The following is a 144,179-nucleotide window of genomic DNA, read 5'->3' as shown; positions in this document are numbered from 1 at the left end:
CAGTGGTTGAGAGTCCACCTACTGATTCAGGGGACATGGGTTCATGCCCCTGTCCGGGAAGATCCCACATGCCGTGGAGTGGCTGGGCCCATGAGACATGGCCGCTGAGCCTGCTCATCTGGAGCCTGTGCTCCACAATGGGAGAGGTCACAACAGTGAGAGGTCTGCATACTGCAAAAAAAAAAAAAAAAAGGAGGGGGGGCAGAAAACTTAAATAGACATTTCTCCAAAGAAGATATACAGGTTGCCAACAAACACATGAAATGATACTCAACATCACTAATTATTAGAGAAATGCAAATCAAAACTTCAGTGAGGTACTCCTCACACAGTTTAGAATAGGCATCATCAGAAAATCTATAAACAACAAATGCTGGAAAAGGTGTGGAGAAAAGGGAACCCTCTTGCAATATTGGTGAGAATGTAAATTGGTGCAGCCACTACAGAGAACAGTATGTAGGTTCCTTAAAATACTAACAATATAATTACCATATGACCCAGCAATACCTCCGCTGGGCATATACCCAGAGAAAAACGTAATTAAAAAAACACATGCACCCCAATGTTCATTGCAGCACTATTTACAATAAGCAGGTCATGGAGGCAACATAAATGTACATTGACAAGTGAATGGATAAAGATGTGTCACATATACAATGGAATATTACTCGGCCGTAAAATGGGAAAAAAATTGGGTCATTTGTATAGACATGGATGGACCTAGAGTTTGTCATACAGAGTGAAGAAAGTCAGAAAGAGAAAAACAAATCCTGTATGCTAACACACATATATGGAATCTAAAAAACCCCAGTACTGACAACATAGTGGCAGGGTGGTAATAAAGACGCAAACATAGAGAAAGGACTTGAGGACACAGGGGTGGAAGGGGAAGCTGGGACAAGGTGAGAGAATAGCAATGACATATACACACTACCAAATGAAAAATAGATAACTAGTGGGAAGTTGTTGCACAGCACATGGAGATCAGCTCGATGCTTTGTGACTGCCTAGATGGGTGGGATAGGGAGGGTGGGAGGGAGTGGATATGGGGATATATGTATACATATAGCTGAATCACTTTGTTGTACAGCAGAAACAAACACAACATTGTAAAGCAATTATACTCCAATAAAGATATAACATAATAAAACAATAATTATGTAACCCATTTTTGAATAATCATCTCAAATTTTAAAGGTTAATTTCAATGTAATAAAGGTTTATTTTATAAACTTAAAATTAAATCTGAAAGAATATTGGAGTGACAAGCATGCTCAAACATTTCTGATTGTTGTATAACATTTAATGTGTGTACCTACAAAGACAATGAGCAAGCAAACTGTGGAAGTACATAGATGATACTTTCATGTGTTGTGGCTTTTTCTAGCTGATAAATGAGCTTGTTGGTTGAAATGAAGATGAGAAGGTAAGCCATCCTCCAGATCAGCATTTATTGGAGGTCACATATTGATCACAAGCACTGTTGCTGCATATTACTACTAATAAATGCCTGATCCATATTCTTATTCAAGCATATAGTATACATGTGATGAAAGCTTTTGGTGTCTTGGCAATTTTGAATTATTTTTAAAATAATTAGCATTTATCAATTTTGCTCACTTAAAAAATTCTCCCAGGAATTTTCTTTTGCTTCTAATTTTGTCTCTAAAACCACAGCTACTAAATTTTCTTATACACACCGTTAGGGATGTAGTGGCAACCTGTAAATCTGTCATTAAATAATATTTAATTGACAGTCCATAAGACTTAATGATGTTGAGATACACAGCTGTATAATAAGGGCTTTAACAAATTTTATGCCCATGGCTTTTGCTTTTAGAGAGAAAAACAAAATAATGTTTTTTCAGAGATTTTTTCAAAATAGTTTGTAGAGACCAAAATGGTGTTATCTGTCACTGGCAAACACCAGGTTAATAAAAATATAAATTATATACATAACAAAAAGGATATATTTTGGGGAAAAAAATGTTGTCAACCATGATAGTCTTCCTCAAAACAATGTATTATACTACTTTGCTCCTTTAAAAATGTGAAAATAACTTAGTTTCTAATCATCATGGAAATGAATAAACTTTTATCTCAGCTCCTCAGTATAGTGAGTATTCCAAAGCACCTCTCCTATTAATATTTGGCTGTTTATGTACATTTTTTAAAAACACCCACACAAAAGAAAAGACAGGGTCTTGGTTTTGCTAGTTCTGCCGTAGGTAGATTTGATTTGGAAATTGAAATAAACTAAAAATTAACAAATGAAATTGCTCTCTTTAGGATAAATGTTATCAAAGTATTGTGTACAAAAGAAATTCTACATGAAAACAGGAAGTCTCTATCCCAGCACACTAGGTTGATCTACATGAAATTGCCATTTTTGTAGGAGTAAAATTGTTGACCATCAGCAATTTCAGATAGTTCAACCTACAGATTAATAAGTAAAACGTACTTGTACCTCTATCTGGGAGAATTACTATAGTTTAGTGAATGTCACTGGATGCCAGGGTCCCAAGTAAAGCTACCTTAGCATAGTAGCTTTTGATATAAGAGCCACTGCGAGTAGAAAATATATTCTTGTGCCTTTACAGCAGTCTGTAACTTTGAGTGAGAGAGATAAATTACAACGCAGTGAGATGGTCTTAACCTCAAATGGGCTGAGTGGATTCCATGGGGTGATGAACTTGAATCAGTCATTATCTAGGAAAAGACATTAATTTTAGCTTCTATTTTCTGCCATCTTCTTACTGCAAAACGCTTATTTCTCCCCACAAAAGCCATTCTGCTTATCAGAATCATATGTTCTTAGAGTCCCTTTAAGGAACAGGTCTTGTGTGGATTTTCCTCCCACAAATCTCCAAGTCATAGATAGCAGACACCCCGCACCTCCCCACCAACGCCTTCTAATAGCACTAGCCGACAGAGCTGATGTTCCCTCTCTCAAGCTCCAAGTGTAAATGGTTATTACATATCAGAGTCAGGGTCTGATACATGGAAATAACAATCGTATTAAATACGAAAACTAGAGAATGTCCAAAATCACTACAGCATCAATGGAACCAAAACATATTTAATACCCGTGCCCCTCCAGTTTCCCCTTGGCATTAGCAGAAAGCAATGCATCCCACGTCCCTGGGATATAACATACAGAACCTAGGACCTCAGTTAGGACTCATTATAGTAATTAAAACAGTTTCCTCAATCCAGCTACCCAAGGTGACAGATTACGGACTTCCTTCTGTGCAATACCGCTTTTGGGAGAAGGGTTTGGACCAGGAGTGGACTGAAGAGAGGCTGCTCTATTCACTTAACATCAGCCTCCAAGAGAAAAACCACCGTGAAAGCAGACCAGGCCATCCGGATGGTTTCAGAGGCTATTTTACATGAGACGCAAACTGAGCTACCCCTTTTGAAGCCCCCAGTGAAAAGCTTTAAACAGGCTATTGTCAGAGCCCTGGGTACATTTTCTCTCTTGGCTTTGTTCCGTATTTTCCTCTGCTGCAGTTTCCATGGCCGGCTTTGTACCATCCACCAAAAATGCTTTGCCCGCTCCCCCCCAATACACACTTCTCCCTCTCCTCTTCCCTTTCTTTTGGGCCCCACTCCAGGCCTTTTTTACACCCGTGTGATTGAAAGCTTCTGTTCTTCACTACAGAAGATTACAGTCCCTTCCAAGTTGCAAAAGTCTCGTCGGCGTCAATCTTCCTCTGCCTACTGATCCAGAAAGATAGCTACCAAGGAGCCGGCAGCCGTACGTCACGGAGAATACAGTTATAAAACCGCCTGCCCGCCGGTGCCGAGTCCTGCTCCCCGACCGACAGGGCTGCGCCTCTGTCTGGTCTACGCGTGCACTCCGGCTCCCTCCTTCCTCCTCGCCAGCTGCACCTGATGAATGCTAATTAATTCTCCCAGGAAAGGATAGACTTGTGATATCACAGCGTGGGCTGTGGAAAGGAGGGGAGAGAGCCCCCTCCCACCACGTGACTCAGCGATTGGCCGGTGTGTGTTCTAGCAGAAAGCGTGTCTTCGCACAAGCAAACCCTTTCTTGCCCCTGGGACCCCCTAGCGGGGCATCACCGTTTTATTTCTTTACACCCAAACCCCACTCATCTATGACAGAAAATAGTCAAAGAACTTGCCCACAGTACTATCTTATTTGCTTTCTTTCTAGGTCTAGATAGATTTTAAAATAAAAAGGGTGAAAAATACATAAGGTGCAAGAAAATCCAAACAGATTTAACAACAACAGTGTAGCAACTCAGTAATAGAACCCGTTTCCTGGTCTCTAGCTAACATATGTGATAAAAAGATAAACTTTAGCTCAACTCCAATTAATTAAAAAGCTTCTGTCCTTATTTTACAATAAGCATAACACGCTACAAGCATACTAGTTGACATTTTAGAGGCTTTTGAGAATGAAAATCAAAACACAATTTTAAAAAAATTGAGCATGGCTATCTCTTCATGGAGCATTATCCATAAGAACCCCTCATTCAGGGACATCCAATTAAGTCTCTTCGATTCCTGTGCAGGGGGTGTGGGTTGGGGAAGTAGCATCCCAGAAGCCTCGGGTCAAGGCTAAAAAAAAAAAAGAAACACTCACTCACAGTCAAAAGGGCATTTTAAAGAGTATTCGATATGTTCAGCAGAAAAGCTCTTGTATTAACAAACAACAATTGTGATTGCTGGTTTCACAAGCTTTCTTTTATGTCCCAATATTATGGGATTAATGTTCTCAACCCATCCAAGCATATAAGCCTTTATCATGGTTATGACTCATAGCCTCCAAATTTCACTAATTTATGCACAGTTTTTAAAATATTTGGCTGACTGACTTACCTTCATTTTCCCTACCAAAACAAATCAAAAACCCAACCCAAACCAAAACAAACAAAAAATAGCTAATGATAGAAATTCAAGTCAAATGGGATGACCTTTTATAACCACAGGTTAAAGATTCCCTAATATAAATGGAATCTTTTAGTTGGCTGTGTGTAACTCCCATTCTTGGAAGGAATTCACCAAAGATTTGAGGGTTTGTTATTCAACACTTAAAAAGAAAAGCCTGTAAAACAATTCAAAATCATATAACAATGTGATCTGTTAATGTTTTAGAAAATGTTTAAAGGCTTCTTATATTTAATGTCTCTGATCCTGTAAACCACAAAATATTTTTAATATCAGTTTGACCCATTTCAACATTATCTTTACTTTTTTTCACCTTTCTTTTCACTTTAATTATCATCCTAGAAAACTATGTTATGATCAATTGATTCCTTAAACTATGGCCCCAGTCAATATTATTGTGTTATGGCAAGGAGACTGAGAAGGCTGTTGAGTCTAAATCTGCTGTTTTCTGAAAAATATTAGTTTGGGATTAATTACTACCAACAGAGGGAACTGTTATGTATTCTAAAGGAATGAGCTTATAACATTCTTACAAAGACCAGTAAGTCGATTTAGCCAGAAAGGTAATAAATGTTGGTTTCTGAAAGGATGAGTCTCCAGCCCTTGAATGAGAATAAAAAACAAAATTTAATTCAACACAAAAGGAAACAATTTGGGTTAGCTGTTACCTATTTTTTATTTATATCTTTTATAAAAATTGAGATAAATTGATGTAATTTTTGTTGATATATAATCAACATGTAATATTTAATTTTTAAAGATGTGCAACATAATGCTTTGATATATGTATAGATGGGAAAATGATCACCACAATAAGTCTAGTTAACATCCATCACCATACAGATTTTTCTTTTCTTCTGATGATAATTTTTAAGGTCTCTTCTCTCAGCATCTTTCAAATATAAAATAAGGCATTATTAACTATAATCACCATACTGTAAATTACATCCCTAGGACTTATTTTATAACTGTAAGTTTGTACATTTTGACTACCTTTACCCATTTTGCTCATACCCTACTCCCTGCCTCTGGTAACCACCAATCTGTTCTATCTATGAATTCATTTTTGTTTTTATTTTTTCCAGATTTTACAAATGTGAGATTATACATTATTTGTCTTTCTCTGACTTATTTCACTTAGCCTAATGCTCTTAAACGCACCCATGTTGATCCAAAGAGCATAATTTCCATTTTTTTTCAGCTGAATCACAGTCTCTCTTGTATGTAAATACTACATTTTTTTATCCACTCATCTGTTGGTGAGTGGAAACTTAGGGTGTTTTCCTGTCTTGATTACTTTAAATAATGCTGCAGTGATATGGTGGTGCAGATATATTTTCAAGTTAGTGTTTTCATTTTTTTCATATACATCCTGATTTGCAATTGTGGGATCATATGGCAGCTTTATTTTTAATTTTTTGAGGAGACTCCACACTGCTTTCTACAGTACCGGCACCAATTTACAGTCTCACCAACAGTACACAAAGGTTTTCTTCTTTCCACATTTTGCCAACATTTGTTATTTATTGTTTTTGATAATAGTCATCCTAACAGGTGTGAGGTGATATCTCATGGTGTGTGTTTTTGTTTTTGTTGTGCTTTTGATTTGTATTCCCCTGGTGAGCAGTTTTTCCTGTAACTATTAGACATTTGCAGTCTTCTTTGGGAAAATATTTATTCAAATCCTGTGCTATTTTAATTTTATTTTTTAAAGTTTTTATATTGATTATATTTATTTATTTTTATTGTGTTAGTTTCTGCTTTATAAGAGAGTGAATCAGGTATACATATACATATATCCTCATACCTCTTCCCTCTACATCTGTCTCCCACCCTCCCTATCCCAACCCTCTAGGTGAGCACTGAGCACAAAGCACTGAGCTGATCTCCCTGTGCTATGCAGCTGCTTCCCACTAGCTATCAGTTGTACATTTGATGTGTATATATGTACATGTCACTCTCTCACTATGTCCCACCTTACCCTTCCCCTTTCCTGTGTCAAGTCCATTCTCTAGTAGGTCTGCATCTTTATTCCCGTCCTGCCCCTAAGTTCTTCATGACAAATTTTTTTAGATTCCATATATATGTGTTAGCATATGGTATTTGTCTTTCTCTTTCTGACTTACTTCACTCTGTATGACAGACTCTAGGTACATCCACTTCACTACAAATAACTCAGTTTCATTTCTTTTTATGGCTGAGTAATATTCCATTGTATATATGTCACATCTTCTTTATCCATTCATCCGATGATGGACACTTAGGTTGTTTCCATCTCCTGGCTATTGTAAATAGAGCTGCAATGAACACTTTGGTACATGACTATTTTTGAATTATGGTTTTCTCAGGGTATATGCTCAGTAGTGAGATTGCTGGGTCATATGGTAGTTCTATTTGTAGTTTTTTTAAGGAACTTCCATATTGTTCTCCATAGTGGCTGTACCAATTCACATTCCAATCAGCAGTGTACGAGTGTTCCCTTTTCTCCACACCCTCTCCAGCATTTATTGTTTCTAGATTTTTTGATGATGGCCATTCTGACTGCTGTGAGATGATATCTCATTGTAGTTTTGATTTGCATTTCTCTAATGATTAATGATGTTGAGCATTCTTTCATGTGTTTGTTGGCAATCTGTATATCTTCTTTGGAGAAATGTCTATTTATGTTTCTGCCCATTTTTGGTTTGGGTTGCTTGTTATTTTGATGTTGGGCTGCATGAGCTGCTTGTAAATTTTGAAGATTAATCCTTTGTCAGTTGCTTCATTTGCAAATATTTTCTCCTATTTTGAGTAGAGTCATTTTCACAATGTTGATTCTTCCAATCCAAGAACATAGTATAATCTCTCCCTCTGTTTGTATCATCTTTAATGTCTTTCATCAGTGTCATATAGATTTCTGCATACAGGTCTTTTGTCTCCTTAGGTTTATTCCTAGATATTTTATTCTTTTTGTTGCAGTGGTAAATGGGAGTGTTTTCTTGATTTCACTTTCAGATTTTTCATCATTAGTGTATAGTTATGCCAGAGATTTCTGTGCATTAATTTTGTAGCCTACTACTTTACCAAACTCATTGATTAGCTCTAGTAGTTTTCTGGTAACATCTTTAGGATTCTGTATGTATTGTATCATGTAATCTGCAAATAGTGATAGCTTTACTTCTTCTTTTAGGATTTGGGTTCCTCTATTTCTTTATCTTCTCTGATTGCTGTGGCTAACATTTCCAAAACAATGTTGAATAAAAGTGGTGAGAGTGGACAACCTTGTCTTGTTCCTGATCTTAGCGGAAATAGTTTCAATTCTTCACCATTGAGGATGATGTTGGCTGTGGGTTTGTCATATATAGCCTTTATTATGTTGAGGTGGGTTCCCTCTATGCCTAGTTTCTGGAGGGTTTTTATCATAAATGGGTGTTGAATTTTGTCAAAGGTTTTTCTACATCTATTTCGATGATCATATGGTTTTTATTCTTCAATTGGTTAATATGCTGTATCCCATTGATTGATTTGCATATATTGAAGAATCCTTGCCTTCCAGGGATAAACCCCACTTGATCATGGTGTATGATCCTTTTAATGTGCTGATGGATTCTGTTTGCTTGTATTTTGTTGAGGATTTTTGCATCTGTGGTCATCAGTGATATTGGCCTGTAGTTTTCTTTCTTTGTGACATCTTTGTCTGGTTTTGGTACCAGGGTGATGTTGGCCTCATAGAATGTGTTTGGGAGTGTTGCTCCCTTAGCTGTATTTTGGAAGAGTTTGAGAAGGATAGGTGATAACTCTTCCATCAATTTCTGATAGAATTCTCCTGTGAAGCTATCTGGTCCTGGGCTTTTGTTTGTTGCAAGAATTTAAATCACAGTTTCAATTTCAGTGCTTGTGATTGGTCTGTTTATATTTTGTATTTCCTTCTGGTTCACTCTTGGAAGGTTGTGCATTTCTAAGAATTTTTCCACTTCTTACAAGTTGTCCATTTTATTGGCATAGAGTTGCTTGTAGTAATCTCTCATGATCTTTTGTATATTTTTACATCTTTATTGGAGTATAATTGCTTTACAACGGTGTGTTAGTTTCTGCTTTATAACAAAGTGAATCAGTTATACATATACATATGTTCCCATATCTCTTCCCTCTTGCATCTCCCACTCCCACCCTCCCTATCCCACTCTTCTAGGTGGTCACAAAGCACGAAGCTGATCTCCCTGTGCTTTGCAGCTGCTTCCCACTAGCTATCTATTTTATGTTTGGTAGCGTATACATGTCTAGGCCACTCTCTCACTTTGTCAGAGCTTACACTTCCCCCTCCCCATATCCTCAGGTCCATTCTCTAGGAGGTCTGTGTCTTTATTCCCTTCTTAACCATAGGTTCTTCATGACATTTTTCCCCTTATATTCCATACATATGTGTTAGCATATGGTATTTCACTTTCTCTTTCTGACTTACTTCACTCTGTATGACAGGCTCTAGGCCCATCCACCTCACTACAAATAACTCAATTTCTTTTCTTTTTATTGCTGCATAATATTCCATTGATTATTTGTGCCACATCTTCTTTATCCATTCATCTGATGATGGACACTTAGGTTGTTTCCATCTCCTGGTTATTGTAAAGAGAGCTGGAATGAACATTTTAGTCCATGATTCTTTTTGAATTATGGTTTTCTCAGTGTGTATGTCCAGTAGTGGGATTGCTGGGCCTTATGGTAGTTCTATTTGTAGTTTTTTAAGGAACCTCCATACTGTTCTGCAGAGTGGCTGTACCAATTCACATTCCCACCAGCAGTGAAAGAGTGTTCCCTTTTCTCCAAACCCTCTCCAGCATTTATTGTTTCTAGACTCTTTGATGATGGCCATTCTGACAGGTGTGAGATGATATCTCATTGTACTTTTGATTTGCATTTCTATAATGATTAATGATGTTGAGCATTCTTTCATGTGCTTGTTGGCAATCAGTATACCTTCTTTGGAGAAATTTCTATTTAGCTCTTTTGCCCATTTTTGGATTGTGTTTTTTTGTTTGTTTGTTTGTTATTTAGCTCCATGAGCTGCTTGTAAGAGCCGCTTGTAAATTTTGGAGATTAATCCTTTGTCAGTTGCTTCATTTGCAAATATTTTCTCCTATTCTGAGGGTTGTCTTTTGGTCTTGTTTATGGTTTCCTTTGCTGTGCAAAAGCTTTGAAGTTTCATTAGGTTCCATTTGTTTATTTTTATTTCCATTTCTCTAGGAGGTCGGTCAAAAAGGATCTTACTGAGATTTATGTCATAGAGTGTTCTGCCTATGTTTTCCTCTAAGAGTTTGATAGTTTCTGGCCTTACATTTAGGTCTTTAATCCATTTTGAACTTATTTTTGGGTATGGTTTTAGAGAGTGTTCTAATCTCATACTTTTACATGTCCCTGTCCAGTTTTCCCAGCACCATTTATTGAAGAGGCTGTCCTTTCTCCACTGTACATTCCTGCCTTCTTTATCAAAGATAGGGTGGACCATATGTTTGTGGGTTTATCTCTGGTCTTTCTATCCTGTTCCATTGATCTGTATTTCTGTTTTTGTGCCAGTACCATATTGTCTTGATTACTGTCACTTTGTAGTATAGTCTGAAGTCATGGAACCTGATTCCTCTAACTCCATTTTATGTTCCCAAGATGGCTTTGGCTATTCGGTGTCTTTTGTGTTTCCACGCAAATTGTGAAATTTTTTGTTCTAGTTCTGTGAAAAATGTCAGTGGTAGTTTTATAGGGATTGCATTTAATCTGTAGATTACTTTGGGTAGTATAGTCATTTTCACAATGTTGATTCTTCCAATCCAACAACAGGGTATATCTCTCCATCTGTTTGTATCATCTTTAATTACTTTCATCAGGGTCTTATAGTGTCGTGCATACAGGTCTTTTGTCCCCTTAGGTAGGTTTATTCCTAGGTATTTTATTCTTTTTGTTGCAATGGTAAATGGGAGTGTTTTCTTGATTTCACTTTCAGATTTTCATCATTAGTGTATAGGAATGCCAGAGATTTCTGTGCATTAATTTTGTATAGTGCTACTTTACCAAATTCATTGATTAGCTCTAGTAGTTTTCTGGTAGCATCTTTAGGTTTCTCTATGTATAGTATCATGTCATCTGCAAGGACTGACAGCTTTACTTCTTTTATGATTTGGATTCCTTTTATTTCCTTTTCTTCTGTGATTGCTGTGGCTAAAACTTCCAATACTATGTCAAATAAGAGTGGTGAGAGTGGGCAACCTTGTCTTTTTCCTGAGTTTAGTGGAAATGCTTTCCGTTTTTAACCATTGAGGATGATGTTGGCTGTGGGTTTGTCATATGTGGCCTTTATTATGTTGAGGAAAGTTCCCTCTATGCCTACTTTTTGCAGGGTCTTTTTAATCATAAGTGGGTTTTGAATTTTGTCCAAAGTTTTCTCTGCATCTATTGAGATGATCATATGGTTTCTCTCTTTCAATTTTTTAATATAGTGTATCACGTTGATTGGTTTGCATATATTGAAGAAACCTTGCATTCCTGGAATAAAACCCACTTTATCATGGTGTATGATCCTTTTAATGTGCTGTTGGATTCTGTTTGCTAGTATTTTGTTGAGGATTTTTGCATCTATGATCATCAGTGATATTGGCCTGTAGTTTTCTTTCTTTGTGACATCATTGTCTGGTTTTGGTATCAGGGTGATGGTGGCCTCGTAGAATAAGTTTGGAAGTGTTCTTTCATCTGCTATATTGTGGAAGAGCTTGTGAATGTTAGTTATTAGCTCTTCTCTAAATATTTGATAGAATTCACCTGTGAAGCCATCTGGTCCTGGGCTTTTGTTTGTTGGAAGATTTTTAATCACAGTTTCAATTTCATTACTTGTGATTGGTCTGCTTATATTTTCTATTTCTTCCTGATTCAGTCTTGGCAGGTTGTGCATTTCTAAGAATTTGTCCATTTCTTCCAGGTTGTCTATTTTATTGACATAGAGTTGCTTGTAGTAATCTCTCATGATCTTCTGTATTTCTGCAGTGTCAGTTATTACTTCTCATTTTCATTTCTATTTCTATTGATTTGAGTCTTCTTCCTCTTTTTCTTGTTGAGTCTGCCTAATGGTTTATAAATTTTGTTTACCTTATCCAAGAACTAGCTTTTAGTTTTATTGATCTTTGCTGTTATTTCCTACATTTATTTTTCATTTATTTCTGACCTGATCTTTATGATTTCATTCATTCTGCTACCTTTGGTGTTTATTTTTCTTTCTTTCTCTAATTGCTTTAGGTGCAAGTTTAGTTTGTGTATTCGAGGTGTCTCCTGTTTCTTAAGGTAGGATTGTATTGCTGTAAACTTCCCCCTTAGAACTGCTTTTGCTGCATCCCATAGGTTTTGGGTCGTCATGTCTCCATTGTCATTTGTTTCTAGTTAGTTTTTAATTTCCTCTTTGATTTCTTCAGTGATCACTTCGTTATTAAGTAGTGTATTGTTTAGCTTCCATGTGTTTGTATTTTTTACAGATCTTTTTCTGTAATTGATATCTAGTCTCATAGCACTGTGGTCAGAAAAGATACTTGATGCAATTTCAATTTTCTTAAATTTATCAAGGCTTGATTTGTGATACAAGATATGATCTCTCCTGCAGAATGTTCCATAAGCACTTCAAAAGATGTGTATTCTGTTGCTTTTGGATGGTATGTCCTATAACTATCAATTAAATCCATCTTGTTTAATGTATCATGTAAAGCTTGTTTTTCCTTATTTATTTTCATTTTGGATTATCTGTCCATTGGTGAAGGTGGGGTGTTAAAGTCCCATACTATGAATGTGTTACTGTTAATTTCCCCTTTTATGGCTGTTAGTATTTGCCTTATGTATTGAGTTGCTCCTATATTTGGTACATAAACATTTACAGTTTTTATATCTTCTTGTATTGATCCCTTGATCATTATGCAGTGTCCTTCTTTGTCTCTTCTAATAATCTTTATTTTAATGTCTAGTTTGTCTGATATGAGAATTAACTATTCCAGCTTTCTTTTGATTTCCATTTGCATGGAATATCTTTTTATACCCTTAGTTTCAGTCTGTATTTCTCTCTAGGTATGAAGTCGTTCTCTTGTAGACAGAGTATATATGTGTCTTGTTTTGTATCCATTCAGCCAGGCTATGTCTTTTGGTGGAAGCATTTAATCCATTTACATTTAATGTAATTATCGATATGTATGTTCCTATTCCCATTTCCTTAATTGTTTTGGGTTTGTTATTATAGGTCTTTTCCTTCTCTTGTGTTTCTTGCCTAGAGAAGTTCCTTTAGCATTTGTTGTAAAGCTGGTTTGGTGGTGCTGAACTCTCTCAGCTTTTGCTTGTCTGTAACATCTTAAATTTCTCCATCAAATCTGAATGAGATCCTTGCTGGGTAGAGTAATCTTGGTTGTAGGTTTTTCTCCTTCTTCACTTTAAATATGTGTTGCCAGTCCCTTCTGGCTTGCAGAGTTTCTGCTGAAAGTTCAACTCTTAACCTTATGGGGATTCCCTTGTTTGTTATTTGTTGTTTATCCCTTGCTGCTTTTAATATGTTTTCTTTTTATTTGATTTTTGATAGTTTGATTAATATGTGTCTTGGCATGTTTCTCCTTGGATTTATCCTACATGGGACTCTCTGTGATTCCAGGATTTGATTAACTACTTCCTTTCCCATATTATGGATGTTTTGAACTATAATCTCTTCAAATATTTTCTCAATCCCTTTCTTTTTCTCTTCTTCTTCTGGAACCCCTATAATTCGAATGTTGGTGCATTTAATGTTGACTCAGAGGTCTCTGAGACTGTCCTCAGTCCTTTTCATTCTTTTTTCTTTATGCTGCTCTGCAGTAGTTATTTCCACTATTTTATCTTCCAGGTCACTTATCCGTTCTTCTGCCTCAGGTATTCTGCTATTGATCCTATCTAGAGTATTTTTAATTTCATTTATTGGGTTGTTCATTATTGCTTGTTTCATCTTTAGTTCTTCTATGTCCTTTTTAAATGTTTCTTGCATTTTGTCTATTCTATTTCCAAGATTTTGGATCATCTTTACTAGCAATATTCTGAATTGTTTTTCAGGTAGACTGCCTATTTCCTCTTCATTTGTTAGTTCTGGTGGGTTTTTATCTTGCTCCTTCATCTGCTGTTTTTTTTTGTCTTCTAATTTTGCTTATGTTACTGTGTTTGGGGTCTCCTTTTTGCAACCTGGAGGTTCGTAGTTTCCATTGTTTTTGGTGTCTGTCCCCAGTGGCTGAAGTTGGTTCAGTGGGTGGTGTAGGCTTCCTGGTGGAGGGGACTAGTGCCTGTGTTCTGGTGGGTGAGGTTGGATCTTGTCTTTCTGGTGGACACTTCCACATCTGGTTTGTGTTTTGGGGTGTGTGTGGACTTATTATGATTTTAGGCAGCTTCTCTGCTGATGGGTTGTGTTGTGTTCCTGTCTTGCTAGTTGTTTGACATAGGGTGTCCAGCCCTGTAGCTTGCTAGTCATTGAGTGAAGCTGGGTGCTGGTGTTGAGATGGAGATCTCTGGGAGATTTTTGCCATTTGATATTTTGTGGAGCTGGGAGGTCTCTTGTGGACCAGTGTCCTGAATTTGGGTCTCCCACCTCAGAAGCACAGCAGTGACTCCTAGCTGCAGCACCAAGAGTCTTTCATCCACACAGCTCAGAATAAAAGGAAGAAAAATTAGAAGGAAAGAAAGAGGATAAAGAAAATAAAATAGTTATTAAAATAAAAATAATTATCAAGAAAAAAATTTTAACTAAAAAAACCCCAAACACACAAACAACAACAATAACAACAACAACAACAACAACAAAACAGATGGATAGAACCCTAGGACAAATGGTTTAAGCAAAGCTATACAGACAAAATCTCACACAGAAGCATACACATACACACTCACAAAAAGAGGAAAATGGGAAAAAATAATAAATCTTGCTCTCAAAGTCCACCTCCTCAATTTGGGATGATCTGTTGCCTATTCATATATTCCACAGATGCAAAGTACATCAAGTTGATTGTGGAGCTTTAATCCACTGCTTCTGAGACTGCTGGGAGAGATTTCCCTTTCTCTTCTTTTTTCTCACAGCTCCCGGGGCTCAACTTTTATTTTGTCCTGCCTCTGCATGTGAGTCACCTGAGGGTGTCTGTTCATCACTCAGACAGGACGGGGTTAAAGGAGCAGCTGCTTCGGGGACCCTGGCTCACTCAGGATGGGCAGAGGAAGGGGTATGGAGTGTGAGGCGAGGAAGCAGCATTAGAGGTCAGCATGACGTTGCACCAGCCTGAGGTGCGCCATGCATTCTCCCGGAGAAGTTGTCCCTGGATCCGGGGACCCTGGCAGTGGCGGGCTGCACAGGCTCCCTGGAAGGGAGGTGTAGATAGTGACCTGCTCTCTCACACAGGCTTCTTTGTGGTGGCAGCAGCAGCCTTAGCGTCTCATGCCCTTCTCTGGGGTCATGCTGATAGCCGTGGCTTGCCCCCATCTCTGGAGCTCCTTTAAACAGCATTCTTAATCCTCTCTACTCGCTCACCAGGAAACAAAGAGGGAAGAAAAAGTCTCTTGCCTCTTTGGCAGGTCCAGAATTTACCCCGGACTCCCTCATGGCCAGCCGTGGTGCACTAACACCTTCAGGCTGTGTTCACGCCACCAACCCCCGTCCTCTCCCTGCTCTCCAACCAAAGCCCGAGCCTCAGCTCCCTGCCCCGCCTGCCCCGGTGGGTGAGCAGACAAGCCTCCCGGGCTCGTGAGTGATGGTCGGCACTGATCCTCTCTGCAGGAATCTCCCCGCTTTGCCCTCTGCACCCCTATTGCTGTGTTCTTTTCTGCAGCTCTAAAGCTTCCCCCTCCACCACCCACAGTCTCTGGCCATGAAAGGGCTTCTAGTGTGTGGATACGTTTCCTTTTTCAAGGCTCCCTCCCACTGGTGCAGGTCCCGTCCCTATTTTTTTTGTCTCTGTTTCTTCTTTTTTTCTTTTCTTTCTCCCTACCCAGGTACGTGGGGGTTTCTTGCCTTTTGGAAGGTCTGAGGTCTTTTACCGGCATTCAGTAGGTGTTCTGTAGGAGTTGTTTCACGTGTAGATGTATTTCTGGTGTATCTGTGAGGAGGAAGGTGATCTCCGCATCTTACCCTTCTGCCATCTTCCTTGTTTTCCATCCTTTGTGTTTTTGCAGTGTCAGTTGTCACTTCTCCTTTTTCATTTCTAATTTTATTGATTTGAGTCTTCTCCCTTCTTTTCTTGATGAGTCTGGCTAATGGTTTATTAATTTTATCTTCTCAAAGAACCAGCTTTTAGTTTAATTGATCTTTGCTATTGTTTCATTCATTTCTTTTTCATTTATTTCTGATCTGATCTTTATGATTTCTTTCCTTTTGCTAAATTTGAGGGGTTTTTGTTCTTCTTTCTGTAATTGCTTTAGGAGTAAGGTTAGGTTGTTTATTTGAAATGTTTCTTGTTTCTTAAGGGAGGATTGTATTGCTATAAACTTCCCTCTTCAAACTGCTTTTGCTGCATCCCATAGGTTTTGGGTCATCGTGTTTTCACATTCATTTGTTTCTACATATTTTTTAATTTCCTCTTTGATTTCTTCAGTGACCTCCTGATTATTAAGTAGTGTATTGTTTAGCCTCCATGTGTTTGTATTTTTATAATTTTTTCCTGTAATTCATATCTAGTCTCTTCACATTGTGGTCGGAAAAGATACTTGATATGATTTCAATTTTCTTAAATTTACCAAGGCTTGATTTGTGACCCAAGGTATGATCTATCCTGGAGAATGTTCCATGAGCACTTGAGAAAAAAGTTTATTCTATTGTTTTTGTATGGAATGTCCTATAAATATCAATTAAGACCATCGTTTTTAATGTATAATTTAAAGCTTGTGTTTCCTTATTTATTTTCATTTTGGATGATCTGTCCATTGGTGAATGTGGGGTGTTAAAGTCCCCTGATATGATTGTGTTACTGTTGATTTCCCCTTTCGTGGCTGTTAGTATTTGCATTATGTATTGAGGCGCTCCAATATTGGGTGTATAAATATTTACAACTGTTATATCTTCTTCTTGGTTTGATCCCTTGATCATTATGTAGTGCCCTTCTTTGTGTATTGTAATAGTCTCTGTTTGAAAATCTATTTTTTCTGATATGAGAATTGCTACTCCAGCTTTCTTTTGATTTCCATTTCCATTCCATGGAATATCATTTTCCTTCCCCACACTTTTAGTCTGTATGTGTCTCTAGGCCTCTTCCCTTTTTAACTCAGATGGTTGTTTTACTATTAACTTCTGTGAATCCATTATATATTTTGAATATTAACCCATTATCGGATTTATGATTTTCAAATATTTTCCCTTATTCAGTAAGCTGCCTTTCCATTTTGTTGGTGGTTTCCCTTGCTGTCCAGAGGCTTTTGAGTTTGGTTAGTCCAAATTTTTATTTTTGTTTTTTAAAAAAATTAAATTAAATTAAATTAATTTAAATTAAATTTTTTATACAGCAGGTCCTTATTAGTTATCTATTTTACACATATTAGTGTATATATGTCAATCCCAATGTCTCAATTCATCCCACCACCACCCACCCCCCACCACTTTCCCCACATTATGTCCATAGGTTTGTTCTCTACATCTGTGTCTCTAATTCTGCCTTGCAAACCAGTTCATCTGTGCCATTTTTCTAGATTCCCCATATATGTGTTAATATATGATTTTTTTTCTCTTTTTGACTTACTTCACTCCATCCACGTCTCTACAAATGACCGAATTTTGTTCCTTTTTATGGCTGAGTAATATTCCATTGTATATAAGTACCACATCTTCTTCCTCTATTAGTCTGTCGATGGACATTTCTTGATTTTGTTTTTCGTATCAAATCTAAAAAAATCATTGTCAGGACCAGTGTCAATGAGGTCACTACTTGTTTTCATTTAGCCTACTCATGGTTTCTGGTCTACTTTCAAGTCTTTAATCCATTTTGAGTTAATGTTTATATATGGTGTGATAGAGTGGTCCAGTTTTATTGTTTTGCATGTGGGTCTCCAGTTTTCCCAACATAATTTATTGAAGAGAGTGTCTTTTCTCCATTGTATATTGTTGGCTTCTTTGATATAAATTAATTGACTGTATTTTGGATGGGTTTATTTCTGGACTCTCCAATTTGTTCCATTGATCTATGTGTCTGTTTTTATGCCAATACCATTACATAGCTTTGTAATACAGTTTGAGATTAAGAATGATGCTTCTATCTTTGTTCTTTCTCAGCAGTGCTTTGGCTATTCAGTGTCTCTTGTGCTTCCATACAAATTTTAGAATTGTTTGTCCTATTCTTTGAAAAAATACCATGGAACTTTGATAGGGCTTCCATTGACTCTGTAGATTGCTTTGGGTGAAATGTACATTTTAACAATACTAATTCTTCCAATTCATGAACACGAAACATCTTTCCATTTAACTGTGCCTTCTTTAATTTTTTTTATTAGTGTTCTCAGTGTACTGGTCTTTCACTCCAAGGGCCCAAACAAATTTATTTAAAATGAATTAATAGCAAAGAAAAGACCAAGGAGAGAGGCAGAGTACAAAGAAACTGAGATTATAACTTAGAGAACTTTGTGTTTAAAATAAAAAGGGGAAAAAAACAAAACCAAAATACCCAAAAAATCTTGAAGGGAGAGTACAAGAGACCAAGGAAAAAAATAGGAAAATCAGGGAAACAAGAAAAAAGGTGAGATTATGGAATTAGGGAAAGTTCAGTAAAGGGTCAAATGGTGTAGAAGGAAAAAAAGCAAAAAAAAGAAATCAACAGAATTTGATTATTTATGGATTCAACATATCCAAATTATTTATGGAAATGTTGAACACAACAAGACCCAAGTGAGAGAATCCTGTCAGACCACTATAGCTATCATCCTGGTTGGTTGACTTGCTCCTTACTTCACTGACTCCACCCTTCCTCTTTCACTTCTGCTTTCATTATTACTTATTATATCCTGTTGGAAGCTTGGATTATCTCATTAAGAGTGAGCTCTTCCTGCAATGGCTCCCAATTAACTCTTCTATTAAGCACTTACCAGTCAACATTAACATTTCCAGACTCCTTTTCGTTAGCTGTTGAATTGCAGCTATTGGAATCCTGCTTATATCTACAAAGCAGTTAATACTTAGTTCACCAGAAACCTTGGGGGCTAAAACATCATTTTACCCAGAATAAGTCAGAGGTTCAACTTTAAAGCTGGGTGAAACTGAGGCACTCTGTGGAGAATTGTTCTTACATTACCTGCCAAAATCTCAACCCACATGACCTTCCAGTTCCTCTTCCCTTTCTGAAAAGCCCAGCCTAAAGCCTTACTCCTTTAGGAGAAGTTCTTGATTAAGCCCACTCATTTTTCTCCTCTTTGAATTCTCTGTAACTACCTCTCTCAATTATAAATGCAAACACATGAGATATGACAGAACTCAGGAGGTGTGGATAAAGGCCAGTGCTCCAGGACTGAAGGTTTTCTATGCATCAGTGTTGGTGTGAAAAATTTAACCCATGTTCTTTCACTTTCATTTTGAAAATGGCATTTAGACATGGGTATAACCTTCTTCCTCCGCATAAGGACAAAGAAACTAAGACCAAAGGGAGATTAAGGAACTTGGCCAAGGTTACACAGGTGGTTAGAGGCCAAACTAAGCCTTGACTCAGGCCACTAGTTGCCAAAGCTAGAAATCAGGAGTCAGGCAGCTCAATGGCAAGAGCATAGTCTAAACGAAAGCCCAGGTGACTAGGTGATCAGGTGCATCAATTGCTTCCCTCAGAGAGTCTAGGTCACCAACAAAAATGCTCAGAACAGCTTTTCCACAATTTGCTACATTTTCTCTAAACATAGTGATCTGGAGTGCCCCCTTCCTGTCCCTCATAAATCTCTGATAAAGTAGGAGGCTGCACACCTCCTCAGAAGAGTAAGGCTTTCATGTCTGTATTCTTGCCCTTCTAGGCCAACTCCACCATTTACCAACCTTGTGATGCCACCTGACCTTCCTGAGCCTCAACTTCCTCACCTACTAAAAGGGTTCACACAGAACTTCCTTCATCAGGTTTTTGTTAGGGCAGTGAAATACTGCACAATGCTTCCTACATAAGGCTCTGAAGTGCTATTATTTCTAGCTTCTAAGTTCTCCATGCTTCCCAACATAATACAGGCCCAAGAGGGAGGTAGAAGCAGGAAGGACTATCTGATGATTCTACATCCTTCCAGATCTTCCCCTTTCCCTGAAGGGTTCAGTTCTGTGCCTTTGGCTGGACTGATGGGATTTCTAAGGGCACTTCCCACACTCACATCCCCCCAGAACTCCCTGAGGTGCAACTATGATGAATAAAACAGTGGGGTTATAAAGATTGTGTCCCTAAGAAGAATTTAGCAAAGAGGCAAAACTGTCTTCTTGAATCTGGAGGATGTAGAGTGTTTCTAACACCTAGGTAATTAATTGGGTAAAACACATGCACACACACACACACACACACTCACACACACACAATTCTTTCTTCATATTAAAGAACCATGCAAGCAGGACCAACTTTATACAGTGGCACATGGTTCACTCTCAGAGAGCCCTTATAATTAATTAGTGTAATTCTGTGCTGTTGTTACCTTCAATTTCTTCATAATTTTATTTTTCAACTTATGTTTTAAAGTGAATTCTACTGGAAAATTGGAACATGTTGATGAGGAAAAGAGATATGTGTTTATTGATGTCTCATTTTCTTATAGCATTTATGTCACATGAGTAGAGAATACACGTGGACCTAGGTTAAGTGTGAGTTCAGTGAGGCTCAGCATGAGTAGAGCGTAAGCATATTACATTTAGGCTTGAGTAAGAGCTCTGATAACCCCAAAAGACCATGCTTTGTTTTAATCAGAACTTGCTTTGAATACAGAATTAAAGTCATAAGATTCAAATAAACACAAATGGCCAATGAATCCTAGTACATCTTTTCTTACTTGTAATGTTTTGACCACATACTTAAAATGATGACAAAGAAAGAAAAGAAAGGACACATCATAGTTCCTTTTATCTCAATTCTTTATTCATGAATAAACTCAAGATAGAGAGCGTTGATACATTAACTTGAGATACCTGCTTTCTTTTATAAACAATAATCTTTTGATGTGCTGACTACCTGGTTTTTGTTGCAAAAACTCCTATATATCCTCCCTTCCCTCTTTGTAACAGCCCCTCAAAGCTACTTGAGTGGCTGCTTCTCAGAATCAGAAAGCCTTCAACTAAAACATAATTATCAACTTTTGGGTTGTGCGTTTTTTGTTGTGTTTTGTATTGTTTTTTTTCAGTCTACATTATGAACACCAGATTGTTCATCCAATAATATCATCTTATTGTACAGAAATACTGGCTATATATGTCCCATAATAATAAAAGTTTAACACATAAAACTTTAGCTGCTATTAAAGTGACTAGGTTATGTCCTAGATGGAATCACTCTTGCTAAGTCCCACCTCAGCAAACCAAACTTAACTAACCTTCTATGCTCGGCTCTCTCAGGAAAGGAAGAACTCTCTTTGCTCCATATAAGGAAAGTAACCCTGCTTTAAAAGCTCTGCAAATATCCAGGATAATTTCCTTATTCCTACTCACTTAGGGTCTATAAAACTCTCTCCTGAATTGTAAAGCACTTCAGAGCTCCTTTCTATGTACTACATTGGATGTTGCCCCATTTATGAATTGCTGAGTAAAGCCAATAAAACCTCTAAATTTTTATCAGTTGAATTTTGCATTTTAAAACTAGGTATCTAGTTATCTGGGGTAAGAGAGCCAAGTGAATAAACAGAAGACTTGAAATAAATATACCCCAAATTGTACTAAACCCCTGATAAGACTGACTTTGAAGAAACAAGTATCTAGATAAGCCTTCAGTCATGGCCTTGGAACAGTAAAAGTTTTACTGCCATTTCAAAACATCAATTTCTTTTCTTTTCTTTTCTTTTTGCTATGGCTTGTGTAGGAAGTCAAAGGCTAGCCAAGTCCCTTGCATAAGTTTTCAACCATACTTTCTTAATAATTTTAAACACGATGCTTTCCTGAGAAGGTAGGAAGATGTCTTCCCAAGAGGCAGTGATGAGGGAAAGTGTAGAAAAAGCCCAGTGGGACCCACTTAGCTCAGAAGCCTGCCCACACCAGGGGCGTCATGGGTGCCTGGAGTGGCCACAGCTGGCTTCAGCCCATTTCTCTGGGTACAATAAGAGCCCTGCTGCCTCCCCCTCTCTTTATCATCAGTCATATCTCACCTATGACAAGCTCAAAAAAGATTCCGAGGGGAAGTGTGCCTCAAATTAGCATATTTCTTCCCTCCACACAATAGAGTCTTTGAAAGCTGCTGCTTTTAAAAAAACAAGGCAGAGGGACTTCTGGGGAAGATGGCGGAAGAGTAAGATGTGGAAATCACCTTCCTCCCCACAGATACACGAGAAATACAGCTACATGTGGAACAACTCCTACAGAACACCTACTGAACGCTGGCAGAAGACCTCAGACCTCCCAAAAGGCAAGAAACTCCCCACGTACCTGGGTAGGGCAAAGCGGAGAGATTCCCGCACAGAGGATCGGTGCTGTCCAGCACTCACCAGCCTGAGAGGCTTTTCTGCTCGCCTGCCGGGGTGGGCAGCACTGGAAGCTGAGGCTCGGGCTTCAGTCAGAACGCAGGGAGAGGACTGGAGTTGGTGGCGAGAACTCAGCCTGAAGGGGGCTAATGCGCCACAGCTAGCTGGGAAGGAGACCAGGAAAACTCTGAAGCTGCCTAAGAGGCAAGAGACTTTTTCTTCCCTCTTGGTTTCCTGGTGCACGAGGAGAGGGGATTAAGAGCGCTGTTTAAAAGAGCTCCACAGATGGGTGCAAGCCATGGCTGAAAGTGCAGAGCTCAGAGATGGGCGTGGGACACTGGGGCTGCTGCTGCCACCGCCAAGAGGCCTGTGTGCAAGCGCAGGTCACTGTCCACACTGCCCTTCCAGGAGCCTGTGCAGCCCGTCACTGCCAGGGTCCAGGGATCCAGGGCTGGCTTCCCTGGGAGAACGCATGGTGCGCCTTGGGCTGGTGCAACGTCATGCCGGCCTCTGCCGCTGCAGGCTCGCCCCGCACTCCGTGCCCCTCCGTCCCCTCCGGCCTGAGTGAGCCAGAGTCCCTGAAGTGGCAGCTCCTTTAACCCTGTCCTGTCTGAGTGAAGAACAGACACCCTCCGGCGACCTACACACAGAGGTGGGGCGAAATCCAAATGTGAGACCCAGGAGCTGTGAGAAAAAAGAAGAGAAAGGGAAATCTCTCCCAGCAGCCACAGAAGCAGTGGATTAAAGCTCCACAATCAACTTGATGTACCCTGCATCTGTGGAATACATGAGTAGACAACAAATCATTCCAAATTGAGGAGCCAGGAGTCAGTGCTGTGCCTCTGAGGTGGGAGAGCCAACTTCAGGACACTGGTGCACAAGAGACCTCCCAACTCCACATAATATCAAATGGCGAAAATCTTCCAGAGGTCTCCATATCAACACCAGCACCCAGCTTCACTCAACGACCAGCAAGCTACAGTGCTGGACACCCTATGCAAAACAACTAGCAAGACAGGAACACAATGACACCCATTAGCAGAGAGGCTGCCTAAAATAAAATAAAGTCCACAGACACCCCAAAACACACCACCCGATGTGGACCTGCCCACCAGAAAGACAAGATCCAGCCTCATCCACCAGAACACAGGCACTAGTCCCCTCCACCAGGAAGTCTATACAACCAACTAAACAAACCTTAGCCACTGGGGACAGACACCAAAAACAATGGGAACTACGAACCTGCAGCCTGCAAAAAGGAGATCGCAAACACAGTAACATAAGCAAAATGAGAAGACAGAAAAACACAGAGCAGGAGAAGGAGCAAGATAAAAACCCAACAGACCTAACAAATGAAAAGGTAATAGGCAGTCTACCTGAACAAGAATTCAGAATAATGATAGTAAAGATGATCAAAGATTCTATTTCCAAGATCCAAAATCTTGGAATTGGAATAGACAAAATGCAAGAAACAGTTAACAAGGACCTAGAACTAAAGATGAATCAAGTATTGATTAAAAGCATAATAAATGAAATAAAAAATACTCTAGATAGGATCAATAGCAGAATAACTGAGGCAGAAGAACGGATAAGTGAGGTGGAAGATAAAATAGTGGAAATAACTGATGCAGAGCAAAATAAAGAAAAGAGAATGAAAAGAACAGAGGACACTCTAAGAGACCTCTGGGACAATATTAAATGCACCAACATTTGAATTATAGGGGTTCCAGAAGAAGAAGAGTAAAAGAAAGGGACTGAGAAAATATTTGAAGAGATTATAGTTGAAAACTTCCCTAATATGGGAAAGGAAATAGTTAATCAAGTCCAGGAGGCACAGAGAGTCCCATACAGAATAAATCCAAGGAGAAATACACCAAGACACATATTAGTCAAACTGTCAAAAATTAAACACAAAGAAATCATATTAAAAGCAGCAAGGGAAAAACAACAAATAACACACAAGGGAATCTCCATCAGGATAACAGCTGATCTGTCAGCAGAAACTCTACAAGCCAGAAGGGAGTGGCAGGACATAATTAAAGTGAAGAAGGAGAAAAACCTGCAACCAAGATTACTCTACCCAGCAAGGATCTCATTCAGATTTGATGGAGAAATTAAAACCTTTACAGACAAGCAAAAGCTGAGAGAGTTCAGCACCACCAAACCAGCTTTACAACAAATGCTAAAGGAACTTCTCTAGGCAAGAAACACAACAGAAGGAAAATACCTACAATAACGAAACCAAAACAATTAAGAAAATGAGAATAGGAACATACATATCGATAATTACCTTAAATGTAAATGGACTAAATGCTCCCACCAAAAGACACAGAGTGGCTGAATGGATACAAAAACAACACCCATATATATGCTGTCTACAAGAGACCCACTTCAGACCTAGAGACACATACAGACTGAAAGTAAGGGGATGGAAAAAGATATTCCATGCAAATGGAAACTTAAAGAAAGCTGGAGTAGCAATTCTCATATCAGACAAAATAGACTTTAAAATAAAGACTACTAGAAGAGACAAAGAAGGACACTGCATAACGATCAAGGTATTGATCCAAGAAGATATAACAATTGTAAATATTTATGCGCCCAACATAGGAGCACCGCAATACATAAGGCAAATACTAACAGCCATAAAAGGAGAAATCGTCAATAACACAATCATAGTAGGGGACTTTAACACCCCACTTTCACCAATGGACAGATTATCCAAAATGAAAATAAATAAGGAAACACAAGCTTAAATCATACATTAAACAAGATGGACTTAATTGATATTTACAGGACATTCCATCCAAAACCAATAGAATACACATTTTTCTCAAGTGCTCATGGAACATTCTCCAGGATAGATCATATCTTGGGTCACAAATCAAGCCTTGGTAAATTTAAGAAATTTGAAATTGTATCAAGTATCTTTTCTGACCACAATGCTATGAGACTAGATATCAATTACAGGAAAAGATCTGTAAAAAATACAAACACATGGAGGCTAAACAATACACTACTTAATAACGAAGTGATCAGTGAAGAAGTCAAAGAGTAAATTAAAAAATACCTAGAAACAAATGACAATGGAGACACGACGACCCAAAACCTATGGGATATAGCAAAAGCTGTTCTAAGAGGGAAGTTTATAGCAATACAGTCCTACCTTAAGAAACAGGAAACATCTCGAATAAACAACCTAACCTTACACCTAAAGCAATTAGAGAAAGAAGAAAAAAAAAGACCCCAAAGTTTAGCAGAAGGAAAGAAATCATAAAAATCCGATCAGAAATAAATGAAAAAGAAATGAATGAAATGATAGCAAAGATCAATAAAACTAAAAGCTGGTTCTTTGTGAAGATAAACAAAATTGATAAACCATTAGCCAGACTCATCAAGAAAAAAAGGGAGAAGACTCAAATCAATAGAATTAGAAATTAAAAAGGAGAAGTAACAACTGAAACTACAGAAATACAAAAGATCATGAGAGATTACTACAAGCAACTCTATGCCAATAAAATAGACAACCTGGAAGAAATGGACAAATTCTTAGAAATGCACAACCTGCTAAGACTGAATCAGGAAGAAATAGAAAATAAGAACAGACCAATCATAAGCACTGATATTGAAACTGTGAAAAAAATTCTTCAAACAAACAAAAGCCCAGGACCAGATGGCTTCACAGGCGAATTCTATCAAGCATTTAGAGAAGAGCTAACGCCTATCCTTCTCAAACTCTTCCAAAATATAACAGAGGGAGGAACACTCCCAAACTCATTCTATGAGGCCACCATCACTTTGATACCAAAAACAGACAAGGATGTCACAAAGAAAGAAAACTACAGGCCAATATCACAGATTAACATAGATGCAAAAATCCTCAACAAAATACTAGCAAACAGAATCCAACAGCACATCAAAAGGATCATACACCACGATCAAGTGGGGTTTATTTCAGGAATGCAAGGATTCTTCAATATACGCGAATGAATCAATGTGATACACCATATTAACAAACTGAAGGAGAAAAACCATATGATCATCTCAATAGATGCAGAGAAAGCTTTCAACAAAATTCAACACCTATTTATGATAAAAACCCTGCCAAAAGTAGGCATAGAGGGAACTTTCCTCAACATAATAAAGGCCATATATGACAAACCCACAGCTAGCATCATCCTGAATGGTGAAAAACTGAAACCATTTCGACTAAACTCAGGAAAAAGACAAAGTTGCCCACTCTCACCACTCTTATTCAACATAGTTTTGGAAGTTTTAGCCACAGCAATCAGAGAAGAAAAGGAAATAAAAGGAATCCAAATCGGAAAAGAAGAAGTAAAGCTGTCACTGTTTGCAGATGACATGATACTATACATAAAGAATCCTAAAGATGCTACCAGAAAACTACTAGAGCTAATCAATGAATTTGGTAAAGTAGCAGGATACAAAATTAATGTACAGAAATCTCTGACATTCCTATATACTAATGATTAAAAATCTGAAAGTGAATTCAAGGAAACACTCCCATTTACCATTGCAACTAAAAGAATAAAATATCTAGGAATAAACCTACCTAAGGAGACAAAAGACCTGTATGCAGAAAATTATATGACACTGATGAAAGAAATTAAAATGATACAAATAAATGGAGAGATGTACCATGTTCTTGGATTGGAAGAATCAACATTGTGAAAATGACTCTACTACCCAAACAATCTACAGATTCAATGCAATTCCTATCAAACTACCACTGGCATTTTTCACAGAACTAGAACAAAAAATTTCACCATTTGTATGGAAACACAAAAGACCCCGAACAGCCAAAGCAACCTGGAGAACGAAAAACGGAGCTGGGGGAATTAGGCTCCCTGACTTCAGACTATAATACATAGTGACAGTAATCAAGACAGTATGGTACTGGCACAAAAACAGAAATGCAGATCAATGGAACAGGATAGAGAGCCCAGAGATAAACCCACGCACATATGGTCAACTTATCTTTGATAAAGGAGGCAGGAATGTACAGTGGAGAAAGGACAGCCTCTTCAATAAGTGGTGCCGGGAAAACTGGACAGGGACATGTAAAAGTATGAGATTAGATCATTCCCTAACACCATACCCAAAAATAAGTTCAAAATGGATTAAAGACCTAAATGTAAGGCCAGAAACTATCAAACTCTTAGAAGAAAACATAGGCAGAACACTCTATGACATAAATCACAGCAAGATCCTTTTGGACCCACCTCCTAGAGAAAAGGAAATAAAAACAAAGATAAACAAATGGGACCTAATGAAACTTCAAAGCTTCTGCACAGCAAAGGAAACCATAAACAAGACCAAAAGACAACCCTCAGAATGGGAGAAAATATTTGCAAATGAAGCAACTGACAAAGGATTAATCTCCAAAATTTATAAACAGCTCACGCAGCTCAATAGCAAAAAAACAAGAAACCCAATCCAAAATTGGGCAGAAGACTTAAATAGGCATTTCTCCAAAGAAGATATACAGACGGCCAACAAACTCATGAAAGAATGCTCAACATCATTAATCATTAGATTAATTCAAATCAAAACTACAATGAGATATCCTCTCACACCAGTCAGAATGGCCATCATCAAGAAATCTAGAAACAATAAATGCTGGAGAGGGTGTGGAGGAAAGGGAACACTCTTGCACTGCTGGTGGGAATGTGAATTGGTACAGCCGCTATGGAGAACAGTATGGAGGTTCCTTAAAAAACTAAAAATAGAACTACCATATGACCCAGCAATCCCACTACTAGGCCTATCCCCTGAGAAAACCATAATTCAAAAAGAGACATGTACCAAAATGTTCATTGCAGCTCTATTCACAATAGCCCGGAGCTGGAAACAACCTAAGTGTCCATCATCGGATGAATGGATAAAGAAGATGTGGCACATATATACAATGGAATATTACTCAGCCATAAAAAGAAACGAAACTGAGCTATTTGTAATGAGGTGGATAGACCTAGAGTCTGTCATACACAGTGAAGTAAGTCAGAAAGAGAAAGACAAATACCATATGCTAACACATATATATGGAATTAAAGAAAAAATGTCATGAAGAACCTAGGGGTAAATCGGTAATAAAGACACAGACCTACTTGAGAATGGACTTGAGGATATGGGGAGGGGGAGGGTAAGCTGTGACAAAGCGAAAGAGAGGCATGGACATGTATACACTACCAAACGTAAGGTAGATAGATAGTGGGAAGCAGTCGCAGAACACAGGGAGATCATATCGGTGCTTTGTGACCGCCTGGAGGGGTGGGATGGGTAGGGTGTGAGGGAGGGAGATGCATGAGGGAAGGGATGTGGGAACAGATGTATATGTATGACTGATTCACTTTGTTATAAAGCAGAAACTAAAAATTTTTTTTCCAAAAAAATAGAAAAGATCAAAGAAATTAAAAGTTTGTTCTTTGAAAAGATAAACCAAGTTGATAAGCCATTAGCCAGACTCATCAAGAATGAAAGGCAGAGGGCCCAAATCAATAAGATTAGAAGTGAAAAAGGAGAAATTACAACCGTTGTTATAGAAATACAAAGGAGCATAAGAGACTCCTACAAGTACTATATGCCAATAAAGTGGACAACCTTGAAGAAATGGACAAATTCTTAGAAAGACAAAACTTTCCAATACTGAACGAGGAAGAATTAGAAAATATAAATGAATCACAAGAAATGAAACTGAAACTGTAATTAAAAATTCAACAAGAAAAAATCCAGTCAAGGAAGACTAGAGAAAAAAAAAAAAAGAAGAGAAAGAAAAAAAAAAGAGAAAAAAAAAAAAAAAAAGAAAAAATCCAGGACCAGATGGCTTCACAGGCAAATTCTACGAAACATTTAGAGAAGAGTTAACACCTATCTTTCTCAAAATCTTCCAGAAAATTGCAGAGAGAGGATCACTCCCAAACTCATTCTACGAGGCCATCATCAACCTGATACCGAAACCTGACAAAGATATCACACAAAAAAGAAAATTAGTGACCAATATCACTGATGAACTTAGACACAAAAATCCTCAACAAAATACTATCAAACTGACTCCAACAACACATTTAAAGGATCATACATGATGATTAAGTGTGATTTATCTCAGGGATGCAAGGATTCTTCAATATCCACAAATCAATCAGTGTAATACACCACATCAAAAATTGAAGGAAAAAAAGACATATTATCATCTCAATTGATTCATAAAAAGCTTTTGATAAGATTCAACACCCATTTATGATAAAGACTCTCCAGAAGGTGGGAATAGAGGCATCTTACCTCAACACAATAAAGGTCATATATGACAAACTCACAGGTAACACCATACTCAATGGTGAAAAGTTAAAAGCATTTCTTCTAAGATTAGGAACAAAACAAGAATGTCCATTCTCACCACTTTTACTCAACATAGTTTTGGAAGGCCTAACAACAGTAATTAGAAAAAGAAAAGTAATAAAATAAATCAAACTGGAAAAGAAGAACTAAAAGTGCCACTATGCAAGTAACATTATGCTATACATAGAAAATCCTAAAGACACTACCAGAAAACTACTACAGTTCATCAATTAATTTGGTAAAGTTGCAGGATACAAAATTAACATACAGAAATTTGTTGCATTGCTATACACTAACAATGAAATATCAGAAAGAGAAATTAAGGAAACAATACATTTGTCATTGTATCAAAGAGAATAAAATACCCCCTATACTCAGAAAACTATAAGATGTTGCTGAAAGAAACTGAGGCCAAAACAAACAGATGGAAAGATATGCTATGATCTTGAATTTGGAGAAACAGTATTGTCAAAATACTATACTACCCAAGGTGATCTACAAATTCAATGCAATCTGTATCAAATTACCAGCGCCATTTTTCACAGAACTAGAACAAAAAAAATTAATTTGTATGGAAACACAGCAGACCCTGAATAACCAAAACAATCTTGAGAAAGAAAAACAAAGCTGCAGGACAAAAGCTACAATAATCAAGACAGTTGGTATTGGAACAAAAACAGAAGCATAGATCAATGAAATAGGATAGGAAGCCCAGAAATAAACCCACACATATAAGGTTATTAATGTATGACAAAGAAGACAAGAATATACAATGGGGAAAAACAATCTCTTCAAAAATTCATGCTGAGAAAACTGGACAGCTACATATTCAGAAAACTGGACAGCTACATGAAATTAGAACATTCTATAATACAATACAAAAAATAAACTCAAAACTGATTAAATATCTAAATGTACTGCTGGTACTATTAAACTCCTAGAGGAAAACATAGGCCAAACACTCTTTGACATAAATTGCAGCAGTATCTTTTTGGCTCCGTCTCCTAGAGTAATGGAAATAAAAACAAAATTAAGCAAATTGATCTTAATTAAACTTACAAGTTTTTGCATAGCAAAGGAAACCATACACAAAACAAAATGACAGCCTACAGAATGGGAGGAAATATTTGCAAATGATGACACTGACAAAATATTAATCATCAAATTATACAAATAGCTCATATAGCTCAATATCAAATAAACAAACAACCCAATCAAAAAATGGGAAGAAGTTCTAAATGACATTTCTCCAAAACAAAACAAAACATACAGATAGCCAAATGTACTGCTAACGATTCTCTACATCACTAAACATTAGAGAAATGCAATTCAAGTTATTGCTCAGAATGGCCAACATCAAAATGTCTACAAACAATAAATGCTAGAGAGGGTGTGGAAGAAGGGAGCCCTCCTACACTGTTGCTAGGAGTGTAAGTCTATACACCCACTATGGAGAACAGTATGGATGTTTCTTAAACTAGAACTGCCATATGATCCATCAATCCCTCTACTGGGCATATACCAAAAGGACATGTTGTAGCATATATTAGTAATTTATTTCTTTTCATTGAAATATCATTTTAGAGTCCCAGGAGCAATGTTCAAGTGTTCTGATTTCTCTACATTTTAGACTAACTTGTTATTTTCCGTATTTTTAACTATAGCCATCCTAGTAGGTGCGTAGTGGCATTTATTGTAATTTAATGTGAATTTCCTTAAGACTAATATTATTGAAAATCTTTTAAAATACTTACTAGTGATTTGTATACCTTCTCTGGGGAAATATTTACAAAACTTCTACCCATTTTTTCAATTGAGTTATTTACCTTTTTGTTAAGTTTCAGTAATCCTTTATGAATACTTAGAATATTAAATCCATATTAGATATATGACTTCCAAATATGTTCTTCCATTCTGTAGATTATCTTCTTCCTTTTCTGATAAGAACTTTTGAAGCACAAGAGTTTTAAATTTTCAATAAGACCCATTTGTCTATTTTTCCGTTTGTTTCTCATGCTTCTATTACCATAGCTATGATCCATTCCCAAATCCAACATCCTGAAAATTTACCTCATGTTTTCTTCTAAAAGTTTTATGGTACAGTTTCTTATATTTAGGTTGTCAATCCACTTAGCATTAATTTTGCATTAGGTAAGCCTCCAAATATATTCATTTTCTTGTGTATATCCAGTTGTCCAAACATCATTGTTGTTTCCCTGTTGGATGGAATTCACATGCTTGCCAATGTCTATTGTCATTATGTATGAGTTTATTACTGGATTCCTAATTTTATTCCATTAATATATTTATTACTGTTATACTTTGGGAGGGTTTTGGTTTGGTTTTTAATTTATTTTTTTGTCTTCTATGGGAATATAGTTGATTTAATGATAACTGTTAATTTGTATTAAGATTTGAAATCAGGAAGAATGAGTCCTCCAAATTTATTCTTCTCTTTCAGTACTTTTTTTTTTCTTTATGGGGCCCCATAGAAATACACATGAAATTAAAGTTTAGTTTCTTAAATTTTCCAAAGAGTGTGTTGATATTTTGATAAAGATGGCATTGACTTTGTAGAAAACTTGGATCCCCACATTAATCTTAAGTCTTCCAATGCATGAACATGGGATGTCCTTCCACTTACTTAGATCTTATTTAATTTCTTGCAACACTGTTTTATAGTTTTCATCACAGGAGTCTTTGTCTTCCTTAAATTTAGCCTGATGTATTTTCTTTACTTCAATTCTAATGTAAGTAGAATTGCTTTCTTATTTTCCTTGCCAATTGTCCATACCAGTACAACTGATTTTGTGTATTGATCTCTTTTCCTGAAAAAATGCTGAATTCTTTATCAACTCATAGTTTTGTGGGGAATTCTTTGGAATTTTCAGTATAAACGAACAGGTCATCTGCAAATAGGGATAGCTTATTTCTTCCTTTCTTACGTGTATGATTTTTTTCCTGCCTAATTTCCCTGGATACAACTCCCAATGCAAAGGTTAATAGAAGTGCCTAGAGTGGGCAAATGTGTTAAGTCTGTCAACACTGTATATGATGCTAGCTATAGGTTTTTCATAAAATCTTGCAACAGGCTGAGGAAATGCACATTTCTTTCTGGTTAGTTAAGATTTTTTTATCATGAAAAGGTGAGGTGGACTTTTTCAAAGGTTTTTATGTAACAAATGAGATGATCATATAGTGCTTTGCACTTCACTTATTAATTATTACATTGACTGATTTCATATGTTAAACACTCTTTCATTACTCGGATAAATCCACTTGGTCAAGATAAATAATCCTTTTTATATGCTACTGGATTTGGTTTGCTAGTATTCTGTTAAGGGATTTTCCATTGTACTCATAAGGGATATTAGTGTGTATTTTTTTTTCTTGTGGTATGTGCATTCCAGACACAGTAAGCTGTGTATGTGTGTGTGTGAACTTGTATAGGCTGTGCACTGGGTCGTAGTTAGCTGTGTGTAAGTTTGTGTGTGTGTTTCTGTGTGTGCAAAGATGGGCTGTGCATTGAGTCACATTCAGTCATGTGTGTGTGTGTGTGTTATAGGCTGTGCATTGTGTCACAGTGAGACGTGTATACTTTAATAGGCTGTGCACTGAGTCACAGTTAGCCATGTGTGTGTGTATATCTGTGTGTGCGTGCTGCTAAAGGCTGTGCATTGAGTCACAGTGAGCCATGCATCTGTTTGTGTGTGTGCTTGTATGGGTTGTGCATTAAGTCACATTGAGCCGTGTGTGTTTTTATGTGTGTGTGTGCTTTATAGGCTGTGCAGTGTCACAGTGAGCCATGTGTGTGAGTGTGTGTCCTGGTGTAGGATGTGCCTTGAGTAACAATGAGCTGTGCATCTGTTTGTGTGTGTGTTGGTATGGTTTGTGGATTGACTCACTGAGAGCCGTCTGTCAGGGTGTATGTGTGTGTCTGTGTCCTGGTATAGGCTTATGAGTCAAACTGAACTCTGTGTGTGTGTGTGTGTTGGTATAGGCTGTGCATTTAATCACAGTGAACTGTGTGTGTGTGTGTGTGTGTGTGTGCTGGTACAGATTGTGCATTCACAGTGAGCAGTGTATGTGTGTCTGTGTGCTGTTATAAGTTTTGCATTGATTTACATGTAGCCGTATATGTGTGTGTGTGTGTGTGTGTGCTGGTGTTGGCTGTGCATTGAGTCACAGTGAGTGATGTATGTTTATGTATACTGGTATAGATTGTGCTTTGAGTTACAGGGAACCATGTTTATAGGTGTGTGTCTATTTTTGTGTTCGTTCTGTTATGGGCTGTGCATTGAGTCACACTGACCTGTGTGTGTCTGTGTGTGCTGTCATAAGCAGTACATTGAGTCACATTAAACCTCATCTGTGTGTGTTTGTGCAGCTATATGCTGTGCATTCAATCACAGTGAGCCATTTATGTGTGTGTGTGTGTGTGTCTGTGTGTATGCTGGTATAGGCTGTGAACTGAGTCAAAGTGAGCTGGATGTGAGTGTGTCCTGGTATAGGTTATGCACTGAGTCACAGAGAGATATGTGTCTCTGTGTGTGTGTGTACTGCTATAGGTTGTGCATTGAGTCACAGAGAGGTGTGTGTGTATGTGTGTGTGTGTGTGCTGGTATAGGTAATGCATTGACTCAAAGTAAGCCATGCCTGTGTGTGTGTGTGCTGTTACAGGCTGTGCATTGAGTCAAAGTAAGCCATGCCTGTGTGTGTGTGTGTGTGTGTGCTGGTATAGGTTGTGCATTGAGGCATAGTGAGGCGTGTGTTTGTGTGTGTGTTTGTCTTATGGTATATGCTGTGCTTTGAGTCACTGTGAACCGTGCTGTGTGTGTCTGTGTGCTGCTATAGGCTGTTCATTGTCTCACTGATACGTGTGTGTGTGCATGTGTGTGTTTGTGCTGGTATAGGCTGTGCATTAATTTAAAGTGATCTTGTTTGTGTGTGTGTGTGCACTTATAGACTGTGCATTGAGCCATAGTTAGCCATCTGTGTGTGGGTGTGCTGTTATTGATTGTGTATTGACTCAAACTGAGCCATGTGTGTCTGTGTGTGCAGGTAAAGGCTGAGCATACAGTCACAGTGAACCATGTGAGTGTGCCTGTGTGTGTGCTGGTATGGGCTGTGCATTGAGTCACCATGAAGTCCGTGTGGGTCTGTGTGTGCTGGTATGCACTGGGCAATTTGTCAAACTGAGAGGTGTGTGTGTGTGTGTCTGTGTGTGTGCTAGTATAGGCTGTGCAATGATTCACAGAGAGCCATGTGTGCATGTGTGCTTGTGTGCGTGTGTGCTGCTGTAGGCTGTGCATTGAGTCTCATTGGGCCGTGTATGTGTGTGTGTATGCTGGTATAGGTTGTGCATTGGGTCAAAGTGAGCCATGTTTATGTTTGTGTGTGTACTGGTATAGGCTGCACATTGAGTCACAGTGAGCTGTGTCTGTATGTGTGTGTGCTGTTTTAGGCAGGGCATTGAATCACAGTGAGCTGTGGGTGTGTCTGTGTGTGCTGGTACATGCTGAGGATTGATTCATAGTGAGGTGTGTGTCTGGGAGTGTGCTGGTATAGATTATGCATTGAGTCACAGTGAGCCGTGTATGTGTGTGCTGGTATAGGTTGTGAATTGAGTCACAGTGAGCTTTGTGTATGTTTGTCTGTGTGCTGGTAAGGGCTGAACATTGAGTCAGAGTGAGCAGTGTGAGTGTGTGCTGGTATAAGCTCTGCACTACATCACATTGAGGGATGTGTGTATGTGTGCTGTATAGCCTGAGCATTTATTCACAGGGAGGTGTGTGTGTGGATGTATGTGTTGGTATAGATTGTGCATTGAGGCACAGGAAGCTGTTCATGTGTGTGTGTGTGTGTTAGTATACGTTGTGCACTGAGTAACAATGAGGTGTGTGTGTGTGTGTGCTGTATATGCTGAGCATTGAGACACTGTGACGTGTGTGTTTGTGCTGATATAGGCTGTGCATTGAGTCAGTGTGAACTGTGTGTGTCTGTGTGTGTATGTTGTTATAGGCTGTGCATTCAATCACAGTGATCCGTATATGTGTTTGTCTGTGTGTGTGTGTGTGTGTGTGGGCTGGTATAGGCTGCGCATAGCATAACAGTGATACATGTGTGTGTGTGTGTGTGCTCTTATAGGCTGTGCATTGAGTCTCAGTGAGCGTTTTTCTGTGTATGTGTGTTTGTGGGTGTGTTCTGGTATAGGATGTGCATTGACACAGTGAGCCGTGTGTGTGCCTGAGTGCTGGTGGAGGATGTGAGATGAGGCACCTTGAGCCGTTTGTGTTTGTGTTGGTATAGACTGCACATTGAGTCTCAGTGAGCTGTCCGTGTGTGTGTGTTGCCTGTAGATGCTGTGCATTGAGTCATAGTGAGCCATGTGTATGCGTGTGTGTGTGTGCTGTTATAGGCTGTGCATTGAGTCACAGTGAGCCATGCAAGTGTGTGTGTGTGCATGGGTGCTCTTATAGGCTGTGCATTGTCACAGTGAGCATTTCTGTGTGTATGTGTGTGTGTCATGTGTTCTGGTATAGGCTGTGCATTGAATCACAGTAAGCCGTGTGTGTGTCTGTATGCTGGTAGCAGGTGTGAGTTGAGGCACAGTGAGCCATGTGTGTGTGTGTTGGTATAGGCTCTGCATTGAAACTCAGTGAGTTGCCCGTGTGTGTGTGTTGCCTGTATAGGCTGTGCATTGAGTCACAGTGAGTGTGTGTATGTGTGTGTGTGTCTGTGTGTACTGGAATAGGCTGTGCATCGAGGACCAGTGAGCCATGCATGTGTGTGTGTGCTGTCATAGTTGGGCATTGAGTCACATTGAGCTGTGTGTGTGCGTGTGTGTGTGTGTGCTGGAATAGGTCGGATATTGAGTCACAGTGAGCCATGTATAAGTCTGTGTGTGTGTTTGTGTGTGCTGCAATAGGCTGTGCATTGATTCACATTATTCCATGTGTTTGTGTGTTTGTATGTGTGTGTTTGTGTGTCCTGGTATAGGCTGTGCCTTGAGTCATAATGAGCCGTGCATCTGTATGTGTGTGTGTATTAGCTGGTATGGATTGTGCATTGAATCAATGTGAGCCATGTGTGTTTGAATGTGTGTGTCTGTGTCCTGGTATATGCTGTGCAATGAGTCAAACTGATCCATGTCTGTGCGTGTGTTTTTGTGTGTTTGCTGTTATGGGCGGTGCATTGAGTCACAGTGAGAAGTGTCCGTATTTGTGTGTGTGCTGGTATGGACTGTGCATTGAGACACATTGAGCCGTGTTTGGTGTTTGTGTGCTGTTATAGGCTGTGCTCTGAGTCACAGTGAGCTGTATCTGTGTGTGTGTATGTGTGTGTGCTGGTATACATTGTGCATTGAGTCACAGTGAAAATGTGTTTGTGTTTGTGTGTGTGTGTGTGTTGGTGTGGTGGTATAGGCTGTTCATTGAGTCACTTTGATCCATCGCTCTGAAGGTTGTTTGCTGTTGTAGGCTGAGCATTGACTCACGGTGAGGTGTTTGTGTGTGAGTGTGTAGTATAGGCTGTGCATTGAGACACAGTGAGTCATGTATATGGTTGTGTATGTACTAGTATGGGCTGTTCATTGAGTCACAGTGAGTTGTGTGTTTATTTGTGTTTATTTGTGAAGCCATGTGTGTGTGCTGGTATATGCTGTGCACTGAGTAAAACGAGATGTGTGTGTGTGTTTGTGTGTGCTGTATATGCTGAGCATTGAGACACTGTGAGGTGTGTGTTTGTGCTGGTATAGGCTGTACATTGACTCACAGTGAGCTGTGTGTGCCTGTTTGTGTGTGTTGTTATCAGCTGTGCATTCAATCACAGTGAGCCATATGTGTGTGTGTGTGTGCTTGTATAGGCTGAGCATTGAATCACAGTGAAAATGCATTTGTGTTTGTGTGTGACCCAGGGAGCCGAATATGTTTTTGTGTGTGTTCATGTGTCTGTATGCTGGTATAGGCTGTGCATTGCATAACGGTGAGCATGCATGTGTGTGTGTGTGTCTGTGTGCTCTTATAGACCATGCCTTGAGTCACAGTGAGGGTTTTTCTATATATGTGTGTGGGTACATGTGTTCTGGTATAGGCTGTGCATTGAAACACTGTGAGGAGTGTGTATGTCTGAGTGCTGGTAGAGGGTGTGAGTTGAGGCACCGTGAGCCATATGTGTGCCGTGGTGTAGGCTGCACTGAGTCTCAGGGAACTGTCGGTGTGCGTGTGTTGCCTGAATATGCTGTGCATTTAGTCACAATGAGCCACGTGTATGCGTGTGTGTGTGTGTCTGTGTGTGTAATAGGATGTGCATTGAGTCACACTGAGCAGTGTATCTGTGTGTGTGCTCGTATAGGCTGTGCATAGAGTCGCAATTAGACATGTGTGTGTGTGGGTGCTGGTATAGGCTGTACACTGAGCCACACTGAGTGGTGTGTGTGTGTACGTGTGTGTTTGTGCTCTATAGCTTGAGCATTGACTCACAGAGAGAGGTGTGTGTGTGTGTGTGTGTGTGTGTGTATGCAGGTATAGGTGGTGCATTGAGTCACAGTAAGGTGTCTTTATATGTACGAGAGTGTGTGTGTTGTTATAGGCTGTGAATTGGGTCACAGTGGGCCGTGTATGTGTGTGTGTGTGCCGGTATAGGCAGTTCATTGAGTCACAGTGAGGCGTGCCTGTGTGTATTTGTGTGTGTGTGTCATGTTATAGGCTGTGCTTTGCGTCACTGTGTGCCATGTGTGTGTGTCTGTGTGTTGCTATAGGCTGTGTATTAAGTCTCATTGATACATGTGTGTATGTGTGTGTGTGTGGTATAGGATCTACATTCACTCAGAGTGTGTCATTTGTGTGTGTGTGTGTTGGTATAGGCTGTACATTCTTTCAAAGTGGAATTTAGTATGTGTTTGTGCACTTATAGACAGTGCATTGAACCATAGTTAGCCATTTGTGTGGGGGGGTGCTGTTTTATATTGTGCATTGACTCACACTGAGCCATGTGTGTGTTTCTCCTGAAATAGGCTGTGAATTGATTCAAAATGAGCTGTGTGTGTGTGTGCTGGTACAGGCTGAGCATACAGTCACAGTGAACCATGTGAGCATGTCTGTGTGTGTAATGGTATGGGTTGTGCATTAAGCTACAATGAAGTCCGTGACTCTGAGGGTGCTGGAATGGGCTGGGCAATTTGTCAAAGTGAGAGGTGTGTGTGTGTGTTTTTCTGCTGTTATAGAATGTTCATTGAGTCACAGTGATGATGCATGTGCGTGTGTCTGTGTGTGTTCTGGAATAGGCTGTGTATTGAATCACAGTAAGCCGTGTGAGTGTGTGTTAGCTGGTAGTGGGTGTGAGTTGAGGGTCAGTGAGCCTTTTGTGTGTGTGTGTGTGTGTGTGTTGGTATAGGCTGTGCATTGAGTCACAGTGATTGTGTGTATGTGTGAGTGTGTGTGCTGGAATTTGCTGTGCATTGAGGACCAGTGAGTTGTGCATGTGTGTGTGTGTGCTAACATGGGTTAGGCTTTGAGCCAAATGGAGCCGTGTGTGTGTGTGTGTGTGTGTTCTTGTATAGGTGGGGCATTGAATCACAGTGAGCTGTGTATAAGTCTCTGTGTGTGTATGTGTGTGCTGGAATCGGCTCTGCATTGAGTCATATTAATCCTTGTGTGTGTGTGTGTTTGTGTGTGTTTGTTTGTGAATGCTGTTATAGGCTCTGCCAGTAGTCATAATGAGACATGCATCTGTTTGTGCATGTGTGTTTGTTGGTATGGTTTTTTGCATTGAAACAATGTGAACCATGTGGTGTCAATGTGTGCATTAAGTCAGAGTGTGCCATTTATGTGTGTGTGTGTGTGTGTTTGCATAGGCTGAGCATACATTCACACTGAACCATGTGTGTGAACATGCGTGTGTGTTTGTGTGTGTTGGTGTGGTAGTGTAGGCTGTTCATTGAGTCACATTGATTTGTCACTGTGAGTGATTTTTGTTGTTGTAGCCTGAGCATTGTTGCATTGTGAGGTGTGGTTTTGAGTGCGGTAGTATAAGCTGTGCACTGAGACACAGTGAACCATGTGTGTGTTTGTGTGTACTATTATGGGATATGCATTGAGTCACAGTGAGCTGTGTATTTGTGTGTGCTGTTATAGGAAGTGCATTGAGTCACAGTGAGCCATGGCTGTGTGTGTGTGTGTGTGTGTTCTGGTTTATGCTGTTCACTGAGTCACACTGAGGTGTGTCTGTGTGTCTGTGTGTGCTGTATACACTGAACATTGAGTCACTGTGAGGTGCGTGTTTGTGCAGCTATAGGCTGTGCATTAAGTCTGCTTGATATGTGTGTGTGTGTGCTGTATACACTGAGCATTGATTCACTGTGAGTTGTGTGTTTGTGCAGCTATAGGCTGTGCATTAAGTCTGCTTGATATGTGTGTGTGTGTGTGTGCTGTGTGGTATAGTCTCTTTATTAGGTCAGAGTGTGCCATTTATGTGTGTGTGTGGGTGTGTTGGCATAGGCTGTGCATTCTTTCAAAGTGACTTTTTTTGTGTGTGTTTGTGCACTTATAGACTGTGGATTGAAACATAGTTTGCCATCTGTGTGTGGGTGTGCTGTTTTAGATTGTACATTGATTGACACTGAGCCATGTGTGTGTTTCTCTGTGTGGTGGAATAGGCTGTGAACGAATTCAAAATGAGCTGTGTGTGTCTGTGTCTGCTGGTACAGGCTGAGTATACAGTCAGTGAACCACATGAGCATGTCTGTGTGTGTAATGGTATGGACTGGGCATTGAGTTACAGTGAAGTTCGTGTGTCTGTGTGTCCTGGAATAGGCTTGGCAATTTGTCAAAGTGAGAGGTGTGTGTGTGTGTGTGTTTCTGCTGTTATAGGATGTGAATTGAGTCACAGTGACCATGCATGTGTGTGTGTCTGTGTGTGCTCTTATAGGCTGTGAAGTGACACAGTGAGCGTTTTTGTGTTCATGTTTCATGTGTTCTGGTATAGGTTGTGCATTGAGTCACAGTAAGCTGTGTGAGTGTGCGTTTGCTGGTAGTGTGTGTGAGTTGAGGCGCAGTGAGCCGTTTGTGTTTGTGTTGGTATAGGTTGTGTATTGAGTCTCAGTTGGTGTGTGTATGAGTGTGTGTCTGTGTGTGTGCTGAAATAGGCTGTGAATTGAGGACCAGGGAGCTGTGCATGTGTGTGTGTGCTAACATGGGTTGGGCTTTGAGTTAAATGGAGCCGTGTGTGTGTGTGTGTGTGTGTGTGTTCTGGTATAGGTTGGGCATTGAAACACAGTGAGCTTTGTATAAGTGTCTGTGTGTGTTTCTGTCTGCTGGTATCTGCTGTGCATTGAGTCACATTAATCCTTGTGGGTGTGTGTGTCTGTTTGTGTGTGTGTGTGTTTGTGTGTGCTGTTATAGGCTCTGGCTGAGTCATAATGAGCCGTGCATCTGTTTGTGTGCATGTGTTTGCTGGTATGGTTTGTGCATTGAATCAGTGTGAAGCATGTGTATTTCAAAGTTTATGTTGGTGACCAGGTATGTGCTGTGCATTGAGTCAAATTGATCCATGTGTGCCCATGTGTTTGTGTGTGTTTGCTGTAATGGGCTGTGCATTGAGCCACAGGGAGAGGTCTCCACGTTTGTGTGTGTGCTGATATGGGCTGTGCATTGAGGCACATTGAGCCGTGTTTGGTGTTTGTGTGCTGTTATAGGCTGTGCTCTAACAGTGAGATGTATCTTTGTGTGTGTGCAAGTGTGTGTATGTGTGTGTGCTGTAATACACTGTGCATTGAGTCACACAGAACATGCATGTGTGTTTGTGTGTGTTGGTACGGTGGTATAGGCTGTTCATTGAGTCACATTGATCTGTGGCTGTGAGGGATTGTTGTTATAGTCTGAGCATTGACTCACTGTAAGGTGTGTTGGTGAGGGTGCTAGTTTAAGCTGTATATTGAGACACAGTGAGCCATGTGTATGTTTGTGTATGCACTATTATGGACGGTGCAGAGTCAGAGTGAGCTGTGTGTTTATTTGTGTGTGCTGTAATAGAGAGTGCATTGTGTCACAGTGAGACGTGTGTGTGTGTTCTGGTTTATGCTGTTCACTGAGTCACAATGAGAGTTGTGTGTGTGTGTGCTGCATATGCTGAACATTGAGTCACTGTGAGGTGTGTGTTTGTGTTGCTATAGGCTGTGCATTAAGTCTCAATGAAACGTGTGTGTGTGTGTGTGTGTGTGTGGTATAGGCTCTGCATTAAGTCAGAGTGTGCCATTTATGTGTCTGTGTGGGTGTGCTGGTACAGGCTGTGCAAGCTTTCAAAGTGGCTGTTTTTTGTGTTTGTGCACTTATAGACTGAATTGAACCATAGTTAGCCATCTGTGTGTGGGTGTGCTGTTTTACATTGTGCATTGATTCACACTGATCCATGTGTGTGTTTCTGTGTGTGCTGGAGTAGGCTGTGAATAAAATCAAAATCAGCTGTGTGTGTGTGTGTGTTGGTACAGGCTGAGCATAGTCACAGTGAACCATGTGAGCATGTCTGTGTGTGTAATGGTATGGGCTGTGCATTAATTTAAAGTGAAGTCCGTGTATCTGTGTGTGCTGGAATGGACTGGGCAATTTGTCAAATTGAGAGGTGTGTGTGTGTGTGTGTGTGTTTCTGCTATTATAGGATGTGCATAGAGTCACACTGACCATGCATGTGTGGGTGTTTGTGTGTGCGCCTATTGGCTGTGAAATGTCACAGTGACCGTTTTTGTGTGTATGTCTCATGTTCTGGTATAGGCTGTGCATTGAATCACAGTAAGCTGTGTGAGTCTGTGTTTGCTGGTAGTGGGTGTGAGTTGAGGCCAAGTGAACCGTTTTTTTGTGTGTGTGTTGGCATAGGCTGTGTATTGAGTCACAGTGAGTGTGTGTATGAGTGTGTGTGTGTATGCTGGAATAGGCTGTGCATTGAGGACCAGTGAGCTGTGCATATGTGTGTGTGTGCTAACATGGGTTAGGCTTTGAGTCAAATGGAGCCGTGTGTGTGTGTGTGTGTGTGTGTATGTGTTCTGGTATAGGTTGGGCATTGAATCACATTGAGCTTTGTATTTGTCTCTGTGTGTGTTTGTGTGTGCTGGAATCCACTATGCATTGAGTCACATTAATTCTTGTGTGTGTGTGTGTGTGTTTGTGTGTGCTGGCATAGGCTCTGCCTGGAGTCATAATGAGACATGTATCTGTTTGTGTGTGTGTGTTTGCTGGTATGGTTTGTGCATTGAATCAATATGAGCCGTGTGTGTGTCAATGTGTGTGTCGGTTTCCAGGTATATGCTGTTCATTGAGTCACATTGATCCATGTGTGTCCATGTGTTTGTGAGTGTTTGCTGTTATGGGTTGTGCGTTGAGTCACAGGGAGAGGTTTCTACTTTTGTGTGTGTGCTGGTATGGGCTCTGCATTGAGGCACATTGAGCCTAGTTTGGTGTTTGTTTGCTGTTATAGGCAGTGTTCTGAGTAACAGTGAGCTGTATCTGTGTGTGTGTGTGTGCTGCTATACGCTGTTCATTGAGCCACAGTGAACATGCGTGTGTGTTTGTGTGTGTTGGTGTTGTTGTGTAGGCTGTTCATTGAGTCACATTTATTCATCACTGTGAGTGTTTATTTTTGTTGTAGGCTGAACATTGTCTCATTGTGAGGTGTGTTTTTGAGTGTGGTAGTACAAGCTGTGCACTGAGACAGAGTGAACCATGTGTGTGTTTTTGTATGTACTATTATGGGCTGTACATTGAGTCACAGTGAACTGTGTATTTCTGTGTGCTGTTATAGGAAATGCATTGAGTCACAGTGAGCCATGGCTGTGTGTGTGTATGTGTGTGTGTGTGTTCCAGTTTATGCCGTTCACTGAGTCACAATGAGGTGTGTCTGTGTGTGCTGTATACACTGAACATTGAATCACTGTGAGGTGTGTGTTTGTGCAGCTGTAGGCTGTGCATTAAGTCTCATTGATATGTTTGTGTGTGTGTGCTGTGTGCTATAGGCTATTTATTAGGTCAGAGTGTGCCATTTATGTGTGTGTGTGGGTGTGTTGGCATAGGCTGTGCATTCTTTCAAAGTGACATTTTTGTGTGTGTTTGTGCACTTATAGACTGTGCATTGATCCATAGTTAGCCATCTGTGTGTGGGTGTGCTGTTTTAGATTGTGCATTGACTCACACTGAGCCATGTGTGTGTTCCTGTGTGTGCTGGAATAGGCTGTAAATGAATTCAAAATGAGCTGTGTGTGTGTGTGTGTGTTTCCTGGTACAGGCTGAGCATAGAGTCACAGTGAACCATGTGAGCATGTCTGTGTGTGTAATGGTATGAGCTGTGCATTAAGTTAGAGTGAAGTCCGTGTGTGTGTATCTGCTGGAAGGGGCTGGGCAATGTGTCAAAGTGAGGTGTGTGTGTATGTGTGTTTGTTTCTGCTGTTATAGGATATGCATTACATCACAGTGATCACGTATGTGTGTGTGTCTATGTGTGCATTTAAAGGCTGCGTACTGTCACAGTGAGCATTTTTGTGTTTTTGTCTCGAGTGTTCTGGTATAGGCTGTGCATTCAATCACAATAAGCCGTGTGTGTGTTTCTTGGTAGTGGGTGTGAGTTGAGGCACAGTGAGCCATTTGTGTTTGTGTGTGTGTTTTTGGTATAGGCTGTGTATTGAGGACCAGTGAGTGTGTGTATGCGTGTGTGTGTGTGCATGTGTGTGTGCTGGAATAGGCTGTGCATTGAGGACCAGTGAGCTGTGCATGTGTGTGTGTGCTAACATGGTTTGGGCTTTGCATGAAGTGGAACTGTGTGTGTGTGTCTGTGTGTGTGTTTGTGTGTTCTGGTATAAGTTGAGCATTGAATCACAGTGAGGTTTGTATAAGTCTCTGTGTGTTTTTGTGTCTGCTGGAATTGGCTGTGCATTGGGTCACATTAATCCTTGTGTGTGTTTGTGTTTTTGTGTGTGTGTTTCTGTTTGCTTGTATAGGCTCTCCCTGGAGTCATAATGAGCAGTGCATCTGTTTGTGTGTGTGTTTGCTGGTATGGTTTGTGCATTGAATCAATGTGAGCCGTGTGTGTGTCAATGTGTGTGTCAGTGTTCAGTTATATGCTGTGCAATAAGTCAAACTGATCCATGTGTGTCCGTGTGTTTGTGTGTGTTTGCTGTTATGAGTTTTGCATTGAATCACAGGGAGAGGTTTCCACTTCTGTGTGCGTGCTGGTATGGGCTGTGTATTGCAGCACATTGAGCCTTGTTTGGTTTTGTGTGCTGTTATAGGCTGTGGTCTGAGTAACAGTGAGATGTATGTGTGTGTGTGTGCTGCTATACACTATGCATTGAGTCACAGTGAACATGCGTATGTATTTGTGTGTGTTGCTGTGGTGGTATAGGCTGTTCGTTGAGTGACATTGATCCATCGCTGTGAGGGATTTTTGTGGTTGTAGGTTGAGCATTGACCCACAGTGAGGTGTGTTTGTGAGTGTGGTAGTATAAGCTGACCACTGAGACACAGTGAGCTATGTGTGTTTGTGTACGTAATATTATGGACTGTGCATTGAGTCACAGTTAGCTGTGTGTTTATTTGTGTGTGCTGTTATAGGAAGTGCATTGAGTCACGGTGAGCCATGCGTGTGTGTGTTTTTTCTGGTTTATTCTGTGCACTGACTCACAATGATGTGTGTGTGTGTGTCTGTGTTTGCTGTATATGCTGAGCATTGAGTCACTGTGAGGTGAGTGTTTATGCTGCTATAGGCTGTGCATTAAGTCTCATTGATACATGTGTGTGTGTGTTTGTTATAGGCTCTGCATTAGGTTAGAGTGTGCCATTTATGTGTGTGTGTGTGTTGCTATATGCTGTGCATTCTTTCAAAGTGGCTTTTTGTGTGTGTTTGTGCACTTATAGACTGTGAATTGAACCATAGTTAGCCATCTGTGTGTGGGTGTGCTGTTTTACATTGTGCATTGACACACACTGAGCCATGTGTGTGTTTCTGTATGTACTGGAATAGGATGTGAATTAATTCCAAATGAGCTGTGTGTGTCTGTTTGCTGGTACAGGCTGAGCATACAGTCACAGTGAACCATGTTAGCATGTCTGTGTGTATAATGGTATGGGCTATGCATTAAATTAGAGTGCAGTCCATGTGTCTGTGTGTGCTGGTATGGGCTGGGCAATTTGTCAAAGTGAGAGGTGTGTGTGTGTGTGGGTGTTTCTGCTGTTATAGGATGTGCATTGAATCACAGTGACCATGCATGTGTTTGTGTCTGTGTGTGCCCTTATAGGCTGTGAATTGTCACAGTGAGCATTTTTGTGTGTATGTCTATTGTGTTCTTGTATAGGCTGTGAATGGAATCACAGTAAGCCGTGTGAGTGTGTGTTTGCTGGTAGTGGGTGTGAGTTTAGGCAGAGTGAGACGTTTTTGTGTGTGTGTTGGTATAGGCTGTGTATTGAGTCACAGTGAGTGTGGGTATGCGTGTGTGTGTGCATGTGTGTGCTGGTATAGGCTGTGCATTGATGACCAGGGAGCTGTGCATGTGAGTGTGTGCTGACATGGGTTGGGCTTTGAGTCAAATGGAGCCATGTGTGTCTGTGTGTATGTGTGTCTTCTGGTATAAGTTGTGCATTGGATCACAGTGAGCTTTGTATAAGTCTCTGTGCGTGTTTTTGTGTGCTGGAATCTGTTGTGCACTGAGACCCATTAATCCTTGTGTGTGTTTGTGTGTGTTTTTGTATGTGCTGTTATAGGTTCTCTCTGGAGTCATAATGAGCCATGAATCTGTTTGTGTGTTTGTTGGTAAGGTTTGTACATTGAATCAATGTGTGCCTTGTGTGTGTCAATGTGTGTCAGTGTCCAAGTATATGCTGTGCATTGAGTCAGATAGATCTATGTGTATCAGTGTGTTTGTGTGTGTTTGCTGTTATGGGTTGTGCATTGAGTCACAGGGAGATGTGTCCATGTTGGTGTGTGCCCTGCTATGTGTTGTGCATTGAGACACATTGAGCCGAGTTTGGAGTTTGTGTGCTGTTATAGGCTGTGCTCTGAGTAAGAGTGAGGTGTATCATTGTGTGTGTGTGTGGTGCTATACACTGTGCATTGAGTCACAGTGAATATGCGTGAGTATTTGTGTATTGGTATAGGCTGTTCATTGAGTCACATTGATTCATCAATATGTGGGACTTTCATTGTTGTAGGATGAGCATTGACTCAGAGTGAGGTGTGATTGTGAGTGTGGTAGTATAAGCTGTGCATTGAGACACAGTGAGCCATGTGTGTGTTTGTGTATGTACTATTATGGGCTGTGCATTGAGTCACAGTGAGCTGTGTGGTTATTTCTGTGTGGTGTTATAGGAAGTACAATGAGTAACATTGAGCTATGGGTGTGTGTGGTTGTGTGTGTTCTGTTTATGCTGTTCACTGAGTCTCCATGTGGTGTGTTTGTGTGCCTCTGTGTGCTGTATACGCTGAACACTGAGTCACTGTGAGGTGTATGTTTGTGCTTCTATAGGCTGTGTATTAAGTCTCATGGATATGTGTGTGTGTGTGTCTGTGTGTCTGTGTGGTATCGTCTCTACATTAGGTCAGAGTGTGCCAGTTATGTGTGTGTGTGTGAGTATGTTGCTATAGGCTGTGCATTCTTTCAAATTGGATTCTTTGTGTGTGTTTTTGCACTTATAGACAGTGCATTGAAACATTGTTAGCCATCTGTGTGTGGGTCGGCTGTTTTAGATTGTGCCTTGACTCACACTGAGTCATGTGTGTGTTTCTGTGTGTGATGGGGTAGGCTGTGAATAAATTCAAAATGAGCTGTGTGTCTGTGTCTGTGTGTGCTGGTACAGGCTGAGCATACAGTCACAGTGAACCATGTGAGCATGTTTTGTGTGTAATGGTATGGATTGTGCATTAAATTACAGTGAAGTCTGTGAATCTGTGTGTGCTGGAATGGGCTGGACATTTTGTCAAAGTGAGAGGTTTGTGTTTGTGTGTTTCTGCTGTTATAGGATGTTCATTGTCCCAGTGACCATGCCTGTGTGGGTGTCTGTGTGTGCTCTTATAGGCTGTGAATTGTCACAGTGAGTGTTTTTGTGTGTATGTCTCGTGTGTTCTGGTGTAGGCTGTGCATTGAATCACAGTAAGCCATGTGTGTGTGTGTTTTCTGGTAGTGGGTGTGAGTTGAGGCACAGTGAGCCATTTGTGTGTGTGTGTGTTATTATAGGCTGTGTATTGAGTCACAGTGAGTGTATATATGCACGTGTGTGTGATAGTGTGCTGGAATAGGCTGTGCCTTGAGGACCTGGCAGCTCTGCACATGTTTGTGTTCTCTCATGTGTTGGGCTTTGAGTCAAATGGAGCCATGTGTGTGTGTTCTGTTTTAGCTTGGGCTTTGAATCACAGTGAGCTTTGTATAAGACTCTGTGTGTGTTTGTGTGTGCTGGAATAGGCTGTTCTTGTGTCAAATTAATCCTTGTGTGTGTGTGTTTATGTGTGCTGGTATAGGCTATGCCTATAGTCATAATGAGCCATGCATCTGTTTGTGTGTGTGTGTTTGCTGGTATGGGTTGTTCATTGAATCAACATGAGCATTGTGTGTATCATTGTGTGTCACGATGTCCAGGTATATGCTGTGCATTGAGTCAAATTGATCAATGTGTGCCCGTGTGTTTGTGTGTGATTGCTGTTATGGGTTGTGCATTGAGTTACACGAAGAGGTGTCCACGTTTGTGTGTGTGCTGGTAGGGGCTGTGCATTGAGGCACATTAAGCCGTGTTTGGTGTCTGTGTGCTCTTACAGGCTGTGATCTGAGTAACAGTGAGCTGTATCTGTGTGTGTGTGTGTGCTGCTATACACTGTGCATTGAGTCCCAGTGAACATGCGTGTGTGTTTGTGTGAGTTGGGGTGGTGGTATAGGCTGTTCATTGAGTCACATTGATCCGTCACTGTGAGGGTTTTTGTTGCTGTAGGCTGAGCATTGACTCACTGTGAGGTGTGTTTGTGAGTGCGGTAGTATAAGCTGTGCATTGAGACACAGGGAGCCATGTGTGTGTTTGTGTATGTAGTATTATGGGCTGTGCATTTAGTCACAGTGAGCTGTGTGCTTATTTGTGTGTGCTGTTATAAGAAGTGTATGGAGTCACAGTGAGCCATGTGTGTGTGTGTGTGTTCTGGTTAATGCTGTGCACTGAATCACAATGAGATGTGTGTGTGTATCTGTGTGTGCTGTATATGTAGAGCATTGAGTCACTGTGAGGTGTGTGTTTGTGCTGCTATAGGCTGTGCATTAAGTCTCATTGTTATGTGTGTGTTTGTGTGTGTGTGTGTCTGTGTGGTATAGGCTCTGCATTAGGTCAGAGTGTGCCATATATGCGTGTGTGTGGGTGTGTTGCTTTAGGCTGTGCATTCTTTCAAAGTGGCATTTTTTGTGTGGTTGTGCACTAATAGACTGTGCATAGAACCATAATTAGCCATCTGCGTGTGGGTGTGCTGTTTTAGATTGTTCATTGACTCACACTGAGCGATGTGTCTGTTTCTGTCTGTGTTGGCATAGGCTGTGAATGAATTCAAAGTGAGCTGTGTGTGTGTGTGTGTGTGTGTGCTGGTACACGCTGAGCATACAGTCACAGTGAACCATGTGAGCAGGTCTGTGTTTGTAATGGTATGGCCTGTGAATTAAATTACAGTGAAGTCCGTGTATCTGTGTGTGCTGGAATGGGCTGGGCAATTTGACAAAATGAGAGGTGTGTGTGTGTGTGTGTGTTTCTGCTGTTATAGGGTGTGCATAGAGTCACAGTGACCATGCATGTGTCTGTGTGTGCCCTTATAGGCTGTGAATTGTCACAGTGAGCAGTTTTGTGTGTATGTCAATGTGTTCTTGTATAGGCTGGCATTGAATCACAGTAAGCCAGGTGAGTGTGTGTTTCCTGGTAGTGGGTGTGAGTAGAGGCAGAGTGAGGCATTTGTGTGTGTGTGTGTGTGTTGGTATAGGCTGTGTATTGAGTCACAGTGAGTGTGTGTATGCATGTGTCTGTTTCTGTCTGTGCTGGCGTAGGCTGTGATTAAATTCAAAATGAGCTGCATGTGTGTGTGTTTGCTGGTACAGGCTGAGCATACAGTCACAGTGAACCATGTGAGCATGTTTTGTGTGTAATGGTATGGATTGTGCATTAAATTACAGTGAAGTCCATACATGTTTGTGTGCTGCAATGGGCTGGGCATTTTGTCAATGTAAGAGTTTTGTGTGTGTGTGTTTCTGCTGTTATAGGATATGCATTGAGTCACAGGGACCATGCATGTGTGTGCTCCTATAGGCTGTGAATTGCAACAATGAGCGGTATTGTGTGTATGTCTCCTGTGTTCTGTTATAGGCTGTGCACTGAATCACAGTAAGCTGTGTGAGTGTTTACTTCCTGGTAGTGGATGTGTGATGAGGAACAGTGAGCCGTTTGTGCGTGTGTTTGTGTTGGTATAGGCTGTGTATTGAGTCACAAAGAGTGTGTGAATGACTGTGTGTGTGTGCTGGAATAGGCTGTGCATTGAGGACCACTGAGTTGTGCATATGTGTGTGTGTGCAAATATGGTTTGGACTTTGGGTTAAATGGAGCCGTGTGTGTGTGTGTGTGTGTATGTGTGTTCTGGTATATGTTGGGCATTTAAACACAGTGAGCTTTGTTTAAGTGTCTGTGTGTGTTTGTGTGTGCTGGAATCGGCTCTGCATTAAGTCACATTAATCCTTTGTGTGTGTGTGTGTGTTTGTGTGTGTGTTCTTTTGTGTGCTTTATAGGTGCTGCGTGGAGTCATAATGAGCCATGTATCTGTTTGTGTGTGTGTGTTTGCTGGTATGGTTTGTGCATTGATTGGATGTGAGCTTATGTGTGTCAATGTGTGTGTTAGTGTTCAGGTATATGCTGTGCATTGAGTCAAATTGATCCATGTGTGTCCATGAGTTTGTGTGTGTTTGCTGTTATAGGATGTGCATTGAGTCACAGGGAGAGATGTCCACGTTTGTGTGTGTGTTGGTATGGGCTGTGCATTGAGGCACATTGAGCAGTGTTTGGTGTTTTTGTGCTGTTATAGGCTGTGCTATGAGTAACAGTGAGCTGAATCTGTGTCTCTGTGTCTGTGTGTGCTGCTATACATTGTGCATTGAGTCACAGTGAACATTCGTGTGTGTTTGTGTGTGTTGGTGTGGTGGTATAGGCTGTTCATTGAGTCACATTGATCAGTCGCTCTGTGGGTCTTTTGTTGTAGGCTGAGCATTGACTCACTGTGAGGTGTGTTTGTGAATGTGGCAGTATAAGTTGTGCATTGAGACCCAGTGAGCCATGTGTGTGTTTGTGTATGTAGTATTATGGGTTGTGCATTGAGACAATGTGAGCTGAGTCATTATTTGTTTGTGCTGTTATTGGAAGTGCATTGAGACACAGTGAGCCATGGGTGTGTGTGTGTGTCTGTCCTGGTTAATGCTGCGCACTGAGTCTCAATGAAGTGTGTGTGTGTGTCTGTTATATATGCTGAGCATTGGGTCACTGTGTGTTGTGTGTTTGTGCTGCTATAGGCTGTGCATTAAGTATCATTGAAACATGTTTTTTTTTTGTGTGTGTGTCTCTGTTAGGTATAGGCTCTGTATTAGGTCAGAGGTGCCATTTATGTGTGTGTGTGTGCTGGTATAGGCTGTGCATTCTTTCAAAGTGGCTTTTTTCTGTGTGTGTTTATGCACTTATAGATTGTGCATTGAACCATAATTAGCCATCTGCGTGTGGGTGTGCTGTTTTAGATTGTGCTTTGACTCACACTGAGCCATGTGTGTGTTTCTGTGTGTGCTGGAATAGGCTGTGAATGAATTCAAAATGAGCTGTGTGTGTGTGTGTGTGTGCGCTGGTACACGCTGAGCATACAGTCACAGTGAACTATGTGAGCATGTCTGTGTGTGTAATGGTATGGGATGTGCATAAGTTACAGTGAAGTCCTTGTGTCTCTGTGTGCTGGAATGGGCTGGGCAATTTGTCAAAGTGAGAGGTGTGTGTGTGTTTTTCTGCTGTTAGAGGATGTGCATTGAGTCACAGTGAGGATGCATGAGTGTTGTCTGTGTGTGCCCTTATAGGCTGTGAATTGTCACAGTGAGCGTTTTTGTGTGTATGTCTCGTGTGTTCTGGTATAGGCTGTGCATTGAATCACAGCAGGCCGTGTTGAGTGTTTTTTTGTTGGTAGTGGGTGTGAGTTGAGACACAGTGAGCCGTTTGTGTGTGTGTGTTGGTATAGGCTGTGTATTGAGTCACTGTTAGTGTGTGTATTCATGTGTGTGTGGGTGTGTGTGCTGGAATAGTCTGTGCATTGAGGACCAGGGAGCTGTGCATGTGTTTGTGTGCTGACATAGGTTGGGCTTTGAGTCAAATGGAGCCGTGTGTATGTGTGTATGTCTGTGTGTGTGTACTGATAAAGGTTGGGCATTGAATCACAGTGAGCTTTGTATAAGTGTCTATGTGTGTATGTGTGTGTTGGAATTGGCCATGCATTGAATCACATTAATTCTTGTGGATGTGTGTTTGTGTTTGTGTGTTTGTGTGTGCTTGTATAGGCTCTGCCTGGAGTCATAATGAGCCGTGAATCTATTTGTGTGTGTGTGTTTGCTGGATGGTTTGTGCATGGAAGCAATGTGAGCCTTGTGTGTGTCAAAGTGTGTGTTGTGTCCAGGTATATGCTGTGCATTGAGTCAAATTGATCAATGTGTGCCGGTGTGTTTGTGTGTGTTTGCTGTTATGGGTTGTGCATTGAGTCACAGGGAGAGGTTTCCACGTTTGTGTGTGTGTTGGTATGGGCTGTTCATTTAGAAACATTGAGCCATGTTTAGTGTTTGTGTGCTGTTATAGGCTGTGCTCTGAGTAACAGTGAGCTGAATCTATGTGTGTGTGTGTGTGTGCTGCTATACACTCTGAATTGAGTCACAGTGAACATGCATGTGTGTTGTTGTGGTGGTATAGGCTGTTCATTGAGTCACATTGATCCATCGCTTTGAAGGTTGTTTGCTGTTGTAGGCTGTGCATTGACTCACAGTGAGGTCTTTGTGTGTGAGTGCGTAGAATAGGATGTACATTAAGACACAGTGAGTCACGTATGTGTTTGTGTATGTACTCGTATGGGCTGTGCATTGAGTCACAGTGAGTTGTGTGTTTATTTGTGTTTATTTGTGAAGCCGTGTATGTCTTTGTGTGTGCTGGTATATGCTGTGCACTGAGTGACAATGAGATGTGTGTGTGTGTGTGTTTTGTGTGCTGTATATGCTGAGCATTGAGACACTGTGAGGTGTGTGTTTGTGCTGGTATAGGCTGTGCATTGACTCTCTGAGCTGTGTGTCTGTTCGTGTGTGTTTATGGGCTGTGCATTCAGTCACAGTGAGCCATATGTGTGTGTGTGTGCTGGTATAGGCTGTGCTTTGATGACAGTTATCAGTGATTGTGTGTTTGTGTGTGTGTCGGTATAGGCTGAGAATTGAGTCACAGTGAAAATGCGTTTGTGTTTAGGTGTGTCCCAGGGAGGCGAATATATTTTTCTGTGTGTGCATGTGTGTCTGTATGCTGGTATAGGCTGTGAATTGCATAACGGTGAGCCATACATGTGTGTGTGTGTGTGTGTGTGTGTGCTCTCATCGACTGTGCCTTGAGTCACAGTGAGGGTGTTTCTATGTATGTGTGTGGGTACGTGTTTTCTGGTATAGGCTGTGCATTGAAACTCTGTGAGCCGTGTGTGTGCCTGAGTGCCGGTACAGGGTGTGAGTAGAGGCACCATGAGCTGTAAGGGTGTCTTGGTGTAGGCTGTATTGAGTCTCAGTGAACTGTCTGTGTGTGTGTGTGTTGCCTGAATATGCTGTTAATTTAGTCACAGTGAGCCATGTGTATTCATGTGTGTGTGTGTCTGTGGGGTAATAGGATGCGCACTGAGTCACAGTGAGTAGTGTATGTGTGTTTGTGCCAGTATAGGCTGTGCATAGTCATAATTAGCCGTGTGTGTGTGTGTGCTGGTATAGGACGCTCACTGAGCCACACTGAGTGGTGTGTGTGTGTATGTGTGTGTTTTTTCTCTATAGCTTGAGCATAGACTATCAGAGAGAGGTGTGTGTGTGCGTCTGTGTATGCAGGTATAGGTGGTGCACTGAGTCACAGTAAGCCATCTTTATGTGTGTGTGTGTACTTGTGTGTGTGTGCTGTTATAGGGGGTGAATTGGGTCACAGTGAGCCATGCATCTGTGTGTGTGTGTGCCAATATAGGCAGTTCACTGAGTCACAGTGAGATATGCCTGTGTTTGTTTGTGTGTGTGTCATGTTATGGAATGAGATATGCATCACTGTGAACCATGTGTGTGTGTGTGTCTGTGTGCTGCTCTAAGCTGTGCATTAAGTCTCATTGATATGTGTGTGTGTGTGTGTGTTTGGTATAGGCTCTGAATTCAGTCAGAGTGTGCCATTTATGTGTGTGCGTGTGTGTGTTGTATAGGCTGTGTATTCTTTCAAAGTGACTTTTTTGTGTGAGTTTGTGCAGTGATAGAATGAGCACTGAACCATAGTGAGCCATCTGTGTGTGGGTGTGCTCCTTTAGATTGTGCATCGAATCACACTGAGGCATGGGTGAGTTTGTGCTGGAATAGGCTGTGAATAAACTCAAAATGATCTGTGTGTGTGTGTGCGTGCTGGTACAGGCTAGACCATACAGTCACAGTGAACCATGTGAGCATGTCTGTGTGTGTAATGGTATGGGCTGTGCATAAAGTTACAGTGAAGTCTGTGGTCTGTGTGTGCTGAAATGGGCTGGGCAATTTGTCAAAATGAGAGGTATGTGTGTGTGTGTGTGTTTCTGCTGTTATAGGATGTGCATTGAGTCAAAGTGACCATGCATGTGTGCGTGTCAGTGTGTGCCCTTATAGGCTGTGAATTGACACAGTGAGCATTGTTGTGTGTATGTATCATGTGTTGTGCTATAGGCTGTGCATTCAATCACAGTAAGCCATGTGAATGTGTGTTTGCTTGTAGTGGGTGTGATTTGAGGCACAGTGCACCATTTGTGTGTGTGTGTGTGTGTGTGTTGGTATAGGCTGTGTATTGAATCACAGTGAGTGTGTGTATGCATGTATGTGTCTGTGTGTGTGCTGGAATAGGCTGTGCACTGAGGACCAGGGAGCTGTGCATGAGTGTGCCTGCTGACATGGGATGGGCTTTGAGTCAAATGGAGCCCTGCGTGTGTGTGTGAGTGTGTGTGTCCAGGAATAGTCTGTGCATTGAGGACCAGGGAGCTGTGCATGTGTGTGTGTGCTGACATGGGTTGGGCTTTGAGTCAAATGGAGCCGTGTGTGTGTGTGTTTTGGTATAGGTTGGGCATTGAATCACAGTGAGCTTTGTATAAGTGTCTTTGTGTGTTTGGGGTGTGCTGGAATCAGCTGTGCATTGAGTCACATTAATCCTTGTGTGTGTGTTGTGTGTGTGTGTGTGTGTGTGTGTGTGTTTGTATTTGCTGGTATAGGCTCGGCGTGGAGTCATAATGAGCTGTGCATTTGTTTGTGTGTGTGTGTTTGCTGGTATGGTTTGTGCATTGAATCAATATGAGACCTATGTGTGTCAATGTGTGTGTCGTTGTCCAGGTATATGTTGTGCATTGAGTCAAACTGATCCATGTGTGTCCATATCTTTGTGTGTGTTTGCTGTTATGGGTTGTGCATTGAGTCACACGGAGAGGTGTCCAAGTTTGTGTGTGTGCTGGAATGGGCTGTGCATTGAGGCACATTGAACCATGTTTGGTGTTTGTGTGCTGTTATAGGTTGTGCTCTGAGATAGAGTGAGCTGAATCTGTGTGTGTGTGTGTGTGTGCTGCTATACATTGTGCATTGAGTCACAGTGACCATGTGTGTGTGTTTGTGTGTGTTGCTGTGGCATAGGCTGTTTTTGAGTCACATTGATTCGTCACTGTGTGTGTTTTTTGTTGTTTTAGGCTGGGCATTGCCTCAATGTGAGGCGTGATTGTGAGTGAGGTAGTATAAGCTGTGAATTGAGACACACTGAGCCATGTGTGCGTTTGTGTATGTACTGTTCTGGGCTGTTCATTGAGTCACCATGAGCTGTGTGTTTATTTGTGTGTGCTGTCATAGGAAGTGCATTGAGTCACAGTGAGATATGTGTGTGTGTGTGTGTGTGTGCTCTGGTTAATGTTCTACACTGAGTCACAATGAGATGTGTGTGTGTGTCTGTGTGTGCTGTATACGCTGAGCATTGAGTCACTGTCAGGTGTGTGTTTAAGCTGCTATAGGCTGTGCATTAAGTCTCATTGATAGGTGTGTGTGTGTGTGTGTGTCTGTGTGGTATAGGGTCTGCATTAAGTCAGAGTGTGCCCTTTATGTGTGTGTTTGGCTGTGTGGGTATAGGCTGTGCATTCTTTTAAAGAGTCATTTTTGTGTGTGTTTGTGCACTTATAGACTGTTCATTGAACTATAGTTAGCCATTTGTGTCTGGGTGTCCTGGAATGAGCTTGGAATTTGTCAAAGTGAGAGGTGTGTGTGTGGGTGGGTGTTTCTGCTGTTATAGGATGTGAATTGAGTCACAGTGACCATGCATGTGTGTTTCTCTCTGTGTGGTCTTATAGGCTGTGAACTGGAACTGTGGCGTTTTTGTGTGTATATCACATGTGTTCTGGTATAGACTGTTCACTGAATCACAGTAAGCCATGTGTGTGTGTGTTTGCTGGTAGTGGGTGTGAGTTGAGGCACAATGAGCCATTTGTGTGTGTGTGTGTGTGTTCTGGTTAATACTGTGGACTGAGTCACAATTAGGTGTATGTGTGCGTCTGTGTGAGTTGTATATGCTGAGCATGGAGTCACTGTGAGGTGTGTGTTTGTGCTGCTATTGGCTGTGCATTAACTCTAATAGATAAGTGTGTATTTGTGTGTGTGTGTGCGTCTGTGTGGAATAGGTTCTGCATTAGGTGATAGTGTGCCATTTTTGCATGTTTGTGGGTGTGTTGGTATAGGTAGGACATTGTTTCAAAGTGGCTTTTTGTGTGTTTTTGCACATAGAGTCTATGCATTGAACCATAGTTTGCCATCTGTGTGTGTGTGTGCTGTTTTATAGTGTGCATTGACTCACACTGAGCCATGTGTGTGTTTCTCTGTGTGGTGCAATAGGCTGTGAGTGAACTCAAAATGAGCTGTGTGTGTCTGTGTCTGCTGGTAAAGGCTGAGCATACAGTCACAGTGAACCAAATGAGCATGACTGTGTGTGTAAAGGTATGGACTGGGCATTGAATTACAGTGAAGTCCATGTGTCTGTGTGTCCTGGAATGGGTTGGGCAATATGTCAAAGTGAGAGGTGTGTGGTTCTATTGTTATAGGATGCGAAATGAGTCATAGTGACCACTTATGTGTGTATGTCTGTGTGTGCTCTTATAGGCTGTGAATTGACACAAAGAGCGTTTTTGTGTGTATTGTCTTGTGTGTTCTGGTATAGGCTGTGCATTGAATCACAGTAAGCCGTGTGAGTGTGTGTTTGCTGGTAGTGACTGTGAGTTGAGGCACAGTGAGCCGTTTGTGTGTGTGTGTGTGTGCTGGTAGAGGCAGTGTATTGAATCGCAGCACGTGTGTATGCATGTGTGTGTGTGGGTGTTTGTGTGCTTGAATAGGCTGTGCATTGAGGACCAGGGAGTTGTGTATGTGTGCATGTGCTGACATGGGTTGGGCTTTGAGTCAAATGGAGCCATGTGTGTGTGTGTGTGCTCTGATATAGTTTGGGCATTGAATGACTGTGAGGTGTGTATAAGTGTCTGTGTGTGTTTGTGTGTGCTGGAATCGGTTGTGCATTGAGTCACATGAATCCTTGTGTTTGTGTGTGTTTGTGTGTGTGTTTGTGTTTGATGATATAGGCTCTGCGTGGAGCCATAATGAGTTGTGCATGTGTTTGTGTGTGTGTGTTTGCTGGTATGGTTTGTGCATTAAATCAATGTGAGCCTTGTGTGTGTCAATGTGTGTGTTGGTGTCCAGGTATAAGTTGTGCATTGATTCGAATTGATACATGTGTGTCCGTGTGTTTGTGTGTGATTGCTGTTATGGGTTGTGCATTGAGTCACATGGAGAGTTGTCCACATTTGTGTGTCCTGGTATGGGCTGTGAATTGAGGCACAATGAGTCAAGTTTGGTGTTTGTGTGCTGTTATAGGCCGTGCTCTGAGTATCAGTGAGCTGTATTGTTGTGTATGTGTGTGTGTGTGTTGCTATACACTCTGAATTGAGTCACAGTGAACATGCGTGTGTGTTGTTGCAGTGGTACAGGCTGTTTATTGAGTCACATTGATCCGTCGCTGTGTGGGATTTTTGTAGTTGTAGGCTGAGCATTGACTCACTGAGAGGTGTGATTGTGAGTGCGGTTGTATAAGCTGTGCATTGAGTCACAGTTAGCCACGTGTGTGTTTGTGTATGTACTATTATGAAATGTGCATTTAGTCACAGTGAGCTGTGTGTTTATATGTGTGTGCTGTTATAAAACTGAAATGAGGCACAGTGAGCTTTGTGTGTGTGTGTGTGTGTTTGTTCTGGTTAATGCTGTGCACTGAGTCCCAATGAGGTGTGTGTGTGTGTCTGTGTGAGCTGTATACACTGAGCATCGAGTCACTGTGAGGTGTGTGTTGGTGCTGCTATTGGCTGTGCATTAACTCTAATTGATACGTGTATATTTGTGTGTGTGTGTGTGTCTGTGTGGTATAGGCTCTGCATTAGGTCATAGCACGCCATTTTTGCGTGTTTCTGTGTGTGTTGTTGTAGGCTGTGCATTGTTTCAAAGTGGCTTTTTTGTGTGTGTTTGAGCACTTAGAGACTGTGCATTGAACCATAGTTAGCCATTTGTGTGTGGGTGTGCTGTTTTAGATTGTGTATTGACTCACACAGAGCCGTGTGTGTGTTTCTCTGTGTGGTGGAATAGGCTGTGAATGAATTCAAAATGAGCTGTGTGTGCCTGTGTCTGCTGGTACAGGCTGAGCATACAGTCAGAGTGAACCACATGAGCATGTCTGTGTGTGTAATGGTATGGACTGGGAATTGAGTTACAGTGAAGTCCGTGTGTCTGTGTTTCCTGGAATGGGCTTGGCAATATGTCAAAATGATAGTTGTGTGTGTGTGTGTTTCCGCTGTTATATGTTGTGAATTGAGTCACAGTGACCATGCATGTGTGTTTGTCTGTGTGTGCACTTATAAGCTGTGAATTGACACAGTGAGAGTCTTTGTGTGTTTGTCTCGTGTGTTCCGGTATAGGCTGTGCCTTGAATCACAGTAAGTCATGTGAGTGTGTGATTGCTGGTAGTGGGTGTGAGTTGAGGCACAGTGAGCCATTTGGGTGTGTGTGTGTGTGTTGGTAGAGGCTGTTTATTGAGTAACAGTTGGTGTGTGTGTGTGTTTCTGCTGTTAGAGGGTGTGCTTTGAGTCACAGTGACCATGCATGTGTGTGTGTCTGTGTGTGGCCTTACAGGCTGTGAATTATTACAGTGAGCATTTTTGTTTGTATGTATCGTGTGTTCTGGTATAGCCTGTGCATTGAATCACATTAAGACATGTGAGTATGTGTTAGCTGGTACTGTATGTGAGTTGAGGCACAGTGAGCCATTTGTGTGTGTGTGTGTGTGTTGGTAGAGACTGTGTATTGAGTCAGTGGGTGTGTATGCGTGTGTGTGTGTGTTTGTGTGCTTGAATAGGCTGTTCATTGAGGACCAGGGAGCTGTGTATGTGTGTGTGTGCTATCATGGGTTGGGCTTTGAGTCAAATGGAGCCATGTGTGTGTGTGTGTTCTGTTATAGGTTGGGAATTGAATCACTGTGAGGTGTGTATAAGTGTCTGTGTGTGTATGTGTTTGCTGGAATCGGGTGTGCATTGAGTCAAATGAATCTTTGTGTGAGTGTGTTTGTGTGTGTGTGTTTGTGTGTGCTGGTATAGGCTCTGCATGGAGTCATAATGAGCCGTGCATGTGTTTGTGTGTGTGTGTTTCCTGGTATGGTTTGTGCATTAAATCAATGTGAGCCTTGTGTGTGTCAATGTGTGTGTTGGTGTCCAGGTATATGCTGTTCATTGATTCGGATTGATACATGTATGTCTGTGTGTTTGTGTGTGATTGCTGTTATGTGTTGTACATTGAGTCACACGGAGAGTTGTCCACGTTTGTGTGTGTCCTGGTATGCGCTGTGCATTGAGGCACAATGAGCCGAGTGTGATGTTTGTGTGCTGTTATAGGTTGTGCTCTGAGTATCAGTGAGCTGTATTGTTGGTGTCTGTGTGTGTGTGTGTTGCTCTACACTGTGCATTGAGTCACAGTGAACATGCGTTTGTGTTTGTTGGTGTAGTGGTATCGGCTCTGTATTTTGTCACACTGATCCATCGATGTGTGGGTTAATTGTAATTGTACGATGAGCATTGACTCACTTTGAGGTGTGTTTGTGAGTGTGGTTGTATAAGGTGTGGAGTGAGACAAATGAGCCATGTGTGTCTGTGTATGTACTATTATGGGCTGTGCATCGAGTCAGAGCGAGCTGTGTGTTTATTTGTGTGTGCTGTTATAGGAAGTGCATTGAGTCACAGTGAGCCCTGGGTGTGTGTTTTCTGGTTTATGCTGTGCACTGAGTCCCAATGAGGTTGTGTGTGTTTCTGTGTGTGCTGTACATGCTGAGCATTTAGTTACTGTGAGGAGTTTGTTTGTGCTGTTATAGGCTGTGCTTGGATATCTAGTATAGGTTGGGCATTGAGTCACAGTGAGCTTTGTATAAGTGTCTGTGTGTGTTTGTGTGAGAAGCAATCTGCTGTGCTTTGAGTCACATTAATCCTTTTATGTGTGTCTGTGTGCTGGTATAGGCTATACCTAGAGTCATAATTAGCCGTGCATCTGCTTGTGTGTGTGTGTTTGCTGGTATGCTTTGTTCATTGAATCAATGTGAGCCTTGTTTGTGTCAAAGTGTGTGTCGGTGTCCAGGTATATGCTGTGCATTGAGTCAAATTGATCCATGTGTCTCCGTGTGTTTGTGTGTGTTTGCTGTTATAGGTTGTGCATTGAGCCACAGGGAGAGGTTTCCACATTTGTGTGTGTGCTGGTATGGGCTGTGCATTGAGGCACATTGAGCTGTTTTTGGTGTCTGTGTGCTGTTATAGGCTCTGCTCTGACTAACAGTGAACTGTATCTGTGTGTGTGTGTGTGTGTGTGTGCTGCTATACATTGTGCATTGAGTCTCAGTGAACATGCGTGTGTGTTTATGTGCGTTGGTATGGTTGTATAGGCTGTTCTTTGAGTCACATTGATCCGTCATTCTGTGTGTTTTCTGTTGTAGGCTGAGCATTGACTCATTGTGAGGTGTTTTTGTGAGTGTGGTAGTATAAGCTGTGCATTGAGACACAGTAAGCCATGTATGTGTTTGTGTATGCACTATTATGGGCTGTGCATTTAGTCACAGTGAGCTGTGTGTTTATCTGTGTGTGCTGTTATAGGAAGTGCATTGAGTCACAGTGTGCCATTGGTGTGTATTTCTGTGTGTGTTCTGGTTAATGCTGTGCTCTGTGTCACAATGAGGTGTGTTTGTGTGTCTGTGTGAGCTGTATATGCTGAGCATTGAGTCACTGTGAGGTGTGTGTTTTTCTTGCTATATGCTGAGCATTAAGTCTCATTTATACATGTGTGTGTGTACGTTTCTGTTTGGTATATGTTCTACATTAGGTCAGAGTGTGCCATTTATGTGTGTGTGTGTTGGTATATGCTGTGCATTCTTTCAAAGTGTCTTTTTTGTGTGTGTTTGTCCACTTATAGACTGTTCATTGAAGCATAGTTAGCCATCTGTGTGTGGGTCTGGTGTTTTAGATTGTGCAGTGACTCACACTGAGCCATGTGTGTTTTTCTATGTGTGCTGGAATAGGATGTGAATTAATTCAAAATGAGCTGTGTGTGTGTCTGTGCTGGTACAGGCTGAGCATAGAGTCACAGTGAACCATGTGAGCATGTCTGTGTGTGAAATTATATGGACTGTGCATTAAATTACAATGAAGTCCGTGTTTCTCTGTGTGCTGGGCAACTTGACAAAATGAGAGGTGTGTGTGTGTGTGTGTGTGTTTCTGCTGTTATAGAATGTACATTGAGTCACAGTGACTTGCATGTGTGTGTGTCTGTGTGTGCTTTTATAGGCTCTGAATTTTCACAGTGAGCATTTTTGTGTGTACATCTCGTATGTTCTTCAATAGGCTGTGCATTGAATCACAGTAAGCTGTGCGAGTGTGTGTTTGATCTTAGTGGGTGTGCATTGAGGCACAGTGAGCCATTTGTGCATGTGCGTCGGTAGAGGCTGTGTATTGAGTCACAGTGACAGTGTGTATTTGTATGTGTGTGTTGGAATAAGCTGTGCAATGAGGACCAGGGAGCTGTGCATGTGTGTGTGTGCTGACATGGGTTGTTCTTTGAATCAAATGAAGCCGTGTGTGTGTGTTTCTGCATTCTATTATAGGTTTGCATTGAATCACTGTGAGCTTTGTATAAGTCTCTGTGTGTGTTTTTGTGTGCTGGTGTCAGCTATGCATTGAGTCCCATCAATTCTTGTGGGTGTGTGTGTGCGTTTGTTCGTGTGTGTATTTGTGTGCTGGTATAGGCTCTGCCTGGAGTCATAATGAGCCACACATCTGTTTGTGTGTGTGTGTTTGCTGTTATGATTTGTGCATTGAATCAATCTGAGCATTGTGAGTGTCCAAGTGTGTGTCATTGTCTAGGTATAGGCTGTGCATTGAGTCAAATTGATCCATGTGTGTCCGTGTGTTTGCTGTCATGGCTTGTGCATTGAGTCACAGGGAGAGGTGTCCACGTGTGTGTGTGTGTTGGTATATGCTGTGCGTTGAGTCACATTGAGCCATTTTTGGAATTTGTGTGCTTTTATAGGCAGTGCTCTGAGTAACAGTCAGCTGAATCTGGTGGTGTGTGTGTGTGTGTGTGTGTGTGCTGCTATACACTCTGAACTGAATCACAGTGAACATGCATGTGTGTTGTTGTGGCGGTGAAGGCTGTTCATTGATTCACATTGATACATCGCTGTGTGGGATTTTTTTTGTTGTAGGCTGAGCATTGACTCACTGAGAGGTTTGATTGTGTGTGTGGTCGTATAAGCTGTGCATTGAGACACAGTGAGCTATGTGTGCGTTTAGTCACAGTGAGCTGTGTGTTTATGTGTGTGTGTTGTTATAAAAGTACAATGAGGCACAGTGAGCCATGTGTGTTGCGTTTGTGTGTGTTCTGGTTAATGCTGTGCACTGAGTCAAAATCAGGTGTGTGTGTGCATCTGTGTGAGCTGTATACACTAGCATCGAGTCACTGTGAGGTGTGTGTTTGTGCTGCTATTGGCTGTGCATTAACTCTAATTGATACATGTGTATTTGTTTGTGTGTGTGTGTCTGTGTGGTATAGGCTCTGCATTAGGTCAGTGGGTGCCATTTTTGCGTGTTTGTGGGTGTGTTGTGGAGGCTGTGCATTGTTTCAAAGTGGCATTTTTGTGTGTGTTTGAGCACATAGAGACTGTGCATTGAACCATAGTTAGCCATCTGTGTGTGGGTGTGCTGTTTTAGATTGTGCATTCACTCACACTGAGCCATGTGTGTGTTTCTGTGTGTGCTGGAATATGCTGTGAATGAATTCAGAATGAGCTCTGTGTGTGTGTGTGTGTGCTGGTACATGCTGAGCATACAGCCAGAGTGAACCATGTGAGCATGTCTGTGTTTGTAATGGTATGGGATGTGCATAAGTTACAGTGAAGTCCTTGTGTCTCTGTGTGCTGGTATGGGCTGGGCAATTTGTCAAAGTGCGAAGTGTTTGTGTGTCTGTTTTTCTGCTGTTATAGGATGTACATTGAGTCACTGTGACGATGCATGAGTGTTGTCTGTGTGTGCCCTTATAGGCTGTGAATTGTCACAGTGAGCGTTTTTGTGTGTTTGTCTTGTGTGTTCTGGTATATGCTGTGCATTGAGCCACAGTAAGCCGTGTTGAGTGTTTGTTTGCTCGTAGTGGGTGTGAGTTGAGGCACAGTGAGCCGTTTGTGTGTGTGTGTGTGTGTTGGTATAGGCTGTGTATTGGGTCACTGTTAGTGTGTGTATTCGTGTGTGTGTGGGTGTGTGTGCTGGAATAGTCTGTGCACTGAGGACCAGGGAACTGTGCATGTGTTTGTGTGCTGACATGGTTTGGGCTTTGAGTCAAATGGAGCCGTGTGTATGTGTGTATGTCTGTGTGTGTGTTCTATTATATGCTGGGCATTGAATCACAGTGAGCTTTGTATAAGTGTCTATGTGTGTTTGTGTGTGCTGGAATCGGCTGTGCATTGAATCACATTAATCGTTGTGGATGTGTGGATGTGTTTGTGTGTTTGTGTGTGCTTGTATAGGCTCTGCCTGGAGTCATAATGAGCCGTGAATCTATTTGTGTGTGTGTGTTTGCTGGATGGTTTCTGCATTGAAGTAATGTGAGAATTTTGTGTTTCAATGTGTGTGTCGGTGTCCAGGTATATGCTGTGCATTGAGTCAAATTGATCAATGTGTGTCTGTGGGTTTGTGTTTGTTTGTTGTTATGGGTTGTGCATTGAGTCACAGGCAGAGGTGTCCACGTTTGTGTGTGTGCTAGTATGGGCTGTGCATTGAGTCACATTGAGCCGTGTTTAGTGTTTGTGTGCTGTTATAGGCTGTGCTCTGAGTAACAGTGAGCTGAATCTGTGTGTGTGTGTCTTTGTGTGCTGCTATACACTCTGAATTGAGTCACAGTGAACATGCATATGTGTTGTTGTGGCGGTATAGGCTGTTCATTGAGTCACATTGATCCATCGCTCTGAAGGTTGTTTACTGTTGTAGGCTGAGCATTGACTCACAGTGAGGTCTTTGTGTGTGAGTGCGTAGAATAGGATGTACATTAAGACACAGTGAGTCACGTATGTGTTTGTGTATGTACTCGTATGGGCTGTGCATTGAGTCACAGTGAGTTGTGTGTTTATTTGTGTTTATTTGTGAAGCCGTGTATGTCTGTGTGTGTGCTGGTATATGCTGTGCACTGAATGACAATGAGATGTGTGTGTGTGTGTTTGTATGCTGTATATGCTGAGGATTGAGACACTGTGAGGTGTGTGTTTGTGCTGGTATAGGCTGTGCATTGACTCTCTGAGCTGTGTGTCTTTTTGTGTGTTTTTATGGGCTGTGAATTCAGTCACAGTGAGCCATATGTGTGTGTGTGTGTGTGTGTGTTGGTATAGGCTGTGCTTTGATGACAGTTATCAGTGTTTGTGTGTTTTTGTGTGTGTTTTGGTATAGGCTGAGAATTGAGTCACAATGAAAATGCATTTGTGTTTAGGTGTGTCCCAGGGAGCCGAATATATTTTTCTGTGTGTGCGTGTGTGTCTGTATGCTGGTATAGGCTGTGAATTGCATAACGGTGAGCCATACATGTGTGTGTGTGTGTGTGTGTGCTCTTATCGACTGTGCCTTGAGTCACAGTGAGGGTGTTTCTATGTATGTGTGTGGGTACGTGTTTTCTGGTATAGACTGTGCATTGAAACTCTGTGAGCCGTGTGTGTGCCTGAGTGCGGGTACAGGGTGTGAGTTGAGGCACCATGAGCCGTAAGTGTGTGTGTTGGTGTAGGCTGCATTGAGTCTCAGTGAACTGTCTGTGTGTGTGTGTTGCCTGAATATGCTGTGCATTTAGTCACAGTGAGCCATGTGTATGCGTGTGTGTGATTGTCTGTGTGGTAAGATGTGCATTGAGTCACAGTGAGTAGTGTATGTGTGTTTGTGCCAGTATAGGCTGTGCATAGTCATAATTAGCCGTGTGTGTGTGTGTGCTGGTATAGGATGCTCACTGAGCCACACTGAGTGGTGTGTGTGTGTATGTGTGTGTTTTTTTTCTATAGCTTGAGCATAGACTATCAAAGAGAGGTGTGTGTGTGTGTGTCTGTGTATGAAGGTATAGGGGGTGCACTGAGTCACAGTAAGCCATCACTATGTGTGTGTGTGTGCTGTTATAGGGGGTGAATTGTGTCACAGTGAGCCGTGCATGTGTGTGTGTGTGTGTGCTGATATAGGCAGTTCACTGAGTCACAGTGAGATGTGCCTGTGTTTGTTTGTGCGTGTGTCATGTTATAGGCTGAGTTATGCATCACTGTGAGCCGTGTGTGTGTGTGTCTGTGTGCCACTATAGGCTGTGCATTAAGTCTCATTGATATGTGTGTATGTGTGTTTGGTATAGGCTCTGAATTCAGTCAGAGTGTGCCATTTATGTGTGTGTGTGTTGTATAGGCTGTGTATTCTTTCAAAGTGACTATTTTGTGTGTGTTTGTGCAGTGATAGAATGAGCATTGAACCATAGTGAGCCATCTGTGTGTGGGTGTGCTCCTTTAGATTGTGCATCGAATCACACTGAGGCATGGGTGAGTTTGTGCTGGAATAGGCTGTGAATAAACTCAAAATGATCTGTGTGTGTGTGTGTGCGTGCTGGTACAGGCTAGACCATACAGTCACAGTGAACCATGTGAGCATGTCTGTGTGTGTAATGGTATGGGCTGTGCATAAAGTTACAGTGAAGTCCGTGGTCTGTGTGTGCTGAAATGGGCTGGGCAATTTGTCAAAATGAGGTGTGTGTGTGTGTGTGTGTGTGTGTGTGCGCTCTTATAGGATGTGCATTGAGTCACAGTGACCATGCATGTGTGCATGTCTGTGTGTGCCCTTATAGGCTGTGAATTGACACAGTAAACATTGTTGTGTGTATGTATCATGTGTTGTGCTATAGGCTGTGCATTCAATCACAGTAAGCCATGTGAATGTGTGTTTGCTTGTAGTGGGTGTGATTTGAGGCAGTGTGCCGTTTGTGTGTGTTGGTATAGGCTGTGTATTTAATCACAGTGAGTGTGTGTATGCATGTGTGTCTCTGTTTGTGTGCTGGAATAGGCTTGCACTGAGGACCAGGGAGCTGTGCATGAGTGTGCCTGCTGACATGGGATGGGTTTTGAGTCAAATGGAGCCCTCCGTGTGTGTGTGTGAGTGTGTGTCTTCTGCAATAGGCTGTGCATTGAGGACCAGGGAGCTGTGCGTGTGTGTGTGTGCTGACATGGGTTGGGCTTTGAGTCAATTGGAGCCGTGTGTGTGTGTGTGTGTGTGTGTGTTCTGGTATAGGTTGGGCACTGAATCACAGTGAGCTTTGTATAAGTGTCTGTGTGTGTTTGGGTGTGCTGGAATCAGCTGTGCATTGAATCACATTAATCCTTGTGTGTGTGTTTGTATGTGCTGGTATAGGCTCTGCGTGGAGTCATAATGAGCCATGCATTTGTTTGTGTGGGTGTGTTTGCTGGTATGGTTTGTGCTTTGAATCAATGTGAGACCTATGTGTGTCAATGTGTGTGTCGTTGTCCAGGTATATGTTGTGCATTGAGTCAAATTGATACATGTGTGTCCCTGTCTTTGTGTGTGTTTGTTGTTATGGGTTGTGCATTGAGTCACAGGGAGAGGTGTCCACGTTTGAGTGTGTGCTGGAATGGGCTGTGCATTGAGGCACATTGAACCATGTTTGGTGTTTGTGTGCTGTTATAGGTTGTGCTCTGAGATAGAGTGAGCTGAAACTGTGTGTGTGTGTGTGTGTGTGTCTGTGCTGCTATACCTTTTATATTGAGTCACAATGACCATGTGTGTGTGTTTGTGTGTGGTGATGTGTTATAGGCTGTTCATTGAGTCACATTGATCCGTCACTGTGTGTGTTTTTTGTTGTTGTAGGCTGAGCATTGACTCATTGTGAGGTGTGATTGCGAGTGCGGTAGTATAAGCTGTGAGTTGAGACACACTGAGTCATGTGTGTGTTTGTGTATGTACTGTTTTGGGCTGTTCATTGAGTCACCGTGAGCTGAGTGTTTATTTGTGTGTGCTGTCATAGGAAGTGCATTGAGTCACAGTGAGATATGTGTGTGTGTCTGTGTGTGCTGCATACGCTGAGCATTGAGTCACTGTCAGGTGTGTGTTTCTGCTGCTATAGGCTGTGCATTAAGTCTCATTGATAGGTGTGTGTTTGTGTGTGTGTCTGTGTGGTATAGGGTCTGCATTAAGTCAGAGTGTGCCATTTATGTGTGTCTGTGGCTGTGTGGGTATAGGCTGTGCATTCTTTTAAAGAGTCATTTTTGTGTGTGTTTGTGCACTTATAGACTGCATTGAACCATAGTTAGCCATTTGTGTGTGGGTGTGCTGTCTTAGATTGTGCATTGACTCACACTGAGCCATATGTGTGTTTCACTGAGTGGTGGAATAGGCTGTGAATGAATTCAAAATGAGCTGTGTGTGCCTGTTTCTGCTGGTAACAGGCTGAGCATACAGTCACAGTGAACCATGTGATCATGTCGGTGTGTGTAATGGTATGGATTGTGCATTGAGTTACACTGAAGAACGTGTGTCTGTGGGTCCTGGAATGAGATTGGGAATTTGTCAAAGTGAGAGGTGTGTGTGTTTGTGTGTGTTCTGCTGTTATAGAATGTGAATTGAGTCACAGTGACCATGCATGTGTGTTTCTCTCTGTGTGGTCTTATAGGCTGGGAACTGACACTGTGAGCGTTTTTGTGTGTATATTGTATGTGTTCTGGTATAGACTGTTCATTGAATCACAGTAAGCCATGAGTGTGTGTGTTGGCTGGTAGAGGGTGTGAGTTGAGGCACAGTGAGCCATTTGTGTGTGTGTGTTCTGGTTAATGCTGTGCACTGAGTCACAATTAGGTGTATATGTGCATCTGTGTGAGTTGTATATGCTGAGCATGGAGTCACTGGGAGGTGTGTGTTTGTGCTGCTATTGGCTGTGCATTAACTCTAAATGATACATGTGTATTTGTGTGTGTGTGTCTGTCTGTGTGGTATAGGCTCTGCACTAGGTCAGAGGGTGCCATTTTTGCATGTTTGTGGGGGTGTTGGTATAGGTAGGGCATTGTTTCAAAGTGGCTTTTTTGTGTGTGTTTGAACTTAGAGTCTGTGCATTGAACCATAGTTTGCCATCTGTGTGTGGGTGTGCTGTTTTATACTGTGCATTGACTCACACTGAGCCGTGTGTGTGTTTCTCTGTGTGGTGGAATAGGCTGTGAATGAATTCAAAATGAGCTGTGTGTGTCTGTGTCTGCTGGTACAGGCTGAGCATACAGTCACAGTGAACCACATGAGCATGTCTGTGTGCGTAATGGTATGGACTGGGCATTGAGTTACAGTGAAGTCCGTGTGTCTGTGTTTCCTAGAATGGGCTTGGCAATATATCAAAGTGAGAGGGGTGTGTGTGTGTGTGTGTGTGTGTGTCTGCTGTTATAGAATGTTAATTGAGTCACAGTGACCATGCAAGTGTGTGTGTCTGTGTGTGCTCTTATAGGCTGTGAATTGACACAGTGAGCGTTTTTGAGTACATGTCTCGTGTGTTCTGGTATAGGCTGTGCATTGAATCACAGTAAGCCGTGTGAGCCTGGGTTTGCTGGTAGAGGGTGTGAGTTGAGGCACAGTGAGAAATTTGTGTTTGTGTGTGCTGGTATCGGCTGTGCAATGAATCACATTAATCCTTGTGTGTGTTTGTTTGTGCTAGTATAGGCTTGTCCTGGAGTAGTAATGAGCCGTGCATCTGTTTGTGTGTGTGTGTTTGTTGTATGGTTTGGGTATTAAATCAATGTGAGCTTTGTGTGTGTCAATGTGGGTTTCGGTGTCCAGGTATATGCTGTGCATTGGGTCAGATTGATACATGTGTGTCTGTGTTTTTGTGTGTGTTTGCTGTTATGGGTTGTGAATTGAGTCACAGGGAGAGGTGTCCACGTTTGTGTGTGTCCTGGTATGGGCTGTGCATTGATGCACAATGAGCCGAGTTTGGTGTTTGTGAGATGTTATAGGCTGTGCTGTGAGTAACAGTGAGCTGTATTGTTGTGTGTGTGTGAGTCTGGGTGCACTGCTATACACTGTGCATTGTGTCACAGTGAACATGCCTTTGTGTTTGTTGGTGTGGTGGTATAGGCTCTTAATTTTGTCACACTGATCCATCGATGTGTGGGTTACTTGTAGTTGTAGGCTGAGTATTGAGTCACAGTGAGGGGTGTTTGTGAGTGTGGTTGTATAAGTTGTGCACTGAGACAAAATGAGCCATGTGTGTGTTTGCGTATGTACTATTGTGGGCTGTGCATCAAGTGAGCGTGAGCTGTGTGTTTATTTGTGTGTGCTTTTAAAGGAAGTGCATTGAATCCCAGTGAGCCATGGTTGTGTGTGTGTGTGTTCCGGTTTATGCTTTTTTCTGAGTCACAATGAGGTGTGTGTGTGTTTCTATGTGTGCTGTATATGCTGAGCATTTAGCCACTGTGAGGTGTATGTTTGTGCTGCTATAGGTTGTGCTTTTAGTCTCATTGATACGTGAGTGTGTGTGTGTCTGTGGTATAGGCTCTTCATTAGGTCAGAGTGTGCCTTTATATGCGTGTGTGGGTGTGTTTGTATAGGGTGCATTCTTTCAAAGTGGAATTATTATGTATGTTGGAGCACTTATAGACTTGCATTGAAACATAGTTAACTATCTGTGTGTTGGTGTGCTGTTTTAGATTGTGCATTGAGACACACTGAATGATGAGTGTTTCTGTGTGGGCTGGAATAGGCTGTGAATGAATTCAAAATGAGCTGTGTGTGCGTGTGTGTGTGTGCTGGTCCAGGCTGAGCATACAGTGACAGTGAACCATGTGAGCATGTCTGTGTGTGTAATGGTATGGGCTGAGCATTAAGTTTCAGTGAAGTCCATGGGTCTGTGTGTGCTGAAATGGGCTGGGCAATTTGTCAAAGTGAGAGCCGTGTGTGTGTGTGTGTTTCTGATGTTATAGGATGTGCATTGAGTCACAGTGACAATGCAGTGTGTGTGTCTCTGTGTGCATTCATAGGATGTGAATTGTCACAGTGAGCGTTTTTGTGGGTATGTACAGTGTGTTCCGGTATAGGCTGTTCATTGAATCACAATAACACATTTGAGAGTGTGTTTGCTGGTGGTGGGAGTGAGTTGAGGCACAGTGAGCCGCTTGTGTGTGTTAGTGTGTGAGTGTGTTTGTTATGGTTAATGCTGTGCACTGAGTCCCAATGAGGTGTGTGTGTGTGTCTGTGTGAGCTGTATACGCTGAGCATCGAGTCACTGTGAGGTGTGTGTTGGTGCTGCTATTGGCTGTGCATTAACTCTAAGAGATACATGTGTATTTGTGTGTGTGTGTGTGTGTCTGTGTGGTATAGGCTCTGCATTAGGTCATAGTGTGCCATTTTTGCGTGTTTGTGTGTGTGTTGTTGTAGGCTGTGCATTGTTTCAAAGTGGCTTTTTTGTGTGTGTTTGAGCACATAGAGACTGTGCATTGAACCATAGTTAGCCATCTGTGTGTGGGTGTGCTGTTTTAGATTGTGCATTCACTCACACTGAGCCATGTGTGTGTTCCTCTGTGTGGTGGAATAGGCTGTGAATGAATTCAAAATGAGCTGGGTGTGTCTGTGTCTGCTGGTACAGGCTGAGCATACAGTCACAGGGAACCACATGAGCATGTCTGTGTGTGTAATGGTATGGATTGGGCATTGAGTTACAATGAAGTCAGTGTGTCTGTGTTTCCTGGAATGGGCTTGGCAATATGTCAAAGTGATAGGTGTGTGTGTGTGTGTGTTTCTGGTGTTATAGGTTGTGAATTGAGTCACAGTGACCATGCATGTGTGTGTGTCTGTGTGTGCTCTTATAGGCTGTGAATTGACACAGTGAGCATCTTTGTGTGTTTGTCTCATGTGTTGTGGTGTAAGCTGTGTATTGAATCACAGTAAGCCAGGTGAGTGTGTGATTGCTGGTAGTGGGTGTGAGTTGAGGCACAGTGAGCCGTTTGTTTGTGTGTGTGTGTGTTGGGAGAGGCTGTGTTTTGAGTCACAGTGGGTGTGTATGCGTGTGTGTGTATTTGTGTGCTTGATAAGGCTGTGCATTGAGGAGCAGGGAGCTGTGTATGTGTGCGTGTGCTGACATGGGTTGGGCTTTGAGTCAAATGGAGCCATGTGTGTGTGTGCGTTGTGTTATAGGTTGGGCATTGAATCACTGTGAGTTGTGTATAAGTGTCTGTATTTGTTTGTGTGTGCTGGAATCGGTTTTGCATTGAGTCCCATGAATTCTTGTGTGTGTGTTTGCTTGTGTGTGTGTGTCTGTGTGCTGGTAGGCCCCGCGTGGAGTCATAATGAGCCGTGCATCTGTTTGTGTGTGTGTGTTTGCTGGTATGGTTTGTGCATTAAATCAATGTGAGCCTTGTGTGTGTCAATGTGTGTGTTGGTGTCCAGGTATATGCTGTGCATTGAGTCGGATTGATACATCTGTGTCTGTGTGTTTGTGTGTGATTGCTGTTATGGGTTGTGCCTTGTGTCACACGGAGAGATGTCCACGTTTGTGTGTGTCCTGGTATGGGCTCTGCATTGAGGCACAATGAGCCCAGTTTGATGTTTGTGTGCTGTTATAGGCTGTGCTCTGAGTATCAGTGAGCTGTATTGTTGTGTGTGTGTGTGTGTGTGTGTGTGTGTTGCTCTACACTGTGCGTTGAGTCACAGTGAACATGCGTTTGTGTTTGTTGGTTTCGTGGTATTGTCTCTTTGTTTGTCAAACTGATCCGTCAATGTGTGGGTTAATTGAAGTTATAGGATGAGTATTGACTCACTGTGAGGTGTGTTTGTGAGTGTGGTTTCATAAGGTGTTCATGGAGACAAAGTGAGCCCTGTGTGTGTTTGCATATGTACTATTATGGGCTGTGCATCGAGTCAGAATGAGCTGCGTGTTGATTTGTGTGTGCTGTTATAGGAAGTGCATTGAATCCCAGTGAGCCATGGTTGTGTGTGTGTGTGTTCAGGTTTATACTTTTTTCTGAGTCACAATGAGATGTGTGTGTGTTTCTATGTGTGCTGTATATGCTGAGCATTTAGTCACTGTGAGGTGTATGTTTGTGCTGCTATAGGCTGTGCTTTTAGTCTCATTGATATGTGTGTGTGTGTGTGTGTGTGTCTGTGGTATAGGCTCTTCATTAGGTCAGAGTGTGTCATTTGTATGTGTGTGTGGGTGTGTTTTTATAGGGTGCATTCCTTCAAAGTGGATTTTTATGTGTGTTTGTGCACTTCTAGACTGTGCTTTGAAACATAGCCATCTGTGTGTGGGTGTGCTGTGTTAGATTGTGCATTGAGTCACACTGAATGATAAGTGCGTTTCTGTGTGTGCTGGAATAGGCTGTGAATGAATTCAAAATGAGCTGTGTGTGTGTTTGTGTGTGTGTGCTGGTACAGGCTGAGCATACAGTCCCAGTGAACCATGTGAGCATGTCTGTGTGTGTAATGTTATGGGCTGTGCATTAAGTTTCAGTGAAGTCCATGTGTCTGTGTGTGCTGCAATGGGCTGGGCAATTTGTCAAAGTGAGAGTCGGGTGTAAGTGTGTGTTTCTGCTGTTATATGATGTGCATTGGGTCACAGTGACCATGCAGTGTGTGTGTCTCTGTGTGCATTCATAGGTAGTGAATTGTCACAGTGATCGTTTTTGTGTGTATGTATCATGTACTCGGATAGAGGCTGTTCATTGAATCACAATAAGACATTTGAGAGTGTGTTTGCTGGTGGTGGGTGTGAGTTGAGGCACAGTGAGCCGTTTGTGTGTGTTTGTGTGTTGGTATGGGCTGTGTATTGAGTTACAGTGGGAGTGTGTATGTGTGTGTTTGTGGGTGTGTGTTGGACTAGGCTGTGCATTGAGGGTCATGGAGCTGTGCATGTGTGTGTGTGCTGACATGGGTTGGACTGTGAGTCAAATGGAGCCATGTGTGTGTGTGGGAGGGAGATGGTATTCTAGTATACATTGTGCATTGAATCAGAGTGAACTTTGTATAAGTGTCTGTGTGTGTTTGAGTGGGCTGCAATCGGCTGTGCATTGAGTCACAATAATCCTTGTGTGTGTGTGTGTGTTTTTGTGTGTGTGTGTTTGTGCTGGGATAGGCACTACCTAGAGGCATAATGAGGCATACATCTGTCTGTGTGTATGTGTTTGCTGGTATGGTTTGTGCATTGAATCAATGTGAGCCTTGTGGGTGTCAAAGTGTTTGTCAGTGTCCAGGTATATGCTGTGCATTGAGTCAAATTGATCCATGTGTCTCCGGGTATTTGTGTGTGTTTGCTGTTATGGGTTGTGCATTGAGCCACAGGGAGAGGTTTCCACGTTTGTGTGTGTGCTGTGATTGGTGTCTGTGTGCTGTTATAGGCTCTGATCTAACAGTGAGCTGTATCTGTGTGTGTGTGTGTGTGTGCTGCTTTACACTGTGCATTGAGTCTCAGTGAGCATGCGTGTGTGTTTGTGTGTGTTGGTGTGGTTGTATAGGTTGTTCATTGAGTCACATTGATCCGGCACTGTGTGTGTTTTTTGTTGTTGTAGGCTGAGCATTGTCTCATTGTGAGGTGTTTTTCTGAGTGTGTTAGTATAAGCTGTGCATTGAGACACAGTGAGTCATGTGTGTGTTTGTGTATGCACTATTATGGGCTCTGCATTTAGTCACAGTGAACTGTGTTTATTTTTTGTGTGCTGTTATAGGAAGTGCATTGAGACACAGTGAGCCATGGGTGTGTGTGTGTGTGCTCTGGATAATGCTGTGCACTGTGTCACAATGAGGTGTGTCTGTGTGTCTGTGTGAGCTGTATATGCTGAGCATTGAGTCACTGTGAGGTGTGCGTTTGTGCTGCTATAGGCTGAGCATTAAGACTCATTGATATGTTTGTGTGTGTGTGTGTGTGTGTCTGTGTGGTATAGGCTCTACATTAGGTCAGAGTGTGCCATTTATGTGTGTGGTGTGTTGGTATATGCTGTGCATTCTTTCAAAGTGGCTTTTTGTTGTGTGTTTATGCACTTATAGACTGTGCATTGAGCCATAGTTTGTCATCTGCGTGTGGGTCTCGTGTTTTAGATTGTCCATAGACTCACACTGAGCCATATGTGTGTGCCTGTGTGTGCTGGAATAAGATTTGAATTAATTCAAAATGAGCTGTGTGTGTGTCTGTGCTGGTACAGGCTGAGCATACAGTCACAGTGAACTATGTGAGCATGTCTGGGTATGTAATAATATGGGCTGTGCATTAAGTTACAATGAAGTCCGTGTTTCTGTGTGTGCTGAGAAACTTGACAAAATGAGGTGTCTGTGTGTGTGTGCGTGTGTGTTTCTGCTGTTATAGGATATGCATTGAGTCACAGTTACCATGTACGTGTGTGTGTCTGTGTGTGCTCTTATAGGCTGCGAATTGTCACAGAGAGCTTTTTTGTGCGTATGTCTCGTGTGTTCTTGTATAAGCTGTGCATTGAATTACAGTAAGCCGTGTGAGTGTGTGTTTGCTGGTAGTGGGTGTAAGTTGACACACAGTGAGCCATTTGTTTGTGTGTGTGTCGGTATAGGCTGTTTATTGAGTCTCAGTGATAGTGTGTAGATGTGTGTGTGTGTGTGTGTGTGTTTGAATAAGCTGTGCAATGAGGTCCAGGGAGCTCTGCATGTGTGTGTGTTCTGACACTGGAGGGTCTTTCAATCAAATGGAGCCGTGTGTGAGTTTTTGTGTGTTTCTGCACTCTATTATACGTCGGGCATTGAATCACAGTGAGCTTTGTATAAGTGTCTGTGTGTGTTTCTGTGTGCTGGTGTCGGCTGTGCATTGAGTCACATCAATTCTTGTGGGTGTGTGAGTGCGTTTGTGTGTGTTTGTGTGCTGGTATAGGCTCTGCCTGGAGTCATAATGAGCCATGCATCTGTTTAAATGTGTTTGTTTGCTGGAATGTTTTGTGCATTGAATCAATCTGATCATTGTGTGTGTCAAAGTGTGTGTCATTGTCCAGGTATAGGCTGTGCATTGAGTCATATTGATCTATGTGTCTCCGTGTATTTGTGTGTGTTTGCTGTTATGGGTTGTGCATTGAGCCACAGGAAGAGGTTTCCACCTTTGTGTGTGTGCTGGTATGGGCTATGCATTGAGGCACATTGAGCCATGTTTGGAATTTGTGTGCTTTTACATGCAGTGCTCTGAGTAACAGTGAGCTGATTCTTGGTGTGTGTGTGTGTGTGTGTGTGTGTGTGTGTGCTGCTATACACTCTGAATTGAGTCACAGTGAACATGCATGTGTGTTGTTGTGGTGGTATAGGCTGTTCATTGGGTCACATGGATCCGTCGCTGTGTGGGATTATTGTTGTTGTAGGCTGAGCATTGACTCACTGAGAGGTGTGATTGTGAGTGCGGTAGTATAGGCTGTGCATTGAGACACAGTGAGCCATGTGTGTGTATGTGTATGAACTTTCATGGGATGTGCATTTAGTCACAGTGAGCTGTGTGTTTATTAGCGTGTGCTCTTATTAATGTGCAATGAGGAAGAGTGAGCCGTGTGTGTGTGTGTGTGTGTTTGTTCTGGTTAATGCTGTGCACTGAGTCACAATGAGGTGTGTGTGCGTCTGTGTGAGCTGTATATGCTGAGCATCGAGTCACTGTGAGGTGTGTGTTTGTGCTGCTATTGGCTGTGCATTGACTCTAATGGATAAGTGTGTATTTGTGTGTGTCTGTGTGGTACAGACTCTGCATTAGGTCAGAGTGTGCCATTTTTATGTGTTTTTGGGTGTGTTGTGGAGGCTGTGCATTGTTTCAAAGTGGCTTTTTTGTGTGTGTTTGAGCACTTAAAAACTGTGCATTGAACCATAGTTAGCCATGAGTGTGTGGGTGTTCTGTTTTAGCTTGTGCATTGACTCACACTGAGCCATGTGTGTGTTTCTCTGTGTGGTGGAATAGGCTGTGAATGAATTAAAAATGAGCTGTGTGTGTCTGTGTCTGCTGGTACAGGCTGAGCATACATTGACAGTGAACCACATGAGCATGTCTGTGTGTGTAATGGCATGTACTGGGTACTGAGTTACAGTGAAGTCCGTTTGTCTGTGTGTCCTGGAATGGGCTTGGCAATATAACAAAGTGAGAGGTGTGTGTGTGTGTGTGTGTTTCTGCTGTTATAGGATGTGAATTGTGTCACAGTGAACATGCATGTGTGTGTGTCTGTGTGTGCTCTTATAGGCTGTGATTTGGCACAGTGAGCATCTTTGTTTGTTTGTTTCGTGTGTTCTGGTATAGGCAGTGCATTGAATCACAGTAAGCCATGTGAGTGTGTGATTGCTGGTTGTGGGTGTGAGTTGAGGCACAGCGAGCCATTTGTGTGTGTGTGTGTGCTGGTAGAGGCTGTTTATTGAATCACAGTGTATGTGTGTGTCTGTGTGTTTGTGTGGTTGAATAGCTGTGCATTGAGGACCAGGGAGCTGTGTATGTGTGCGTGTGCTGACATGGGTTGGGCTTTGAGTCAAATAGAGCCATGTGTGTGTGTGTGTGTTTTCTGTTATAGGTTGGGCATTGAATCACTGTGAGGTGTGTATAAGTGTCTGTGTTTGTTTCTGTGTGTTGGAATCGGCTGTGCATGGAGTCATATGAATCCTTGTGTGTGTGTGTGTGTGTTTCTCTGTGTGTGTTTGTGTGTGCTGGTATAGGCTCGGCGTGGAGTCATAATGAGCCATGCATGTGTTTGTGTGTGTGTGTTTGCTGGTATGGTTTGTGCATTAAATCCATGTGAGCCTTATGTGTGTCAATGTGTGTGTCAGTGTCCAGGTATAAGCTGTGCTTTCAGTCGGATTGATACATGTGTGTCCATTTGTTTGTGAGGGATTGCGGTTATGGGTTGTGCTTTGAGTCACACGGAGAAATGTCCACGTTTGTGTGAGTCCTCGTATGAGCTGTGCTATGAGGCACAATGAGCCGAGTTTGGTGTTTCTGTGCTGTTATAGGTTGTGCTCTGAGTAACAGTGAGCTGTATTGTTGTGTGTGTGTGTTGCTCTACACTGTGCATTGAGTCACAGTGAACCTGTGTTTGTGTGTGTTGGTGTGGTGGTATCGCCTATTTATTTTGTCACACTGATCCATCCATGTGAGGGTTACTTGTAGGATGAGCATTGACTCACTTTGTGGTGCGTTTGTGAGTGTGGTTGTATAAGGTGTGCATTGAGACAAAGTTAGCCATGTGTGTTTGCATATGTCCTATTAAGGGCTGTTCATAGAGTCAGAGTGAGCTGTGTGTTTATTTGTGTGTGCTGTTATAGGAAGGGCATTGAGTGACAGTGAACCATGGGTGTGTGTGTTCTGGCTTGTGATGTGAACTGAGTCACAATGAGGTTGTGTGTGTTTCTGTGTGTGCTGGATATGCTGAATATTTAGTCACTGTGAGGTGTGTATTTGTGCTGTTATAGGCTGTGCTTTTAGTCTCATTGATACGTGTGTGGCTTTTTCTGGTATAGGCTCTTCAGTAGGTCAGAGTGTGCCATTTATATGGGTGTGTGGGTGTATTTGTATAGGGTGTGCATTCTTTCAAAGTGGATTTGTTTATGTGTGTTTGTGCACTTATAGACTGTGCATTGAAACATAGTTAGCCATCTGTGTGTGGGTGGGTTGTTTTAGATTATGCATTGAGTCACACTGAACGATGTGTGTGTTTCTGTTTGTGCAGGAATAGGCTGCGAATGAATTCAAAATGAGCTGTGTGTGCGTGTGTGTGTGTGCTGGTCAAGGCTGAGAATACAGTGACCGTGAATCATGTGAGCATGTCTGTGTGTGTAATGGTATGGGCTGTGCATTAAGTCACAGTGAAGTCCATGTGTCTGTGTGTGCTGCAATGGGCTGGGCAATTTGTCAAAGTGAGAAACGTGTGTGTGTGTGTGTTTCTGCTCTTATATGATGTGCTTTGAGTCACAGTGACCATGCAGTGTGTGTGTCTCTGTGTGCATTCATAGGATGTGAATTGTCACAGTGAGCGTTTTTGTGTGTATGTACCATTTGTTCCGGTATAGGCTGTTCATTGAATCACAATAAGACATGTGAGAGTGTGTTTGCTGGCGGTGGGAGTGAGTTGAGGCACAGTGAGCCGTTTGTGTGTGTTTGTGTGTTGGTATGGGCTGTTTATTGAGTAACAGTGGGAGTGTGTATGTGTGTGTTTGTGGGTGTGTGCTGGACTAGGCTGTGCATTGAGGACCATGGAGCTGTGCATGTGTGTGTGTGCTGACATGGGTTGGACTGTGAGTCCAATGGAGCCGTGTGTGTGTGTGGGAGGGAGGTGGTTTTCTAGTATACGTTGGGCATTGAATCACAGAGAACTTTGTATAAGAGTCTGTGTGTGTTTGTGTGGGCTGCAATTGGCTGTGCATTGAGTCACATTAATCCTTGTGTGGTATGGGCTGTGCATTGAGGCACAATGAGCCGAGTTTGATGTTTGTGTGCTGTTATAGGCTGTGCTCTGTGTATCAGTGAGCTGTATTGTTGTGTGTGTGTGTGTGTGTGTGTGTGCTGGGATAGGCTCTTCCTAGAGTCATAATGAGCCATGCATCTGTTTGTGTGTGTGTGTTTGCTGGTATGGTTTGTGCATTGAATCAATCTGAGTATTGTGTGTGTCAAAGTGTGTGTCCTTGTCCAGGTATAGGCTGTGCATTGAGTCATATTGATCTATGTGTCTCCGTGTATTTGTGTGTGTTTGCTGTTATGGGTTGTGCATTGAGCCACAGGGAGGTTTCCACCTTGGTGTGTGTCCTGGTATGGGCTGTGCATTGAGGCACATTGAACAATGTTTGGAATTTGTGTGCTTTTACAGGCAGTGCTATGAGTAACAGTGGGCTGAATCTGTGTGTGTGTGTGTGTGTGTTTGTGTGTGTGTGCTGCTATACACTCTGAATTGAGTCACAGTGAACATGCGTGTGTGTTGTTGCGGGGGTATAGGCTGTTTACTGAGTAATATTCATCTGTCGCTGTGTGGGTTCTTTGTTGTTGTAGGCTGAGCATTGACTCAATGAGCGGTGTGATTGTGAGTGCACTAGTATAAGCTGTGCATTCAGTCACAGTGAGCCATATGTGTGTTTGTGTATGTACTATTATGAAATGTGCATTTAGTCACAGTGAGCTGTGTGTTTATACATGTGTGCTGTTATAAAAGTGTAATGAGGCACAGTGAGCCATGTGTGTGTGTGTGTGTGTGAGTGTGTTTGTTATGGTTAATGCTGTGCACTGAGTCCCAATGAGGTGTGTGTGTGTGTCTGTGTGAGCTGTATACGCTGAGCATCGAGTCACTGTGAGGTGTGTGTTGGTGCTGCTATTGGCTGTGCATTAACTCTAATTGATACATGTGTATTTGTGTGTGTGTGTGTGTCTGTGTGGTATAGGCTCTGCATTAGGTCATAGTGTGCCATTTTTGCGTGTTTGTGTGTGTGTTGTTGTAGGCTGTGCATTGTTTCAAAGTGGCTTTTTTGTGTGTGTTTGAGCACATAGAGACTGTGCATTGAACCATAGTTAGCCATCTGTGTTGGTGTGCTGTTTTAGATTGTGCATTCACTCACACTGAGCCATGTGTGTGTTCCTCTGTGTGGTGGAATAGGCTGTGAATGAATTCAAAATGAGCTGGGTGTGTCTGTGTCTGCTGGTACAGGCTGAGCATACAGTCACAGTGAACCACATGCGCATGTCTGTGTGTGTAATGGTATGGACTGGGCATTGAGTTACAATGAAGTCAGTGTGTCTGTGTTTCCTTGAATGGGCTTGGCAATATGTCAAAGTGATAGGTGTGTGTGTGTGTGTGTGTGTGTTTCTGCTGTTATAGGTTGTGAATTGAGTGACAGTGACCATGCATGTGTGTGTGTCTGTGTGTGCTCTTATTGGCTGTGAATTGAGTCGGATTGATACATCTGTGTCTGTGTGTTTGTGTGTGATTGCTGTTATGGGTTGTGCCTTGTGTCACACGGAGAGATGTCCACGTTTGTGTGTGTCCTGGTATGGGCTGTGCATTGAGGCACAATGAGCCCAGTTTGATGTTTGTGTGCTGTTATAGGCTGTGCTCTGAGTGTCAGTGAGCTGTATTGTTGTGTGTGTGTGTGTGTGTGTGTGTTGCTCTACACTGTGCGTTGAGACACAGTGAACATGCGTTTGTGTTTGTTGGTTTGGTGGTATTGTCTCTTTGTTTTGTCAAACTGATCCGTCAATGTGTGGGTTAATTGAAGTTATAGGCTGAGTATTGACTCACTGTGAGGTGTGTTTGTGAGTGTGGTTTCATAAGGTGTTCATTGAGACAAAGTGAGCCATGTGTGTGTTTGCATATGTACTATTATGGGCTGTGCATCGAGTCAGAATGAGCTGCGTGTTGATTTGTGTGTGCTGTTATAGGAAGTGCATTGAATCCCAGTGAGCCATGGTTGTGTGTGTGTGTGTTCCGGTTTATGCTTTTTTCTGAGTCACAATGAGATGTGTGTGTGTTTCTATGTGTGCTGTATATGCTGAGGATTTAGTCACTGTGAGGTGTATGTTTCTGCTGCTATAGGCTGTGCTTTTAGTCTCATTGATATGTGTGTGTGTGTGTGTGTCTGTGGTATAGGCTCTTCATTAGGTCAGAGTGTGTCATTTGTATGTGTGTGTGGGTGTGTTTTTATAGGGTGCATTCGTTCAAAGTGGATTTTTATGTGTGTTTGTGCACTTCTAGACTGTGCTTTGAAACATAGCCATCTGTGTGTGGGTGTGCTGTGTTAGATTGTGCATTGAGTCACACTGAATGATAAGTGCGTTTCTGTGTGTGCTGGAATAGGCCGTGAATGAATTCAAAATGAGCTGTGTGTGTGTTTGTGTGTGTGTGCTGGTACAGGCTGAGCATACAGTCCCAGTGAACCATGTGAGCATGTCTGTGTGTGTAATGTTATGGGCTGTGCATTAAGTTTCAGTGAAGTCCATGTGTCTGTGTGTGCTGCAATGGGCTGGGCAATTTGTCAAAGTGAGAGTCGGGTGTAAGTGTGTGTTTCTGTTGTTATATGATGTGCATTGAGTCACAGTGACCATGCAGTGTGTGTGTCTCTGTGTGCATTCATAGGTAGTGAATTGTCACAGTGATCGTTTTTGTGTGTATGTATCATGTACTCGGATAGAGGCTGTTCATTGAATCACAATAAGACATTTGAGAGTGTGTTTGCTGGTGGTGGGTGTGAGTTGAGGCACAGTGAGCCGTTTGTGTGTGTTTGTGTGTTGGTATGGGCTGTGTATTGAGTTACAGTGGGAGTGTGTATGTGTGTGTTTGTGGGTGTGTGTTGGACTAGGCTGTGCATTGAGGGTCATGGAGCTGTGCATGTGTGTGTGTGCTGACATGGGTTGGACTGTGAGTCAAATGGAGCCATGTGTGTGTGTGGGAGGGAGTTGCTATTCTAGTATACATTGTGCATTGAATCAGAGTGAACTTTGTATAAGTGTCTGTGTGTGTTTGAGTGGGCTGTAGTCGGCTGTGCATTGAGTCACAATAATCCTTGTGTGTGTGTGTGTGTTCTTGTGTGTTTGTCTGTTTGTGCTCGGATAGGCACTACCTAGAGGCATAATGAGCCCTACATCTGTCTGTGTGTATGTGTTTGCTGGTATGGTTTGTGCATTGAATCAATGTGAGCCTTGTGGGTGTCAAAGTGTTTGTCAGCGTCCAGGTATATGCTGTGCATTGAGTCAAATTGATCCATGTGTCTCCGGGTATTTGTGTGTGTTTGCTGTTATGGGTTGTGCATTGAGCCACAGGTAGAGGTTTCCACGTTTGTGTGTGTGCTGTGATTGGTGTCTGTGTGCTGTTATAGGCTCTGATCTAACAGTGAGCTGTATCTGTGTGTGTGTGTGTGTGTGCTGCTTTACACTGTGCATTGAGTCTCAGTGAGCATGCGTGTGTGTTTGTGTGTGTTGGTGTGGTTGTATAGGTTGTTCATTGAGTCACATTGATCCGCACTGTGTGTGTTTTTTGTTGTTGTAGGCTGAGCATTGTCTCATTGTGAGGTGTTTTTCTGAGTGTGTTAGTATAAGCTGTGCTTTGAGACACAGTGAGTCATGTGTGTGTTTGTGTATGCACTATTATGGGCTCTGCATTTAGTCACAGTGAACTGTGTTTATTTTTTGTGTGCTGTTATAGGAAGTGCATTGAGACACAGTGAGCCATGGGTGTGTGTGTGTGTGCTCTGGATAATGCTGTGCACTGTGTCACAATGAGGTGTGTCTGTGTGTCTGTGTGAGCTGTATATGCTGAGCATTGAGTCACTGTGAGGTTTGCGTTTTTGCTGCTATAGGCTGAGCATTAAGACTCATTGATATGTGTGTGTGTGTGTGTGTCTGTGTGGTATAGGCTCTACATTAGGTCAGAGTGTGCCATTTATGTGTGTGGTGTGTTGGTATATGCTGTGCATTCTTTCAAAGTGGCTTTTTGTTGTGTGTTTAAGCACTTATAGACTGTGCATTGAGTCATAGTTTGTCATCTGCGTGTGGGTCTCGTGTTTTAGATTGTCCATTGACTCACACTGAGCCATATGTGTGTGCCTGTGTGTGCTGGAATAAGATTTGAATTAATTCAAAATGAGCTGTGTGTGTGTCTGTGCTGGTACAGACTGAGCATACTGTCACAGTGAACTATGTGAGCATGTCTGGGTATGCAATAATATGGGCTGTGCATTAAGTTACAATGAAGTCCGTGTTTCTGTGTGTGCTGAGAAACTTGACAAAATGAGGTGTCTGTGTGTGTGTGTGTGTGTGTTTCTGCTGTTATAGGATATGCATTGAGTCACAGTTACCATGTACGTGTGTGTGTCTGTGTGTGCTCTTATAGGCTGCGAATTGTCACAGAGAGCTTTTTTGTGCGTATGTCTCGTGTGTTCTTGTATAAGCTGTGCATTGAATTACAGTAAGCCGAGTGAGTGTGTGTTTGCTGGTAGTAGGTGTAAGTTGACACACAGTGAGCCATTTGTTTGTGTGTGTGTCGGTATAGGCTGTTTATGGAGTCACAGTGATAGTGTGTAGATGTGTGTGTGTGTGTGTGTGTGTGTTCGAATAAGCTGTGCAATGAGGTCCAGGGAGCTCTGCATGTGTGTGTGTGCTGACACTGGAGGGTCTTTCAATCAAATGGAGCCGTGTGTGAGTTTTTGTGTGTTTCTGCACTCTATTATAGGTCGGGCATTGAATCACAGTGAGCTTTGTATAAAGGTCTGTGTGTGTTTCTGTGTGCTGGTGTCAGCTGTGCATTGAGTCACATCAATTCTTGTGGGTGTGTGAGTGCGTTTGTGTGTGTTTGTGTGCTGGTATAGGCTCTGCCTGGAGTCATAATGAGCCATGCATCTGTTTAAATGTGTTTGTTTGCTGGAATGTTTTGTGCATTGAATCAATCTGATCATTGTGTGTGTCAAAGTGTGTGTCATTGTCCAGGTATAGGCTGTGCATTGAGTCATATTGATCTATGTGTCTCCGTGTATTTGTGTGTGTTTGCTGTTATGGGTTGTGCTTTGAGCCACAGGGAGAGGTTTCCACCTTTGTGTGTGTGCTGGTATGGGCTGTGCATTGAGGCACATTGAGCCATGTTTGGAATTTGTGTGCTTTTACATGCAGTGCTCTGAGTAACAGTGAGCTGATTCTTGGTGTGTGTGTGTGTGTGTGTGTGTGTGCTGCTATACACTCTGAATTGAGTCACAGTGAACATGCATGTGTGTTGTTGTGGTGGTATAGGCTGTTCATTGGGTCACATGGATCCGTCGCTGTGTGGGATTATTGTTGTTGTAGGCTGAGCATTGACTCACTGAGAGGTGTGATTGTGAGTGCGGTAGTATAGGCTGTGCATTGAGACACAGTGAGCCATGTGTGTGTATGTGTATGAACTTTCATGGGATGTGCATTTAGTCACAGTGAGCTGTGTGTTTATTAGCGTGTGCTCTTATTAATGTGCAATGAGGAAGAGTGAGCCGTGTGTGTGTGTGTGTGTGTGTGTTTGTTTGTTCTGGTTAATGCTGTGCACTGAGTCACAATGAGGTGTGTGTGCGTCTGTGTGAGCTGTATATGCTGAGCATCGAGTCACTGTGAGGTGTGTGTTTGTGCTGCTCTTGGCTGTGCATTGACTCTAATGGATAAGTGTGTATTTGTGTGTGTCTGTGTGGTACAGACTCTGCATTAGGTCAGAGTGTGCCATTTTTATGTGTTTGTGGGTGTGTTGTGGAGGCTGTGCATTGTTTCAAAGTGGCTTTTTTGTGTGTGTTTGAGCAATTAAAATCTGTGCATTGAACCATAGTTAGCCATGAGTGTGTGGGTGTTCTGTTTTAGCTAGTGCATTGACTCACACTGAGCCATGTGTGTGTTTCTCTGTGTGGTGGAATAGGCTGTGAATGAATTAAAAATGAGCTGTGTGTGTCTGTGTCTGCTGGTACAGGCTGAGCATACATTCACAGTGAACCACATGAGCATGTCTGTGTGTGTAATGGCATGTACTGGGTACTGAGTTACAGTGAAGTCCGTTTGTCTGTGTGTCCTGGAATGGGCTTGGCAATATAACAAAGTGAGAGGTGTGTGTGTGTGTGTGTGTTTCTGCTGTTATAGGATGTGAATTGTGTCACAGTGAACATGCATGTGTGTGTGTCTGTGTGTGCTCTTATAGGCTGTGAATTGGCACAGTGAGCATCTTTGTTTGTTTGTTTCGTGTGTTCTGGTATAGGCAGTGCATTGAATCACAGTAAGCCATGTGAGTGTGTGATTGCTGGTAGTGGGTGTGAGTTGAGGCACAGCGAGCCGTTTGTGTGTGTTGGTAGAGGCTGTTTATTGAATCACAGTGTATGTGTGTGTCTGTGTGTTTGTGTGGTTGAATAGCTGTGCATTGAGGACCAGGGAGCTGTGTATGTGTGCGTGTGCTGACATGGGTTGGGCTGTGAGTCAAATAGAGCCATGTGTGTGTGTGTGTGTTTTCTGTTATAGGTTGGGCATTGAATCACTGTGAGGTGTGTATAAGTGTCTGTGTTTGTTTGTGTGTGTTGGAATCGGCTGTGCATGGAGTCACATGAATCCTTGTGTGTGTGTGTGTGTGTTTCTGTGTGTGTGTTTGTGTGTGCTGGTATAGGCTCGGCGTGGAGTCATAATGAGCCATGCATGTGTTTGTGTGTGTGTGTTTGCTGGTATGGTTTGTGCATTAAATCCATGTGAGCCTTATGTGTGTCAATGTGTGTGTCAGTGTCCAGGTATAAGCTGTGCTTTCAGTCGGATTGATACATGTGTGTCCATTTGTTTGTGAGGGATTGCGGTTATGGGTTGTGCTTTGAGTCACACGGAGAAATGTCCACGTTTGTGTGAGTCCTCGTATGAGCTGTGCTATGAGGCACAATGAGCCGAGTTTTGTGTTTCTGTGCTGTTATAGGTTGTGCTCTGAGTAACAGTGATCTGTATTGTTGTGTGTGTGTGTTGCTCTACACTGTGCATTGAGTCCCAGTGAACCTGTGTTTGTGTGTGTTGGTGTTGTGGTATCGCCTATTTATTTTGTCACACTGATCCATCCATGTGAGGGTTACTTGTAGGATGAGCATTGACTCACTTTGTGGTGCGTTTGTGAGTGTGGTTGTATAAGGTGTGCATTGAGACAAAGTTAGCCATGTGTGTTTGCATATGTCCTATTAAGGGCTGTTCATCGAGTCAGAGTGAGCTGTGTGTTTATTTGTGTGTGCTGTTATAGGAAGGGCATTGAGTGACAGTGAACCATGGGTGTGTGTGTTCTGGCTTGTGCTGTGAACTGAGTCACAATGAGGTTGTGTGTGTTTCTGTGTGTGCTGGATATGCTGAATATTTAGTCACTGTGAGGTGTGTATTTGTGCTGTTATAGGCTGTGCTTTTAGTCTCATTGATACGTGTGTGGCTTTTTCTGGTATAGGCTCTTCAGTAGGTCAGAGTGTGCCATTTATATGGGTGTGTGGGTGTATTTGTATAGGGTGTGCATTCTTTCAAAGTGGATTTTTTTATGTGTGTTTGTGCACTTATAGACTGTGCATTGAAACATAGTTAGCCATCTGTGTGTGGGTGGGTTGTTTTAGATTATGCATTGAGTCACACTGAACGATGTGTGTGTTTCTGTGTGTGCAGGAATAGGCTGCGAATGAATTCAAAATGAGCTGTGTGTGCGTGTGTGTGTGTGCTGGTCCAGGCTGAGCATACAGTGACCGTGAACCATGTGAGCATGTCTGTGTGTGTAATGGTATGGGCTGTGCATTAAGTCACAGTGAAGTCCATGTGTCTGTGTGTGCTGCAATGGGCTGGGCAATTTGTCAAAGTGAGAAACGTGTGTGTGTGTGTGTGTTTCTGCTCTTATATGATGTGCTTTGAGTCACAGTGACCATGCAGTGTGTGTGTCTCTGTGTGCATTCATAGGATGTGAATTGTCACAGTGAGCGTTTTTGTGTGTATGTACCATGTGTTCCGGTATAGGCTGTTCATTGAATCACAATAAGACATGTGAGAGTGTGTTTGCTGGTGGTGGGAGTGAGTTGAGGCACAGTGAGCCGTTTGTGTGTGTTTGTGTGTTGGTATGGGCTGTTTATTGAGTAACAGTGGGAGTGTGTATGTGTGTGTTTGTGGGTGTGTGCTGGACTAGGCTGTGCATTGAGGACCATGGAGCTGTGCATGTGTGTGTGTGCTGACATAGGTTGGACTGTGACTCCAATGGAGCCGTGTGTGTGTGTGGGAGGGAGGTGGTTTTCTAGTATACGTTGGGCATTGAATCACAGAGAACTTTGTATAAGAGTCTGTGTGTGTTTGTGTGGGCTGCAATTGGCTGTGCATTGAGTCACATTAATCCTTGTGTGGTATGGGCTGTGCATTGAGGCACAATGAGCCGAGTTTGATGTTTGTGTGCTGTTATAGGCTGTGTTCTGAGTATCAGTGAGCTGTATTGTTGTGTGTGTGTGTGTGTGTGTGTGCTGGGATAGGCTCTTCCTAGAGTCATAATGAGCCATGCATCTGTTTGTGTGTGTGTGTTTGCTGGTATGGTTTGTGCATTGAATCAATCTGAGTATTGTGTGTGTCAAAGTGTGTGTCCTTGTCCAGGTATAGGCTGTGCATTCAGTCATATTGATCTATGTGTCTCGGTGTATTTGTGTGTGTTTGCTGTTATGGGTTGTGCATTGAGCCACAGGGAGGATTCCACCTTGGTGTGTTTCCTGGTATGGGCTGTGCATTGAGGCACATTGAACCATGTTTGGAATTTGTGTGCTTTTACAGGCAGTGCTATGAGTAACAGTGGGCTGAATCTGTGTGTGTGTGTGTGTGTGTGTGTTTGTGTGTGTGTGCTGCTATTCACTCTGAATTGAGTCACAGTGAACATGCGTGTGTGTTGTTGCGGGGGTATAGGCTGTTTACTTAGTAATATTCATCTGTCACTGTGTGGGTTCTTTGTTGTTGTAGGCTGAGCATTGACTCACTGAGCGGTGTGATTGTGAGTGCACTAGTATAAGCTGTGCATTGAGTCACAGTGAGCCATATGTGTGTTTGTGTATGTACTATTATGAAATGTGCATTTAGTCACAGTGAGCTGTGTGTTTATACATGTGTGCTGTTATAAAAGTGTAATGAGGCACAGTGAGCTATGTGTGTGTGTGTGTGTGTGAGTGTGTTTGTTATGGTTAATGCTGTGCACTGAGTCCCAATGAGGTGTGTGTGTGTGTCTTGTGAGCTGTATACGCTGAGCATCGAGTCACTGTGAGGTGTGTGTTGGTGCTGCTATTGGCTGTGCATTAACTCTAATTGATACATGTGTATTTGTGTGTGTGTGTGTGTCTGTGTGGTATAGGCTCTGCATTAGGTCATAGTGTGCCATTTTTGCGTGTTTGTGTGTGTGTTGTTGTAGGCTGTGCATTGTTTCAAAGTGGCTTTTTTGTGTGTGTTTGAGCACATAGAGACTGTGCATTGAACCATAGTTAGCCATCTGTGGGTGGGTGTGCTGTTTTAGATTGTGCATTCACTCACACTGAGCCATGTGTGTGTTCCTCTGTGTGGTGGAATAGGCTGTGAATGAATTCAAAATGAGCTGGTTGTGTCTGTGTCTGCTGGTACAGGCTGAGCATACAGTCACAGTGAACCACATGAGCATGTCTGTGTGTGTAATGATATGGACTGGGCATTGAGTTACAATGAAGTCAGTGTGTCTGTGTTTCCTGAAATGGGCATGGCAATATGTCAAAGTGATAGGTGTGTGTTTGTGTGTGTGTGTGTGTGTTTCTGCTGTTATAGGTTGTGAATTGAGTCACAGTGACCATGCATGTGTGTGTGTCTGTGTGTGCTCTTATAGGCTGTGAATTGACACAGTGAGAGTCTTTTTGTGTGTGTCTCATGTGTTGTGGTGTAAGCTGTGTATTGAATCACAGTAAGCCGTGTGAGTGTGTGATTGCTGGTAGTGAGTGTGAGTTGAGGCACAGTGAACCGTTTGTTTGTGTGTGTGTGTGTTGGTAGAGGCTGTGTTTTGAGTCACAGTGGGTGTGTATGCGTGTGTGTGTATTTGTGTGCTTGAAAAGGCTGTGCATTGAGGAACAGGGAGCCTTGTATGTGTGCGTGTGTTGACATGGGTTGGGCTTTGAGTCAAATGGAGCCATGTGTGTGTGTGCGTTGTGTTATAGGTTGGGCATTGAATCACTGTGAGTTGTGTATAAGTGTCTGTGTTTGTTTGTGTGTGCTGGAATCGGTTTTGCATTGAGTCCCATGAATTCTTGTGTGTGTGTTTGCTTGTGTGTGTGTGTCTGTGTGCTGGTAGGCCCCGCGTGGAGTCATAATGAGCCGTGCATCTGTTTGTGTGTGTGTGTTTGCTGGTATGGTTTGTGCATTAAATCAATGTGAGCCTTGTGTGTGTCAATGTGTGTGTCGGTGTCCAGGTATATGCTGTGCATTGAGTCGGATAGATACATCTGTGTCTGTGTGTTTGTGTGTGATTGCTGTTATGGGTTGTGCCTTGTGTCACACGGAGAGATGTCCAGGTTTGTGTGTGTCCTGGTATGGGCTGTGCATTGAGGCACAATGAGCCCAGTTTGATGTTTGTGTGCTGTTATAGGCTATGCTCTGAGTATCAGTGAGCTGTATTGTTGTGTGTGTGTGTGTGTGTGTGTTGCTCTACACTGTGCGTTCAGTCACAATGAACATGCGTTTGTGTTTGTTGGTTTGGTGGTATTGTCTCTTTGTTTTGTCAAACTGATCCGTCAATGTGTGGGTTAATTGAAGTTATAGGCTGAGTATTGACTCACTGTGAGGTGTGTTTGTGAGTGTGGTTTCATAAGGAGTTCATTGACACAAAGTGAGCCATGTGTGTGTTTGCATATGTACTATTATGGGCTGTGCATCGAGTCAGAAGGAGCTGCGTGTTGATTTGTGTGTGCTGTTATAGGAAGTGCATTGAATCCCAGTGAGCCGTGGTTGTGTGTGTGTGTGTTCAGGTTTATACTTTTTTCTGAGTCACAATGAGATGTGTGTGTGTTTCTATGTGTGCTGTATATGCTGAGCATTTAGTCACTGTGAGGTGTATGTTTGTGCTGCTATAGGCTGTGCTTTTAGTCTCATTGATATGTGTGTGTGTGTGTGTGTGTCTGTGGTATAGGCTCTTCATTAGGTCAGAGTGTGTCATTTGTATGTGTGTGTGGGTGTGTTTTTATAGGGTGCATTCGTTCAAAGTGGATTTTTATGTGTGTTTGTGCACTTCTAGACTGTGCTTTGAAACATAGCCATCTGTGTGTGGGTGTGCTGTGTTAGATTGTGCATTGAGTCACACTGAATGATAAGTGCGTTTCTGTGTGTGCTGGAATAGGCCGTGAATGAATTCAAAATGAGCTGTGTGTGTGTTTGTGTGTGTGTGCTGGTACAGGCTGAGCATACAGTCCCAGTGAACCATGTGAGCATGTCTGTGTGTGTAATGTTATGGGCTGTGCATTAAGTTTCAGTGAAGTCCATGTGTCTGTGTGTGCTGCAATGGGCTGGGCAATTTGTCAAAGTGAGAGCCGGGTGTATGTGTGTGTTTCTGCTGTTATATGATGTGCATTGAGTCACAGTGACCATGCAGTGTGTGTGTCTCTGTGTGCATTCATAGGTAGTGAATTGTCACAGTGATCGTTTTTGTGTGTATGTATCATGTACTCGGATAGAGGCTGTTCATTGAATCACAATAAGACATTTGAGAGTGTGTTTGCTGGTGGTGGGTGTGAGTTGAGGCACAGTGAGCCGTTTGTGTGTGTTTGTGTGTTGGTATGGGCTGTGTATTGAGTTACAGTGGGAGTGTGTATGTGTGTGTTTGTGGGTGTGTGTTGGACTAGGCTGTGCATTGAGGGTCCTGGAGCTGTGCATGTGTGTGTGTGCTGACATGGGTTGGACTGTGAGTCAAATGGAGCCATGTGTGTGTGTGGGAGGGAGTTGGTATTCTAGTATACATTGTGCATTGAATCAGAGTGAACTTTGTATAAGTGTCTGTGTGTGTTTGAGTGGGCTGCAATCGGCTGTGCATTGAGTCACAATAATCCTTGTGTGTGTGTGTGTGTTTTTGTGTGTTTGTCTGTTTGTGCTCGGATAGGCACTACCTAGAGGCATAATGAGCCATACATCTGTCTGTGTGTATGTGTTTGCTGGTATGGTTTGTGCATTGAATCAATGTGAGCCTTGTGGGTGTTAAAGTGTTTGTCAGTGTCCAGGTATATGCTGTGCATTGAGTCAAATTGATCCATGTGTCTCCGGGTATTTGTGTGTGTTTGCTGTTATGGGTTGTGCATTGAGCCACAGGGAGAGGTTTCCACGTTTGTGTGTGTGCTGTGATTGGTGTCTGTGTGCTGTTATAGGCTCTGATCTAACAGTGAGCTGTATCTGTGTGTGTGTGTGTGTGTGCTGCTTTACACTGTGCATTGAGTCTCAGTGAGCATGCGTGTGTGTTTGTGTGTGTTGGTGTGGTTGTATAGGTTGTTCATTGAGTCACATTGATCCGGCACTGTGTGTGTTTTTTGTTGTTGTAGGCTGAGCATTGTCTCATTGTGAGGTGTTTTTCTGAGTGTGTTAGTATAAGCTGTGCATTGAGACACAGTGAGTCATGTGTGTGTTTGTGTATGCACTCTTATGGGCTCTGCATTTAGTCACAGTGAACTGTGTTTATTTATTGTGTGCTGTTATAGGAAGTGCATTGAGACACAGTGAGCCATGGGTGTGTGTGTGTGTGCTCTGGATAATGCTGTGCACTGTGTCACAATGAGGTGTGTCTGTGTGTCTGTGTGAGCTGTATATGCTGAGCATTGAGTCACTGTGAGGTTTGCATTTTTGCTGCTATAGGCTGAGCATTAAGACTCATTGATATGTGTGTGTGTGTGTGTGTGTGTCTGTGTGGTATAGGCTCTACATTAGGTCAGAGTGTGCCATTTATGTGTGTGGTGTGTTGGTATATGCTGTGCATTCTTTCAAAGTGGCTTTTTGTTGTGTGTTTAAGCACTTATAGACTGTGCATTGAGCCATAGTTTGTCATCTGCGTGTGGGTCTCGTGTTTTAGGTTGTCCATTGACTCACACTGAGCCATATGTGTGTGCCTGTGTGTGCTGGAATAAGATTTGAATTAATTCAAAATGAGCTGTATGTGTGTCTGTGCTGGTACAGGCTGAGCATACAGTCACAGTGAACTATGTGAGCATGTCTGGGTATGTAATAATATGGGCTGTGCATTAAGTTACAATGAAGTCCGTGTTTCTGTGTGTGCTGAGAAACTTGACAAAATGAGGTGTCTGTGTGTGTGTGTGTTTCTGCTGTTATAGGATATGCATTGAGTCACAGTTACCATGTACGTGTGTGTGTCTGTGTGTGCTCTTATAGGCTGCGAATTGTCACAGAGAGCTTTTTTGTGCGTATGTCTCCTGTGTTCTTGTATAAGCTGTGCATTGAATTACAGTAAGCCGTGTGAGTGTGTGTTTGCTGGTAGTGGGTGTAAGTTGACACACAGTGAGCCATTTGTTTGTGTGTGTGTCGGTATAGGCTGTTTATGGAGTCACAGTGATAGTGTGTAGATGTGTGTGCGTGTGTGTGTGTGTTCGAATAAGCTGTGCAATGAGGTCCAGGGAGCTCTGCATGTGTGTGTGTGCTGACACTGGAGGGTCTTTCAATCAAATGGAGCCGTGTGTGAGTTTTTGTGTGTTTCTGCACTCTATTATACGTCGGGCATTGAATCACAGTGAGCTTTGTATAAAGGTCTGTGTGTGTTTCTGTGTGCTGGTGTCGGCTGTGCATTGAGTCACATCAATTCTTGTGGGTGTGTGAGTGCGTTTGTGTGTGTTTGTGTGCTGGTATAGGCTCTGCCTGGAGTCATAATGAGCCATGCATCTGTTTAAATGTGTTTGTTTGCTGGAATGTTTTGTGCATTGAATCAATCTGATCATTGTGTGTGTCAAAGTGTGTGTCATTGTCCAGTTATAGGCTGTGCATTGAGTCATATTGATCTATGTGTCTCCGTGTATTTGAGTGTGTTTGCTGTTATGGGTTTTGCATTGAGCCACAGGGAGAGGTTTCCACCTTTGTGTGTGTGCTGGTATGGGCTGTGCATTGAGGCACATTGAGCCATGTTTGGAATTTGTGTGCTTTTACATGCAGTGCTCTGAGTAACAGTGAGCTGATTCTTGGTGTGTGTGTGTGTGTGTGTGTGTGCTGCTCTACACTCTGAATTGAGTCACAGTGAACATGCATGTGTGTTGTTGTGGTGGTATAGGCTGTTCATTGGGTCACATGGATCCGTCGCTGTGTGGGATTATTGTTGTTGTAGGCTGAGCATTGACTCACTGAGAGGTGTGATTGTGAGTGCGGTAGTATAGGCTGTGCATTGAGACACAGTGAGCCATGTGTGTGTATGCGTATGAACTTTCATGGGATGTGCATTTAGTCACAGTGAGCTGTGTGTTTATTAGCGTGTGCTCTTATTAATGTGCAATGAGGAAGTGTGAGCCGTGTGTGTGTGTGTGTGTGTTTGTTCTGGTTAATGCTGTGCACTGAGTCACAATGAGGTGTGTGTGCGTCTGTGTGAGCTGTATATGCTGAGCATCGAGTCACTGTGAGGTGTGTGTTTGTGCTGCTCTTGGCTGTGCATTGACTCTAATGGATAAGTGTGTATTTGTGTGTGTCTGTGTGGTACAGACTCTGCATTAGGTCAGAGTGTGCCATTTTTATGTGTTTGTGGGTGTGTTGTGGAGGCTGTGCATTGTTTCAAAGTGGCTTTTTTGTGTGTGTTTGAGCACTTAAAACTGTGCATTGAACCATAGTTAGCCATGAGTGTGTGGGTGTTCTGTTTTAGCTTGTGCATTGACTCACACTGAGCCATGTGTGTGTTTCTCTGTGTGGTGGAATAGGCTGTGAATGAATTAAAAATGAGCTGTGTGTGTCTGTGTCTGCTGGTACAGGCTGAGCATACATTCACAGTGAACCACATAAGCATGTCTGTGTGTGTAATGGCATGTACTGGGTACTGAGTTACAGTGAAGTCCGTTTGTCTGTGTGTCCTGGAATGGGCTTGGCAATATAACAAAGTGAGAGGTGTGTGTGTGTGTGTGTGTGTTTTTCTGCTGTTATAGGATGTGAATTGTGTCACAGTGAACATGCATGTGTGTGTGTCTGTGTGTGCTCTTATAGGCTGTGAATTGGCACAGTGAGCATCTTTGTTTGTTTGTTTCGTGTGTTCTGGTATAGGCAGTGCATTGAATCACAGTAAGCCATGTGAGTGTGTGATTGCTGGTAGTGGGTGTGAGTTGAGGCACAGCGAGCCGTTTGTGTGTGTGTGTGTGTTGGTAGAGGCTGTTTATTGAATCACAGTGTATGTGTGTGTCTGTGTGTTTGTGTGGTTGAATAGCTGTGCATTGAGGACCAGGGAGCTGTGTATGTGTGCGTGTGCTGACATGGGTTGGGCTTTGAGTCAAATAGAGCCATGTGTGTGTGTGTTGTGTTTTCTGTTATAGGTTGGGCATTGAATCACTGTGAGGTGTGTATAAGTGTCTGTGTTTGTTTGTGTGTGTTGGAATCGGCTGTGCATGGAGTCACATGAATCCTTGTGTGTGTGTGTGTGTGTTTCTGTGTGTGTGTTTGTGTGTGCTGGTATAGGCTCGGCGTGGAGTCATAATGAGCCATGCATGTGTTTGTGTGTGTGTGTGTTTGCTGGTATGGTTTGTGCATTAAATCCATGTGAGCCTTATGTGTGTCAATGTGTGTGTCAGTGTCCAGGTATAAGCTGTGCTTTCAGTCGGATTGATACATGTGTGTCCATTTGTTTGTGAGGGATTGCGGTTATGGGTTGTGCTTTGAGGCACACGGAGAAATGTCCACGTTTGTGTGAGTCCTCGTATGAGCTGTGCTATGAGGCACAATGAGCCGAGTTTGGTGTTTCTGTGCTGTTATAGGTTGTGCTCTGAGTAACAGTGAGCTGTATTGTTTTGTGTGTGTGTTGCTCTACACTGTGCATTGAGTCCCAGTGAACCTGTGTTTGTGTGTTTTGGTGTGTTGGTATCGGCTATTTATTTTGTCACACTGATCCATCCATGTGAGGGTTACTTGTAGGATGAGCATTGACTCACTTTGTGGTGCGTTTGTGAGTGTGGTTGTATAAGGTGTGCATTGAGACAAAGTTAGCCATGTGTGTTTGCATATGTCCTATTAAGGGCTGTTCATCGAGTCAGAGTGAGCTGTGTGTTTATTTGTGTGTGCTGTTATAGGAAGGGCATTGAGTGACAGTGAACCATGGGTGTGTGTGTTCTGGCTTGTGCTGTGAACTGAGTCACAATGAGGTTGTGTGTGTTTCTGTGTGTGCTGGATATGCTGAATATTTAGTCACTGTGAGGTGTGTATTTGTGCTGTTATAGGCTGTGCTTTTAGTCTCATTGATACGTGTGTGGCTTTTTCTGGTATAGGCTCTTCAGTAGGTCAGAGTGTGCCATTTATATGGGTGTGTGGGTGTATTTGTATAGGGTGTGCATTCTTTCAAAGTGGATTTTTTTATGTGTGTTTGTGCACTTATAGACTGTGCATTGAAACATAGTTAGCCATCTGTGTGTGGGTGGGTTGTTTTAGATTATGCATTGAGTCACACTGAACGATGTGTGTGTTTCTGTGTGTGCAGGAATAGGCTGCGAATGAATTCAAAATGAGCTGTGTGTGCGTGTGTGTGTGTGCTGGTCCAGGCTGAGCATACAGTGACCGTGAACCATGTGAGCATGTCTGTGTGTGTAATGGTATGGGCTGTGCATTAAGTCACAGTGAAGTCCATGTGTCTGTGTGTGCTGCAATGGGCTGGGCAATTTGTCAAAGTGAGAACCGTGTGTGTGTGTGTGTTTCTGCTCTTATATGATGTGCTTTGAGTCACAGTGACCATGCAGTGTGTGTGTCTCTGTGTGCATTCATAGGATGTGAATTGTCACAGTGAGCGTTTTTGTGTGTATGTACCATGTGTTCCGGTATAGGCTGTTCATTGAATCACAATAAGACATGTGAGAGTGTGTTTGCTGGTGGTGGGAGTGAGTTGAGGCACAGTGAGCCGTTTGTGTGTGTTTGTGTGTTGGTATGGGCTGTTTATTGAGTAACAGTGGGAGTGTGTATGTGTGTGTTTGTGGGTGTGTGCTGGACTAGGCTGTGCATTGAGGACCATGGAGCTGTGCATGTGTGTGTGTGCTGACATAGGTTGGACTGTGAGTCCAATGGAGCCGTGTGTGTGTGTGGGAGGGAGGTGGTTTTCTAGTATACGTTGGGCATTGAATCACAGAGAACTTTGTATAAGAGTCTGTGTGTGTTTGTGTGGGCTGCAATTGGCTGTGCATTGAGTCACATTAATCCTTGTGTGGTATGGGCTGTGCATTGAGGCACAATGAGCCGAGTTTGATGTTTGTGTGCTGTTATAGGCTGTGCTCTGAGTATCAGTGAGCTGTATTGTTGTGTGTGTGTGTGTGTGTGTGTGCTGGGATAGGCTCTTCCTAGAGTCATAAGGAGCCATGCATCTGTTTGTGTGTGTGTGTTTGTTGGTATGGTTTGTGCATTGAATCAATCTGAGTATTGTGTGTGTCAAAGTGTGTGTCCTTGTCCAGGTATAGGCTGTACATTGAGTCATATTGATCTATGTGTCTCCGTGTATTTGTGTGTGTTTGCTGTTATGGGTTGTGCATTGAGCCACAGGGAGGTTTCCACCTTGGTTTGTGTCCTGGTATGGGCTGTGCATTGAGGCACATTGAGCCATGTTTGGAATTTGTGTGCTTTTACAGGCAGTGCTATGAGTAACATTGGGCTGAATCTGTGTGTGTGTGTGTGTGTGTTTGTGTGTGTGTGCTGCATTACACTCTGAATTGAGTCACAGTGAACATGCGTGTGTGTTGTTGCGGGGGTATAGGCTGTTTACTGAGTAATATTCATCTGTCGCTGTGTGGGTTCTTTGTTGTTGTAGGCTGAGCATTGACTCAATGAGCGGTGTGATTGTGAGTGCACTAGTATAAGCTGTGCATTGAGTCACAGTGAGCCATATGTGTGTTTGTGTATGTACTATTATGAAATGTGCATTTAGTCACAGTGAGCTGTGTGTTTATACATGTGTGCTGTTATAAAAGTGTAATGAGGCACAGTGAGCCATGTGTGTGTGTGTGTGTGTGAGTGTGTTTGTTATGGTTAATGCTGTGCACTGAGTCCCAATGAGGTGTGTGTGTGTGTCTGTGTGAGCTGTATACGCTGAGCATCGAGTCACTGTGAGGTGTGTGTTGGTGCTGCTATTGGCTGTGCATTAACTCTAATTGATACATGTGTATTTGTGTGTGTGTGTGTGTCTGTGTGGTATAGGCTCTGCATTAGGTCATAGTGTGCCATTTTTGCGTGTTTGTGTGTGTGTTGTTGTAGGCTGTGCATTGTTTCAAAGTGGCTTTTTTGTGTGTGTTTGAGCACATAGAGACTGTGCATTGAACCATAGTTAGCCATCTGTGTGTGGGTGTGCTGTTTTAGATTGTGCATTCACTCACACTGAGCCATGTGTGTGTTCCTCTGTGTGGTGGAATAGGCTGTGAATGAATTCAAAATGAGCTGGGTGTGTCTGTGTCTGCTGGTACAGGCTGAGCATACAGTCACAGTGAACCACATGAGCATGTCTGTGTGTGTAATGATATGGACTGGGCATTGAGTTACAATGAAGTCAGTGTGTCTGTGTTTCCTGGAATGGGCATGGCAATATGTCAAAGTGATAGGTGTGTGTTTGTGTGTGTGTGTGTGTGTTTCTGCTGTAATAGGTTGTGAATTGAGTCACAGTGACCATGCATGTGTGTGTGTCTGTGTGTGCTCTTATAGGCTGTGAATTGACACAGTGAGAGTCTTTTTGTGTGTGTCTCATGTGTTGTGGTGTAAGCTGTGTATTGAATCACAGTAAGCCGTGTGAGTGTGTGATTGCTGGTAGTGAGTGTGAGTTGAGGCACAGTGAACCGTTTGTTTGTGTGTGTGTGTGTTGGTAGAGGCTGTGTTTTGAGTCACAGTGGGTGTGTATGCGTGTGTGTGTATTTGTGTGCTTGAAAAGGCTGTGCATTGAGGAACAGGGAGCCTTGTATGTGTGCGTGTGTTGACATGGGTTGGGCTTTGAGTCAAATGGAGCCATGTGTGTGTGTGCGTTGTGTTATAGGTTGGGCATTGAATCACTGTGAGTTGTGTATAAGTGTCTGTGTTTGTTTGTGTGTGCTGGAATCGGTTTTGCATTGAGTCCCATGAATTCTTGTGTGTGTGTTTGCTTGTGTGTGTGTGTCTGTGTGCTGGTAGGCCCCGCGTGGAGTCATAATGAGCCGTGCATCTGTTTGTGTGTGTGTGTTTGCTGGTATGGTTTGTGCATTAAATCAATGTGAGCCTTGTGTGTGTCAATGTGTGTGTCGGTGTCCAGGTATATGCTGTGCATTGAGTCGGATAGATACATCTGTGTCTGTGTGTTTGTGTGTGATTGCTGTTATGGGTTGTGCCTTGTGTCACACGGAGAGATGTCCACGTTTGTGTGTGTCCTGGTATGGGCTGTGCATTGAGGCACAATGAGCCCAGTTTGATGTTTGTGTGCTGTTATAGGCTATGCTCTGAGTATCAGTGAGCTGTATTGTTGTGTGTGTGTGTGTGTGTGTGTGTTGCTCTACACTGTGCATTGAGTCACAATGAACATGCGTTTGTGTTTGTTGGTTTGGTGGTATTGTCTCTTTGTTTTGTCAAACTGATCCGTCAATGTGTGGGTTAATTGAAGTTATAGGCTGAGTATTGACTCACTGTGAGGTGTGTTTGTGAGTGTGGTTTCATAAGGTGTTCATTGACACAAAGTGAGCCATGTGTGTGTTTGCATATGTACTATTATGGGCTGTGCATCGAGTCAGAATGAGCTGCGTGTTGATTTGTGTGTGCTGTTATAGGAAGTGCATTGAATCCCAGTGAGCCATGGTTGTGTGTGTATGTGTTCAGGTTTATACTTTTTTCTGAGTCACAATGAGATGTGTGTGTGTTTCTATGTGTGCTGTATATGCTGAGCATTTAGTCACTGTGAGGTGTATGTTTGTGCTGCTATAGGCTGTGCTTTTAGTCTCATTGATATGTGTGTGTGTGTGTGTGTGTCTGTGGTATAGGCTCTTCATTAGGTCAGAGTGTGTCATTTGTATGTGTGTGTGGGTGTGTTTTTATAGGGTGCATTCGTTCAAAGTGGATTTTTATGTGTGTTTGTGCACTTCTAGACTGTGCTTTGAAACATAGCCATCTGTGTGTGGGTGTGCTGTGTTAGATTGTGCATTGAGTCACACTGAATGATAAGTGCGTTTCTGTGTGTGCTGGAATAGGCCGTGAATGAATTCAAAATGAGCTGTGTGTGTGTTTGTGTGTGTGTGCTGGTACAGGCTGAGCATACAGTCCCAGTGAACCATGTGAACATGTCTGTGTGTGTAATGTTATGGGCTGTGCATTAAGTTTCAGTGAAGTCCATGTGTCTGTGTGTGCTGCAATGGGCTGGGCAATTTGTCAAAGTGAGAGCCGGGTGTATGTGTGTGTTTCTGCTGTTATATGATGTGCATTGAGTCACAGTGACCATGCAGTGTGTGTGTCTCTGTGTGCATTCATAGGTAGTGAATTGTCACAGTGATCGTTTTTGTGTGTATGTATCATGTACTCGGATAGAGGCTGTTCATTGAATCACAATAAGACATTTGAGAGTGTGTTTGCTGGTGGTGGGTGTGAGTTGAGGCACAGTGAGCCGTTTGTGTGTGTTTGTGTGTTGGTATGGGCTGTGTATTGAGTTACAGTGGGAGTGTGTATGTGTGTGTTTGTGGGTGTGTGTTGGACTAGGCTGTGCATTGAGGGTCCTGGAGCTGTGCATGTGTGTGTGTGCTGACATGGGTTGGACTGTGAGTCAAATGGAGCCATGTGTGTGTGTGGGAGGGAGTTGGTATTCTAGTATACATTGTGCATTGAATCAGAGTGAACTTTGTATAAGTGTCTGTGTGTGTTTGAGTGGGCTGCATTCGGCTGTGCATTGAGTCACAATAATCCTTGTGTGTGTGTGTGTGTGTTTGTGTGTTTGTCTGTTTGTGCTCGGATAGGCACTACCTAGAGGCATAATGAGCCGTACATCTGTCTGTGTGTATGTGTTTGCTGGTATGGTTTGTGCATTGAATCAATGTGAGCCTTGTGGGTGTCAAAGTGTTTGTCAGTGTCCAGGTATATGCTGTGCATTGAGTCAAATTGATCCATGTGTCTCCGGGTATCTGTGTGTGTTTGCTGTTATGGGTTGTGCATTGAGCCACAGGGAGAGGTTTCCACGTTTGTGTGTGTGCTGTGATTGGTGTCTGTGTGCTGTTATAGGCTCTGATCTAACAGTGAGCTGTATCTGTGTGTGTGTGTGCTGCTTTACACTGTGCATTGAGTCTCAGTGAGCATGCGTGTGTGTTTGTGTGTGTTGGTGTGGTTGTATAGGTTGTTCATTGAGTCACATTGATCCGGCACTGTGTGTGTTTTTTGTTGTTGTAGGATGAGCATTGTCTCATTGTGAGGTGTTTTTCTGAGTGTGTTAGTATAAGCTGTGCATTGAGACACAGTGAGTCATGTGTGTGTTTGTGTATGCACTCTTATGGGCTCTGCATTTAGTCACAGTGAACTGTGTTTATTTATTGTGTGCTGTTATAGGAAGTGCATTGAGACACAGTGAGCCATGGGTGTGTGTGTGTGTGCTCTGGATAATGCTGTGCACTGTGTCACAATGAGGTGTGTCTGTGTGTCTGTGTGAGCTGTATATGCTGAGCATTGAGTCACTGTGAGGTTTGCATTTTTGCTGCTATAGGCTGAGCATTAAGACTCATTGATATGTGTGTGTGTGTGTGTGTGTGTCTGTGTGGTATAGGCTCTACATTAGGTCAGAGTGTGCCATTTATGTGTGTGGTGTGTTGGTATATGCTGTGCATTCTTTCAAAGTGGCTTTTTGTTGTGTGTTTAAGCACTTATAGACTGTGCATTGAGTCATAGTTTGTCATCTGCGTGTGGGTCTCGTGTTTTAGGTTGTCCATTGACTCACACTGAGCCATATGTGTGTGCCTGTGTGTGCTGGAATAAGATTTGAATTAATTCAAAATGAGCTGTATGTGTGTCTGTGCTGGTACAGGCTGAGCATACAGTCACAGTGAACTATGTGAGCATGTCTGGGTATGTAATAATATGGGCTGTGCATTAAGTTACAATGAAGTCCGTGTTTCTGTGTGTGCTGAGAAACTTGACAAAATGAGGTGTCTGTGTGTGTGTGTGTGTGTGTTTCTGCTGTTATAGGATATGCATTGAGTCACAGTTACCATGTACGTGTGTGTGTCTGTGTGTGCTCTTATAGGCTGCGAATTGTCACAGAGAGCTTTTTTGTGCGTATGTATCGTGTGTTCTTGTATAAGCTGTGCATTGAATTACAGTAAGCCGTGTGAGTGTGTGTTTGCTGGTAGTGGGTGTAAGTTGACACACAGTGAGCCATTTGTTTGTGTGTGTGTCGGTATAGGCTGTTTATTGAGTCACAGTGATAGTGTGTAGATGTGTGTGTGTGTGTGTGTTCGAATAAGCTGTGCAATGAGGTCCAGGGAGCTCTGCATGTGTGTGTGTGCTGACACTGGAGGGTCTTTCAATCAAATGGAGCCGTGTGTGAGTTTTTGTGTGTTTCTGCACTCTATTATAGGTCGGGCATTGAATCACAGTGAGCTTTGTATAAGTGTCCGTGTGTGTTTCTGTGTGCTGTTGTCGGCTATGCATTGAGTCACATCAATTCTTGTGGGTGTGTGAGTGCGTTTGTGTGTGTTTGTGTGCTGTTATAGGCTCTGCCTGGAGTCATAATGAGCCATGCATCTGTTTAAATGTGTTTGTTTGCTGGAATGGTTTGTGCATTGAATCAATCTGATCATGTGTGTGTCAAAGTGTTTGTCATTATCCAGTTACAGGCTGTGCATTGAGTCAAATTGATCCATGTGTGTCCATGTGTTTGCTGTTATGGGTTGTGCATTGAGTCACTGGGAGAGGTGTCCACGTTTGTGTGTGTGTTGGTATGGTCTGTGCATTGAGTCACATTGAGACATGTTTGGAATTTGTGTGCTTTTACATGCAGTGCTCTGAGTAACAGTGAGCTGATTCTTGGTGTGTGTGTGTGTGTGTGTGTGTGTGCTGCTATACACTCTGAATTGAGTCACAGTGAACATGCATGTGTGTTGTTGTGGTGGTATAGGCTGTTCATTGGGTCACATGGATCCATCGCTGTGTGGGAGTATTGTTGTTGTAGGCTGAGCATTGACTCACTGAGAGGTGTGATTGTGAGTGCGGTAGTATAGGCTGTGCATTGAGACACAGTGAGCCATGTGTTGGTATATGTATGAACTTTCATCGGATGTGCATTTAGTCACAGTGAGCTGTGTGTTTATTACCGTGAGCTGTTATTATAGTGCAATGAGGAAGAGTGAGCCGTGTGTGTGTGTGTGTGCTTGTTCTGGTTAATGCTGTGCTCTGAGTCACAATGAGGTGTTTGTGCGTCTGTGTGAGCTGTATATGCTGAGCATCGAGTCACTGTGAGGTGTGTGTTTGTGCTGCTATTGGCTGTGCATTGACTCTAAAGGATAAGTGTGTATTTGTGTGTGTCTGTGTGGTACAGACTATGCATTAGGTCAGAGTGTGCCATTTTTATGTGTTTGTGGGTGTGTTGTGGAGGCTGTGCATTGTTTCAAAGTGGCTTTTTTTTGTGTGTGTGAGCACTTAAAAACTGTGCATTGAACCATAGTTAGCCATAAGTGTGTGGGTGTTCTGTTTTAGCTTGTGCATTGACTCACACTGAGTCATGTGTGTGTTTCTCTGTGTGGTGGAATAGGCTGTGAATGAATTAAAAATGAGCTGTGTGTGTCTGTGTCTGCTGGTACAGGCTGAGCATACATTCACAGTGAACCACATGAGCATGTCTGTGTGTGTAATGGTATGTACTGGGTACTGAGTTACAGTGATGTCCGTTTGTCTGTGTGTCCTGGAATGGGCTTGGCAATATAACAAAGTGAGAGGTGTGTGTGTGTGTGTGTTTCTGCTGTTATAGGATGTGAATTGTGTCACAGTGAACATGCATGTGTGTGTCTGTGTGTGCTCTTATAGGCTGTGAATTGGCACAGTGAGCATCTTTGTTTGTTTGTTTCGTGTGTTCTGGTATAGGCAGTGCATTGAATCACAGTAAGCCATGTGAGTGTGTGATTGCTGGTAGTGGGTGTGAGTTGAGGCACAGCGAGCCGTTTGTGTGTGTGTGTGTGTTGGTAGAGGCTGTTTATTGAATCACAGTGTATGTGTGTGTCTGTGTGTTTGTGTGGTTGAATAGCTGTGCATTGAGGACCAGGGAGCTGTGTATGTGTGCGTGTGCTGACATGGGTTGGGCTTTGAGTCAAATAGAGCCATGTGTGTGTGTGTGTGTTTTCTGTTATAGGTTGGGCATTGAATCACTGTGAGGTGTGTATAAGTGTCTGTGTTTGTTTGTGTGTGTTGGAATCGGCTGTGCATGGAGTCACATGAATCCTTGTGTGTGTGTGTGTGTGTTTCTGTGTGTGTGTTTGTGTGTGCTGGTATAGGCTCGGCGTGGAGTCATAATGAGCCATGCATGTGTTTGTGTGTGTGTGTGTTTGCTGGTATGGTTTGTGCATTAAATCCATGTGAGCCTTATGTGTGTCAATGTGTGTGTCAGTGTCCAGGAATAAGCTGTGCTTTCAGTCGGATTGATACATGTGTGTCCATTTGTTTGTGAGGGATTGCGGTTATGGGTTGTGCTTTGAGTCACACGGAGAAATGTCCACGTTTGTGTGAGTCCTCGTATGAGCTGTGCTATGAGGCACAATGAGCCGAGTTTGGTGTTTCTGTGCTGTTATAGGTTGTGCTCAGAGTAACAGAGAGCTGTATTGTTGTGTGTGTGTGTTGCTCTACACTGTGCATTGAGTCACAGTGAACCTGTGTTTGTGTTTGTTGGTGTGGTGGTATCGGCTATTTATTTTGTCACACTGATCCATCCATGTGAGGGTTACTTGTAGGATGAGCATTGACTCACTTTGTGGTGCGTTTGTGAGTGTGGTTGTATAAGGTGTGCATTGAGACAAAGTTAGCCATGTGTGTTTGCATATGTCCTATTAAGGGCTGTTCATTGGGTCAGAGTGAGCTGTGTGTTTATTTGTGTGTGCTGTTATAGGAAGGGCATTGAGTAACAGTGAACCATGGGTGTGTGTGTTCTGGCTTGTGCTGTGAACTGAGTCACAATTAGGTTGTGTGTGTTTCTGTGTGTGCTGGATATGCTGAATATTTAGTCACTGTGAGGTGTGTATTTGTGCTGTTATAGGCTGTGCTTTTAGTCTCATTGATACGTGTGTGGCTTTTTCTGGTTTAGGCTCTTCAGTAGGTCAGAGTGTGCCATTTATATGGGTGTGTGGGTGTATTTGTATAGGGTGTGCATTCTTTCAAAGTGGATTTTTTTATGTGTGTTTGTGCACTTATAGACTGTGCATTGAAACATAGTTAGCCATCTGTGTGTGGGTGGGTTGTTTTAGATTATGTATTGAGTCACTCTGAACGATGTGTGTGTTTCTGTGTGTGCAGGAATAGGCTGCGAATGAATTCAAAATGAGCTGTGTGTGCGTGTGTGTGTGTGCTGGTCCAGGCTGAGCATACAGTGACAGTGAACCATGTGAGCATGTCTGTGTGTGTAATGGTATGGGCTGTGCATTAAGTCACAGTGAAGTCCATGTGTCTGTGTGTGCTGCAATGGGCTGGGCAATTTGTCAAAGTGAGAACCGTGTGTGTGTGTGTGTTTCTGCTCTTATATGATGTGCTTTGAGTCACAGTGACCATGCAGTGTGTGTGTCTCTGTGTGCATTCATAGGATGTGAATTGTCACAGTGATCGTTTTTGTGTGTATGTACCATATGTTCGGATAGAGGCTGTTCATTGAATCACAATAAGACATGTGAGAGTGTGTTTGCTGGTGGTGGGAGTGAGTTGAGACACAGTGAGCCGTTTGTGTGTGTTTGTGTGTTGGTATGGGCTGTTTATTGAGTGACAGTGGGAGTGTGTATGTGTGTGTTTGTGGGTGTGTGCTGGACTAGGCTGTGCATTGAAGACCATGGAGCTGTGCATGTGTGTGTGTGCTGATATGGTTTGGACTGTGAGTCCAATGGAGTCGTGTGTGTGTGTGGGAGGGAGGTGGTTTTCTAGTATACGTTGGGCATTGAATGACAGAGAACTTTGTATAAGAGTCTGTGTGTGTTTGTGTGGGCTGCAACTGACTGTGCATTGAGTCACGTTAATCCTTGTGTGGTATGGGCTGTGCATTGAGGCACAATGAGCCGAGTTTGATGTTTGTGTGCTGTTATAGGCTGTGCTCTGAGTATCAGTGAGCTGTATTGTGTGTGTGTGTGTGTGTGTGTGTGTGCTGGGATAGGCTCTTCCTAGAGTCATAATGAGCCATGCATCTGTTTGTGTGTGTGTGTTTGCTGGTATGGTTTGTGCATTGAATCAATCTGAGAATTGTGTGTGTCAAAGTGTGTGTCCTTGTCCAGGTATAGGCTGTGCATTGAGTCATATTGATCTATGTGTCTCCGTGTATTTGTGTGTGTTTGCTGTTATGGGTTGTGCATTGAGCCACAGGGAGAGGTTTCCACCTTTGTGTGTGTGCTGGTATGGGCTGTGCATTGAGGCACATTGAGCCATGTTTGGAATTTGTGTGCTTTTACAGGCACTGTTATGAGTAACAGTGGGCTGAATCTGTGTGTGTGTGTGTGTGTGTGTGTGTTGCTATACACTCTGAATTGAGTCCCAGTGAACATGCGTGTGTGTTGTTGCGGGGGTATAGGCTGTTTACTGAGTAACATTCTTCTGTCGCTGTGTGGGTTCTTTGTTGTTGAAGGCTGAGCATTGACTCACTGAGCGGTGTGTTTGTGAGTGCACTAGTATAAGCTGTTCATTGATTCACAGTGAGCCTTATGTGTGTTTGTGTTTGTACTATTATGAAATGTGCATTTAGTCACAGTGAGCTGTGTGTTTATACGTGTGTGCTGTTATAAAAGTGTAATGAGGCACAGTGAGCCATGTGTGTGTGTGTGTGTGTGAGTGTGTTTGTTATGGTTAATGCTGTGCACTGAGTCCCAATGAGGTGTGTGTGTGTGTCTGTGTGAGCTGTATACGCTGAGCATCGAGTCACTGTGAGGTGTGTGTTGATGCTGCTATTGGCTGTGCATTAACTCTAATTGATACATGTGTATTTCTGTGTGTGTGTGTGTCTGTGTGGTATAGGCTCTGCATTAGGTCATAGTGTGCCATTTTTGCGTGTTTGTGTGTGTGTTGTTGTAGGCTGTGCATTGTTTCAAAGTGGCTTTTTTGTGTGTGTTTGAGCACATAGAGACTGTGCATTGAACCATAATTAGCCATCTGTGTGTGGGTGTGCTGTATTAGATTGTGCATTCACTCACACTGAGCCATGTGTGTGTTCCTCTGTGTGGTGGAATAGGCTGTAAATGAATTCAAAATGAGCTGGGTGTGTCTGTGTCTGCTGGTACAGGCTGAGCATACAGTCACAGTGAACCACATGAGCATGTCTATGTGTGTAATGGTATGGACTGGGCATTGAGTTACAATGAAGTCAGTGTGTCTGTGTTTCCTGGAATGGGCTTGGCAATATGTCAAAGTGATAGGTGTGTGTATGTGTGTGTGTGTGTGTGTGTTTCTGGTGTTATAGGTTGTGAATTGAGTCACAGTGACCATGCATGTGTGTGTGTCTGTGTGTGCTCTTAGAGCGTGTGAATTGACACAGTGAGAGTCTTTGTGTGTTTGTCTCATGTGTTCTAGTATAAGCTGTGTATTGAATCACAGTAAGCCATGTGAGTGTGTGATTGCTGGTAGAGGGTGTGAGTTGAGGCACAGTGAGCCGTTTGTTTGTGTGTGTGTGTGTTGGTAGAGGCTGTGTTTTGAGTCTCAGTGGGTGTGTATGCGTGTGTGTGTATTTGTGTGCTTGAAAAGGCTGTGCATTGAGGAGCAGGGAGCTGTGTATGTGTGCGTGTGCTGACATGGGTTGGGCTTTGAGTCAAATGGAGCCATGTGTGTGTGTGCGTTGTGTTATAGGTTGGGCATTGAATCACTGTGAGTTGTGTATAAGTGTCTGTGTTTGATTGTGTGTGCTGGAATCGGTTGTGCATTGAGTCCCATGAATTCTTCTGTGTGTGTGCTTGTGTGTGTGTGTCTGTGTGCTGGTAGGCCCCGTGTGGTGTCATAATGAGCCGTGCATCTGTTTGTGTGTGTGTGTTTGCTGGTATGGTTTGTGCATTATATCAATGTGAGCCTTGTGTGTGTCAATGTGTGTGTCGGTGTCCAGGTATATGCTGTGGATTGAGTCGGATTGATACATCTGTGTCTGTGTGTTTGTGTGTGATTGCTGTTATGGGTTGTGCCTTGTGTCACACGGAGAGATGTCCAGGTTTGTGTGTGTCCTGGTATGGGCTGTGCATTGAGGCACAATGAGCCCAGTTTAATGTTTGTGTGCTGTTATAGGCTGTGCTCTGAGTATCAGTGAGCTGTATTGTTGTGTGTGTGTGTGTGTGTGTGTGTGTTGCTCTACACTGTGCGTTGAGTCACAGTGAACATGCGTTTGTGTTTGTTGGTTTGGTGGTATTGTCTCTTTGTTTTGTCAAACTGATCCGTCAATGTGTGGGTTAATTGAAGTTATAGGCTGAGTATTGACTCACTGTGAGGTGTGTTTGTGAGTGTGGTTTCATAAGGTGTTCATTGAGACAAAGTGAGCCATGTGTGTGTTTGCATATGTACTATTATGGGCTGTGCATCGAGTCAGAATGAGCTGCGTGTTGATTTGTGTGTGCTGTTATAGGAAGTGCATTGAATCCCAGTGAGCCATGGTTGTGTGTGTGTGTGTTCCGGTTTATGCTTTTTTCTGAGTCACAATGAGATGTGTGTGTGTTTCTATGTGTGCTGTATATGCTGAGCATTTAGTCACTGTGAGGTGTATGTTTGTGCTGCTATAGGCTGTGCTTTTAGTCTCATTGATATGTGTGTGTGTGTGTGTGTGTGTGTCTGTGGTATAGGCTCTTCATTAGGTCAGAGTGTGTCATTTGTATGTGTGTGTGGGTGTGTTTTTATAGGGTGCATTCGTTCAAAGTGGATTTTTATGTGTGTTTGTGCACTTCTAGACAGTGCTTTGAAACATAGCCATATGTGTGTGGGTGTGCTGTGTTAGATTGTGCATTGAGTCACACTGAATGATAAGTGCGTTTCTGTGTGTGTTGGAATAGGCTGTGAATGAATTCAAAATGAGCTGTGTGTGTGTTTGTGTGTGTGTGCTGGTACAGGCTGAGCATACAGTCCCAGTGAACCATGTGAGCATGTCTGTGTGTGTAATGTTATGGGCTGTGCATTAAGTTTCAGTGAAGTCCATGTGTCTGTGTGTGTTGCAATGGGCTGGGCAATTTGTCAAAGTGAGAGTCGTGTGTATGTGTGTGTTTCTGCTGTTATATGATGTGCATTGAGTCACAGTGACCATGCAGTGTGTGTGTCTCTGTGTGCATTCATAGGCAGTGAATTGTCACAGTGATCGTTTTTGTGTGTATGTATCATGTATTCGGATAGAGGCTGTTCATTGAATCACAATAAGACATTTGAGAGTGTGTTTGCTGGTGGTGGGTGTGAGTTGAGGCACAGTGAGCCGTTTGTGTGTTGGTATGGGCTGTGTATTGAGTTACAGTGGGAGTGTGTATGTGTGTGTTTGGGGGTGTGTGTTGGACTAGGCTGTGCATTGAGGGTCCTGGAGCTGTGCATGTGTGTGTGTGCTGACATGGGTTGGACTGTGCGTCAAATGGAGCCATGTGTGTGTGTGGGAGGGAGTTGGTATTCTAGTATACATTGTGCATTGAATCAGAGTGAACTTTGTATAAGTGTCTGTGTGTGTTTGAGTGGGCTGCAATCGGCTGTGCATTGAGTCACAATAATCCTTGTGTGTGTGTGTGTGTGTGTGTTTGTGCTGGGATAGGCACTACCTAGTGGCATAATGAGCCATACATCTGTCTGTGTGTATGTGTTTGCTGGTATGGTTTGTGCATTGAATCAGTGTGAGCCTTGTGGGTGTCAAAGTGTTTGTCAGTGTCCAGGTATATGCTGTGCATTGAGTCAAATTGACCCATGTGTCTCCGGGTATTTGTGTGTGTTTGCTGTTATGGGTTGTGCATTGAGCCACAGGGAGAGGTTTCCACGTTTGTGTGTGTGCCGTGATTGGTGTCTGTGTGCTGTTATAGGCTCTGATCTAACAGTGAGCTGTATCTGTGTGTGTGTGTGTGTGTGCTGCTTTACACTGTGCATTGAGTCTCAGTGAGCATGCGTGTGTGTTTGTGTGTGTTGGTGTGGTTGTATAGGTTGTTCATTGAGTCACATTGATCCGGCACTGTGTGTCTTTTTTGTTGTTGTAGGCTGAGCATTGTCTCATTGTGAGGTGTTTTTCTGAGTATGTTAGTATAAGCTGTGCATTGAGAAACAGTGAGTCATGTGTGTGTTTGTGTATGCACTATTATGGGCTCTGCATTTAGTCACAGTGAACTGTGTTTATTTTTTGTGTGCTGTTATAGGAAGTGCATTGAGACACAGTGAGCCATGGGTGTGTGTGTGTGTGCTCTGGAAAATGCTGTGCACTGTGTCACAATGAGGTGTGTCTGTGTGTCTGTGTGAGCTGTATATGCTGAGCATTGTGTCACTGTGAGGTGTGCGTTTGTGCTGCTACAGGCTGAACATTGAGACTCATTGATATGTGTGTGTGTGTGTGTCTGTGTGGTATAGGCTCTACATTAGGTCCGAGTGTGCCATTTATGTGTGTGGTGTGTTGGTATATGCAGTGCATTCTTTCAAAGTGGCTTTTTGTTGTGTGTTTATGCACTTATAGACTGTGCATTGAGCCATAGTTTGTCATCTGCGTGTGGGTCTCGTGTTTTAGATTGTCCTTTGACTCACACTGAGCCATATGTGTGTGCCTGTGTGTGCTGGAATAAGATTTGAATTAATTCAAAATGAGCTGTGTGTGTGTCTGTGCTGGTACAGGCTGAGCATACAGTCACAGTGAACTATGTGAGCATGTCTGGGTATGTAATAATATGGGCTGTGCATTAAGTTACAATGAAGTCCGTGTTTCTGTGTGTGCTGAGAAACTTGACAAAATGAGGTGTCTGTGTGTGTGTGTGTGTGTGTTTCTGCTGTTATAGGATATGCATTGAGTCACAGTTACCATGTACGTGTGTATGTCTGGGTGTCCTCTTATAGGCTGCGAATTGTCACAGAAAGCTTTTTTGTGCGTATGTCTCGTGTGTTCTTGTATAAGCTGTGCATTGAATTACAGTAAGCCGTGTGAGTGTGTGTTTGCTGGTAGTGGGTGTAAGTTGACACACAGTGAGCCATTTGTTTGTGTGTGTGTCGGTATAGGCTGTTTATTGAGTCACAGTGATAGTGTGTAGATGTGTGTGTGTGTGTGTGTGTTCGAATAAGCTGTGCAATGAGGTCCAGGGAGCTCTGCATGTGTGTGTGTGCTGACACTGGAGGGTCTTTCAATGAAATGGATCCGTGTGTGTGTTTTTTTGTGTTTCTGCACTCTATAATAGGTCGGGCATTGAATCACAGTGAGCTATGTATAAGTGTCTGTGTGTGTGTCTGTGTGCTGGTGTCGGCTGTGCATTGAGTCACATCAATTCTTGTGGGTGTGTGAGTGCGTTTGTGTGTGTGTGTGTGCTGTTATAGGCTCTGCCTGGAGTCATAATGAGCCATGCACCTGTTTAAATGTGTTTGTTTGCTGGAATGATTTGTGCATTGAATCAATCTGATCATGTGTGTGTCAAAGTGTTTGTCATTATCCAGGTACAGGCTGTGCATTGAGTCAAATTGATCCATGTGTGTCCATGTGTTTGCTGTTATGGGTTGTGCATTGAGTCACAGGGAGAGGTGTCCACGTTTGTGTGTGTGTTGGTATGGTCTGTGCATTGAGTCACATTGAGCCATGTTTGGAATTTGTGTGCTTTTACATGCAGTGCTCTGAGTAACAGTGAGCTGATTCTTGGTGTGTGTGTGCGTGTGTGTGTGTGTGTGTGTGCTGCTATACACTCTGTATTGAGTCACAGTGAACATGCATGTGTGTTGTTGTGGTGGTATAGGCTGTTCATTGGGTCACATGAATCCGTCGCTGTGTGGGAGTATTGTTGTTGTAGGCTGAGCATTGACTCACTGAGAGGTGTGATTGTGAGTGCGGTAGTATAGGCTGTGCATTGAGACACAGTGAGCCATGTGTTTGTATGTGTATGAACTTTCATCGGATGTGCATTTAGTCACAGTGAGCTGTGTGTTTATTAGCGTGAGCTGTTATTAAAGTGCAATGAGGAAGAATGAGCCGTGTGTGTGTGTGTGTGTTTGTTCTGGTTAATGCTGTGCAGGGAGTCACAATGAGGTGTGTGTGCGTCTGTGTGAGCTGTATATGCTGAGCATCGAGTCACTGTGAGGTGTGTGTTTGTGCTGCTATTGGCTGTGCATTGACTCTAATGGATAAGTGTGTATTTGTGTGTGTCTGTGTGGTACAGACTCTGCATTAGGTCAGAGTGTGCCATTTTTATGTGTTTGTGGGTGTGTTGTGGAGGCTGTGCATTGTTTCAAAGTGGCTTTTTTGCGTGTGTTTGAGCACTTAAAAACTGTGCATTGAACCATAGTTAGCCATGAGTGTGTGGGTGTTCTGTTTTAGCTTGTGCATTGACTCACACTGAGCCATGTGTGTGTTTCTCTGTGTGGTGGAATAGGCTGTGAATGAATTAAAAATCAGCTGTGTGTGTCTGTGTCTGCATGTACAGGCTGAGCATACATTGACAGTGAACCACATGAGCATGTCTGTGTGTGTAATGGTATGTACTGGGTACTGAGTTACAGTGAAGTCCGTTTTTCTGTGTGTCCTGGAATGGGCTTGGCAATATAACAAAGTGAGAGGTGTGTGTGTGTGTGTGTGTTTCTGCTGTTATAGGATGTGAATTGTGTCACAGTGAACATGCATGTGTGTGTGTCTGTGTGTGCTCTTATAGGCTGTGAATTGGCACAGTGAGCATCTTTGTTTGTTTGTTTCGTGTGTTCTGGTATAGGCAGTGCATTGAATCACAGTAAGCCATGTGAGTGTGTGATTGCTGGTAGTGGGTGTGAGTTGAGGCACAGCGAGCCGTTTGTGTGTGTGTGTGTGTTGGTAGAGGCTGTTTATTGAATCACAGTGTATGTGTGTGTCTGTGTGTCTGTGTGGTTGAATAGCTGTGCATTGAGGACCAGGGAGCTGTGTATGTGTGCGTGTGCTGACATGGGTTGGGCTTTGAGTCAAATAGAGCCATGTGTGTGTGTGTGTGTTTTCTGTTATAGGTTGGGCATTGAATCACTGTGAGGTGTGTATAAGTGTCTGTGTTTGTTTTTGTGTGTTGGAATCGGCTGTGCATGGAGTCACATGAATCCTTGTGTGTGTGTGTGTGTTTCTGTGTGTGTGTTTGTGTGTGCTGGTATAGGCTCGGCGTGGAGTCATAATGAGCCATGCATGTGTTTGTGTGTGTGTGTTTGCTGGTATGGTTTGTGCATTAAATCCATGTGAGCCTTATGTGTGTCAATGTGTGTGTCAGTGTCCAGGTATAAGCTGTGCTTTAGGTCGGATTGATACATGTGTGTCCATTTGTTTGTGAGGGATTGCGGTTATGGGTTGTGCTTTGAGTCACACGGAGAAATGTCCACGTTTGTGTGAGTCCTCGTATGAGCTGTGCTATGAGGCACAATGAGCCGAGTTTGGTGTTTCTGTGCTGTTATAGGTTGTGCTCTGAGTAACAGTGAGCTGTATTGTTGTGTGTGTGTGTTGCTCTACACTGTGCATTGAGTCCCAGTGAACCTGTGTTTGTGTGTGTTGGTGTGGTGGTATCGGCTATTTATTTTGTCACACTGATCCATCCATGTGAGGGTTACTTGTAGGATGAGCATTGACTCACTCTGTGGTGCGTTTGTGAGTGTGGTTGTATAAGGTGTGCATTGAGACAAATTTAGCCATGTGTGTTTGCATATGTCCTATTAAGGGCTGTTCATCGAGTCAGAGTGAGCTGTGTGTTTATTTGTGTGTGCTGTTATAGGAAGGGCATTGAGTAACAGTGAACCATGGGTGTGTGTGTTCTGGCTTGTGCTGTGAACTGAGTCACAATGAGGTTGTGTGTGTTTCTGTGTGTGCTGGATATGCTGAATATTTAGTCACTGTGAGGTGTGTATTTGTGCTGTTATAGGCTGTGCTTTTAGTCTCATTGATACGTGTGTGGCTTTTTCTGGTATAGGCTCTTCAGTAGGTCAGAGTGTGCCATTTATATGGGTGTGTGGGTGTATTTGTATAGGGTGTGCATTCTTTCAAAGTGGATTTTTTTATGTGTGTTTGTGCACTTATAGACTGTGCATTGAAACATAGTTAGCCATCTGTGTGTGGGTGGGTTGTTTTAGATTATGCATTGAGTCACACTGAACGATGTGTGTGTTTCTGTGTGTGCAGGAATAGGCTGCGAATGAATTCAAAATGAGCTGTGTGTGCGTGTGTGTGTGTGCTGGTCCAGGCTGAGCATACAGTGACCGTGAACCATGTGAGCATGTCTGTGTGTGTAATGGTATGGGCTGTGCATTAAGTCACAGTGAAGTCCATGTGTCTGTGTGTGCTGCAATGGGCTGGGCAATTTGTCAAAGTGAGAACCGTGTGTGTGTGTGTGTTTCTGCTCTTATATGATGTGCTTTGAGTCACAGTGACCATGCAGTGTGTGTGTCTCTGTGTGCATTCATAGGATGTGAATTGTCACAGTGATCGTTTTTGTGTGTATGTACCATGTGTTCGGATAGAGGCTGTTCATTGAATCACAATAAGACATGTGAGAGTGTCTTTGCTGGTGGTGGGAGTGAGTTGAGGAACAGTGAGCCGTTTGTGTGTGTTTGTGTGTTGGTATGGGCTGTTTATTGAGTAACAGTGGGAGTGTGTATGTGTGTGTTTGTGGGTGTGTGCTGGACTAGGCTGTGCTTTGAAGACCATGGAGCTGTGCATGTGTGTGTGTGCGGACATGGTTTGGACTGTGAGTCCAATGGAGCCGTGTGTGTGTGTGGGAGGGAGGTGGTTTTCTAGTATACGTTGGGCATTGAATCACAGAGAACTTTGTGTAAGAGTCTGTGTGTGTTTTTTTGTGTGCTGCAATCGGCTGTGCATTGAGTTACAATAATCCTTGTGTGTGTGTGTGTGTGTGTGTGTGTGTGTGTTTGTGCTGGGATAGGCACTACCTAGTGGCATAATGAGCCATATATCTGTCTGTGTGTATGTGTTTGCTGGTATGGTTTGTGCATTGAATCAATCTGAGCCTTGTGGGTGTCAAAGTGTTTGTCAGTGTCCAGGTATATGCTGTGCATTGAGTCAAATTGATCCATGTGTCTCCGGGTATTTGTGTGTGTTTGCTGTTATGGGTTGTGCATTGAGCCCCAGGGAGAGGTTTCCACGTTTGTGTGTGTGCCGTGTTTGGTGTCTGTGTGCTGTTATAGACTCTGATCTAACAGTGAGCTGTATCTGAGTGTGTGTGTGCGTGCTGCTTTACACTGTGCATTGAGTCTCAGTGAGCATGTCTGTGTGTTTGTGTGTGTTGGTGTGGTTGTATAGGTTGTTCATTGAGTCACATTGATCCGGCACTGTGTGTGTTTTTTGTTGTTGTAGGCTGAGCATTGTCTCATTGTGAGGTGTTTTTCTGAGTGTGTTAGTATAAGCTGTGCATTGAGACACAGTGAGTCATGTGTGTGTTTGTGTATGCACTATTATGGGCTCTGCATTTAGTAACAGTGAACTGTGTTTATTTTTTGTGTGCTGTTATAGGAAGTGCATTGAGACACAGTGAGCCATGGGTGTGTGTGTGTGTGCTCTGGATAATGCTGTGCACTGTGTCACAATGAGGTGTGTCTGTGTGTCTGTGTGAGCTGTATATGCTGAGCATTGAGTCACTGTGAGGTGTGCGTTTGTGCTGCTATAGGCTGAGCATTAAGACTCTTTGATATGTGTGTGTGTGTGTGTCTGTGTGGTATAGGCTCTACATTAGGTCAGAGTGTGCCATTTATGTGTGTGGTGTGTTGGTATATGCTGTGCATTCTTTCAAAGTGGCTTTTTGTTGTGTGTTTATGCACTTATAGACTGTGCATTGAGCCATCGTTTGTCATCTGCGTGTGGGTCTCGTGTTTTAGATTGTCCATTGACTCACACTGAGCCATATGTGTGTGCCTGTGTGTGCTGGAATAAGATTTGAATTAATTCAAAATGAGCTGTGTGTGTGTCTGTGCTGGTACAGGCTGAGCATACAGTCACAGTGAACTATGTGAGCATGTCTGGGTATGTAATAATATGGGCTGTGCATTAAGTTACAATGAAGTCCGTGTTTCTGTGTGTGCTGAGAAACTTGACAAAATGAGGTGTCTGTGTGTGTGTGTGTGTTTCTGCTGTTATAGGATATGCATTGAGTCACAGTTACCATGTACGTGTGTGTGTCTGTGTGTGCTCTTATAGGCTGCGAATTGACACAGAGAGCTTTTTTGTGCGTATAACTTGTGTGTTCTTGAATAAGCTGTGCATTAAATTACAGTAAGCCGTGTGAGTGTGTGTTTGCTGGTAGTGGGTGTAAGTTGACACACAGTGAGCCATTTGTTTGTGTGTGTGTCGGTATAGGCTGTTTATTGAGTCACAGTGATAGTGTGTAGATGTGTGTGTGTGGGTGTGTGTTCGAATAAGCTGTGCAATGAGGTCCAGGGAGCTCTGCATGTGTGTGTGTGCTGACACTGGAGGGTCTTTCAATCAAATGGAGCCGTGTGTGAGTTTTTGTGTGTTTCTGCACTCTATTATAAGTCGGGCATTGAATCACAGTGAGCTTTGTATAAGTGTCTGTGTGTGTTTCTGTGTGCTGGTGTCGGCTGTGCATTGAGTCACATCAATTCTTGTGGGTGTGTGAGTGCGTTTGTGTGTGTTTGTGTGCTGGTATAGGCTCTGCCTGGAGTCATAATGAGCCATGCATCTGTTTAAATGTGTTTGTTTGCTGGTATGGTTTGTGCATTGAATCAATCTGATCATTGTGTGTGTCAAAGTGTGTGTCATTGTTCAGGTACAGGCTGTGCATTGAGTCAAATTGATCCATGTGTGTCCATGTGTTTGCTGTTATGGGTTGTGCATTGAGTCACAGGGAGAGGTGTCCACGTTTGTGTGTGTTTTGGTATGGTCTGTGCATTGAGTCACATTGAGCCATGTTTGGAATTTGTGTGCTTTTACATGCATTGCTGGGAGTAACAGTGAGCTGATTCTTGGTGTGTGTGTGTGTGTGTGTGTGTGTGCTTCTACACACTCTGAATTGAGTCACAATGAACATGCATGTGTTTTGTTGTGGTGGTATAGGCTGTTCATTGGGTCACATGGATCCGTCGCTGTGTGGGATTATTGTTGTTGTAGGCTGAGCATTGACTCACTGAGAGGTGTGATTTTGAGTGCGGTAGTATAGGCTGTGCATTGAGACACAGTGAGCCATGTGTTTGTATGTGTATGAACTTTCATGGGATGTGCATTTAGTCACAGTGAGCTGTGTGTTTATTAGCGTGAGCTGTTATTAAAGTGCAATGAGGAAGAGTGAGCCGTGTGTGTGTGTGTGTGTTTGTTCTGGTTAATGCTGTGCACTGAGTCACAATGAGGTGTTTTTGTGTCTGTGTGAGCTGTATATGCTGAGCATCGAGTCACTGTGAGGTGTGTGTTTGTGCTGCTATTGACTGTGCATTGACTCTAAAGGATAAGTGTGTATTTGTGTGTGTCTGTGTGGTACAGACTCTGCATTAGTTCAGAGTGTGCCATATTTATGTGTTTGTGGGTGTGTTGTGGAGGCTGTGCATTGCTTAAATGTGGCTTTTTTTTGTGTGTGTGAGCACTTAAAAACTGTGCATTGAACCATAGTTAGCCATGAGTGTGTGGGTGTTCTGTTTTAGCTTGTGCATTGACTCACACTGAGTCATGTGTGTGTTTCTCTGTGTGGTGGAATAGGCTGTGAATGAATTAAAAATGAGCTGTGTGTGTCTGTGTCTGCTGGTACAGGCTGAGCATACATTCACAGTGAAACACATGAGCATGTCTGTGTGTGTAATGGTATGTACTGGGTACTGAGTTACAGTGAAGTCCGTTTGTCTGTGTGTCCTGGAATGGGCTTGGCAATATAACAAAGTGAGAGGTGTGTGTGTGTGTGTGTTTCTGCTGTTATAGGATGTGAATTGTGTCACAGTGAACATGCATGTGTGTGTGTCTGTGTGTGCTCTTATAGGCTGTGAATTGGCACAGTGAGCATCTTTGTTTGTTTGTTTCGTGTGTTCTGGTATAGGCAGTGCATTGAATCACAGTAAGCCATGTGAGTGTGTGATTGCTGGTAGTGGGTGTGAGTTGAGGCACAGCGAGCCGTTTGTGTGTGTGTGTGTGTTGGTAGAGGCTGTTTATTGAATCACAGTGTATGTGTGTGTCTGTGTGTTTGTGTGGTTGAATAGCTGTGCATTGAGGACCAGGGAGCTGTGTATGTGTGCGTGTGCTGACATGGGTTGGGCTTTGAGTCAAATAGAGCCATGTGTGTGTGTGTGTGTTTTCTGTTATAGGTTGGGCATTGAATCACTGTGAGGTGAGTATAAGTGTCTGTGTTTGTTTGTGTGTGTTGGAATCGGCTGTGCATGGAGTCACATGAATCCTTGTGTGTGTGTGTGTGTGTTTCTGTGTGTGTGTTTGTGTGTGCTGGTATAGGCTCGGCGTGGAGTCATAATGAGCCATGCATGTGTTTGTGTGTGTGTGTGTTTGCTGGTATGGTTTGTGCATTAAATCCATGTGAGCCTTATGTGTGTCAAAGTGTGTGTCAGTGTCCAGGTATAAGCTGTGCTTTCAGTCGGATTGTTACATGTGTGTCCATTTGTTTGTGAGGGATTGCGGTTATGGGTTGTGCTTTGAGTCACACGGAGAAATGTCCACGTTTGTGTGAGTCCTCGTATGAGCTGTGCTATGAGGCACAATGAGCCGAGTTTGGTGTTTCTGTGCTGTTATAGGTTGTGCTCTGAGTAACAGTGAGCTGTATTGTTGTGTGTGTGTGTTGCTCTACACTGTGCATTGAGTCCCAGTGAACCTGTGTTTATGTTTGTTGGTGTGGTGGTATCGGCTATTTATTTTGTCACACTGATCCATCCATGTGAGGGTTACTTGTAGGATGAGCATTGACTCACTTTGTGGTGCGTTTGTGAGTGTGGTTGTATAAGGTGTGCATTGAGACAAAGTTAGCCATGTGTGTTTGCATATGTCCTATTAAGGGCTGTTCATCGAGTCAGAGTGAGCTGTGTGTTTATTTGTGTGTGCTGTTATAGGAAGGGCATTGAGTAACAGTGAACCATGGGTGTGTGTGTTCTGGCTTGTGCTGTGAACTGAGTCACAATGAGGTTGTGTGTGTTTCTGTGTGTGCTGGATATGCTGAATATTTAGTCACTGTGAGGTGTGTATTTGTGCTGTTATAGGCTGTGCTTTTATTCTGATTGATACGTGTGTGGCTTTTTCTGGTATAGGTTCTTCAGTAGGTCAGAGTGTGCCATTTATATGGGTGTGTGGGTGTATTTGTATAGGGTGTGCATTCTTTCAAAGTGGATTTTTTTATGTGTGTTTGTGCAATAATAGACTGTGTATTGAAACATAGTTAGCCATCTGTGTGTGGGTGGGTTGTTTTAGATTATGCATTGAGTCACACTGAACGATGTGTGTGTTTCTGTGTGTGCAGGAATAGGCTGCGAATGAATTCAAAATGAGCTGTGTGTGCGTGTGTGTGTGTGCTGGTCCAGGCTGAGCATACAGTGACAGTGAACCATGTGAGCATGTCTGTGTGTGTAATGGTATGGGCTCTGCATTAAGTCACAGTGAAGTCCATGTGTCTGTGTGTGCTGCAATGGGCTGGGCAATTTGTCAAAGTGAGAACCGTGTGTGTGTGTGTGTTTCTGCTCTTATATGATGTGCTTTGAGTCACAGTGACCATGCAGTGTGTGTGTCTCTGTGTGCATTCATAGGATGTGAATTGTCACAGTGATCGTTTTTGTGTGTATGTACCATGTGTTCGGATAGAGGCTGTTCATTGAATCACAATAAGACATGTGAGAGTGTGTTTGCTGGTGGTGGGAGTGAGTTGAGACACAGTGAGCCGTTTGTGTGTGTTTGTGTGTTGGTATGGGCTGTTTATTGAGTAACAGTGGGAGTGTGTATGTGTGTGTTTGTGGGTGTGTGCTGGACTAGGCTGTGCATTGAGGACCATGGAGCTGTGCATGTGTGTGTGTGCTGACATAGGTTGGACTGTGAGTCCAATGGAGCCGTGTGTGTGTGTGGGAGGGAAGTGGTTTTCTAGTATACGTTGGGCTTTGAATCACAGAGAACTTTGTATAAGAGTCTGTGTGTGTTTGTGTGGGCTGCAATTGGCTGTGCATTGAGTCACATTAATCCTTGTGTGGTATGGGCTGTGCATTGAGGCACAATGAGCCGAGTTTGATGTTTGTGTGCTGTTATAGGCTGTGCTCTGAGTATCAGTGAGCTGTATTGTTGTGTGTGTGTGTGTGTGTGTGTGTGTGTGTGTGTGCTGGGATAGGCTCTTCCTAGAGTCATAATGAGCCATGCATCTGTTTGTGTGTGTGTGTTTTCTGGTATGGTTTGTGCATTGATTCAATCTGAGTATTGTGTGTGTCAAAGTGTGTGTCCTTGTCCAGGTATAGGCTGTGCATTGAGTCATATTGATCTATGTGTCACCTTGTATTTGTGTGTGTTTGCTGTTATGGGTTGTGCATTGAGCCACAGGGAGAGGTTTCCACCTTTGCGTGTGTGCTGGTATGGGCTGTGCATTGAGGCACATTGAGCCATGTTTGGAATTTGTGTGCTTTTACAGGCAGTGTTATGAGTAACAGTGGGCTGAATCTGTGTGTGTGTGTGTGTGTTTGTGTGTGTGTGTTGCTATACACTCTGAATTGAGTCACAGTGAACATGCGTGTGTGTTGTTGTGGGGGTATAGGCTGTTTACTGAGTAACATTCTTCTGTCGCTGTGTGGGTTCTTTGTTGTTGTAGGCTGAGCTTTGACTCACTGAGCGGTGTGTTTGTGAGTGCACTAGTATAAGCTGTTCATTGATTCACAGTGAGCCTTATGTGTGTTTGTGTATGTACTATTATGAAATGTGCATTTAGTCACAGTGAGCTGTGTGTTTATACGTGTGTGCTGTTATAAAAGTGTAATGAGGCACAGTGAGCCATGTGTGTGTGTGTGTGTGTGAGTGTGTTTGTTATGGTTAATGCTGTGCACTGAGTCCCAATGAGGTGTGTGTGTGTGTCTGTGTGAGCTGTATACGCTGAGCATCGAGTCACTGTGAGGTGTGTGTTGATGCTGCTATTGGCTGTGCATTAACTCTAATTGATACATGTGTATTTCTGTGTGTGTGTGTGTCTGTGTGGTATAGGCTCTGCATTAGGTCATAGTGTGCCATTTTTGCGTGTTTGTGTGTGTGTTGTTGTAGGCTGTGCATTGTTTCAAAGTGGCTTTTTTGTGTGTGTTTGAGCACATAGAGACTGTGCATTGAACCATAATTAGCCATCTGTGTGTGGGTGTGCTGTATTAGATTGTGCATTCACTCACATTGAGACATGTGTGTGTTCCTCTGTGTGGTGGAATAGGCTGTAAATGAATTCAAAATGAGCTGGGTGTGTCTGTGTCTGCTGGTACAGGCTGAGCATACAGTCACAGTGAACCACATGAGCATGTCTATGTGTGTAATGGTATGGACTGGGCATTGAGTTACAATGAAGTCAGTGTGTCTGTGTTTCCTGGAATGGGCTTGGCAATATGTCAAAGTGATAGGGATGTGTGTGTGTGTGTGTGTGTGTGTGTGTTTCTGGTGTTATAGGTTGTGAATTGAGTCAAAGTGACCATGCATGTGTGTGTGTCTGTGTGTGCTCTTAGAGCGTGTGAATTGACACAGTGAGAGTCTTTGTGTGTTTGTCTCATGTGTTCTAGTATAAGCAGTGTATTGAATCACAGTAAGCCATGTGAGTGTGTGATTGCTGGTAGTGGGTGTGAGTTGAGGCACTGTGAGCCGTTTGTTTGTGTGTGTGTGTGTTGGTAGAGGCTGTGTTTTGAGTCTCAGTAGGTGTGTATGCGTGTGTGTGTATTTGTGTGCTTGAAAAGGCTGTGCATTGAGGAGCAGGGAGCTGTGTATGTGTGCGTGTGCTGACATGGGTTGGGCTTTGAGTCAAATGGAGCCATGTGTGTGTGTGCGTTGTGTTATAGGTTGGGCATTGAATCACTGTGAGTTGTGTATAAGTGTCTGTGTTTGATTGTGTGTGCTGGAATCGGTTGTGCATTGAGTCCCATGAATTCTTGTGTGTGTGTGTGCTTGTGTGTGTGTGTCTGTGTGCTGGTAGGCCCCGTGTGGTGTCATAATGAGCCGTGCAACTGTTTGTGTGTGTGTGTTTGCTGGTATGGTTTGTGCATTAAATCAATGTGAGCCTTGTGTGTGTCAATGTGTGTGTCGGTGTCCAGGTATATGCTGTGCATTGAGTCGGATTGATACATCTGTGTCTGTGTGTTTGTGTGTGATTGCTGTTATGGGTTGTGCCTTGTGTCACACGGAGAGATGTCCACGTTTGTGTGTGTCCTGGTATGGGCTGTGCATTGAGGCACAATGAGCCCAGTTTGATGTTTGTGTGCTGTTATAGGCTGTGCTCTGAGTATCAGTGAGCTGTATTGTTGTGTGTGTGTGTGTGTGTGTGTTGCTCTACACTGTGCGTTGAGTCACAGTGAACATGCGTTTGTGTTTGTTGGTTTGGTGGTATTGTCTCTTTGTTTTGTCAAACTGATCCGTCAATGTGTGGGTTAATTGAAGTTATAGGCTGAGTATTGACTCACTGTGAGGTGTGTTTGTGAGTGTGGTTTCATAAGGTGTTCATTGAGACAAAGTGAGCCATGTGTGTGTTTGCATATGTACTATTATGGGCTGTGCATCGAGTCAGAATGAGCTGCGTGTTGATTTGTGTGTGCTGTTATAGGAAGTGCATTGAATCCCAGTGAGCCATGGTTGTGTGTGTGTGTTCCGGTTTATGCTTTTTTCTGAGTCACAATGAGATGTGTGTGTGTTTCTATGTGTGCTGTATATGCTGAGCATTTAGTCACTGTGAGGTGTATGTTTGTGCTGCTATAGGCTGTGCTTTTAGTCTCATTGATATGTGTGTGTGTGTGTGTGTGTGTCTGTGGTATAGGCTCTTCATTAGGTCAGAGTGTGTCATTTGTATGTGTGTGTGGGTGTGTTTTTATAGGGTGCATTCGTTCAAAGTGGATTTTTATGTGTGTTTGTGCACTTCTAGACTGTGCTTTGAAACATAGCCATCTGTGTGTGGGTGTGCTGTGTTAGATTGTGCATTGAGTCACACTGAATGATAAGTGCGTTTCTGTGTGTGTTGGAATAGGCTGTGAATGAATTCAAAATGAGCTGTGTGTGTGTTTGTGTGTGTGTGCTGGTACAGGCTGAGCATACAGTCCCAGTGAACCATGTGAGCATGTCTGTGTGTGTAATGTTATGGGCTGTGCATTAAGTTTCAGTGAAGTCCATGTGTCTGTGTGTGTTGCAATGGGCTGGGCAATTTGTCAAAGTGAGAGTCGTGTGTATGTGTGTGTTTCTGCTGTTATATGATGTGCATTGAGTCACAGTGACCATGCAGTGTGTGTGTCTCTGTGTGCATTCATAGGCAGTGAATTGTCACAGTGATCGTTTTTGTGTGTATGTATCATGTACTCGGATAGAGGCTGTTCATTGAATCACAATAAGACATTTGAGAGTGTGTTTTCTGGTGGTGGGTGTGAGTTGAGGCACAGTGAGCCGTTTGTGTGTGTTTGTGTGTTGGTATGGGCTGTGTATTGAGTTACAGTGGGAGTGTGTATGTGTGTGTTTGTGGGTGTGTGCTGGACTAGGCTGTGCATTGAAGACCATGGAGCTGTGCATGTGTGTGTGTGCTGATATGGTTTGGACTGTGAGTCCAATGGAGCCGTGTGTGTGTGTGGGAGGGAGGTGGTTTTCTAGTATACGTCGGGCATTGAATCACAGAGAACTTTGTATAAGAGTCTGTGTGTGTTTGTGTGGGCTGCAATTGGCTGTGCATTGAGTCACATTAATCCTTGTGTGGTATGGGCTGTGCATTGAGGCACAATGAGCCGAGTTTGATGTTTGTGTGCTGTTATAGGCTGAGCTCTGAGTATCAGTGAGCTGTATTGTTTTGTGTGTGTGTGTGTGTGTGCTGGGATAGGCTCTTCCTAGCGTCATAATGAGCCATGCCTCTGTTTGTGTGTGTGTGTTTGTGGGTATGGTTTGTGCATTGAATCAATCTGAGTATTGTGTGTGTCAAAGTGTGTGTCATTGTCCAGGTATAGGCTGTGCATTGAGTCATATTGATCTATGTGTCTCCGTGTATTTGTGTGTGTTTGCTGTTATGGGTTGTGCATTGAGCCACAGGGGGAGGTTTCCACCTTTGTGTGTGTCCTGGTATGGGCTGTGCATTGAGGCACATTGAGCCATGTTTGGAATTTGTGTGCTTTTACAGGCAGTGCTATGAGTAACATTGGGCTGAATCTGTGTGTGTGTGTGTGTGTGTTTGTGTGTGTGTGCTGCTATACACTCTGAATTGAGTCCCAGTGAACATGCGTGTGTGTTGTTGTGGGGGTATAGGCTGTTTACTGAGTAATATTCATCTGTCGCTGTGTGGGTTCTTTGTTGTTGTAGGCTGAGCATTGACTCACTGAGCGGTGTGATTGTGAGTGCACTAGTATAAGCTGTGCATTGAGTCACAGTGAGCCATATGTGTGTTTGTGTATGTACTATTATGAAATGTGCATTTAGTCACAGTGAGCTGTGTGTTTATACATGTGTGCTGTTATAAAAGTGTAATGAGGCACAGTGAGCCATGTGGGTGTGTGTGTGTGTGAGTGTGTTTGTTATGGTTAATGCTGTGCACTGAGTCCCAATGAGGTGTGTGTGTGTGTCTGTGTGAGCTGTATACGCTGAGCATCGAGTCACTGTGAGGTGTGTGTTGGTGCTGCTATTGGCTGTGCATTAACTCTAATTGATACATGTGTATTTCTGTATGTGTGTGTGTCTGTGTGGTATAGGCTCTGCATTAGGTCATAGTGTGCCATTTTTGCGTGTTTGTGTGTGTGTTGTTGTAGGCTGTGCATTGTTTCAAAGTGGCTTTTTTGTGTGTGTTTGAGCACATAGAGACTGTGCATTGAACCATAGTTAGCCATCTGTGTGTGGGTGTGCTGTTTTAGATTGTGCATTCACTCACACTGAGCCATGTGTGTGTTCCTCTGTGTGGTGGAATAGGCTGTGAATGAATTCAAAATGAGCTGGGTGTGTCTGTGTCTGCTGGTACAGACTGAGCATACAGTCACAGTGAACCACATGAGCATGTCTGTGTGTGTAATGATATGGACTGGGCATTGAGTTACAATGAAGTCAGTGTGTCTGTGTTTCCTGGAATGGGCATGGCAATATGTCAAAGTGATAGGTGTGTGTTTGTGTGTGTGTGTGTGTGTTTCTGCTGTTATAGGTTGTGAATTGAGTCACAGTGACCATGCATGTGTGTGTGTCTGTGTGTGCTCTTATTGGCTGTGAATTGACACAGTGAGAGTCTTTTTGTGTGTGTCTCATGTGTTGTGGTGTAAGCTGTGTATTGAATCACAGTAAGCCGTGTGAGTGTGTGATTGCTGGTAGTGAGTGTGAGTTGAGGCACAGAGAACCGTTTGTTTGTGTGTGTGTGTGTTGGTAGAGGCTGTGTTTTGAGTCACAGTGGGTGTGTATGCGTGTGTGTGTATTTGTGTGCTTGAAAAGGCTGTGCATTGAGGAACAGGGAGCCTTGTATGTGTGCGTGTGTTGACATGGGTTGGGCTTTGAGTCAAATGGAGCCATGTGTGTGTGTGCGTTGTGTTATAGGTTGGGCATTGAATTACTGTGAGTTGTGTATAAGTGTCTGTGTTTGTTTGTGTGTGCTGGAATCGGTATTGCATTGAGTCCCATGAATTCTTGTGTTTGTGTTTGCTTGTGTGTGTGTGTCTGTGTGCTGGTAGGCCCCGCGTGGAGTCATAATGAGCCGTGCATCTGTTTGTGTGTGTGTGTTTGCTGGTATGGTTCGTGCATTAAATCAATGTGAGCCTTGTGTGTGTCAATGTGTGTGTCGGTGTCCAGGTATATGCTGTGCATTGAGTCGGATAGATACATCTGTGTCTGTGTGTTTGTGTGTGATTGCTGTTATGGGTTGTGCCTTGTGTCACACGGAGAGATGTCCACGTTTGTGTGTGTCCTGGTATGGGCTGTGCATTGAGGCACAATGAGCCCAGTTTGATGTTTGTGTGCTGTTATAGGCTATGCTCTGAGTATCAGTGAGCTGTATTGTTGTGTGTGTGTGTGTGTGTGTGTGTTGCTCTACAATGTGCGTTGAGTCACAATGAACATGCGTTTGTGTTTGTTGGTTTGGTGGTATTGTCTCTTTGTTTTGTCAAACTGATCCGTCAATGTGTGGGTTAATTGAAGTTATAGGCTGAGTATTGACTCACTGTGAGGTGTGTTTGTGAGTGTGGTTTCATAAGGTGTTCATTGACACAAAGTGAGCCATGTGTGTGTTTGCATATGTACTATTATGGGCTGTGCATCGAGTCAGAATGAGCTGCGTGTTGATTTGTGTGTGCTGTTATAGGAAGTGCATTGAATCCCAGTGAGCCATGGTTGTGTGTGTGTGTGTTCCGGTTTATACTTTTTTCTGAGTCACAATGAGATGTGTGTGTGTTTCTATGTGTGCTGTATATGCTGAGCTTTTAGTCACTGTGAGGTGTATGTTTGTGCTGCTCTAGGCTGTGCTTTTAGTCTCATTGATATGTGTGTGTGTGTGTGTGTCTGTCTGTGGTATAGGCTCTTCATTAGGTCAGAGTGTGTCATTTGTATGTGTGTGTGGGTGTGTTCTTATAGGGTGCATTCGTTCAAAGTGGATTTTTATGTGTGTTTGTGCACTTCTAGACTGTGCTTTGAAACATAGCCATCTGTGTGTGGGTGTGCTGTGTTAGATTGTGCATTGAGTCACACTGAATGATAAGTGCGTTTCTGTGTGTGCTGGAATAGGCCATGAATGAATTCAAAATGAGCTGTGTGTGTGTTTGTGTGTGTGTGCTGGTACAGGCTGAGCATACAGTCCCAGTGAACCATGTGAGCATGTCTGTGTGTGTAATGTTATGGGCTGTGCATTAAGTTTCAGTGAAGTCCATGTGTCTGTGTGTGCTGCAATGGGCTGGGCAATTTGTCAAAGTGAGAGTCGGGTGTATGTGTGTGTTTCTGCTGTTATATGATGTGCATTGAGTCACAGTGACCATGCAGTGTGTGTGTCTCTGTGTGCATTCATAGGTAGTGACTTGTCACATTGAACGTTTTTGTCTGTATGTATCATGTACTCGGATAGAGGCTGTTCATTGAATCACAATAAGACATTTGAGAGTGTGTTTGCTGGTGGTGGGTGTGAGTTGAGGCACAGTGAGCCGTTTGTGTGTGTTTGTGTGTAGGTATGGCCTTTGTATTGAGTTACAGTGGGAGTGTGTATGTGTGTGTTTGTGGGTGTGTGTTGGACTAGGCTGTGCATTGAGGGTCCTGGAGCTGTGCATGTGTGTGTGTGCTGACATGGGTTGGACTGTGAGTCAAATGGAGCCATGTGTGTGTGTGGGAGGGAGTTGGTATTCTAGTATACATTGTGCATTGAATCAGAGTGAACTTTGTATAAGTGTCTGTGTGTGTTTGAGTGGGCTGCAATCGGCTGTGCATTGAGTCACAATAATCCTTGTGTGTGTGTGTGTGTGTTTTTGTGTGTTTGTCTGTTTGTGCTCGGATAGGCACTACCTAGAGGCATAATGAGCCGTACATCTGTCTGTGTGTATGTGTTTGCTGGTATGGTTTGTGCATTGAATCAATGTGAGCCTTGTGGGTGTCAAAGTGTTTGTCAGTGTCCAGGTATATGCTGTGCATTGAGTCAAATTGATCCATGTGTCTCCGGGTATTTGTGTGTGTTTGCTGTTATGGGTTGTGCATTGAGCCACAGGGAGAGGTTTCCACGTTTGTGTGTGTGCCGTGATTGGTGTCTGTGTGCTGTTATAGGCTCTGATCTAACAGTGAGCTGTATCTGTGTGTGTGTGTGTGTGTGCTGCTTTACACTGTGCATTGAGTCTCAGTGAGCATGCGTGTGTGTTTGTGTGTGTTGGTGTGGTTGTATAGGTTGTTCATTGAGTCACATTGATCCGGCACTGTGTGTCTTTTTTGTTGTTGTAGGCTGAGCATTGTCTCATTGTGAGGTGTTTTTCTGAGTGTGTTAGTATAAGCTGTGCATTGAGACACAGTGAGTCATGTGTGTGTTTGTGTATGCACTATTATGGGCTCTGCATTTAGTCACAGTGAACTGTGTTTATTTATTGTGTGCTGTTATAGGCAGTGCATTGAGACACAGTGAGCCATGGGTGTGTGTGTGTGTGCTCTGGAAAATGCTGTGCACTGTGTCACAATGAGGTGTGTCTGTGTGTCTGTGTGAGCTGTATATGCTGAGCATTGAGTCACTGTGAGGTTTGCATTTTTGCTGCTATAGGCTGAGCATTAAGACTCATTGATATGTGTGTGTGTGTGTGTGTGTGTCTGTGTGGTATAGGCTCTACATTAGGTCAGAGTGTGCCATTTATGTGTGTGGTGTGTTTGTATATGCTGTGCATTCTTTCAAAGTGGCTTTTTGTTGTGTGTTTATGCACTTATAGACTGTGCATTGAGCCATAGTTTGTCATCTGCGTGTGGGTCTCGTGTTTTAGGTTGTCCATTGACTCACACTGAGCCATATGTGTGTGCCTGTGTGTGCTGGAATAAGATTTGAATTAATTCAAAATGAGCTGTGTGTGTGTCTGTGCTGGTACAGGCTGAGCATACAGTCACAGTGAACTATGTGAGCATGTCTGGGTATGTAATAATATGGGCTGTGCATTAAGTTACAATGAAGTCCGTGTTTCTGTGTGTGCTGAGAAACTTGACAAAATGAGGTGTCTGTGTGTGTGTGTGTGTGTTTCTGCTGTTATAGGATATGCATTGAGTCACAGTTACCATGTACGTGTGTGTGTCTGTGTGTGCTCTTATAGGCTGCGAATTGTCACAGAGAGCTTTTTTGTGCGTATGTCTCGTGTGTTCTTGTATAAGCTGTGCATTGAATTACAGTAAGCCTTGTGAGTGTGTGTTTGCTGGTAGTGGGTGTAAGTTGACACACAGTGAGCCATTTGTTTGTGTGTGTGTCGGTATAGGCTGTTTATGGAGTCACAGTGATAGTGTGTAGATGTGTGTGTGTGTGTGTGTGTGTTCGAATAAGCTGTGCAATGAGGTCCAGGGAGCTCTGCATGTGTGTGTGTGCTGACACTGGAGGGTCTTTCAATCAAATGGAGCCGTGTGTGTGTTTTTGTGTGTTTCTGCACTCTATTATAGGTCGGGCATTGAATCACAGTGAGCTTTGTATAAAGGTCTGTGTGTGTTTCTGTGTGCTGGTGTCGGCTGTGCATTGAGTCACATCAATTCTTGTGGGTGTGTGAGTGAGTTTGTGTGTGTTTGTGTGCTGGTATAGGCTCTGCCTGGAGTCATAATGAGCCATGCATCTGTTTAAATGTGTTTGTTTGCTGGAATGTTTTGTGCATTGAATCAATCTGATCATTGTGTGTGTCAAAGTGTGTGTCATTGTCCAGGTATAGGCTGTGCATTGAGTCATATTGATCTATGTGTCTCCGTGTATTTGAGTGTGTTTGCTGTTATGGGTTGTGCATTGAGCCACAGGGAGAGGTTTCCACCTTTGTGTGTGTGCTGGTATGGGCTGTGCATTGAGGCACATTGAGCCATGTTGGGAATTTGTGTGCTTTTACATGCAGTGCTCTGAGTAACAGTGAGCTGATTCTTGGTGTGTGTGTGTGTGTGTGTGTGTGCTGCTATACACTCTGAATTGAGTCACAGTGAACATGCATGTGTGTTGTTGTGGTGGTATAGGCTGTTCATTGGGTCACATGGATCCGTCGCTGTGTGGGATTATTGTTGTTGTAGGCTGAGCATTGACTCACTGAGAGGTGTGATTGTGAGTGCGGTAGTATAGGCTGTGCATTGAGACACAGTGAGCCATGTGTGTGTATGTGTATGAACTTTCATGGGATGTGCATTTAGTCACAGTGAGCTGTGTGTTTATTAGCGTGTGCTCTTATTAATGTGCAATGAGGAAGAGTGAGCGGTGTGTGTGTGTGTGTGTGTTTGTTCTGGTTAATGCGGTGCACTGAGTCACAATGAGGTGTGTGTGCGTCTGTGTGAGCTGTATATGCTGAGCATCGAGTCACTGTGAGGTGTGTGTTTGTGCTGCTATTGGCTGTGCATTGACTCTAAAGGATAAGTGTGTATTTGTGTGTGTCTGTGTGGTACAGACTCTGCATTAGGTCAGAGTGTGCCATTTTTATGTGTTTGTGGGTGTGTTGTGGAGGCTGTGCATTGTTTCAAAGTGGCTTTTTTGTGTGTGTTTGAGCAATTAAAAACTGTGCATTGAACCATAGTTAGCCATGAGTGTGTGGGTGTTCTGTTTTAGCTTGTGCATTGACTCACACTGAGCCATGTGTGTGTTTCTCTGTGTGGTGGAATAGGCTGTGAATGACTTAAAAATGAGCTGTGTGTGTCTGTATCTGCTGGTACAGGCTGAGCATACAGTCACAGTGAACCACATGAGCATGTCTGTTTGTGTAATGGTATGGACTGGGCATTGGGTTACAATGATGTCAGTGTGTCTGTGTTTCCTGGAATGGGCTTGGCAATATGTCAAAGTGATAGCTGTGTGTGTGTGTGTGTGTGTGTGTGTGTCTGTTTCTGCTGTTATAGGTTGTGATTTGAGTCACAGTGACCATGCATGTGTGTGTGTCTGTGTGTGCTCTTATAGGCTGTGAATTGACACAGTGAGCATCTTTGTGTGTTTGTCTCATGTGTTGTGGTGTAAGCTGTGTATTGAATCACAGTAAGCCGTGTGAGTGTGTGATTGCTGGTAGTGGGTGTGAGTTGAGGCACAGTGAGCCGTTTGTTTGTGTGTGTGTGTGTTGGTAGAGGCTGTGTTTTGAGTCACAGTGGGTGTGTATGCGTGTGTGTATTTGTGTGCTTGAAAAGGCTGTGCATTGAGGAGCAGGGAGCTGTGTATGTGTGCGTGTGCTGACATGGGTTGGGCTTTGAGTCAAATGGAGCCATGTGTGTGTGTGCGTTGTGTTATAGGTTGGGCATTGAATCACTGTGAGTTGTGTATAAGTGTCTGTGTTTGTGTGTGCTGGAATCGGTTTTGCATTGAGTCCCATGAATTCTTGTGTGTGTGTTTGCTTGTGTGTGTGTGTCTCTGTGCTGGTAGGCCCCGCGTGGAGTCATAATGAGCCGTGCATCTGTTTGTGTGTGTGTGTTTGCTGGTATGGTTTGTGCATTAAATCAATGTGAGCCTTGTGTGTGTCAATGTGTGTGTCGGTGTCCAGGTATATGCTGTGCATTGAGTCGGATTGATACATCTGTGTCTGTGTGTTTGTGTGTGATTGCTGTTATGGGTTGTGCCTTGTGTCACACGGAGAGATGTCCACGTTTGTGTGTGTCCTGGTATGGGCTGTGCATTGAGGCACAATGAGCCCAGTTTGATGTTTGTGTGCTGTTATAGGCTGTGCTCCGAGTATCAGTGAGCTGTATTGTTGTGTGTGTGTGTGTGTGTGTTGCTCTACACTGTGCGTTGAGTCACAGTGAACATGCGTTTGTGTTTGTTGGTTTGGTGGTATTGTCTCTTTGTTTTGTCAAACTGATCCGTCAATGTGTGGGTTAATTGAAGTTATAGGCTGAGTATTGACTCACTGTGAGGTGTGTTTGTGAGTGTGGTTTCATAAGGTGTTCATTGAGACAAAGTGAGCCATGTGTGTGTTTGCATATGTACTATTATGGGCTGTGCATCGAGTCAGAATGAGCTGCGTGTTGATTTGTGTGTGCTGTTATAGGAAGTGCATTGAATCCCAGTGAGCCATGGTTGTGTGTGTGTGTGTTCCGGTTTATGCTTTTTTCTGAGTCACAATGAGATGTGTGTGTGTTTCTATGTGTGCTGTATATGCTGAGCATTTAGTCACTGTGAGGTGTATGTTTGTGCTGCTATAGGCTGTGCTTTTAGTCTCATTGATATGTGTGTGTGTGTGTGTGTGTGTCTGTGGTATAGGCTCTTCATTAGGTCAGAGTGTGTCATTTGTATGTGTGTGTGGGTGTGTTTTTATAGGGTGCATTCATTCAAAGTGGATTTTTATGTGTGTTTGTGCACTTCTAGACTGTGCTTTGAAACATAGCCATCTGTGTGTGGGTGTGCTGTGTTAGATTGTGCATTGAGTCACACTGAATGATAAGTGCGTTTCTGTGTGTGCTGGAATAGGCCGTGAATGAATTCAAAATGAGCTGTGTGTGTGTTTGTGTGTGTGTGCTGGTACAGGCTGAGCATACAGTCCCAGTGAACCATGTGAGCATGTCTGTGTGTGTAATGTTATGGGCTGTGCATTAAGTTTCAGTGAAGTCCATGTGTCTGTGTGTGCTGCAATGGGCTGGGCAATTTGTCAAAGTGAGAGTCGGGTGTATGTGTGTGTTTCTGCTGTTATATGATGTGCATTGAGTCACAGTGACCATGCAGTGTGTGTGTCTCTGTGTGCATTCATAGGTAGTGAATTGTCACAATGATCGTTTTTGTGTGTGTGTATCATGTACTCGGATAGAGGCTGTTCATTGAATCACAATAAGACATTTGAGAGTGTGTTTGCTGGTGGTGGGTGTGAGTTGAGGCACAGTGAGCCGTTTGTGTGTGTTTGTGTGTTGGTATGGGCTGGGTATTGAGTTACAGTGGGAGTGTGTATGTGTGTTTTTGTGGGTGTGTGTTGGACTAGGCTGTGCATTGAGGGTCATGGAGCTGTGCATGTGTGTGTGTGCTCACATGGGTTGGACTGTGAGTCAAATGGAGCCATGAGTGTGTGTGGGAGGGAGTTGGTATTCTAGTATACATTGTGCATTGAATCAGAGTGAACTTTTATAAGTGTCTGTGTGTGTTTGAGTGGGCTGCAATCGGCTGTGCATTGAGTCACAATAATCCTTGTGTGTGTGTGTGTGTTTTTGTGTTTGTCTGTTTGTGCTCGGATAGGCACTACCTAGAGGCATAATGAGCCATACATCTGTCTGTGTGTATGTGTTTGCTGGTATGGTTTGTGCATTGAATCAATGTGAGCCTTGTGGGTGTCAAAGTGTTTGTCAGTGTCCAGGTATATGCTGTGCCTTGAGTCAAATTGATCCATGTGTCTCCGGGTATTTGTGTGTGTTTGCTGTTATGGGTTGTGCATTGAGCCACAGGGAGATGTTTCCACGTTTGTGTGTGTGCTGTGATTGGTGTCTGTGTGCTGTTATAGGCTCTGATCTAACAGTGAGCTGTATCTGTGTGTGTGTGTGCTGCTTTACACTGTGCATTGAGTCTCAGTGAGCATGCGTGTGTGTTTGTGTGTGTTGGTGTGGTTGTATAGGTTGTTCATTGAGTCACATTGATCCGGCACTGTGTGTGTTTTTTGTTGTTGTAGGCTGAGCATTGTCTCATTGTGAGGTGTTTTTCTGAGTGTGTTAGTATAAGCTGTGCATTGAGACACAGTGAGTCATGTGTGTGTTTGTGTATGCACTATTATGGGCTCTGCATTTAGTCACAGTGAACTGTGTTTATTTTTTGTGTGCTGTTATAGGAAGTGCATTGAGACACAGTGAGCCATGGGTGTGTGTGTGTGTGCTCTGGAAAATGCTGTGCACTGTGTCACAATGAGGTGTGTCTGTGTGTCTGTGTGAGCTGTATATGCTGAGCATTGAGTCACTGTGAGGTGTGCCTTTGTGCTGCTATAGGCTGAGCATTAAGACTCATTGATATGTGTGTGTGTGTGTGTCTGTGTGGTATAGGCTCTACATTAGGTCAGAGTGTGCCATTTATGTGTGTGGTGTGTTGGTATATGCTGTGCATTCTTTCAAAGTGGCTTTTTGTTGTGTGTTTATGCACTTATAGACTGTGCATTGAGCCATAGTTTGTCATCTGCGTGTGGGTCTCGTGTTTTAGATTGTCCATTGACTCACACTGAGCCATATGTGTGTGCCTGTGTGTGCTGGAATAAGATTTGAATTAATTCAAAATGAGCTGTGTGTGTGTCTGTGCTGGTACAGGCTGAGCATACAGTCACAGTGAACTATGTGAGCATGTCTGGGTATGTAATAATATGGGCTGTGCATTAAGTTACAATGAAGTCCGTGTTTCTGTGTGTGCTGAGAAACTTGACAAAATGAGGTGTCTGTGTGTGTGTGTGTGTGTTTCTGCTGTTATAGGATATGCATTGAGTCACAGTTACCATGTACGTGTGTGTGTCTGTGTGTGCTCTTATAGGCTGCGAATTGTCACAGAGAGCTTTTTTGTGCGTATGTCTCGTGTGTTCTTGTATAAGCTGTGCATTGAATTACAGTAAGCCGTGTGAGTGTGTGTTTGCTGGTAGTGGGTGTAAGTTGACACACAGTGAGCCATTTGTTTGTGTGTGTGTCGGTATAGGCTGTTTATGGAGTCACAGTGATAGTGTGTAGATGTGTGTGTGTGTGTGTGTGTGTTCGAATAAGCTGTGCAATGAGGTCCAGGGAGCTCTGCATGTGTGTGTGTGCTGACACTGGAGGGTCTTTCAATCAAATGGAGCCGTGTGTGAGTTTTTGTGTGTTTCTGCACTCTATTATACGTCGGGCATTGAATCACAGTGAGCTTTGTATAAGTGTCTGTGTGTGTTTCTGTGTGCTGTTGTCGGCTGTGCATTGAGTCACATCAATTCTTGTGGGTGTGTGAGTGCGTTTGTGTTTGTTTGTGTGCTGGTATAGGCTCTGCCTGGAGTCATAATGAGCCATGCATCTGTTTAAATGTGTTTGTTTGCTGGAATGTTTTGTGCATTGAAACAATCTGATCATTGTGTGTGTCAAAGTGTGTGTCATTGTCCAGGTATAGGCTGTGCATTGAGTCATATTGATCTATGTGTCTCCGTTTATTTGTGTGTGTTTGCTGTTATGGGTTGTGCATTGAGCCACAGGGAGAGGTTTCCACCTTTGTGTGTGTGCTGGTATGGGCTGTGCATTGAGGCACATTGAGCCATGTTTGGAATTTGTGTGCTTTTACATGCAGTGCTCTGAGTAACAGTGAGCTGATTCTTGGTGTGTGTGTGTGTGTGTGTGTGTGTGCTGCTATACACTCTGAATTGAGTCACAGTGAACATGCATGTGTGTTGTTGTGGTGGTATAGGCTGTTCATTGGGTCTCATGGATCCGTCGCTGTGTGGGATTATAGTTGTTGTAGGCTGAGCATTGACTCACTGAGAGGTGTGATTGTGAGTGCGGTAGTATATGCTGTGCATTGAGACACAGTGAGCCATGTGTGTGTATGTGTATGAACTTTCATGGGATGTGCATTTAGTCACAGTGAGCTGTGTGTTTATTAGCGTGTGCTCTTATTAATGTGCAATGAGGAAGAGTGAGCCGTGTGTGTGTGTGTGTGTGTTTGTTCTGGTTAATGCTGTGCACTGAGTCACAATGAGGTGTGTTTGCGTCTGTGTGAGCTGTATATGCTGAGCATCGAGTCACTGTGAGGTGTGTGTTTGTGCTGCTATTGGCTGTGCATTGACTCTAATGGATAAGTGTGTATTTGTGTGTGTCTGTGTGGTACAGACTCTGCATTAGGTCAGAGTGTGCCATTTTTATGTGTTTGTGGGTGTGTTGTGGAGGCTGTGCATTGTTTCAAAGTGGCTTTTTTGTGTGTGTTTGAGCAATTAAAAACTGTGCATTGAACCATAGTTAGCCAGGAGTGTGTGGGTGTTCTGTTTTAGCTTGTGCATTGACTCACACTGAGCCATGTGTGTGTTTCTCTGTGTGGTGGAATAGGCTGTGAATGAATTAAAAATGAGCTGTGTGTGTCTGTGTCTGCTGGTACAGGCTGAGCATACATTCACAGTGAACCACATGAGCATGTCTGTGTGTGTAATGGCATGTACTGGGTACTGAGTTACAGTGAAGTCCGTTTGTCTGTGTGTCCTGGAATGGGCTTGGCAATATAACAAAGTGAGAGGTGTGTGTGTGTGTGTGTGTTTCTGCTGTTATAGGATGTGAATTGTGTCACAGTGAACATGCATGTGTGTGTGTCTGTGTGTGCTCTTATAGGCTGTGAATTGGCTCAGTGAGCATCTTTGTTTGTTTCGTGTGTTCTGGTATAGGCAGTGCATTGAATCACAGTAAGCCATGTGAGTGTGTGATTGCTGGTAGTGGGTGTGAGTTGAGGCACAGCGAGCCGTTTGTGTGTGTGTGTGTGTTGGTAGAGGCTGTTTATTGAATCACAGTGTATGTGTGTGTCTTTGTGTTTGTGTGGTTGAATAGCTGTGCATTGAGGACCAGGGAGCTGTGTATGTGTGCGTGTGCTGACATGGGTTGGGCTTTGAGTCAAATAGAGCCATGTGTGTGTGTGTTGTGTTTTCTGTTATAGGTTGGGCATTGAATCCCTGTGAGGTGTGTATAAGTGTCTGTGTTTGTTTGTGTGTGTTGGAATCGGCTGTGCATGGAGTCACATGAATCCTTGTGTGTGTGTGTGTGTGTTTCTGTGTGTGTGTTTGTGTGTGCTGGTATAGGCTCGGCGTGGAGTCATAATGAGCCATGCATGTGTTTGTGTGTGTGTGTGTTTGCTGGTATGGTTTGTGCATTAAATCCATGTGAGCCTTATGTGTGTCAATGTGTGTGTCAGTGTCCAGGTATAAGCTGTGCTTTCAGTCGGATTGATACATGTGTGTCCATTTGTTTGTGAGGGATTGCGGTTATGGGTTGTGCTTTGAGTCACACGGAGAAATGTCCACGTTTGTGTGAGTCCTCGTATGAGCTGTGCTATGAGGCACAATGAGCCGAGTTTGGTGTTTCTGTGCTGTTATAGGTTGTGCTCTGAGTAACAGTGAGCTGTATTGTTGTGTGTGTGTGTTGCTCTACACTGTGCATTGAGTCACAGTGAACCTGTGTTTGTGTGTGTTGGTGTGGTGGTATCGGCTATTTATTTTGTCACACTGATCCATCCATGTGAGGGTTACTTGTAGGATGAGCATTGACTCACTTTGTGGTGCGTTTGTGAGTGTGGTTGTATAAGGTGTGCATTGAGACAAAGTTAGCCATGTGTGTTTGCATATGTCCTATTAAGGGCTGTTCATCGAGTCAGAGTGAGCTGTGTGTTTATTTGTGTGTGCTGTTATAGGAAGGGCATTGAGTAACAGTGAACCATGGGTGTGTGTGTTCTGGCTTGTGCTGTGAACTGAGTCACAATGAGGTTGTGTGTGTTTCTGTGTGTGCTGGATATGCTGAATATTTAGTCACTGTGAGGTGTGTATTTGTGCTGTTATAGGCTGTGCTTTTAGTCTCATTGATACGTGTGTGGCTTTTTCTGGTTTAGGCTCTTCAGTAGGTCAGAGTGTGCCATTTATATGGGTGTGTGGGTGTATTTGTATAGGGTGTGCATTCTTTCAAAGTGGATTTTTTTATGTGTGTTTGTGCACTTATAGACTGTGCATTGAAACATAGTTAGCCATCTGTGTGTGGGTGGGTTGTTTTAGATTATGCATTGAGTCACACTGAACGATGTGTGTGTTTCTGTGTGTGCAGGAATAGGCTGCGAATGAATTCAAAATGAGCTGTGTGTGCGTGTGTGTGTGTGCTGGTCCAGGCTGAGCATACAGTGACAGTGAACCATGTGAGCATGTCTGTGTGTGTAATGGTATGGGCTCTGCGTTAAGTCACAGTGAAGTCCATGTGTCTGTGTGTGCTGCAATGGGCTGGGCAATTTGTCAAAGTGAGAACCGTGTGTGTGTGTGTGTTTCTGCTCTTATATGATGTGCTTTGAGTCACAGTGACCATGCAGTGTGTGTGTCTCTGTGTGCATTCATAGGATGTGAATTGTCACAGTGATCGTTTTTGTGTGTATGTACCATATGTTCGGATAGAGGCTGTTCATTGAATCACAATAAGACATGTGAGAGTGTGTTTGCTGGTGGTGGGAGTGAGTTGAGACACAGTGAGCCGTTTGTGTGTGTTTGTGTGTTGGTATGGGCTGTTTATTGAGTGACAGTGGGAGTGTGTATGTGTGTGTTTGTGGGTGTGTGCTGGACTAGGCTGTGCATTGAAGACCATGGAGCTGTGCATGTGTGTGTGTGCTGATATGGTTTGGACTGTGAGTCCAATGGAGTCGTGTGTGTGTGTGGGAGGGAGGTGGTTTTCTAGTATACGTTGGGCATTGAATGACAGAGAACTTTGTATAAGAGTCTGTGTGTGTTTGTGTGGGCTGCAACTGACTGTGCATTGAGTCACATTAATCCTTGTGTGGTATGGGCTGTGCATTGAGGCACAATGAGCCGAGTTTGATGTTTGTGTGCTGTTATAGGCTGTGCTCTGAGTATCAGTGAGCTGTATTGTGTGTGTGTGTGTGTGTGTGTGTGTGCTGGGATAGGCTCTTCCTAGAGTCATAATGAGCCATGCATCTGTTTGTGTGTGTGTGTTTGCTGGTATGGTTTGTGCATTGAATCAATCTGAGAATTGTGTGTGTCAAAGTGTGTGTCCTTGTCCAGGTATAGGCTGTGCATTGAGTCATATTGATCTATGTGTCTCCGTGTATTTGTGTGTGTTTGCTGTTATGGGTTCTGCATTGAGCCACAGGGAGAGGTTTCCACCTTTGTGTGTGTGCTGGTATGGGCTGTGCATTGAGGCACATTGAGCCATGTTTGGAATTTGTGTGCTTTTACAGGCACTGTTATGAGTAACAGTGGGCTGAATCTGTGTGTGTGTGTGTGTGTGTGTGTGTGTTGCTATACACTCTGAATTGAGTCCCAGTGAACATGCGTGTGTGTTGTTGCGGGGGTATAGGCTGTTTATTGAGTAACATTCTTCTGTCGCTGTGTGGGTTCTTTGTTGTTGAAGGCTGAGCATTGACTCACTGAGCGGTGTGTTTGTGAGTGCACTAGTATAAGCTGTTCATTGATTCACAGTGAGCCTTATGTGTGTTTGTGTTTGTACTATTATGAAATGTGCATTTAGTCACAGTGAGCTGTGTGTTTATACGTGTGTGCTGTTATAAAAGTGTAATGAGGCACAGTGAGCCATGTGTGTGTGTGTGTGTGTGAGTGTGTTTGTTATGGTTAATGCTGTGCACTGAGTCCCAATGAGGTGTGTGTGTGTGTCCGTGTGAGCTGTATACGCTGAGCATCGAGTCACTGTGAGGTGTGTGTTGATGCTGCTATTGGCTGTGCATTAACTCTAATTGATACATGTGTATTTCTGTGTGTGTGTGTGTCTGTGTGGTATAGGCTCTGCATTAGGTCATAGTGTGCCATTTTTGCGTGTTTGTGTGTGTGTTGTTGTAGGCTGTGCATTGTTTCAAAGTGGCTTTTTTGTGTGTGTTTGAGCACATAGAGACTGTGCATTGAACCATAATTAGCCATCTGTGTGTGGGTGTGCTGTATTAGATTGTGCATTCACTCACACTGAGCCATGTGTGTGTTCCTCTGTGTGGTGGAATAGGCTGTAAATGAATTCAAAATGAGCTGGGTGTGTCTGTGTCTGCTGGTACAGGCTGAGCATACAGTCACAGTGAACCACATGAGCATGTCTATGTGTGTAATGGTATGGACTGGGCATTGAGTTACAATGAAGTCAGTGTGTCTGTGTTTCCTGGAATGGGCTTGGCAATATGTCAAAGTGATAGGGATGTGTGTGTGTGTGTGTGTGTGTGTGTTGCTCTACACTGTGCGTTGAGTCACAGTGAACATGCGTTTGTGTTTGTTGGTTTGGTGGTATTGTCTCTTTGTTTTGTCAAACTGATCCGTCAATGTGTGGGTTAATTGAAGTTATAGGCTGAGTATTGACTCACTGTGAGGTGTGTTTGTGAGTGTGGTTTCATAAGGTGTTCATTGAGACAAAGTGAGCCCTGTGTGTGTTTGTATATGTACTATTATGGGCTGTGCATCGAGTCAGAATGAGCTGCGTGTTGATTTGTGTGTGCTGTTATAGGAAGTGCATTGAATCCCAGTGAGCCATGGTTGTGTGTGTGTGTGTTCCGGTTTATGCTTTTTTCTGAGTCACAATGAGATGTGTGTGTGTTTCTATGTGTGCTGTATATGCTGAGCATTTAGTCACTGTGAGGTGTATGTTTGTGCTGCTATAGGCTGTGCTTTTAGTCTCATTGATATGTGTGTGTGTGTGTGTGTGTGTGTCTGTGGTATATGCTCTTCATTAGGTCAGAGTGTGTCATTTGTATGTGTGTGTGGGTGTGTTTTTATAGGGTGCATTCGTTCAAAGTGGATTTTTATGTGTGTTTGTGCACTTCTAGACAGTGCTTTGAAACATAGCCATATGTGTGTGGGTGTGCTGTGTTAGATTGTGCATTGAGTCACACTGAATGATAAGTGCGTTTCTGTGTGTGTTGGAATAGGCTGTGAATGAATTCAAAATGAGCTGTGTGTGTGTTTGTGTGTGTGTGCTGGTACAGGCTGAGCATACAGTCCCAGTGAACCATGTGAGCATGTCTGTGTGTGTAATGTTATGGGCTGTGCATTAAGTTTCAGTGAAGTCCATGTGTCTGTGTGTGTTGCAATGGGCTGGGCAATTTGTCAAAGTGAGAGGCGGGTGTAAGTGTGTGTTTCTGCTGTTATATGATGTGCATTGAGTCACAGTGACCATGCAGTGTGTGTGTCTCTGTGTGCATTCATAGGCAGTGAATTGTCACAGTGATCGTTTTTGTGTGTATGTATCATGTATTCGGATAGAGGCTGTTCATTGAATCACAATAAGACATTTGAGAGTGTGTTTGCTGGTGGTGGGTGTGAGTTGAGGCACAGTGAGCCGTTTGTGTGTTGGTATGGGCTGTGTATTGAGTTACAGTGGGAGTGTGTATGTGTGTGTTTGTGGGTGTGTGTTGGACTAGGCTGTGCATTGAGGGTCCTGGAGCTGTGCATGTGTGTGTGTGCTGACATGGGTTGGACTGTGCGTCAAATGGAGCCATGTGTGTGTGTGGGAGGGAGTTGGTATTCTAGTATACATTGTGCATTGAATCAGAGTGAACTTTGTATAAGTGTCTGTGTGTGTTTGAGTGGGCTGCAATCGGCTGTGCATTGAGTCACAATAATCCTTGTGTGTGTGTGTGTGTGTGTGTGTGTGTTTGTGCCGGGATAGGCACTACCTAGTGGCATAATGAGCCATACATCTGTCTGTGTGTATGTGTTTGCTGGTATGGTTTGTGCATTGAATCAGTGTGAGCCTTGTGGGTGTCAAAGTGTTTGTCAGTGTCCAGGTATATGCTGTGCATTGAGTCAAATTGATCCATGTGTCTCCGGGTATTTGTGTGTGTTTGCTGTTATGGGTTGTGCATTGAGCCACAGGGAGAGGTTTCCACGTTTGTGTGTGAGCCGTGATTGGTGTCTGTGTGCTGTTATAGGCTCTGATCTAACAGTGAGCTGTATCTGTGTGTGTGTGTGTGTGTGCTGCTTTACACTGTGCATTGAGTCTCAGTGAGCATGCGTGTGTGTTTGTGTGTGTTGGTGTGGTTGTATAGGTTGTTCATTGAGTCACATTGATCCGGCACTGTGTGTCTTTTTTGTTGTTGTAGGCTGAGCATTGTCTCATTGTGAGGTGTTTTTCTGAGTATGTTAGTATAAGCTGTGCATTGAGACACAGTGAGTCATGTGTGTGTTTGTGTATGCACTATTATGGGCTCTGCATTTAGTCACAGTGAACTGTGTTTATTTTTTGTGTGCTGTTATAGGAAGTGCATTGAGACACAGTGAGCCATGGGTGTGTGTGTGTGTGCTCTGGAAAATGCTGTGCACTGTGTCACAATAAGGTGTGTCTGTGTGTCTGTGTGAGCTGTATATGCTGAGCATTGTGTCACTGTGAGGTGTGCGTTTGTGCTGCTACAGGCTGAACATTAAGACACATTGATATGTGTGTGTGTGTGTGTCTGTGTGGTATAGGCTCTACATTAGGTCCGAGTGTGCCATTTATGTGTGTGGTGTGTTGGTATATGCAGTGCATTCTTTCAAAGTGGCTTTTTGTTGTGTGTTTATGCACTTATAGACTGTGCATTGAGCCATAGTTTGTCATCTGCGTGTGGGTCTCGTGTTTTAGATTGTCCTTTGACTCACACTGAGCCATATGTGTGTGCCTGTGTGTGCTGGAATAAGATTTGAATTAATTCAAAATGAGCTGTGTGTGTGTCTGTGCTGGTACAGGCTGAGCATACAGTCACAGTGAACTATGTGAGCATGTCTGGGTATGTAATAATATGGGCTGTGCATTAAGTTACAATGAAGTCCGTGTTTCTGTGTGTGCTGAGAAACTTGACAAAATGAGGTGTCTGTGTGTGTGTGTGTGTGTGTTTCTGCTGTTATAGGATATGCATTGAGTCACAGTTACCATGTACGTGTGTATGTCTGTGTGTCCTCTTATAGGCTGCGAATTGTCACAGAAAGCTTTTTTGTGCGTATGTCTCGTGTGTTCTTGTATAAGCTGTGCATTGAATTACAGTAAGCCGTGTGAGTGTGTGTTTGCTGGTAGTGGGTGTAAGTTGACACACAGTGAGCCATTTGTTTTTGTGTGTGTCGGTATAGGCTGTATATTGAGTCACAGTGATAGTGTGTAGATGTGTGTGTGTGTGTGTGTGTTCGAATAAGCTGTGCAATGAGGTCCAGGGAGCTCTGCATGTGTGTGTGTGCTGACACTGGAGGGTCTTTCAATGAAATGGAGCCGTGTGTGTGTTTTTGTGTGTTTCTGCACTCTATAATAGGTCTGGCATTGAATCACAGTGAGCTTTGTATAAGTGTCTGTGTGTGTGTCTGTGTGCTGGTGTCGGCTGTGCATTGAGTCACATCAATTCTTGTGGGTGTGTGAGTGCGTTTGTGTGTGTTTGTGTGCTGTTATAGGCTCTGCCTGGAGTCATAATGAGCCATGCACCTGTTTAAATGTGTTTGTTTGCTGGAATGGTTTGTGCATTGAATCAATCTGATCATGTGTGTGTCAAAGTGTTTGTCATTATCCAGGTACAGGCTGTGCATTGAGTCAAATTTATCCATGTGTGTCCATGTGTTTGCTGTTATGGGTTGCGCATTGAGTCACAGGGAGAGGTGTCCACGTTTGTGTGTGTGTTGGTATGGTCTGTGCATTGAGTCACATTGAGCCATGTTTGGAATTTGTGTGCTTTTACATGCAGTGCTCTGAGTAACAGTGAGCTGATTCTTGGTGTGTGTGTGCGTGTGTGTGTGTGTGTGTGTGCTGCTATACACTCTGAATTGAGTCACAGTGAACATGCGTGTGTGTTGTTGTGGTGGTATAGGCTGTTCATTGGGTCACATGGATCCGTCACTGTGTGGGAGTATTGTTGTTGTAGGCTGAGGATTGACTCACTGAGAGGTGTGATTGTGAGTGCGGTAGTATAGGCTGTGCATTGAGACACAGTGAGCCATGTGTTTGTATGTGTATGAACTTTCATGGGATGTGCATTTAGTCACAGTGAGCTGTGTGTTTATTAGCGTGAGCTGTTATTAAAGTGCAATGAGGAAGAATGAGCCGTGTGTGTGTGTGTGTGTTTGTTCTGGTTAATGCTGTGCAGGGAGTCACAATCAGGTGTGTGTGCGTCTGTGTGAGCTGTATATGCTGAGCATCGAGTCACTGTGAGGTGTGTGTTTGTGCTGCTATTGGCTGTGCATTGACTCTAATGGATAAGTGTGTATTTGTGTGTGTCTGTGTGGTACAGACTCTGCATTAGGTCAGAGTGTGCCATTTTTATGTGCTTGTGGGTGTGTTGTGGAGGCTGTGCATTGTTTCAAAGTGGCTTTTTTGCGTGTGTTTGAGCACTTAAAAACTGTGCATTGAACCATAGTTAGCCATGAGTGTGTGGGTGTTCTGTTTTAGCTTGTGCATTGACTCACACTGAGCCATGTGTGTGTTTCTCTGTGTGGTGGAATAGGCTGTGAATGAATTAAAAATGAGCTGTGTGTGTCTGTGTCTGCAGGTACAGGCTGAGCATACATTGACAGTGAACCACATGAGCATGTCTGTGTGTGTAATGGTATGTACTGGGTACTGAGTTACAGTGAAGTCCGTTTTTCTGTGTATCCTGGAATGGGCTTGGCAATATAACAAAGTGAGAGGTGTGTGTGTGTGTGTGTGTGTTTCTGCTGTTATAGGATGTGAATTGTGTCACAGTGAACATGCATGTGTGTGTGTCTGTGTGTGCTCTTATAGGCTGTGAATTGGCACAGTGAGCATCTTTGTTTGTTTGTTTCGTGTGTTCTGGTATAGGCAGTGCATTGAATCACAGTAAGCCATGTGAGTGTGTGATTGCTGGTAGTGGGTGTGAGTTGAGGCACAGCGAGCCGTTTGTGTGTGTGTGTGTGTTGGTAGAGGCTGTTTATTGAATCACAGTGTATGTGTGTGTCTGTGTGTTTGTGTGGTTGAATAGCTGTGCATTGAGGACCAGGGAGCTGTGTATGTGTGCGTGTGCTGACATGGGTTGGGCTTTGAGTCAAATAGAGCCATGTGTGTGTGTGTGTGTTTTCTGTTATAGGTTGGGCATTGAATCACTGTGAGGTGAGTATAAGTGTCTGTGTTGGTTTGTGTGTGTTGGAATCGGCTGTGCATGGAGTCACATGAATCCTTGTGTGTGTGTGTGTGTTTCTGTGTGTGTGTTTGTGTGTG

This window comes from Mesoplodon bidens (assembly GCF_964165515.1).
Source record: "Mesoplodon bidens genome assembly, contig: HAP1_SCAFFOLD_105, whole genome shotgun sequence".
Taxonomy (NCBI): Eukaryota; Metazoa; Chordata; class Mammalia; order Artiodactyla; family Ziphiidae; genus Mesoplodon; species Mesoplodon bidens.
The sequence above is the reverse complement of the archived record's forward strand: the minus strand, read 5'-3'. Positions refer to the sequence as shown.